This window comes from Python bivittatus, unplaced genomic scaffold, assembly GCF_059951505.1.
Source record: "Python bivittatus isolate LINGU-HERP-01145 unplaced genomic scaffold, Pbiv_v1 ctg000060_np1212, whole genome shotgun sequence".
In the NCBI taxonomy this organism is placed as follows: domain Eukaryota; kingdom Metazoa; phylum Chordata; class Lepidosauria; order Squamata; family Pythonidae; genus Python; species Python bivittatus.
In genome coordinates this window covers 426116-570294 of record NW_028277044.1, presented here as the reverse complement: position 1 = coordinate 570294, position 144179 = coordinate 426116, and the positions used below count along the sequence as shown (strand labels likewise).

General features: G+C 39.3%; 1 protein-coding gene and 1 non-coding gene across 2 annotated transcripts; one reads left to right on the top strand and one right to left on the bottom strand.

Annotated features, from left to right (window-relative positions):
- Window positions 1-40388: 40388 nt before the first annotated feature.
- Window positions 40389-114894, top strand: HS6ST3 (heparan sulfate 6-O-sulfotransferase 3). Its single transcript, XM_088136618.1, has 3 exons — window positions 40389-40796; window positions 110499-110503; window positions 114186-114894. The coding sequence occupies exons 1-3, from the start codon at window positions 40389-40391 to the stop codon at window positions 114892-114894; spliced, it is 1122 nt and encodes a 373-aa protein (XP_087992744.1).
- Window positions 80656-80762, bottom strand: LOC112540662 (U6 spliceosomal RNA). Its single transcript, XR_003084733.1, has one exon. It is a non-coding gene; the product is annotated as a U6 spliceosomal RNA (small nuclear RNA).
- Window positions 114895-144179: the final 29285 nt, after the last annotated feature.

The following is a 144179-nucleotide window of genomic DNA, read 5'->3' as shown; positions in this document are numbered from 1 at the left end:
GATGCAAAACCTCAAAGAAACAATCATGGTGGACTAAGGGGAAGAGTTATGGAAATAAATAAATAAAATTTACCTCCAGCTCTAATTTAAGGGAATATTGGTATAAAATGTTTTACAAAATCTCTGTCAGCGATTGCCAAGATAGACAAAGTATATAACAACAAATGTGGGAAATGTCACAACAAAGAAAGAACATTTACCACATGTGGTGGCTATGTAAAAAACCCTTAAAAATAGTGAAACTAAATGCATCAAAATATTTTTAAAAATCTAAAAATAAAATTTGAACTGCAGCCACATTTTTATTAGGTATTATTTCAGAAAATATAAATGAAAAATATCACAATCTACTAAGATGTATGTTGGCAGCTGCAAGAACAAACTTAGCACAAACTGGAAAAGAGAAAATTTGCCAACAGTATTAGATTGGAAGACTAAAATTGGAGAATATCCTGCAATGGCAAAAATGGCAATATATATTTATAATAGTTTAATCAAATTCAAGTAGGAATGGCTCCCTTATGTACACCATATCACACAACAAGGCAAATTTAGACATTTGAAGTATGGTTTCAATGGCTTAAACAGAAACTAGCAACAATCTTTAATGTTCAATGTAAAGTATAGACATACAAATTGCAATCAATGGTTGGGGACACAAATGGAAGGGAAATGGAGACTGTGTTACTAGAAAGTCTTTGTAATGCTCTTAAGTAGTCCTCAGTTAACAGTGGTAATTGGGACCGGAATTTCCATCGCTAAGTGATGAGGTCATAAAGCACAACACCTCATGACTGCATTGCTTAGCAATGGCAATCCCAGCAGTCCCCATTGCCATCATTAAGCAAGGTTACTGGGTCATTAAGCAAGGACCTCCTTGCAACTTCCTGCTGGCTTCCAACAAGCAAAGTCAGTGGGGAAGGCAGCAGGAAGTTGCAAGTCTCAGGCGGCTTGTGAGCAGGCTGGCAGGCAGGTAAGTGGCTGCTGCCAGGTGGGGGAGAGCACACGGGGGTGTGCAGGTGGCCAGCGCGAACGCAATGGGACTTGGGATGGCTGCTGCAGGGCGCAGGAGGTGTGTGAGGGGCCACTGTGGCAAGGTGGGGATGGCTGCTGCCAGGTGGAGTGACTTGTGACCTTCCCTGCTGACTTCCCCATTGACTTTGCTTGTTGAGGGGCCTGGAAATTAAGATTTATGAGGATTGGTTAAAGGAATTGGATATGTTTAGTCTCAGAAGAAAAAAATTGAGATATGATAGCAGTCTTCAATTTTCTAAGGAGTTGTCATCTTGAGGAGGGAGTAGACTTGTACTCTGTCCAAAGGCAGGGTCAGAACAATGGGTTGAAACTACAGCAGAGTAATGGGCACAATTGGTGCACAAGATGGAGCTGCACAAATCCCACCCCCCTTTCCTAAAATTAGATATTAGGAATTTCCTGTTGTCAACCAGCAGACTAAGTTGTCTTGTGAAGTCTTTTGTGCCTCTTCATTGGAGTTCTTGAAACAAAGGCTGAATTGCTTTGGTATGACACAAGTTGCCTGCTAAATGGGATTTAAATTATTTTTCATGCAAACAGAACAGTCCCATTGAATTCAATGTAGTTTACTTTAGGTGAATGGATAAAGAAAAGCTGCAGTAGAAAATCCATTACAACTTTTAGTAGCTTAAAAATACCTTAAAAATCTGCAAAACAATCTTTATTACAGCATTACATCCAGAAAACACAGTATACAGTACATCAAATATGCATATCAAATATATACAGAAACACATATACCTAATTCCATAGGTACAAATAAAAAGTATACAATACAATACAATATTATAATAACATTAATGCTAATAAGATTAGTACTATACTTCAGCCATAAGTGAAACAGTAGTACAAATAAAAGTACAAAACTGAGCAACCCAGGAGGATTGATGTCCTGGTCAGACAGAAGAAGCGACAGATAAACTTCATATTCTCTGCCAGCGTATTTCTTCAGAAAGGGATAGTTGAATGTCATCCAAAATTCCCTGCATCCTATAATAGTACCATGCAAAAACACTTTAATTTTTAAAATAATTTATTACAACCTATTGTTAGGCAAAAGGAAGCAAATGCCCTCAATGTCCTTCTCATTCCCAGCCAGGAGACAGACAAAATTACTATGTTATCTGCATATAACAAAGCTAGAATTGCACAACCTACTAACACTGGAGGATGATTACCAAAAGAAGTAAGAGCCTGAATTATTGAATTAAGATATACGGGGGGGGGGGGGGGGCTAAAATACTTTGCCTTACCTCTCTCTGGGTGGTAACAATTCAGAAAGATGTCACCAGGGAGAGCATCTAAGTCTCATTGAGGTGTCAGAATAAAGAGTCTGGATAAGGAGGAGCAATCTTTTATCCACTGAATCTCCCCATAGTTTTCACTATAGATTCTCCCTTAGAATTAAATCAGAGGCTGATTTGAAATCCACAAAAACTACAAAATGGGAGCCTTTTTATTTATTCAGCTAAATAGTGCTAGACCAGACAATGGTCCAATGCTAAATGGCCCCCTCTGAATCCTGCTTGGTCCTCAGCAAGAATTTTTTCACTTTGGACTATTGCTTTTAAAATAAGTTGTAAAGATTTTCTAATGCTCCTACACTAAATTGAAAAAGAGAAAAAAGGCTGAAACCAAAGGTGGAGAGATGAATAGGCTGCAGAATTACAGACTGGCCATGCGGGATGCGAAATTATCCCTCTGTCTCTGATACAAGCCCAAGTAAGATATAGTATATCTGTGTCAGAAAAGGAGTGAAAAGATGATCTGCAAACTAGTTATCTCCTTTGTTCATTTCTGTATGCCTTTGACAGGAGTCACAAATCACATTAAACCATAATGTCATTTGTTTGGTTTGGTTTTAGCATATTGTGATTGCTTATAGTTTACAGCTTAACATAATGTGTAAATCCAGTCAATTGTGGCTTATTCAACAACTATACATTAGAACAATTTGTGAAGCCAGAATTTATGACAACTTCTGTGCCATGTGATGTCATTTTACTTCAGTGGAAGATCATTTATAGCACAGATGAAAAATGCTTTCACTAATTCAGTGATCCACAAGCCGTATGTTAAAGAGATTCTGTCAGGGTTCACAAATCATACTTGTTCATTTAACAGGTCATAATTGGTTGGCTTTACACATTGGTTGAAGTGCAGTATATGTGAATCCAGTCTCAGGATTTAATTTTGTGTTCACTAATTTGGGAGTAACTCCAATTTAACACAGTAAGGCTTGCTACTGAATAGGCATGTTTAGGATTGCAGTGTCAACAGACCCCATAATGAAATCTGTCATTGTGATTCAGTTCTATACTGTCAGCTTCATCTGCTGACAGCCAGTTGATAGAGAAGGAAAAGGTTATTCTAGAGTTACACGAGTTAATTAAAACTGAAGCTTCTCATCTTAAGGATTTAGCTGCAGTAACAAAATGTTCACAAGAATTTTAAAAAATGCTGTATAAATTTCCAGTGCTGCAGTCTTAAATATATTAATGGGCCTATATAACTGAAGCTGTTTGAAAAAAAATGGTTCTGAAAATTCTTAATTATCTTTTTTATTATTTAAGCAATTGATGACTTCTATATGAAAGGCATTCGACTTTCAAGTTATGGTTTTATGTACTATTTTTGGACATAGCAATTACATTTTGCTAACTTCTGCTCTATGCAGACAGGAATCCTGTCTCATTTTGACTTGATAATGAAAAAATGGATGCTAAACGGAGGAAGAAAAAATGAAAAATGTACACAGGCCTGGCATTATTTGTGCATATGTCACACATACAAACACACATTTATGGGTGAAGAGACAGGATTTGCCCCAACATTTACACTGAAACTTTACTTGAATAAAAAGGTAAGATATACATAAAATAAATAGTAGATAAGCATCAAATTGCAGTATAATCCATTATAATGCAGGTAAAGTGTCTATTCAGCAAAGTGCATGTAAACAAAGATAGCAGAAGGGGAAAACAGAGCTCTCTGGAGACTTACAGAAATTCTCTGTATGGGTACTGCAATCACATTGCAAATAGATCATTCTCTTGATATTTAAGAAAATTCATTTCCTGAAGGATAGCAAAGAGAAACTTCGTATGTAGATCTAAAGGAATCTGTGACTGAAAGCTATGCCAGATTTAGAGTAATTACTTTAATCAGTTATAAAGCAGGCTTCAGTATGAGAATAGGCTTCTTCCCTCCATATTTGATTTATTAGGAGGAGTTAATGATTCTGTCTTTATTATCTCCACTCTATTTTAGAATTATTTGTTTAGTACACTGGAGTCAGATGTTTGTTGTATTAAAATCAATTTCATGCCTGACTAGACTATCTTTTCCACCTTTGTCATTATTCTTGAAACTTGGGGTATTATCTCGGGCTTGTTGTGTTTATATAGTAGAATGGTAGTAACCTCCTGTGATAATTACTTGGGGAATTTGGGCCTAACTGGAGTCAACACTAAATGTTCAGAATATACCCATATACATCTATCTGGATTTTTTTTCTTCATAACAAATTCCTTTGCAATTCAAGTTGGGAAAAATTGTGAGAAAACTGGATAAAACTAGAAATCCTTTAAACTTACGCTCTGGGTTTATACAATAGCTGCCTCCAGACAATTATTTTATCTGAGTGTTACCTCAGAATTATATGGTAAAAGTTAGCACTTGGAGTGGGTATCCTGTTATTTCATACAATTTTCTATGAGCTTTCACCACTTTCAAATAATAATAAATTGAATCCTGAGTAAATTTCACTTCTTAGTTGGTGGAATAAAGGCAACTATATATTGGCTTGCAAGGTAGTGTCTAGATTAAAAATTCTGGCATGCTAAAAATTTTAACTTGCTATGGTTGGAATTTTAGGGTATAATTGAATCTAAGTTGTGTTTTTTGGCATACTGCTCAAAATGTGCCAACAGTGACTGACATTATCCTTACTATTAGCAAGGAATGCTGGATGTGGCATAATTATTACTAAGGCTGGTAATCTAGTCTACACCTTTGCTCTCTTACTAAATAATGTCATGTGAAAGCTTTAACTGACCAAAGCCATGATGGGCAATTGGAGGTAGGTATCTATGGGCTATCTGGTGACATGGCTTCTGAAGACTGTCAGAAGTATAGAATGTAAGAGGACTAAAAGGTAAACAGCAAGATTTAATGAACAAAATAAAAATAGACAAGGTTTGTGTCTGTGAAAGAGAAAGGAAGAGAGAGTAATAGATCTGAATGAAGGGGGTCTGATAACTATGGAGTGAATACATGCAGGGAAGTGAATATGTACTTTTAATTATGAATAAGATGTTTTGTGGTTGTCTAAGTTGCTATGAATGCATATGAAAGTAGGAATCCATAGGTCTTATGGTGAAACCTGTATGTTATAATCCAGTGTATGGTGAAAATAAAAGAAATAGAAAAGTATTTGGGGAATAATTGACACCTAAATGGAATGGTGGGAATGAGTTGAAAGAGTATAGAAAAGGGGCATCCAAAGAAGAATAAGAATAGTGACTGTTCAGTGAGCATAGCCTTACAGAAAAGTCTGCCTAATTTGAATGCATGGTTCATATGTAAACATAGGAAAAGAATGAATATAAATATAAATATAAACCCTTACTTGCCTCTAAACTGGGCATCATCATCATCATCATAGAAAATGGACTCTGTAGCATTTTCTCCTGGCCTTTGAGGCATGTAGCAAACAGCCCTGTCTCCCTTTGAGGATATGAAAAGTAAAGCATCGATCTTAAAACATAAAAATTACTTTTATTAAAATTTTTAAAAGGAAAAATAAAGCTTCCTTTTAGAATGGGATAGTCGAATGCTCAAATAAGTACAGCTGGCAAAATAAGGCATTTAGTGATAAGATAAGATCACAAATAGTGCTTCAAAGCATCAGTATCCCATAGAAAGCCATGTGGAGACTGGTCACGGATGGGCAGAATTTAAGGTTCAAATACCTTATAAAAATGGAATTTGCAGAAAGACTATAAATTTCAGCTATAAAGATTTTAAGAAAAGAAAATGCTAGTAGAAAGGTAGTGGGTAATATGTGGTCTTTTTCAAAAAATGAATGTCAAAAACAATGAACATGGTTGCTCATAAGCGTGTGCTTCTGCCCACTTTGTTATATGAAAGTGAGAGTTGGGTACATCAAGAAAAATATAAAAGTAAGCTGAATGCTCTAGGGAATGAGGTACTTAATGTGTGTGGTAGAACAAAATAACCGTTCTGAGTGCCCCACCCTCACCATCCTGTGTAAGGTGGTGCAGCCTATCTAAGATTCTGTCCAGCAGAGGAAGCAGTGTGATGTATAGATGACAGAAGAAGAAGGCATTGGCAAGGCTTAGTGGTTGTGGCGTGCCAGTGGATGACTGGAAGGAAAAAAATTGTGAAAAAAGAGATGAAGACTGAAAATTGTAGAAGAAAAAATAAGAACCAAAGATGCCTTCCAAAAACTTCAAGCCAACCACAGGAGAGAGGAGTCTGTGTGGGAAAGCGTACATACGGGTGGAGCCAAAGATGCTGCAGAATTCCAGAGTGTTGTAGGAGATTTTAGGACAGTGCACTAGTGACACTGATGGTATGGCAAATGAGAGAATCCAGTGAGGGAGAAGATGCCTTTGGGGGCCATCCAGAGGTAAAAAGAAACAAAGGGCACTAGGAAAAGTCCATCAGGGCAGGCTTGGTCAGATTACAGGACAGGGAAGTTTGGCAGTGATAGAGGCTCTGTCAGTGAAAAAACCAAGGGCTGTACCTGCTGCTTGGAGAAGATGATAGAAGAGTAACAGGAGAGAGCAGAGCTCCCCAATCCTACTTTGCTTCATTCTTCTTCCCAGAGGCAACTGTGTTCAAACTGACCGTAGGAGAACAAGTGACAAAAGAGGGAATGACCACCCAAGGTAAGTAAAAGATTTGGAGGTAAAAAGGAAGTTAAGGAAAGTAAAAAGAAAGTTAAAAGGAACACGTTTTACCAGGTAAGACTGAGACCAATCTGAAAGTGGATTTAAAAATGTCAAGCTACAAAAACAATATGGAAAAAGATGTTAGACAGGATATACAAATGAAACAGGCTGTTGTTGTTGTTGTTCAGTCATTAAGTCGTGTCTGACTCTTCGTGACCCCATGAACCATATTGCGCCAGGCCTTCCTGTCCTTCACTGCCTCCCTGAGTTTGCTCAGTTTCATGCTCATTGCTTCAGTGATGCTATCTAACCATCTCATCCTCTGCCGTCCTCTTCTCCTTTTGCCTTCAATCTTTCCCAGCATCAGGGTTTTTTCCAAAGAGTCCTCTCTTTGCATTAGACCAAAGTATCTGAGCTTGAGCTTCATTATCAATCGTTCCAATGAGCAATCAGGGTTGATTTCCTTTAAGATTGACTGGTTTGACCTCCTAGCAGTCCAGGGGACTCTTAAGAGTCTTCTCCAGCACCACAGTTCAAAGGCATCAATTCTTTGGCGCTCAGTCTTCTTTATGGTCCAGCTCTCACAGCCATAGATCACTACTGGAAAAACCATAGCTTTGACTATGCGGATCTTTGTCGGCAAGGTGACGTCTCTGCTTTTTAATATGCTATCTAGGTTTGCCATAGCTTTCCTCCCAAGGAGCAAGCGTCTTTTAATTTCATGGCTGCAGTCTCCGTCTGCGGTGATCTTGGAGCCCAAATAAATGAAGTCTGTTACTGCTTCCATTTCTACCCCTTCTATTTGCCAGGAATTGATGGGTCCAGATGCTATGATCTTAGTTTTTTTAATGTTGAGTTTCAAGCCAGCTTTCACACTCTCCTCTTTCACCCTCATCAAGAGGCTTTTCAGTTCTTCTTCACTTTCTGCCATTAGGGTGGTATCGTCTGCATATCTGAGGTTATTGATGTTTCTCCCTGCAATCTTAATTCCGGCTTGTGATTCTTCCAGCCTGGCATTTCTCATGATGTACTCTGCATATAGGTTAAATAAGCAGGGTGAGAGTATACAGCCTTGTCGTACTCCTTTCCCTATTTTGAACCAATCGGTTGTTCCATGACCGGTTCTAACTGTTGCTTCTTGGCCCGCATGTAGATTTCTCCAGAGACAGGTAAGATGGTCTGGTACCCCCATCGCTTTAAAAATTTGCCACAGTTTGTTGTGATCCACACAATCAAAGGCTTTTGCATAGTCAATGAAGCAGAAGTAGATGTTTTTCTGGAACTCTCGTGCTTTCTCTATGATCCAGTGAATATTGGCAATTTGATCTCTAGTTCCTCTGCCTCTTCGAAACCCAGCTTGTACATCCGGTAGTTCTCGGTTCACGTACTGCTGAAGCCTAGCTTGTAGGATTTTGAGCATAACCTTGCTAGCATGTGAAATGAGTGCAATTGTGCGATAGTTTGAGCATCCTTTGGCATTGCCCTTCTTTGGAATTGGAACGTAAACTGACCTTTTCCAATCCCGTGGCCACTGTTGTGTTTTCCAAACTTGCTGGCATATTGAGTACAGCATCATCTTTTAGTATTTTAAATAACTCAGCTGGAATACTGTCATCTCCACTAGCTTTGTTGTTAGTAATGCTTCCTAAGGCCCACTTGACTTCACTCTCTAGGATGTCTGGCTCAAGGTCAGTGACCACACCAGCATGGACATCAGGGACATTAAGATCTTTCTTGTATAGTTCTTCTGTGTATTCTTGCCACCTCTTCTTAATCTCTTCTGCTTCTGTTAGGTCCCTGCCTTTTTTGTCCTTTATCATGCCCATCTTTGTACTAAACGTTCCTTTGATACCTCCAATTTTCTTGAAGAGATCTCTAGCCTTCCCCATTCTATTGTTTTCCTTGATTTCTTTGCATTGTTCATTTAAGAAGGCCTTCTTATCTCTCCTTGCTATTCTCTGGAAAACTGCATTCAGTTGCTTATATCTTTCCCTTTCACCCTTGCTTTTCGCATTCCTTCTTTTCACAGCTATTTGTAAAGCCTCATCAGACAGCCATTTTGCTTTCTTGCATTTCTTTTTCTTTGGGATGGTTTTAGTTGCTGCCTCCAGTACAATGTTACAGATCTCTGTCCATAGTTCTTCAGGCACTCTGTCTACCAAATCTAATCCTCTAAATCTATTCATCACCTTCACTGTGTACTCACAAGGAATATGATCTAAGTCATACCTGAGTGGTCTAGTGGTTTTCCCTACATTCTTCAATTTAAGCCTAAATTTTGCACTAAGAAGGTCATGATCTGAACCACAGTCAGTTCCTGGTCTTGTTTTTGCTGTCTGTATAGAGCTTCTCCATCTTTGGCTGCAAAGTATATAATCAATCTGGTTTCGGTATTGACCATCTGGTGATGTCCATGTGTAGAGTCATCTCTTGTGTTGTTGGAAAAGACTGTTTGCTATGACTAGCTTGTTCTCTTGACAGAACTCTATTAGCCTTTGCCCTGCTTCATTTTGTACTCCAAGGCCAAACTTGCCTGTTATTCCAATTACTCCTTGACTTCCTACTTTGGCATTCCAATCCCCTATGATGAAAAAGACATCTTTTTTTGGTGCTAGTTCTAGAAGGTATTGTAGGTCTTCATAGAACCGGTCAACTTCAGCTTCTTCGGCATCAGACTTGGGGCATCAGACTTCGGCATCAGACTCGGGGCAGACTTGGATTACTGTGATGTTGAATGGTTTGCCTTGGATACACACTGAGATCATTCTGTTGTTTTTGAGGTTGTACCCCATTACTGCCTTTCCCACTCTCTTATTGACTATGAGTGCAACTCCATTTCTTCTAAGGGTTTCTTGCCCACAGTAGTAGATATAATGGTCACCTGAATTAAATTCACCCATTCCCGTCCATTTCAATTCGCTGATTCTCAAGATGTCGATGTTCAATCTTGTCATCTCATGTTTGACCACATCCAGCTTGCCTTGGTTCATAGATCTTACATTCCAGGTACCTATACAATATTGTTCTTTACAGCATCAGACCTTCTTTTCGCTTCCAGATACATCCACAGCTGAACATCCTTTCGGCTTTGGCCCAGGCGCTTCACTCTTTCTGGAGCTACTTGGAATTGCCCTCCGCTCTTCCCCAGGGAAGCTGGGGATTTCAATCTTGGGAGCTGGGATTTCAGTCTGGGAAGATTCTTGCTAGATGTTGTAGCTAATAAACATAGCTGAACTGAATCTGCATTGTCTCTTGGAGTTCCTTGGGCTAGGCCTGACATCAATCTTCCCAGACTGAAATCCCAGCTCCCAAGCCAGCCAGCCACAACAGTGTGAATTCCTCAGGGAGGTGCCAGTCTCATCCTCTTGCTCCCACGCTCCCCCGGCGAGCTAAGAAAATGTTTATCTCCCTGAGCCTGGCCTTCATAATTCCATTCCATCACAAGGACTGAATGACAAGGTTTTAAGGAATTGTTTATAGATAAAGTAAATTTTACGTGATCAAGGTTAAAATAGATATGTTGTTATTTCTGGCAACCCTTAATGGACTTTTGCTGACCCGGGCTGAATGATGAGGATTTGTTTATAGATAAGAGATACGGGATGAAGAGATTGTTTGTTGTAATCTAAGAGAAGGTGAGAAATTGTTAAAATTGTTTATGCTTGTTGTGGTACAGGGGGGAGTCACATTTTTACATATTTTTTTTCTTTTTCTTTGCTATATTTTTATTTTATTTTTTTTTCTAATTTTTTTATATTATTCCTTTTTTTTGTTACTGCGCTTTCTATTTTTTCTTTTTCTTTTTTTCTTTTTTGCACTCTGTATTAGTTTTTATCTGTATAACAGTAATGCTTGCTTTTTTTCCCTTTTAGGGGACAAAATCTCCAATTAAGGATAGGGTGGGGCTGTTCCGCCCTGGGCAGCACCAAATCTCTGGATCCCAGGAGGGAATAGAGATGCCTGCTCACTCTAGGTGGTGAGTTAACTCTTCTACACAAACCAATCTAATCTCCTTTTCTCAAAAAAGGACTACTTTGGTTGATCATAGGAATGGTCATAATATACCTTGACATCAGCAAAGTATTTGAAGAAGCGTCCCACTAGATTTTAGTGCAGAAGATGGCAAAATGTGGGTAGACTATGCTACCATTAGGTAGATACAGAATTGGTTGAACCATTACATTCAATGAATATAGGTAGTCCTCATTTAATGATGGTAATTGGAACCAGAATTTCTGTCGCTAAGCAATATTGTTGTAAAGCATGATGTCACATGACCTCACTGCTTAGCAACAGCAATCCTGGCAGTCTCAGTTGCCATCATTAAGCAAGGATTGTAGGTTATTAAGCAAGGACCTCATTGCAACTTCCTGCCAGCTTCCAACAAACAGAGTCAATGGGGAAGCCGGCAGGAAGTCACAACTGCCAGGTGGTTTTCAAGCAGGCCAGTGGGTGGGTAAGTGGCTGCTCCTGGGTGGCCGCTGGGGGGTGGCTGCTGCTGGGTGGAGAAGGGTGTGCTGGTGGCCGCTGTGGCACAAGTGCACCAGGGCTGAGGGTAGCTGCTGCTGGGTGGGGGAGGGTGTGTCGGGACTGTTGTGGTGCTGCGAGAGTACACCAGGGCTGGGGGTGGCTATTGTCAGGCTCCTTGGGAGAAAAAGCTGCAGGAGTGGGAGTGACTTACAGGAGCAACTTGCGATCTTCCCTCACAGCTTCCCCATTGACTTTGCTTGTGCGAAGTCATCAGGCAACATCACAAATGGCAATCACGTGACCACGGGACACTGCAACTGTTGTAAGTGTAAACTGGTTGCCAAGTGCCCGTATCGCAATTACGTGACCACGGGGGTGCTGGAAGGGCCAGAACTTTAAGGACCAGTTGTAAGTACCACTTGTTCAGCACTGTAGTTGCTGAACGAATGGTTGGTAAGCGAAGACTATCTGTAATCCTAGTCTGGGGATAAATATAGTGTCTTGGAAACTGTAAAGAAATTTCCAATCTTCATTTCATAACTTTGAACAGTCTCTGAACAAGTGGTCATTAACCGAGGACTACCTGTATACATTAATGGCCCTACATTAACCTGGAGGGAAATGTCATTTGGCCCTAAGCTGTTCAACATATTTATAACTGAGGGATTAATTAATTAAATTATATATATATATCCTGCTTTTATTCTGTATGACTCAAGGCAGTGTATATTATGTTCCCGCCTCCTATTTTCCCCACAACAATCCTGTGAGGTGACCTGGACTGACAGAGTGACTGTCCCAAAGTCACCTAGCCGGTTTTCATACCTAGGGGAGGACTACAACTCATGGTCTCCCTGGTTCTAGTCCAGCACATTAACCACTACACCAGACTGCACCTAAACTGTAGAGTATATTATACAATACTATAACCAACTTCTTAGTGGGTTTAGAAAACATTATCAAATTTGCTGACAACACAGAGATAGGGGGGATAGCAAACACCTGTTATGGATTCCTCAGCTTCCCAGGACAACTGGCAGACTCTCAGCATGCACCTGAAGAGACTACAGGCTGTCAGCCATCTGTGAGTGACAAACTGCATGCAGTGCAAGTGGCTGCTGATTCAGATGGCAGAGTCCCAGCTTGACCATGGGAGAGTGCCAAGCCCTATATCATGCCACCGCTTAAAGAAGGCGAAGCAGCGGAGATCAGCATAAGTGCTTGAGGGGAGGATGTGTCAATTGCCCTAATTAGGCAAAGCCAGGAACTCTGAATTTATAACTGTGTCCTCCAGACTCTTTCTCTTGTTAGAAACAACTCTCCTGAGTTCTGTCCTGTGACATCTTATCCCTTCCTCCATGAACAAATCCTTAGCTTGACATTTTGGTTGGCTTTGGGATTTCTGTAATATTTGAACCACAAACTGTTCTTGGGTAGTCTGGCTTTCCTGCCCTCAACTTTTTTAACCAAGCAGCCTTGCACCACTGACATAAATTACAAGACAAGAACTCTTTCTTTTTCAAGCATTGGTTGCTCCTAGTAGCTTGCTCTTATCTCTGCCTTGGCTTCTGTTGAAAAAAGTAGGACACCTTACAAATTTCTAATTGCCTTGCTTGTAACTGCCTTATAACTATTCAAGCTTTTTTTGCTTTGCCTTAAAACAAACAGCTTGCATAGGATAACATCTTGGTGGACAGAATCAAGAATCAGAAGGCTTTAAACAAGCTGGAACCTAGGCAAAACCAGTAAGATCAATTTCAACAGAGATAAATGTGAAATCCTGCATTTTGGTAGGAAAAAGCAAGGATGGGTGGACCATACCAGATGCAGCACATGATAAAAGGATTTGGGTCATGATAGATCATAAACTGAACATGAGCCAACAGCATGATGCAGATGCAAAAAAAGCAAATGCAGTTCTAATCTAATCTAATCCATAGTAGTACCAAATTCAAGAGAAGCCATTGTTCTTGTCTCTTCTGTGTAGGTCAGAATGCACCTAGAATATTATGTCCAGTTCTGTTTGCATGCCTAGACAGACATAAAACTTCTGAGGGAAGATTGATGGATTGATTGATTGATTGATTGATTATGTGCCATCAAATTGTTTTCAGCTCCTTGCAACCACATAGATAGATTTTCTCCATGACAATCTATCCCTAACTTGTTCTTTCAAGTCTCCCAATGGTGCACTCATTGCCACTGTAACCGAGTCCATCCACCTTGCTGCTGGTCATCTTCTTCTTCTCTTTCCTTCCACCTTTCCCAGCATTAGAGCCTTCTCCAGAGAGTTGGATTTTGCATAATGTGTCTGAAGTAAGATAATTTGATCCTGGTCCTTTGTGCCTTGAGTAAGAACTCTGGGTTAATTTGTTTGATGATCCAATGGTTTGTTCTTGGCTGTCCATGGTATTTTCAGGAGCTTCTCCAACACCAAAGTTCAAAGGCATCAATATTCTTCCTATCCTGTTTCTTTAAATTCCAACTTTTGCTTCCATAGAGTGTCACAGGGAATACCATAGCTTGCACAATTCTGATCCTTGTAGGTATAGACACATCAAGGCATTTGAATATCTTTACCAAGGTCTTCATGGCCTTCATGGCTGAGGCCATGATGGAAGAAGGGGTAGTAATTCATTATCAAATAGTGAGAATCTAAGTCCAATTTCAGCTGAGCCAAAAGGGTCACAACAATTACTTAGAAAGAGAGAATCACCCCATCTTAGTGTGCACAGGAGTTGTTTGAAGGAATAATTAATTAGGCAACCTTCAGTTGTTCTGATGCTAGGGATCTGGGTGCCTGAGACTGCGAATAGTAGATGATAACCATCCTCAAGTATTTAATGTCTGTCCTATAGAGCAGATTTCTTCAGAAGTGTTCCAGAAGACAGGAAAGGAAATAATGGGCATATACATTACATGGAAGTAGATGTTGGTAGATATCAGGGAGAAAAATCCCTAATGATAAGAGTTGTTCAACAGCAGAAAGATGGACTCTCCTTCAGTGGAGGTGTTTAAACCTGTTAGGATTGACTTAGTAGTAGATTCCTATACTGGATAAGGGGTTGGAATAGAGGGTCCTTTCCAACTCTTATATTTTATGATTGCATGATAATAAGTTGTATTATAAATAAATATAAACAGTGAAATCTTAATGTAAATATTTAGAATGTATTTTTAATGGGTGGGCAGTAAACTAAATAGTGCTTTGTTCAGTTTTTTTTTTTTTTTAGCTTTTCCTTCAAACAATTCTTAGAGAAAAGTTTTGGGGATTTTGAAGGCTGATTCCAGTGTTGTAGATTGTGTTGTTGCTTGGTCCCCTGACTTCTTCACGAAGATATTTGCACAGTAATATGAATGCAAAATTACATGGTGCAAAATATAAACTGCATGGGTTTGCTGGAACTTACTAGAATTTAATACATAGTCAGATATTTTTCTGTTAACTTCCATATTGAAGTTTTCAAGTGAATAAAAAAAATCCCATTTCTCTTCTTTACAGTTATTATATCAAAACAGTGGGGGAGGATGTTACACTTGAGCTAGTCCTGAAATGTTGAGCTTATTAGTGACATAATTATCATGCTTTTAGTTTAGTAAATTACTCTTTTTGAATAGCAGTGGCAGTGTGGCAAGAGAGCCAGTTTGGTCTACTGGTTAAGGTGCCAGGCTAGAAACCAGGAGATGGTGAGTTCTAGTACTGCCTTAGGCATGAAAGCTGGCTGGGTCACTTTGGGCCAGTCACTCTCTTTCATCCGAACATACCTCACAGGGTTGATGTTGTGGGGAAAATAGGAGGGGGAAGAAGGAGTATTAGGTATGTTCACCACCTTGAGTTATTTATAAAAATAAAGGCGGGATAAAAAAAATCTAATGTATCGAGTCTGCATAATTATATTAATTTAGGGTAAAGGCAAATCCAGTAACAGTGACATTGATCTACAAAGCTAATATCTTAGGAGATAATACTTAGTAAGGAAACTCCTTGTGCTGTTTTACATGAATTTAGATTATTCTCAGGAATATGTAAGGTTTAGAATCAAAACTTGTGATGATGGCTTGTGCCATGTTCTTTGTGATGGCCAGGTCATTTGATTTGCAGAAATACTGATAAAAAAACACCTATGCAAGCTAGAAACAATTTTAAAATCTATTAAAAAGTTTTGTCACAGAGAACAAAGGTTAATAGGTTATTTAAGGGAGTGGAATAGGGAATACTTTGTAGAACAATTTTATTTCAATGTTTAATAATAACATTCCATTTTATGTATTATTGTTTCTAATTCTACGATTCCATTTGATTGTGAAGCACTTAGATACATTTTTATTGGGTGCTGTACAACTGTTTAAATAAAATAAAAATAAATGATGACTTTAAATATTAAGATGAAAAGAATTATTTGCAAGCAATCAGAAATAATTAATTACCTCTAATGTTTAATATGATATTAAGAAATGTAACTGTATAATATAAGAATAAAGCTGATGAAGTTTGGTTTGTTGTCTATAGTTGGGGCCTGATCCATTATGCATAAAACCAAACTTTTCAACAAAGTTCACTTAATCCAAATCATTTTAACTTGCAGTTGTTCAAGAGTAACACATTTTTTCTGGTATGAAATTATTTCTCATTTCAGGCCTATGCAATAGAGCTTGAGATCTATGAATTTTTAATATTTAGGCCATTTCCCCACTTTGAGAGTCATCCAACCGTGATGCCAATATAATAGTAACGAGGACAAGCTTTATATTTCCTCAACAGTGGCTGTGGGTGACACTCTGAAAAGCTATAAATCAATATATATATATATATATATATTTCAAATTTGTTACTGCCTGCAGATGTAGTTAATAGTAGACTCTTATTTATATTTACTCAGAAATAGGTTAAATTGGGCTTAGACAGAAAAGGATTTCATCTAAGAATGCTTCAGGGATTGATACAGTTTGACCTAATGTGAATATTGGAATGATTTCCCACTGGCTTTTACACTTACCTTGTGTTCTAATGAAATTTTCAGAGCAAAAGAATTGTATATTTGAAATACATATTTTGAGAAAAATAATGTGATTTGAGAAAATATTTATATAAAATACCAGTTCTTTAAATGCAAATATGTGTGCAATATTAAGATATTTCCAAATTAATAGGAAAAGGAGATGGATCAAATTTATCAGAGAACACTTAATAAAATGATGAAAATAGATTGAATTATCATCTTCTAGTTTAATCTTACAGAAAGACATTAACTGAAATCAGTAGAATTCCAAGAATTGGTAGCCAGGTTTTGTTGATTTTTAGACTCTCCTCTTTTTTATTGAAGCTATGCTGGTGTTTGTGAATCTCAATGGCTTCCCGGTATAGCCTGGTATAGTGGCTGTTGGTGTTGTCCAGTATCTCTGTGTTTTCAAATAGGATTTTGTGTCCAGTGTGCTTGAGAGCATGTTCAGCTACTGCAGATTTTTCTGGTTGCTGTAGTCTGCAGTGTCTTTCATGTTCTTTTATCCTGGTATGGATGCTGCGTTTTGTGGTCCCGATATATACTTGCCCGCAACTGCATGGTATACCGCATTGGCTACCAATCCTGAAAAATACAGCCTGCAAAAGGTCAACAAACTCAGCTCAACCACCAGGACATGTGAACAGTTCACACAATGAACTTGCTAATCACCCCCAGCAGCCCCTCGTTAACAATTCAATAGAAGAAAAAACCCTGCCTAATCCCCAGGAAGATACACACAGATGCTGACACCAAAGCAAGCAGCCACTCAGTAACCCAACCCCACCCACACACCCCCAATCTCCCCCCCTTCCCCCCCAGATCTCTATAAATACCCACAAAAAGGGTCACATCACCCTGGGCACAGAGAGAACTGCTCCTGTCTGTGCTCCTGCACTCTGAAGATGCCGGTCACAGGTGCTGGTGAAACGTTAGGAAATACAACTTCAAGACCACGGCCACACAACCCGGAAGACCCATACCAGCCATCGTATGCCGGCCGTGAAAGCCTTCGACAATACACTGTAGAATGCTTTCAGAATTCAAAAGGATGACAACAACCAGCAGATCTTTATTTTTTTATAGTAATTTTATTAAACATTACAATTAAAAAAATAACTAATACAAACTAAAAAATATATATAAAGAAAAATAGAAAATGCAGAAAAGAAGGAAAAAGTAGAAAAATAGAAAAAAATAATATAGGAAAGAAAAAGAAAAGAAATATATAAAGAAATGACTTCCCCCTTCATAACAAGTATAAACAATTTTAGTAATTTATCACCTTCTCTTAAAATACAATAAATGACCTCTTCTTCCCATATCTCATTCCTTATCTATAAACAAATCTTTAAAGCTTCGTCATTCAGTCCTGATCAGCAAAAGTCCATTAAGGGTTATCACAGATAACAACATATCTATTTTAACCTTGATCAAAATAAACCAACTTTATATTCCTTCCTTTTAGTTTTAACAATCTTGATCTTTAATCTCTTCAAATACTGTCCTAGAACTTGATTTCTTTTCATTTTTTCTTTGTCCCTTTTCACAAAATCCTTCAAAACTTTTACATATATATAGAAGTTGGGAACAAGTTATGTTTGTATGCATGTGTATGTGTTTATTGAATAAAATAATTTTTAAAAATCCTTCAAAACTTTAACAAGACTCTTTTGTAAATCCAGTATTGGAAAGTTGTCCAGGACACTCTTTTGGTTTGCTATTTGTATATCCCTTTTAATTATTAAGACATCAGCCGGTTTCATTTGTATGTCCAGTGTAGCATCTTTTTCCATATTGTTCTTGTAGTCTGTCATTTTTAAATCCACTTTCAAATCAGTCTCTGTCTTGTCTGGTAAAACTTGTTCCTCTTCCATAACATCTTTTAAACACAGTCTATCTATAATGGCAGACATTTTTAAAAGTAACTTCTGAGTCCATTGTTCACAAATATTCTTCAATGCATCTGATGTTAAAGTATTTTGCTCCATTCTGTATTATTAAGTCAAATTTAAATGTTCTTCTCCTTTAATTGTAATCTTTAGTTCCTTCTGGTTCCCTTTAGTGTCCAATCTTCAAAGTCCCATCATGGTTTTGTGTTGTTTTTTTTGGTTAAGAATTCAAAACAACAGCATTTTCCCATCAGAAGTATTATTATAATTGATTTCAAAATCTTATTTTAAATCTATCTGGACCCTTAGTCCATTTGTAACTTTCCAAAATCAAAATTCTAATCGCCCTTTTGCTGTTAATTCTGAAATAAAATAATATTTTAAAAAATCCTTAAATCTGTATTTAAAACTTCTTCCATTAAGGAAGACTCACCCAGTTCTCTAAAACTATGGTTACTTCAAACGTATTACATCTCCAGCATAAAAGGGATAGCAGCCAAACATTTTTAAAACATTGGGGAGGGGGGTTATTTTTTTTTCCTTTTTGTGCTGAATCAACCAAGTAAATTGTTTTACATTTATCTAATATTTAATATTAATAAAATAAGTTATTTTCCTATGGCACTTGGAAGATCCTGCATTCCCCGGTCACCTGAATATCTTATTTTTTCCTATCACCAAGGAAACTTACAGGAAACTAAAATATCATGTAATTTTATACATTAGGAAGGATTTCCAAATAAAATCAGGAACAGTTTTAAGTAATGTATTTATAATATAATATAAAAGTAATGTATTTATTTGGAGCATTTTGTGGGAAGATAATTTAGTTAAGTATGATCCACTACAGAAAGTCATAATTTATATTTTATATATTTGAATGTCAGAATTACCATTTTCCAATAACTTAAAAACCCAAAGTAGCTTGCTAGCCATGAGAAAAGGAAAATCCAAAAACATGCCTACTCATTTATTTAATCTTGAGTTGGCCTAACAAATGCATTGCCTTTTATTCACATTTTATAGATAATTCATAATGTTATCTAACATCATATTATATGATATGTTGATCAAATAATGCCATTTGCTCAGCATCCCAGTTAGGAAGGGCATACAACATTTCATAAGTTAAAATGAGAGGCAATGTGGTACAGATGGTATGGATAAGATGGTGAACTGGCACCAGAGAGACACAGGTTCAAGTTCATCCTCAAGCACAGCATCATAGAACTGCTGCCAGCCCTACAAGGTAGAAAAGATCAGGAAACAGACTCCACAGGAAGTCTAGAACTATACTTTATTGACCTCGGCTATAATAACAGAATCTTGCAAGCCTGATTGTGCTTTACCTCACCTCCCTCTTATATCCCACTGAATCAGGGAGGAGTCTTCCCAATGCTATCTTGCTTCCCAGGACTTAAGGAATGTTTCAACCTCTTTGCTTATACAGTGGTTCCTGCCTATTTCCCTCAACGTCATCTCCCTGACTCTCTACACCTGCTATCCACAGTTGCATTTGGTTTAAGGAGTTGCTGGCAAGTTGTAAGTGGATATCCATGCATGTTCCAGGTACATATGGTACTGAAGAAGCAGCTCTTTAGAATGAAGTCCATTTTTCTGCAATAGCAGCTACTAATCATCTTTATCTTCTTGTATCAGTAAATGCTTCATAAAAATAAACTCTTAGATGTTAACAGCAAATAACTTCATTTAAACTACACAGTCAACACTTTAAACAATGGGCTCCTCATTCAGGCTTTCAGCAGTTTCTAGAAATTTCCTTGTAGCTCTCACCTCCTTCCAGCTACTTATAAGTTTGAACCTATTAAAACAATGCAGTAATTCCTTGATTTAATGGACTCGCATTGAGCAAGCTTTAGATGCTAAACATTTCCATCCTGACATTACCTCCCCACCACACACAAACCCTTTTGGACAAATCCACTGCATTCAAAGCAATCCAGATGAGGCAGTTAAATAAACTTTAATTTTATCTATATTTTTTGATATCTGTGGTAATTTATATGATTAGCATGATGATATTATTCAAATGATGCAGATTATGGCACTTGTTTCTGTTTATGTCATTTGCATTAATTTAGATCATTGGCACACCTCTCCCTCCTAATTAGCTCAATCAAAGTTTTACTGTACAGAAAAAAACATGAAACCATAAAAATATTTTAGCCTGGCAATGAAAAGATAAAGTGTATCAGTTTAGCTTTCCTAGTAAGAGCATTCAACAAATGGACTCCCCATAAAAAAGGCTCTTTTCTTAGAGAAAAGAAAGAAAACTTATTTAGCTTAATGGACACTTCTAAAGATGTCAATATTCAGGAAGATTAATATGGAAACTGGCATTTGCAGTTGTGCTTGAACTGGAATCCAATTAACTGGAATCCAATTAACAAACAACATTTACATAAAAATAAAATCCTACACGTATAACCTGTCATTCTGTCATCTGATTTTACTAATAAAATCTACAACAGGATAGCCCTGCTATCTAATTTTAATAACTGCCATATTCCACATCAACTCATAACCACTTCCAGCCGTTCAATCTGGATTATTGAACAAATAAATTATTGAAATCTCTATTAAATGCATCCAAGGATATGTGAGATTAGAATAGAAAAAGAAAAATCCAAGGTAATGAAATGCATGCAGACAGGATGACACAACGTGAAGAAAGAATGGGCAAAAGCCCCTGTTTTGCAGATCATATTGTATCAACAGGATCATGCCAACACAGGAGCTGGGACATCTAATGGGGGACAGCTAATCACAAATCCTTAAATGCTAGCAGCAAAAGCTTAAATTGAGCTTTAATATGGAGCAAGTGTAAGGCTTGATGGACAGAGGAAAACTGGGAAAAACAAGGGGGATCCAGAACAATAAGTACTGCAAAGGGTCAATGGACCCTTTCAGCAGCGGTAGGAAGCATTCCTATTGACCAGTGCAGGACAACTGTGAGAAGGCTCGATGATGAATCCTGGTGAGAAATAGAATGGCACCTCTTGGATTCTGCCTCATTTCATCCTATTTGGATACAGAACAAACCCCACATGATCTATTTTTCCCCTTAAAATGCCTAACGTTAGCATTTTTGAAAAAGCATCCTTTAACTTGTTTAATGATTACTATTCAATTTTAAGAATTATGTGGCCTTAAAATTTAATCCATGCTATATTACATTCTGATGTTATTTCAGATTAGATTATTCCTTTTAAAAGATGCCAGCTAGAAATTATATCTATATATTTTAACCATCAGTTCTTTATTTGCAAGGAATTAAGAGTTTGATCAAATGAACTAACCAGATTATGTATAAAACATTACACAGGCCTTTTGAGCTTCAGGTTGCTTATTTTCCCTATAATATTAACATGTTAATATAAGGTGCTGGGGATTCATTGCGAGTTTAATGAAAAATAATTGCAAAAATATTCAAGTTGCCTATTTTATGCAACATTGGTGCTGGGTAAATCTGAAGTCTGATTTTCTGTGAATTAATGTTTGGGTTACATATTAATTCTTCTCTTTCCAGGGCTACTGAAATATGGGTAGTATTATATCTGGTGTACTATGCCTTGTGTTTGTTATTAACAATAACCTTTTTCTTGTCTAGGCTTGTATATTATAATTATTAAGATGAATTTAATTAAAATTTATCTCATCTTTTTAATATGTGCAGTCTTTACGATTCACTCATAGTACAAAGCGAAGTACTGCTCTTCTATGGTTATATAGCCAAAAGTATTCATTTGTAATGGCTGTAAGGTTTACCCTGTTCGACTCAGAGAAACTCTCGTGACACGTGTGTTCAGCAAAGACGTTTACTCAAGCGTAACGTACGTAATTACAGACATCTTACAACACAATTTATAGTCCCCCCCCCCCCGTTCCCACGCTTAGCTCAGTTGCTTGGTTACAAATTACCCACAGTAATCCCCCCTTCACCGAAATGGCAGATTCAGTCCAGTTCTTTTGTTTCTTGATTGCTTTACCCCGCTGGTGTGGTCGCTGGTGTGGTCGTTGGGGTTCTCAATCATGCGCTGATTGCTTTGCCCCAAGCCGCTGCTCACTCCTTTGTCTGCAGCGCTCAAGGCAAATTGGTGTTGACACAAAGTATCCGCTTGCAGTTTAGTAAAGCGGTCCCAGCTGGCCCATTAATCAGTTTGCAGTTTCTCACTTCCCCTTTTCCTTTCCTGGCGCTCGGGCAGTGAAACTGACTAAGCGCGGCTGGGCAAGTCCCTAGCCGTGCTGCGCCGGCTGAATCTGACAATGGCACTCCTTTTCTGTCGCACCTATGAGTCTGGGCGCATTGTGATAATGCAGCATGTCTTCTTTGTTGCTCCTTTTATAGAGTATTTTGAAGATCCTGCTTCTCTCCAATATTTACAAGGCTTCCTGGCCATATTGATCAATTTATGCCTTTGTTCTTTTTTCTAATTGTAATCCTACTCGTGCAGTATTGCTGAGTTTTGTACAGCAGCTTGTAAAAATCACCGGGAATTGACTGCCAGTAAAAATTAAATAGATCTGACAAGCCCTCATTTGTATAATTGCATTGTTGTATTTCTGTCTATTATGTTTAGTTTTCTAGTCACCTTGTTGAACAGTTTTGTTATATCCTATTAGCATAGAATATTTTACTACTTTCGTTTTTATTCTTTTTATAGACGATGTAGAATATTTATAGATAAGATTATTTCATTGTACTCTATTGTTTTGTAATAGTATACAGCTACTACCATACAGTAATTGATCAAATTTGTCACTGCCCATCTCACTGCAGAGTGACTCTGGGTGGTTAATACATTGCCATATGTAGTTTTACTTTTAATTTAATTAATCATAATTTGCTTGATAGTCCTTTCGTAAACTTCAGTTTGTAAGGATTTTAGAATTCTGTGCTATAAATTTAATCTTTTAATTATCTTGCTTATAATTTGTAGGACTAGATTGTTGTGTTTGGAATGATTCACAGATGAAACAGTTACAAATGTTACCTCATGTTCAGTTTTGGACTGAAATACAGTAAAATAAAATAGATTTGATTTTGTGTGGTTAACTTAGCAAGATTAGGGATGAATTTACAATAAAATTAGCATTTTCTAAAAATGCCTCTATTGTTTCTATAAGGCCTAGAGCAAGTTATTTCTCCTCCTTGCCTCATCTTCTACTTTTCTTCCCCACCTTCCTCTTTTCTTTCATATCCAGTATTGCTATTTTCTTGTTTTCCTTCCTTCCTTATTTCTGCTGGAAAGAGGAAGAGAAATCTATGTACTTAAATAGATTTAAATGCCTCTGTGAAAGAACAGATTGTATGTGTGAAAGAGAATGTGTGATACATACAAATGGGGACAAGCTGATTTTGTACAATGGGCACCTTGTTTTACAGGCCATATCCTGCTTGCTTTCCTACTATGACAAATACTCAGAGTAATTAGATATACGTATAAAAAGTTAAAAACTTATTAAAGCAAACAATGAAATAGGTCCTTGAAATCATTCAATAATGAAAAGCCTGCTAAAATATTTCTTTATAGATTGTCTAAAGGTTGAGATCATGGGAGCCAAATACAGCTTTGTGGGAACACATTCCATAGTCTGGAAACTATGCAGGAGAAGGTCCTTTCACATGCGCCAGAAAGATGGGCCAGTGAGAACAGGGCACCTTAATTAGCTGGAGAGGTTCATAATGGGAGATGCATTTAGTCATACCCTAAGCATTTTCATACTTTAGAAGTAAGTACCAACTACCAATATTTTAAATTGTGTCCAGAAAGCAACAGGCAGCCAACGTAGGCTTTTCAGTATAAGCATCCTGTGATTCCATTTGGCAACCTAGCTGTACGTTTTTCACATCTTGCAACTTCTGAATGCTTTTCAAGGATAGCATAGAGCACATTGCAATAATTAAACTGGAATGAAATCAAGGTATGGATAATACTTGGCACATTATGCAAAATTGTTTGAAGGTGCTCCGTATAATAGTCACCCCTGTGATTCCAGTGATGCTGGAGTATCAAGTAATATGTCCCGATTACATTGATATCCTTCAAGAGGAAGAGTTGTCTACATTATATAGCAAGGAACAAAACAATCTTCAGAGAATGATTTTATGCTGAATAAACAATTAGAAGAGAAAAATGATAAGCAGCTACTTCCAGATTGTTCCTCCATTCAAATTAATAGTCTACCTATGAAATTTTTTATAAAACCAAAGCACAGAAATGAAAGTTATATGAACTCGGTTGATATTTATTTGGTTCCCCAGAATGTGTCCGTTCATTCATTCATTCATTCATTCATTCATTCATTCATTCATTCATATATATGTCATGTTTATATAGCCACCCATCTCAAACAAAGTGACTTATGGGCAGCATACAACAATTAAATAAAATAACAAGTGAGTAAAAACAAGCATTATAAAAATATAAAAAGGTTTTATTAAAATAAAAGCATCACAATTTTTTTAAAAATTAGATTTTAAAATATATAAATAAATAGATATAAATGGATTAATAATCCTTGCAGTGCAGAGATTGAAATATCTTTTTAAATGAGCTGTTTTTCAAATTGACCATTTAGGGCACTATTTTATATGGACCAAATATTGAGCTTTAAGGCATGCTGAATGTCCAGCTTATCCCAGGAACCATGTTGTCAGAGCTTAGTCGCCATACACAGTTAATTGACCCCCAAATATTTGTAACTGCCATGCTTATATTTGCATACTGTTTGAAGTGGTACTTCTGTCAAATTCTCTGGCCTGAACATACATTTGACAGGGTAAGAATGAAGCTTTACTGTAATAGCACAAATCTGTATTTGTGTCAGAGTAGATAAAGTGGCAGTGGCACTGGGAAAAATTGCTATAAATTTAACTCTTCCAAGTTCTTGTATGAAACAGCCGTCTTAGTCTATGGTGACAAAAAACAAACAAAACAAGGATAAAGTAATATTAGAGCATTTCAACCTCCCAGAACACTCTGCAGCAGAGCTCAAAGTGACTGTTTCGGAAAAGTGGGACTTTAAGAGCACCACAGAGCATCAAAGGTTTTCAAGCAATCTCAGAAAGTCTCAACAAATACTATGGGTTTTTAACACATTGCAATTATTAATTGATAAGGTTTATAGATACCATATGTATCTGTATCTGTATCTGCATGAACTACCTATCATTCCCTCCCTTCTACCCCTCCCTTCCCCCCCCCACTTCCCCTCAATTTAAATCCTACATCAGTCTAGCCACTCTGTGCTTCTGATGAAGTCAGCTGCAGCTTATTAAGGCTTGTGCCTTTTAATAAAATTTGTTAGAAAAAATACTTCCAGAGTCCTGATTTTCTTCCAAGTTCTGCATTTCCTCTAGACCGATACATACAAATGGTTTCCCACACTGTGGAGGTGACTGGGGTGACTTTTAAAAGAACCACTTGTATTTAATAGTACTCCTGTTTAAATCGTGTTACAGAAAACAGCTCTAGATAAGTTGGAAAGCTAGCAGAACTGCACAAATAAAGCAGTTGTTATTTTAGAAGAGCTAATAGAGCATGGTACAATTCATTAAAAAAAATTGCAGAGGAGTCTGAAATGAGATTCTCAAATCATGTGAACTTGTGTGTAGTCTGAGAATTGAACCCTAGCAATTAGGGCTAACAGCATGTTATGTTTGTTATTCCAACAAAGAAAATATTAAGAAAAACAAACCCAATGCATAGGTCGCTTTACTGGTAGCTTCAGCAGTAGAGACCACCCACAGTGATCTCCTTTCATCCTTTCATTATATTCTACTCACAAATAATACAACACATTGCAACATACATATATGCATAACATCTTCCCTCCCCCCTTCCCCGCCTGAGATACACAATTCCCATACTGTACAGGTTTCCAAACCATTTTACCCCTTAATGCCATTACTGACTATATTTTATTCCTTCTGCACTTGATCAACGATACCATAAGGTCTTTCATCGTTCCTTAAGTCCCTTCAATTTTTTTTTTTTATAGACTGTTCCTTTCAGCCATTTCCACAGAGTAAAGTCCAAGAGTTTGATGGTGCTCTGCAATTTAGGCAGGTCTCATATTGTTAGGAACCTTCTGGAATATGAAGTGATCTTTATTAAAGCAGCCTCACTGACAAGAAGATAAACATTGCAAATTTTATTTCTGTACAGTAAGCTATTCAATTGCCGTATTTTTCCGACTATAAGACGATACTTTTTTCTAAAATCCTTACGCTAAAAATTGAAGGGCATCTTATTCAAGGAAGTCAGCCGAGGAGAGAACCGTGCGGTTGCAAAACTGCCCATACTTTGTGTCTGCAAAGAGGCTTCCTCCTATTGCTAGCCTCCAATCATGAGTGAAATAGCCTGACTCTGCAAACAGACTTCCTCCAATCACGAGCCTTATGTAACCGATGTCAGCTGATGCTGAACAAACCAATTAGAGGAAGTCTGTTTGCAGAGACAAGCTATTGGCAGTTTCACTCGTGATTGAATGTAATCAGTTATGCAAAAGAGCATGGAAATAGAGCTGCAGAGAGACGGTTTGGACCTCTTCCCACTCAGGTAAATGTTAACTAATTACTAAATAAAAATGTGTTCTGCACTATCTTTAAAATATTGATTTCTTAATTTTGGGTTGGAAAAGTGGGGGTCGTCTTGTACATGGGGGCGTCTTATTGACGGAAAAATATGGTACATCTTCTTTGCCAGATCAAGGAATATATACAGTCAGGTCCAGAAATATTGGGACATCGACACAATTCTAACATCTTTGGCTCTATACCACCACCACAATGGATTTGGAATGAAACAAACACAATGTGCTTTAACTGCAGACTGTCAGCTTTAATTTGAGGGTATGTAAATCCAACTCAGGTGAACGGTGTAGGAATTACAACAGCTTGCATATGTGCCTCCCACTTGTTAAGGGACCAAAAGTAATGGGACAGAATAATAATCATAAATCAAACTTCCCCTTTTTAATACTTGGTTGCAAATCCATTGCAGTCAATCACAGCCTGAAGCCTGGAACGCATAAACATCACCAGACGCTGGGTTTCATCCCTGGTGATGCTCTGCCAGGCCTCTACTGCAACTGTCTTCAGTTCCTGCTTGTTCTTGGGGTATTTTCTCTTCAGTTTTGTTGTCAGCAAGTGAAATGCATGCTCAATGGGATTCAGGTCAGGTGATTGACTTGACCATTGCATAACATTCCACTTCTGTCCCTTCAAAAACTCTTTGGTTGCTTTTGCAGTATGCTTTGGGTCATTGTCCATCTGTACTGTGAAGCGCTGTCCAATGAGTTCTGCAGCATTTGGCTGAATGTGAGCAGATAATATTGCCCGAAACACTGCAGAATTCATCCTGCTGCTTTTGTCAGCAGTCACATCATCAATAAAATACAAGAGAACCAGTTCCATTGGCAGCCATACATGCCCACGCCATGACACTACCACCACCATGCTTCACTGATGAGGTGGTATGCTTAGGATCATGAGCAGTTCCTTTCCTTCTCCATACTCTTCTCTTCCCATCACTCTGGTACAAGTTGATCTTGGTCTCATCTGTCCATAGGATGTTGTTCCAGAACTGTGAAGGCTTTTTAGATGTCGTTTGGCAAACTCTAATCTGGCCTTCCTGTTTTTGAGGCTCACCAATGGTTTACATCTTGTGGTGAACCCTCTGTATTCACTCTGGTGAAGTCTTCTTTTGATTGTTGACTTTGACACACATACACCTACCTCCTGGAGAGTGTTCTTGATCTGGCCAACTGTTGTGAAGGGTGTTTTCTTCACCAGGGAAAGGATTCTTCGGTCATCCATCACAGTTGTTTTCCGTTGTCTCCTGGGTCTTTTGGTGTTGCTGAGCTCACCGGTGCGTTCCTTCTTTTTGAGAATGTTCCAAACAGTTGTTTTGGCCATGCCTAATGTTCTTGTTATCTCTCTGATGGGTTTGTTTTGTTTCTTTAGCCTAATGATGGCTTGCTTCACTGATAGTGACAGCTCTTTGGATCTCATCTTGAGAGTTGACAGCAACAGATTCCAAATGCAAATAGCACACTTGAAATGAACTCTGGGCCTTTTATCTGCACATTGTAATTGGGGTACTGAGGGAATATCACACACCTGGCCATGGAACAGCTGAGAAGCCACTTGTCCCATTACTTTTGGTCCCTTAACAAGTGGGAGGCACATATGCAAACTGTTGTAATTCCTACACCATTCACCTGAGTTGGATGTACATACCCTCAAATTAAAGCTGACAGTCTGCAGTTAAGGCACATTGTGTTTGTTTCATTCCAAATCCATTGTGGTGGTGCATAGAGCCAAAGATGTTAGAATTGTGTCGATGTCCCAATATTTCTGGACCTGACTGTATGATAAAATTCTTCTAGTTTTGGGATGTCATCTATTTCAGGTCTATATATGTTTTGCATGTTCCCATCACCACAAATTTGGTGCATATAATTTCTGCATCAGTTGTGGTTTGTTTAAAAAAAAACTTGCACAAAAATTAGCATTTCCAAACATGTTGTAAAATGTCAAAATGAACATTTAAATTTTTTGAGCTGAAGTCGGACTGTATAAAAATAGAAATTAGCTATTAATTAAATTTTCATATACACATTAATTGAGGAGTTATAGGTTATATCAGTTCTTATCAGAATTCACAAAGATTCCTATGCATGCTTATTGCACAACATCTAAGACAGTGATGACAAACATTGAAATTGTTAAATACAAATACTTGCTCTGCAAGCAAGGAGCATAGTAACACTGACCATCCAAAAGTTATTTTCTTAGCACTAAAAGAAATAGAACCCAACTGATTGCTGTACAGAAGTTTGGACAGTTTTCTAATTAATAAAACTGTCCAAACTTCTATACAGCAGTCAGTTGGGTTCTATTTCAGTTGAGAGCCATGAGAAAAACTAGATTGGACAGTATTGATTCCAAACCATTCTATTCCTCTTTGAGAACATTCTGAGATAACAAAACTGATAGGCAGATAAAATAACTTTAGCTCAGTCTGTGCTTAGTTTGATCGATGGGGATCTATTTGCATACAAAAATATTGGCTGTGTTAATTTGGAACTTAATGCTATGAAGTGAGCTTTTGATTAAGTAAATGTATCAATGTATTTTGAATTATCCTGATACAATTTTTTCAAAAGACATTTCTTTAATGACATACATACATACAGTACTATGCAAAAGTCTTAGGCCAAATCTGCCTGTATTTCTCAGCATTGAGGACACCATTGATCCTGACCAAATCTCCAACTCCATTTGCAGAAATGCAGCCCCAAACTTGCAAGGAACCTCCACCATGCTTCACTGTTGCCTGCAAACACTCATTATTGTACCACTCTCTAGCCCTTCAGCGAACAGACTGCCTCCTGCTACAGCCAAATATTTCAGTCTGACTCATCAGTCCAGAGCACCTGCTGCCATTTTTCTGCACCCCAGTTCCTATGTTTTCGTCCGTAGTTGAGTTGCTTACCCTTGTTTCCACATCGGAGGTATGGCTTTTTGGACACAATTCTTCCATGAAGACCACTTCTGGCCAGACTTCTCCGGACAATAGATGGGTATACCTGGGTCCCACTAGTTTCTGCCAGTTCTATGCTGATGGCACTGATGGACACCTTCTGATGTCGAAGGGAAGTAGGCATGATATGTCTTCCATCTGCTGCATTAAGTTTCCTTGGCCGACCACTGCATCTACAGTCCTCAGCGTTGCCCATTTCTTTGTGCGTCTTCAAAAGAGCTTGAACAGCACATCTTGAAACCCCAATCTGCTTTGACATTGTTGCCTGGGAGAGACCTTGCTGATGCAGTCTAACTACTTTGTGTCTTGTTGCTGTGCTCAGTCTTGCCACAGTGCATGATCTGTGACATGAAACTGTCTTCCACAACCTCACCTTAGTAGCAGAGTTTGGCTGTTCCTCACCCAGTTTTAAGCCTCCTACACAGCTGTTTCTGTTTCAGTGAAAGACTGTGTTTCAACCTACGTATGAAATTGATGATCATTAGCACCTGCTTGGTATAATTGGTTAATCATACACCTGACTCTAATCCTACAAGTTCCCTGACTTTGTGCAAGTGTACAAAGTGTGCAAGTGTAAGAATTGATGCTGGTTTGAAGCCAAAGGGTAGTCACACCAAATATTGATTTTAGATTTCTCTTCTGTTTGCTCACTTTGCATTTTGTAAATTGATAAATATGAACAATTACAATATATATTCTTGAAAGCATTCTTACTTTACAGCATTTTTCACACCTACCTAAAACTTTTGCACAGTACTGTACATACATATAATTCATATCCTAAACAATATTTTAACTGTCTCTACTAGAAGGATAAAATTAGGTGATATTTAAGGCTCCTCCCAACTCTATGATTCTATGACAATTCCGTAGCTAAGTTCTTGTCCAAACATTGAAGCAAACATAATAATTTATTAAACTTGTATGCCACCCAACTCTCACCCACTCTGCCCAACTCTGGGTAGCTCAGAAGAATCAAACAAAGAAATTACAATCAAATCAATAAAACATAAAAGGTAAAGATAAAAGATGGCAAGTGCAATGAAGCAAGGGTTCATGATATGATGTGATATGATATGATAAACTTTGTCATGTTTTTAGTGGACTCACTGGCTATATTCAAGGTATTTTCTGATCTGTTTGAGGCTTGATTTGGCATTAAACGCATCTCATAAAAGAAACTGGATTGTTACTGACTTTTATACAATTTGGCTTTCATACTATGGCTTGATGTTAGGTTCAACCCCAGGTTTATAATTTGTCTCTGGTTTCCTTCCACGTATTGCTCAGTTAGCTGGTTGAGAAACAGAAACTGATAGTGAGAACATCTAGAAAACAAAACTATTTCTATGTCTCACTTGCTCTCAGTAAAAGCTTTCTTCCCAAACTGGCCCCTTCAGCCAAGTTCAGCTTAGCAATTTCTGAGAACCCCTTCCTAGTGCAGATGGTCAACAATCTTCTCCATCTTCCACTTCATGCCACTTGAAAGAAAGACCAAGAACCACTTCTTTCTCCTGATTCAGAGTGGTATGCTTCCTACTTTCCAGACCAAATGAGGACACCCAGATCCTTTTCACATGTGCTACTATCAAGCTAGATCTGCCCTATCCTGTATTTGGGTGTTTCATTTTTTCTACCCAGATGAAGAGCTTTATAGTTCTCTCTGTTAAATTCCATCCTATTCATTTCAAGCTACTGCTCAACCCTTATCTAGATCTTTTAATTTTTTCTCTCCATCTTCTAAAATATTAGTTGCCCATCACAACCTTGTGCTATCAGCAAACTTGATAAAGGTCCTCTTAACCCATCCAAGGGATAAAAAATTTACCCATTGTTTAGAAGAGAACCCAAGACAGACCCATGTGATAGTCCAAGCTGAAGTGGAGCCATTAATGAGAACTCTTTGGGTGTGGTGATTGAACCAGTTGTGAGCACACCTAACAATAGCATCATCTAGCCCTTGTTTTACCACTTTATTAGGAGAATATCCTGAGGCACCTTGCTAAACCTTTGCAGGGGTCCAGGTACTCTAAGTCTTCATCATTTCTCTGATCTACTAAATTAATAATTCTGTAAAAGGTGGAGATAAGGTTAGTCTGACAAAATTCATTTGCAACAAATTCATGCTGACTCCTCTTACTTGTAGCATGTCTCTCCAAGCATTCATAAACATGTTATTTACACATTTGTTTGAGGACCTTTCCCAGTAGGCACATCAAACTGGCAGGTCTGGATTTTTCTGGATTCTCCTCCTCCTCCTAATTTTTGAAGTTGGGGACATTTGGTCTCCTCCAGGCTTTTGGAACATTACTAATCCTCTGGGAGGTCTAAAAGATTAGTGAGAGCAGTTCTGCAATCATTCCTCTAGTTCCTTCAGTACTCTAGAATTTAATCCATCTGGCCCTGTAGATCTGAATTCATTTAAATTAGCCAAATTCTCTCCTACCGTCTCCTTGTCTATCCTAACCTACAGCAGCTATGACTCTGCTTCCTTTTTGAGAGAAGGCAGATGCAAAATACGTGTTAAGAAATGTCGCCTTCTCACTATCAGGCATTACCACTTTGCTGCTATCACTTCACAACAGACCTATATTCTCTTTGACGTTCCTTTTATTTCTAACATACTCAAGAATCTTTTTTTGGTATTTCTCCCACCCTTGACTCATTCTGAGTTCTAGTTTTTCTGAGAGGGTTCCTACAGTTTCTTGAGACACCTTATATTCTTCTTTGTGTATGTTGCCCTGCTTCTATTTCTTCTACATTTTTTTCTTCAGTGTTTTAGAGAGCTCTGCATGTATCTGTGGTGGCCTCTTTAGATTTTTCCAATTTTTCATTCTTGTTTGTGATTGTGACTTCAATACCTCATTTTACAGTATTTCCCAGGCTTTGTGTTTAGGTCCACTAAACCAGTAGGGTTTAACTGATTTCATTAGTTCACTATTAACATTAAATATATCTGAATTCAGTGTTATGGATGCACATTGTGGAATCAAAACGTAGGATTCAAATGCAAAATAATTAAGGCTTCACTGCAGTGTTTATTAGACAGTGCGCATTAAGGGTTAGTGGGAGACACTCCCCTACAGACAAAAGAGATGCTTTGATATTTATACATTTTGAAAAAGGGGAAGGGAAAAGGATGCATACATACACATATTAATATGATGATGCAGGCATAAATAAGTAAGGAAAACCTTCTGCCCCTCTGCTTATTTACTATCTACAAGGAAAACAGTAGCCTTACTGAGAAGAAGAAACAAATCAGTTCAAGGTGTCAAATGCCAGGAAGAGCCCATCCTCCTTCAAGACAGATGCCTTGGTTGCTATGGGGATGGTTGTAATAAGGTTTTTACAACCAGCCCAATTCACACCAACTGCGATACACTCTTTACAACCAGCCTAGTTCCCACCAGCTTCAAGGATGCTGCACATTCTTTTATATTTCAATTTTATTAAGGTGCTCCCATTCATCTGAAGCCTCTAAAAATTTATTTTCCTCACACTTATTTTCCTCACAGCTCTCTAAAAACCTGTTTCCCTCACTTCATAATGATAATGCCAATTCCCTGGAACTAATTAATTTGGAGATTAGTTGCTCCAGTTCTTGACAGAGACAGATACTATATCTGGGCTGAGGGCTGCCACAGCCACTATCCTAATTTTGCACGTCAGTATACATTTCTGGACATTTGAGGAAGGTTATGATTGTTTGATTGAAGTTAAAAGGGTCTTGTCATAGCCCTCATGGAAAACTCATTCTCAGTGCATGAGGAGCATTGGAAGCAATGAATAAATCCATTGAACAAGGGTCCAGAAAAGTAAACAGGAAAGAGTTGGTTCTTGCAAGTGTGGACATGCAGCCACAGATTTGGTCACAATATCTGTCCCTGTCAAGGATAATCTGTAAAGAATAACTTCCAAGTTCAACACACTCCGGTGTTTTCCACTACTAGAACATCAAAAAACTGAGATGTGTTAGAAGAATGACGCTGCAAAACAAAAGCTCCCTGAGATTAATGGCCTCCTCTGGAGTTGTGGTACTCTGGGCTAAGTCAGAGGGATGCCAGTAGCGCTAGCAATTCCAGCACTGGAAACAATAGTCATAATTTGCATGCTTCTGTCACTAGGTATCTTAAACCCTGGTGTGGATCCTTAGATTTGTTTTTTGGACTGATTTGTGCTTTAACTTAATCTTTTAGTATGCCTTTTGGACTAGAACTTTCATTACTAAGCTTTGCAGATTCTTGGATAATCTCTATATTGGGGCACCTAGATCTTTGGCTGTTAAGAATCAGTAGTTGACAGCAAAGACATACTGTACATACTGTATACTGATTCTCTGCTGCCATCCAATGGTTGATTAGTATTTTACAGCCCAGATCTGATTGCCTCAGACTACATTTCTTTGCTCAACTCTCAGGCTTCTTAATAGTTGGAAACTAGTGTCCAGTCACCCACCTAAGCCCACTGGCCTAGACAGAACAGACCTCCCACTGTTCATCTTAGGGATGCTTATGCACAGTTAAACAAAGATGCTCATTTGAATGCTTACCACTAAAAACAACTACTCTTGATAGAAACATTAACTACTTTTTTAAAAAAAATTCATTATATTGCTTCTGGCATATAAAATTATTGCATTTATTTTATGCCAATAGTGGACATGATATATTTTCATGCTTTGTAGAATGGCTATATGTTCTCACAAAGAAAAGATATATTATGGCATTTCTATAGCTGAAATGCTCTTAATGAACATGCTGCTCAGCCTTATTTTGCATTACTTCTACAATGACAAAAGTGCTACTGTGCTATATAAAATATTGAATGCTTGAAATTTCCTTCTTTTCCATATATCCATGTATAAGTGCATTAGTAATCTGATTGTGAACTACAGAATGTCAAAAAAGTAGATAATAGGAAATTAGAGCATATACCTCCATCCACTAAGTAAATTGGACTATAAAGGTGCATAACGTGAAAAAAAAATGGATCCATGAAAAAAAAGAATCAGCAGGAAGCTAATAATGTCTGCTGATTTTAATTTTTTTCCTTTACCTACAAAAATGCCTCAAAGTGCTTTCATATTTGCTAGATGAGGAATAATGAGACCCAGTGGTTATTGAATTTACTTTCCCATAAACTTTGATTTCTGCTATGTGAATTTTAAGCGCTAATATATCTGGTGCCCTGAATACTATATAAAACTCAGTAGAAGTCAATTTGGCTGGAATTTATAATACCAAGCATTATTGAAAGAGACAATTAATCTCTTCAGCAATTCTCACAGTGTGCAGAAGGAGAGATAAAAATAAGTTTTTATTGATGGTTCATAAGTAGAGATTTTTACATTGTGAGTTTAAATGGATAATAATCATTCATGGCTTTCTAACAAATTGACCTGGCTGTGAACAAGTTATTCTTAGTACTTGCCAGATAGGCTTTCTGCTCACCCATAATGTTAGAACTAGGAACAGGTATAGCACTTCTTACATTTATTAGCGTTGTCTCTGCCCAATGTGTCTTGGTATTTAGCAGTGCCACAAGTGGCAGTGGGAAAGATGATGCAGCAGAACTGCTAGCATTGCTATCCCCAAATATCAGATATGGGATAGTATAATTAAGATGATAATTCTTACCCAGAGTTTTGCGCAATGCCGCTGCTGGGTCTGGTCATCTCCCTAACTCTGTGGTTCCACACAGCTGAGCCATCCTAGTTGTAGCAGAAGCATCATCGTGGATACAATGCCAATAGAACACCTAACAGACACTAGACTGAGGCAGTCCAAGTCTGTATTTGATGATAAACATAAATAACATTTGGATCTATCCACAATGATGTCATGGCCCTCTCCCGGGACACCCACTTTGGTTAAAGCGGAGGACCAGGAGGATACACCCCAAGAACAGATCCTACACTTCAGACTTCGTGGCTGTGCTGAGCCAGCAACAGTCTCCATTGTCTTAAAAACCTCTGAGCTGTCTCAGGAGGCATCCTCTACCCAGTCTTCAATAATACCTTAGAAACAGCTGAACCAAGCAGGTCCATGTGGATGTAGCCTTATGAAGGAAATCAAACCTGACTAAGACCAAATGTGGTCAAATAGCCTCAAAGGCTCAATAGGCTATGGGAAAGACAGCAGGAATAATGTTGATCTTAAAACTTCTGTAACTCTAGCTAAAGGAACAACCCTGGCCTTTGACTGACTTATCCAATTCATTCATTCTTTTGGAAGCTCTTCACTTGGTAAGCTTGTCTCTGTGTTCTGAACTTGGACAGGATTTATGACCATGAAATTAGCTTGATGGATTTATTATGGTAATAAACCAGATAATGACTTGCCTTGTCTGGCCAAGTCCTAATTAAAATCTCTTCCAAGGTACTATTTGAAATGAGCTCCAGTGAGCAGCTTCCCTCCCAGTGCACATGGCACGTTCTCAGTGGAGAACGCTTGCTGTTGTTATACTGTACATGGCGGTCACAATCCTCTATACGTCGATATGAACAGAAGCTTTATTGAATTCACCGGGGTTGATAATGAATCAGGTTTGGCTTTTAAGTAAGTTTATTTGTCCTGTATAAAATTAAATAAATAGTATTAGATTAGGAAACAATGAGCAATTTTATTGCATAATTTAAAGAGCAAAAATTACCACTGAATGTGAGAGGAAATAATCTTGCCCTCAAATTATATAAAACGGTGGCATGATGAAAAATAACAATTCTTAAGCATTTGGATACTGCCTATAGAATTTCCATTTCATATATATTTTGAAATGCAGCTTTCTTTAAAATGTAGTTCTGCCAATGCACCTTAAGTATATTAATAGAATTATTTTACCATGAAATTAGTTTTCTCAGTCAGTGGTTTAGGTGAATCCTTCTTTTTGATCAGTGCTGGGATATTATAAGTAGGGTCATGGCATAGCAACTTTTTTTTTGTCAGAATGCCTCTGCAGCAGCAGACCTTTCCCATAGAACATGAAAGTTTTTAATGTATCCTGTCTATGTGTCTACATCTCAGAGTAAGTCTTGATTCCTCAATTCTGAAGCCAGACCCTATTTACATATTTATTAACTAGCAAAAAAGGACTTTTAGTCTTAAGAAATGCAAAGCAATAAAGTTCTTCAAACAACCTTACTGCCTTTTTGAAATTACTAAATTGCATTTGAGTCTAGCCCTCAAAGTTTTCTGGCCTAGTGATAGAGTGTCTTCTGGGTAATCCTTTCTTATGCCTTATGCGTTAGAAATTAGAACCAGATTTTAAATTAACAGTAAAATATTTTAACTTTTCAGAGCTGCTAAGTAGTCAGCTTTTCTGTTGTTACCAGTAGAATAATAGAATCATAGCATTGGAAGGGACTTGGGAGTCAGTAGCAACTTTAATGTTGGTTTATCTGTTTGTTTAATCAATTACATTATCAAAGTAAACAAACAAAACCCATGTGATGCAGACATCACCAGGTCATGACCTTAGGGTCATGTGTCCTGTTTCAGGCCACACACCCACAAAGACACAGAGAGGTAGTTGAAAACTTTACTGGGAAGTTTGTGAAGCAAATAAACGTGCAGCAAAGGAAATGGGAGTACAAATGCACACACAGTAGAGAAATCAGGTCCCCCAAAGTCCAGCGAGCTTGCCTTGAGAGAGTTCAAAATCCAAAACAACAGGCACAAGAGTGGTCAAGTAAAGTCCAAGTGTCCAAACATCATAGAAGGGTCATCAGCTGATCCAGGGTCACAGTCGCGAGGTTTCAAGTCAGGCGTCAACACACAGAGTTGGGGTAAATGAACAGTTGTTGCCAACAGAGAGGCTTGAGCTCACTGCTCTTAAATAGAAGCAACCTTGGTGTTGCTCATTTGGAAGGGTGAGGCTCCTTTCTTGTGAGGAGCCTTGCAGAGTGTCTTTGCTCTGCTCTTCTCTCCGCATGGTGAGCACTGGGAGGGCGTGGCAGTATTTGGGTCCAGCCAATTGACCCTAATTACCAGGTTCGGGACTTGGTGCGAGGTGAACAGAACACCAAGACGAAAATCAGACTTTTTCTATCCACTTTATTTTAGAGCTCTAAACAAACTGGAGACTCCCAGCTAATGGAGGGAGTCCAGATTACAGATTTTACATAGCTTATATACGTTTTCTTCGCAGGATCCATGTGATAGTTTAAACAAAGAAACCAGTTAACTTCTTACAAACATCTGTTTCACCAGGTCACTGTGACTTCAACCAAAAATAGGTTTATCCTCCTGCTGTACATTAATTACTACTCATTATCTATCTTAAATTTATCCTAACCCCAACCCCCTTCCCCTTATTCTATCAGAAGAACAACACTACAGGCTTATAGATCTTGTATGTTCTGTCAGTTGCCCAAGCCATGATCCCTTATCAAACTGACCACAGCTGGTCTCTTCCATCTCTTCTATAGGATCAAGGAAATCACAAATCATACAACTATTTTTATCTTCAAGGATACAATGAAATCACTGAATAATATAGTTGTATTTAAAGCTTAAAGACTACAAAAACAAGCAAGGGGTTACAAGGAAGCCATAAAGCACATAACTACCTTTAAAAATTGCATAGACATGTCATTTGCACAAAAACAAGCAAGGGATACATCACTCTCGACCAGAATGTCATTGGGAAGTAATATATCATTCTTGACAAGAACACTGAGTACAGTTTCTATCACAGATGCGCACATTCTCATATGCCAGCCCACCACACATGTCTTCATATGCAGGTTCAACTTCCACATACTCAGATTCACGATCAGATTCAGCTTCCATGCCCATTTCAGCCATGCCCATATCTCTTACAGCAGCTCAGACTCCTCATCTTCCGAGGCCAGCAGCAGCTGTGTCTCCTGGTTACCAGGTGGCACACCACCTCTGCCTGCAGTGGCTCAGGCAGCAGTTTGACCAGCAACTCTGGAACTGTGGCTCATTGTCGGTTTCCTCGTCAGAGTCCAAGCTGGCCATGACACTAACCAGATATGATGTGCATACCCCCTCCCCAGATGTTCCTGGAGTCACCAGGTTACAACGTCTACCAGACATGACGTGCTAGGTTCAATTCCATCAAGAAGAGGGTGACAGTCAGCCATAGAGTGCATGATTAGATTAACCCCAAACCTAATCCTATATGGATTCAAATCAAAACTAGGTAAAGTGAATGTCAGAATCCTCGCAAGATTTTATAATAAGATTATTAGATGGCTAGTTTAAAGGGAAAAAAATGGTTTTTTACATGCCGCGGTTCTGCCATTGTAAAAGGGGGGGGGGAAGTAGGAATGAGAAACCGTTTAAAGCAGATGGCTCCTTATCACAAGCTCTGGCATGCTCAAGGTCATACCAGCAAGAGAATCAGAGGACCAAGAACTAAGGGCGATGTGGGGGGGGGGGAGTAAGAAAAACAGCTTTGGGTGCGCTTTTGATGAGTCTTAGCAATGCTTTGGATCTGTATATTTATTCTCAATAAATGAACTTTCTTTTGAATCAATATTGGTTACAAGGAAAGTTGCTGGATTTGGGATCAACAGGTGGCAGCTCGTTACATTTTGCTAAGACTCCAAGTGTAGACTTCCACCAGGGAGATTGCCCTGCGGGGAGTCCAAAGCCTCACGTTGACCGGGACCAACCGAGCAGCGGGATGGCTGACAATGTAATTGAGGAAGAAGAAGAGAGACCGGTCCTCCCTCCATTGGAAGTGAAGGTGATAACCCAGGAGGAGCCGGTGCAATCATCGCGCCAAGCCCGAGCGGGGGCGAAGGCAACGGCGACAAGGGGACGAGGCCCTTTGATGAAAGATTGCATGGGGAAATTGGAAGGGCAGATGGGGTCCCTATCCGATGATGTGCAAGTGCTAAAAGCAGCGGTGGATCAACTGCTTGGAGGGGGATTTACGCCCCACATGGCGAGAGTCAGCAGCCACACCGGGAAGGACGGAGGCGGCAGAACAGTCGGCTGAAGGTGAGACCTCCAGCGAGGAGGAGGAGGATCTCACACCTAGCAGAGCCAAGAAGAGCCCGATGCAGCAGCGGGGCATCTCCATGAAATTCAGAGATGCTGAGCAGCTGGCTTGCTTTATCACCCAGGTGCGGATCTACATGGAAGGCTATGGAGGTCTGTTCCGCAGCGAGGAAGAGAAGGTCTCCTATGTGTCCAGTTTTTTTGAAGGTACAGCTGCAGAATGGGTGGTTGGCCTGCACAGGGCGAAGGACCGGGCTTTAAGGAGATTAGAGGATTTCATGGCGGCTCTCTGCGCGCGCTTTGAAGACCCGTGCATGGTGCTTAAAGCACGACGCGACCTGGAAAGGCTGAAGCAGGGGTCCAAGTCGGTATCAGAGTACGCCTACGAATTTCGGGGGTTGGCTCAAAGGCTCCCTCACATGCCTGAAGAGCTCCTGATCGAGTTTTTCCAGAGAGACTTGCAACCGAATTGTTGCAGCGCGTGGTGTGCCGGGGTTTCCCCAAAACCTTTAATGGATGGGTCTCCATGGCCGGTGAGGTGGAGGAGCAATGGCGTACCATAGAAGCAAGAACCCGACTTCCACCCTTACCCGGCACAAAGAAGGTGGTGCCCAAGGCGAAGACCAGCGCGCCAGGAAGTAGCAAGAGCCAGCGCGTCTGTTTCAACTGCGGGGAGCCGGGGCATTTTGCTGCTGCGTGCCCTAAAGCAAAGACGGAGCAAGGAGGCAAGAAGACAGAGCGGAAGGGGCCGAAGTCTTCGAAGCCTGGCAAGAAGGAGTCAGCGGCGGTAGGCAGCGAGTCAGGAGCTAGAGCGGCAACACGCAGCGGCGGCAAAACCCGGAAATTGTTAGCTCCACTCTGTCTCCAACAGGCGGCTGCTCTTCCAGAGAAAGAAAGCAGCTCACGAGAGGACTCAGAGAGCGAAGAGATGGGGGTGAGTCCCATTAAAATTTGGGTGGAACTAAGGGTGGTGAGGATGAAGCGAAGGGCAGAGATGCGGGCGCTGATAGACTCTGGCTGCTCCTGAAATCTGATTAATCCCGCCCTCGCCCGGGGTTTGGGACTGCACTTTAAAGAGACTCAAAACCCCTGTGATTTTTACCCAGCTGGACGGATCCCCAGCGGGGGGAGGGCCGGTGGAGTATCGTACTGAAGAGCTCGAGCTAACCATGGGGGACCATAAAGAGACTATTAAATTCCTAGTGACTCCCATGGCAGGCAACCCAGTGCTTCTGGGCATGAACTGGTTAAAAAGGAAGAACCCAGAAGTGAACTGGGAGGAAAAGATCTTGCGTTTCCCAAAGGAGGGGGGAGTGGAAGTTGAAGGAATTACCGAAACGTCAGATGAAGAGATGGGCGCTGTGAGTAGGGAAAAGGCAGGGGAGGCTGCAACTCAGATTCCCAAGCAATACCTTGACCTGCAGGAGGTGTTTAGCGAAAGGGAGTCAGATCAGCTATCCCCCCATCACGCCTGTGATTGTGCCATAGAGATTGAGCCCGGGGCTAAATTTCCAAGGAAGAAAATGTATCCAATGACACCCAAAGAGTTGGAAGCTTTGCAGGAGTTCATTGATAAGAACCTAAAGTGGGGCTTTGTTGTACCTACGCATTCTCAAATTGCTGCACCGGTGTTATTTAGGGAAAAGAAGGATGGCTCCCTACGCTTGTCCACAGATTATAGAGGGCTAAATGCCATTTCTGCTGACAACTGGTACCCACTCCCTTTGATGAAAGATCTGTTGGCCCATTTATCCAAAGGGAAAATTTTCACAAAACTGGATTTAAGGGAGGCGTACTTCAGGGTGCGAATCCGGGAAGGAGATCAATGGAAATCTGCCTTTAACACGCCCCTGGGGTGTTTCTGTTATGAAATAATGCCGGTCGGATTAAAAGGAGCAGCGGGGGTGTTTATGCAACTTATAAATGAGGTGTTACAAGAGCATTTATACCAGGGGGTGTTGGTTTATCTGGACGATATCCTGATTTACACTGAGACCATGGAGCAACATGTACAATTGGTCAGGAAGGTACTAAAAAAGTTACTGGAGGCTCAATTGTATGCCAACCTCTCCAAATGTGAATTTCATAAACAGCAAATTGACTATTTGGGGTATAGAATTTCACATCAGGGAATTGAAATGGACCCGGTCAAGGTGAGGGACGTCACAGGTTGGGAGGCTCCCAAAACCAGGCGTCAGCTTCAAAGTTTCCTGGGCTTTGCTAACTTCTATCGGCAATTCATACCCAACTTTGCCCAAGTAGCACTCCCACTCACCGATTTGTTGAAAACCAAGGGCAAGGACAAAGCGAAGGCATCAAAACCTGGAGCCCCCCTGGCCTGGACTAAGGAGTGCCAGGAAGCTTTTCAAAGTTTAAAGCGTCTGTTTACAGCTGAACCGATCTTAAAACACCCTGATCCAGAACAGCCATTTGTCATACAGGCAGATGCTTCGGATGTGGCAGTGGGAGCTGTGTTGTTACAGAAGGGGGCAGGGGGGGAGCTGTTTCCATGTGCATACATATCCAGGAAATTCTCAGAAACTGAGAGACGCTGGTTGGTGTGGGAAAAGGAAGTGTTTGCAGTGCGCTGGGCGTTAGTTTGCTGGAGATACTTGTTAGAGGGATCACCCCATCCCTTTGAAATTTGGACTGATCACAAGAATTTAGAAGCTTTGACTGCACCGAGGAAGCTGTCACCCAAGCAAATGAGATGGGCACAATATTTTCATCGATTTAACTTCTCCCTGAAGTACATTCCTGGGGGAAAAAATTTTCTGGCAGACGCCCTGTCTCGATTGCCTCCACACAACAGCAAGCAGGAGGAAGTAGTCGCTCCTGTAATTCCATGTACCCAAACAGCCCTAAGGGTGGTCACTAGAGCTCAGAAAAAGGGGTGAAGAACAACCAGAAGGAGAATTGTTGAAAAAATTAAATGCCCAGATTGCTCAGGATGATTGGTTTAAAAGCAACAGCCAATTACTAGTGAACAAACAAGGGGCATGGTGGTGGCAAGATAAGCTGTACGTCCCTGCAGACGCTAGAAAGTGGGTCTTGCAAAGAAGTCACGACAGCAGAACAGCTGGGCACTTTGGTTTTGTGAAGACATTACATCTACTCAGGCAATAATTTTGGTGGCCAACAATGAGAAAAGATGTAGGGGGATATATGTAGCTACATGCCCCACATGTGCAATGGTAAAAAAAAGAGGGGGTAAACCAATGGGGCTTCTACAGACAGTAGCAAATCCAGGGGCTCCTTGGAAGCGAGTTTCCATGGACTTTATTGTAGACCTGCCTGAAAGCAACAAAAAGACAGTTATTTGGGTAGTTACAGACCTTTTTTTCCAAACAAGCACATTTTGTGGCATGCCAATCCCTTCCATCAGCACCCAAACTGGCTAAGTTATTTATACAACACGTCTACCGAACTCATGGTGTCCCAGAACGAATAATTTCGGATCGCGGGGTCCAGTTTACTGCCAAGTTCTGGAGGGCGTTCCTAAAACTACTGGGGACATCGCAAGGCTTGAGTTCAGGGTACCACCCCCAGATGGCGGGATCATGTGAACTTCTGAACTCAGTGTTAGAACAATATTTGAGATGTTTCATTAACTACCAACAAGACAATTGGGATGAGCTGTTACCATTTGCTGAAGTAGCTTATAATAATGCAGTACACAAAAGCACTGGGCTCACCCCTTTTAAAATAGCTACAGGACAGGACTTTGTACCAATCCCAGAACTACCTAACCAATCCACTCAAGTCACTTCAGTTGATGAATGGGTCCAACAAATGACACAAGTGTGGCCTCAGATTGCTGCGTCGTTGAAGGAGGCCAGAGCAACGTACAAGAAATTTGCAGATGCTAAGAGAACCCCAGAAAAAGAATGGAAAGTAGGAGATAAGGTTCTTTTATCTACCAAGCATCTTAAATCATTACAATCTTCCAGAAAGCTCGCTCCAAAGTTTGTGGGGCCTTTTATTATAGATAAAGTAATTAATCCAGTTTCCCTACGATTACAGATGCCTGCTACCTTTAAAAGAATCCATCCAGTGTTCCACTGCGACCTGCTTAAACCCTATAAAGAGTCATCTCAATGGCTTCCCTCCCCAGCACCGCCTAAACCGATGATGGTTGAAGGAGAACAACATTTTGAAGTTAAAGAGATACTGGACAGTAGAAAGCATAGGGGAAGGGTTCAATTTGTAATTCAGTGGAAACATTTTCCCAAATCAATGGCTGAATGGGTTGACAAGAAACATGTAAAGGCTCCGCATTTAGTTAAAAATTTTTATGATGTTTATCCTACAAAGCCTTAACAATTAGAAGGGTTATTGTATTATGTTTTTCTTTGTTTTTCCTTTTTTAGAGTGAAGAAGAGGAATCATCCACCTGACATCCTCTTTTGTGGAGGAGCAGTATGTCAGAATCCTCGCAAGATTTTATAATAGATTATTAGATGGCTAGTTTAAAGGAAAAAAAATGGTTTTTTACGTTGTAAAAGGGGGGGGGGAAGTAGGAATGAGAAACCGTTTAAAGCAGATGGCTCCTTATCACAAGCTTGGCATGCTCAAGGTCATACCAGCAAGAGAATCAGAGGACCAAGAACTAAGGGCGATGTGGGGGGGGGGGAGTAAGAAAAACAGCTTTGGGCGTGCTTTTGATCAGTCTTAGCAATGCTTTGGATCTGTACACTTATTCTCAATAAATGAACTTTCTTTTGAATCAATATTGGTTGCAAGGAAAGTTGCTGGATTTGGGATCAACAGGTGGCAGCTCGTTACAGAAAAGTTAACAGAACTCTAGGCTACACTGTATTTGCAAAGCAAATCCTATTTTGGGCATTGTGAAATAAATAATAGCCTAATGGTGCTTTTAATTTTTGTGGAGTTTTAAAATCAGTGCCTTGAATGCAGGAAAAGGAGCCCCTAAAATGCAGCCACAGCCTGCATTTGTCCCCCTTTTCTAAATGGTTTTATTTCTGTGCAGTTTTAAAATCACTCTCTTGAATGCAAGAAAAAAGAACTTTTTAACCCACAGCATCCCTAGAGTGATTAACTTAATCCTAACCCCAGTCCTGATCCTATATGGATTCAAATAAGGCCCAGGTAATGTGAAAACCACAGACAGCTTTACCTTTTGTAAAAGTTGAAGACACATCGTTTGCAAATTTTAACCTGAAAATGCACACGCACACGTGTTTGCAAATTTAACTGATAACACAAATGCACACATACAAGTAAACATTTTGAAGCATGACCTTAATAAAGTTTCATACCCCCCCCGCAGCAAAACAAGGAAAATTTAACCGGTAATGCAAATACACCCCCACCCCCACTGTCAGAGTCTGCACACTTAATCCCAAAATTCAGTAAATCCTCTGGAGACTAAAAGTTCCATCAGAGACTTCTTTATTCAGGAGAAGCATACAGTATCATAGTTTGTTGAGTCTGATTCAACATAGCAAAGCCTTGTCTTTTTAAGCCCAACTTCCCCCCCTTCTAGGTTTCTATTCCCGCTTGCAGCTCTTCGTGCCTTGCTCCGGTTCTCACACCTCTTGGCCTTGGATGTCTGGTTCAAGATAGAGATAACGGCACCTAGCCTCCTGTTTCCCCCCCTTTTTATGGCAGGTCAAGCAAACGGTTAGAATAACATTCCCAACATTTCACTATTGATCTATGGTTAGCAATAAAAGCAAAAGTATGGTTAGTAATAAAAGCAAAGTAAAATAATTGAAGTTTCTGGTTTGCGTAGATCCTGACACCCACATCTTATCTACACGCCTGACATTTCAGTCATGTCACTTATATGTGAGCTAATAAAGGTATGGGAGTAGGGCGTGTCCAGGCATGTCAGAGTCATGATTCTGGGCATGCACAGAAGTAGGTCACGTGTCAACTAGTAAGGGGGAATGGAGTGGGGTGGAGGTAGTGTGTTCAGACATGTCTGGGCAGATGTTGCATTGAAGTTTAAAGCCCACTGTGCATTTTTGCTTTTTTGTAGGATAGCTCTGGATAAAACAATAGAAACAATAGAACTTCAGCAACACTCATAATAATATAATACGACCCCTTAGTTTCTGAAAGCTATTTGTAGTGGGATAAAACATTGTAGATATTTCACCTTCTAACTGTCCATGTGCTGCATAGAATGTAGAAGGCTGGGGGTCACCCATAACATGTTGAGCCCATTGTGAATCTGTGGGCATTGGCAAAGCTGCAAAGATCTGATCACCCACCCAGTCTGGAAAAAAAAAAAAAGACACATAGCAGAGGTCAGAGTTGCTGCAGAAATGCTTAAAGGAATCCAAAAACTAGTGATATTTATTTCTGTGGGAAAAATAAAAAGGAATATCTTCATGGGCTTTCAGACACTGTGAGTCTGACATGCCATTCTGGTGAAAGAAAACAAAAGAAGTTACAAATACTATTTTGCTTCTAACAGGGGTCTACATCTCAAAAAAGTAATCATAAAATTACTTATATTAGTAACATCAATTCTGAAAAGGGTCTTCTTAGCTGACAAATGTTGCAGGAGGGCAGATAGGGCAGAAAACCACACATGGAAACAATCACATATGCAACCTACTTTATACACATTGTTGATGTCACAAACTAATCACATCAGAGACCCTGAATTCTTAAAATCTTTTCCAAAACCAGCCAGGCTGCCAGGAAGCCCATTTTGAATAATATCACACATGCTTTGATTAAATTGTATGTCTGTTTACATTCTGACATGGTTAAATGGGGTTAGCAAAAGAAATAAAACACTTGATCTATAAATATCTATATATCTATATATCTATAAATATATTTTATTATAAAATTCAATGGATGGATATTATCCACTTCTTGCAATTAATTTCTGTTACATTCTGACATATGACCCTCTTCAGAGCCACAGGCAATTCAGCCTCAACATTTGACATTACTGAAAGTGGATTATTGTTCTTTTCAATGCACTGAGTTCATTGAGTTATGAAGGCATTGAGTTCAACAAAGGTGTCCCACGTGAAATATAATTTATTCAGTTTGTTGGATATGCTTATGATCCAGAAGGCCTCAGGTCTGGAAAGTCTACAGCACAGGCTTTTAATAAGTTCTACTTCACTGGTTCCGTCCACTTGCTCTTCATCTTCTTGTAGACACACCATTAAACAATGATGCAGCATTTTTATGATACATGTTTTCAGATTCTGTCATGCTAACATCTTGAGACCTCATCATTTCTAAACCAGGAAATAAGATAGAATTAGACTGGTGGTTTCAACTAATCTGAAATACTGTTTTCTTAATCTTTTTTACTTACCATTTGCTGTCTTGCAGAACTTAAATAACAAAACAGTGTACTCCATCCTGTGCATTCTCTTCAAAGAAGCTACATGGCTCAGGCATGCAGGGTCTTTTTCTTCTTCTAACCCCCTCACTTTAGAGGCTTTGGGGTCAATTTTATTTCAAACAAATCACTATCAGTATTCGTCATCTTCGAACTGCTGGCCTTTTATTTTTCAAAAGCACAGTGGGCTTTTAAACTGGTGAACTTTGATGCAGCATCTGCCCAGACATGTCTGGACATACCACTCCCACCCTTTCCACCTTTCTTACTAGTTGACATGTGACTGACTTGCATGCCCAGAATCATGGTTCTAACATGTCTAGACGTGTGCTATAAGATAATACAAATGTTAAGCTCACTGCATTGGTTCTGGTAGGCTTCTGGCCCCATGGTTATCATCTACAAAATCCTGTATAAATCAGTGCATTTTTTCCATTTTTTCCACTTTTTTTCCCTTTATACATTTGTAAGGAATGGTTAGACTAACTGCTTATTTTGCTTCTGTACCTCAAGGTTCTGCTGAAGGGACATTTTTAACAAGTTTGCAGAGGTACGAAAGGAAATGGAAAGATGTGGTTAAGCTAAAGGCAAAATGTCTTGCTTGTTCATATCAGAGCTCCTAGATGCATTTCCTGAGCGTGCATGAACTTTTGCATCTGCTCTGGCTTCTAACCACATCCTTTGCATGATTTGGGGCAAGCTAGATTGCAAAGCCTTTTATGAAGAACCCCTGCAAATGAGAACTAGAAACTTAACTATTGGTTTATGCTGCTTAAGTTAATGTTTTCAACCTTGGAAGGCGGGCACATGGGTGTGTGTGTGTGCATGTGTGACCCTCCTCCTAGATGCTTCCTGATGACAAAAAGGTATAAAAGCTGTGGTAAACTGTTCTAGGTGTGGTCGTTCTCTATCTTTTCTCTGCCAGCCGGACAGAGAGTGGTTCACCCTGCTTTTCTCTTGGCCAACAATAAAAGCTGAACTTTTTTTGGAAAAACCTCTGTCTGGAGTCTCATTGGAAATTATGGAATCCAGGCTAGCGAACCTTACACATTCATATAAAAATGAATGTATAAAAGAGCTGTTGGCCGAGCCCAACCCTGGGTTCGTTTTCATCTGGTGCAATGAGGCAACAAATCACACAGAGTTGAGGAAAGTGGATTCCAACACTTTATTACTATGCAGAAACAAAGAGGTATGCTCGGAACCCAAGTCCAAATTGACTTGCCTTCATGAAGCAAAACCATATTTTATACAGTTTAAGCAAGGAAGTACTAAGCTGATTGATACATGTCTTAGACATGCGCACAAAAGCATTCTATCCCATAATAGTCCAGTGGGGGAGATATTAGCATATGAGATTTCTACCTCTGGGTGTGCTTTTTAGCATGCTAATGATAAACTTTTGTTCACTTCCGGACCCTTGTCTAGACACCTCTAACCATAGCTGGAGCTGAATGCCATGTCTCCTTTCTTTATTCCAGTAATGGGCTCATTTATAAAATTTCTTTAGCAAGTTGTTAGAGCAACAACCTGCCAGCTAGTCCATGTATGGAATGTTTGTGGTTACCCTACAAAGCCTTTGTGGTCAGTTTTTCTAGCCCCTGCTACCAAGTTAAGGAAATGCTGATTTTTAACAAGCAGAAGCACAGACAAAGTGATTACAATGGAATAACTCTACCTGAAGCTAATTCATGGCTTACAAAAGCCTCTAGTAGTTTGTTAATAAATTGATTCAGCTGGCCCTCAAAGCAAACCCACAGGTATTCCTATATAGTTATAGCTGCCTCTGCATGTGAGTTACTGGAGGACTTCTGGTATGGGACCTCAATCCTTATAAAAATTGGTTTGCAATGGCATAGGGAAAAAACCCTAATCCGTGTTACAGGTTTGTTGAAATAAAAAGCTTACACAGAAGGGAATTCTTGAACTTCATTATAAAGGGTGTCACTTTGCTACGGATCTGAATTCCCTTCCAATTTTGACATGCTGGAAAAAAATTGTTTTGTGCAGCTTTTCCCAATAGAGTTACAAATTTGTGTACCACAATACAAGTATACAATATGAGTAAATTGCAAATACAAGTAATAGAGACATGTTAAAATATTTATGTATTTTTTATGTATAGAACTAGAAAGTATAATAGTATGTCACATACAAATGACTGCCTGGACTAGTCCCTGCAGTTTTCTTGGCCATATTTTCAAAATTGGCTTGCCAGTTTCTTCTTCCTAGGGCTGAGAAGGAGCAACTGGCCCAAAGTCATCCAGTCATGTCCACCAATCCAAAAAAAAAAAAAAAGCTCATTGTTGCTGTGGAAAAGGATGGCAGAGACAGGGAAAGGAAAAAAAACTTCAGTCTCTCCAGTAAGGAGGACAAGAAAAACATTAAAAAGGATCTTGGTTTATTATGTAGTAAGAAATTCTAGAGAAGATTCTCATGCTAGGAAAGGTGGAAGGAAAGAGAACAAGAGGATGATCAGCAGCAAGGGGGATGGACTTAATTACAGCAGTGATGGGTGCACTGTTAGAAGACCTGAAGGCCTAGGGTGGGGATGATTCTCCTGGAATAAATCTGTCTGTTTGGTCACTAAGAGTCAGCACCAACTTGTTGGCATATAATCAATCAAGAAATTCCAGAACTTCTTCAGGAGCTGTAAAACACTTGATTTAGCCACTCTCAGCCCAACCCACCTTACAGGGCTGTTGTGGTGAAAATAGGAGGCGGGAACATTAAGTATGTATGCTACCTTGAGTTGACCAAAAATAAAGATGAGATAAAAATCTAAAAGTAAATAGGAGCTGCACTTTTTTTGTCTTTTTGTTTGTTTTGGTATTATAATTTCATAATTAATTCGTTGGATATTACTGTTATTCTTTTTTGTTTTTATATATTGTTTTTGCCCATATTTCACTTCTAAAATTGCAATAAAAATTTTAAAACCCTATGCATTTACAATTATTTTTCTAGGGGTTTTTTTTTTTTGCAAATGTTCCATTAATTAATCACAATGGCCATAATTTTCAGGCATTATTGCAGCAATTTGACATGTAGCATAATTACCTAAACTTTATTATGACTTCCTGAAAAGTTGGATTTTTTTCACAGTGGTGAAAATAAAAGAGTTTTAATGTACCATCTCTGTAATATTAAGCAGGTCTGAGGAAGAGAAAGCTGAGAGAGAAACCACTTCTTCTTTGGGGGATACTGTGCCTACATTTGAAATAATACCTGGTCCCTTTTTCTGGGCCTGTCCTAAGACAGGGCAGAAAACCACAGAGGCTGAGATACTACCATCTCAGGAAGAATGAGAAACAGAAGAACTTCAGCTAGATAGGTATCCAGAAAGAAGTTAGGGTTGCTCCCTAAAGAAAACAGCACCATTTTGTGTATGCAATGTGCCAAGTGATGAAAAAGCAAGAGATTACAGAAGTGGAGAAATTAGTTAAACTGAGTGCCAGGCTGGAGAATAATTAAGACCATTTCAGTTAGGCTGAGAGTGGTTCTCAGGAAGTACAGATAAGAACCAGACCTCCCATGTTGGAAAAATGTTTGACTACGTGCATTAAATTTTGCATCCCATTCTTGCCCATCTTGAAGAACCTGATTCTTGGATCGTGTCCTAGATACCTCTTGATTTACTTTTGTCTTCCTCCTAAAAGTTACCCATCTTTAGAATTTGGCTTTTCTTGAGTAAATCTCTTATTGGACAGATACTTGTAACAATAAGCCCTTTTCTCTTCACATTTGCCCTTGCATTTCAGCAAATGAATAATATGGTGAAAGATATGCAGATGCTGCTTACTAACTCAGATCATTGGCTCATGTAACACAATTCTCTAGGGACCTAGTCCAGTTGTCTTCCCAAACCCTGTTATCCAAAAAACCAGAAGATTAGAGATTGACATAAGCTGCTGTATTATATCTTGCTACCTTGCTTTTTATAACAGCTGTTGTTCAGAGATTATAATGATGAACACAATCTATTAATAAGTCCCTACTCTAAATAGTTCACAATCTAAAATTTGAATCAAGGGGAAGAGTAAGGCAAGGGAAATATATTTTCAGTTCTGGAGGAATGGATTGTGAAAATGACAGAACTCGCATAAATGGCAAAACTGACCTGATTGGTCAGATAAAAAACAACAAAAACTTTTTTGAAAGACTGGAAACCTTATATGGACTTTCTGCTGAAAGAAGAAAGAAATGACATGATGATCTATGGATTTGAAGATTAAGAAAGACATGGATTAAATGAGGGGCTGAAGGGACTTGTATAACATCTAAGAGGGAGAAAGGACAATAAGATTGTAATTATCTGTTGAAAAGAAGGTTGGAAGTCGCATATTTCTTAAGTTTCTTTTTCATTTCTTGCACTTTTTTGTTTCTTTTTTTCTTTTCTTTTTTCAATTTGTCTTTTATTCTATGGGAAAAATCTTAATAAATATAAATAGAAAATATGTTTTCAATTCAATTATAGGCTTTGTATAAATAGAAAATGAAGCTTTGCAGGAAAAAAAACTGGATTTTGAAGACAAATAGGAAAGAACAAGTAATATAACAGCTATTCTCCATGAGATCTTCAGTTTTAAAATGCTAGAAAAGAAAAACATGTATTGTTAGATTAGAGTGGCGTTGTTAGAATACCATGTGGCGTTGTTATCATTTTAATAATAATTGTGGGCAAAATCCCCCAACCAGTGTTAAGTCTGCTGATTATTTAATATTTGTAAAAACATTAGTATAGTTATGTCTTACTCTTATGCAGAATTACATATCTAAAGATCTAGTCAGTTCCAGTAATGCTAAATATCATCTCCTGAACTGGTTTTCCCTAACCTATTCCTGATCACAGGAAATGATAAAGTCTTCACTGGAGGATACAACCAATGCTGCTTAAGATGACATTCACATGCATCAGAAACAATAATGAGTAGCTTTTAGGAGTGTCCCCGTGAAGTGTCATATAGAAAGGGATTTTAACAAGAGGTGAAATGGAAGTAATAGCTTATCAGGGAAGGAAACAGAATTTCATCTCTGTGATGCCAGAACCACTTTCCAAGAAAGATTACAGTTCTCTTACCAAGGAGTAAGAGGTATGAACAAGGTCAAACCTTAATAAAAATATCTACCATCTTCATCTGTATGCAACATTCCAAAGACAAGGATGGGAAAAGGAGCGTTCTGCCACACAACTGACTTGCTTCCCACTGATCATCGCTGACATTCATGTTTGTAAACTGCTAAAGATTTCTATGGAGAGAAACATGAGCATTAAAATAACAGAGGTATCTGGCTTAATTCCAGATTTTCCCTAGCAGAATGTTATGATAATGTATTAACATTCCTAAGAAAATTGAAGTTTATTTATTTATATTTATTATTTATATAGTCACCCATGTCACGCAAGTGACTCTGTCAGGGTACAAGCATTAAACATACATACACAAACACACACAAACCCAGGGAATATAATCCCAGGTGCCCAAGGATAAACAATAATCCCACTCACACACACAAAAAAGCACATCAACCACAGCAGAGCTCACCCAACCATCTTGACTCAAATGCCTGGAAAAACAGCCAGGTCTTTAGTGCCTTGCGAAAGGCTAAAAGGCTGGAGATTCGGGCCATCCAAATCTCCAGGGGGATGCTGTTCCATAAGGCAGGTGCTACCACTGAGAAGGCACTATTCCAGAGTCCAACAAGGTGACATTGTTTGATAAAAGGGACCAGATCTGGTGGGGCAAGCAGAAACAATGGGAGAAAGGTGGCCCCACAAGAAGCCTGGCCTTGTGCCATGGAAGGCTTTTATAGGTGATAACCAGCACCCTACTGGGGGTCCTTGCAGCTCACAGAACAGCAGTTTTATATAGGTGTAATGAGAAACACCAAAAACTGACCATATCACTGCATTCTGGGAGTCCTCTTCAAGGGCAGCCTCATGTACAGCATGTTAAGTCAATCCAAATGGGAGGTGACTAAGGCATGGGTTCCCATGCGCAAGGCCTCCCAGTCCAGGAATGGGTGAAATTGGTGCAGGAGCCAAGAGGCCAGGAGGGTACCCCAATTGCAGACCAACTCTCACTGGGGAAATGTATCTCCATGCAGAGTTAAAGATGGAAAATCCCCAGAAGCTGGGACCTACAGCCAGGAAGAAAAAACAGGGAAAGTTTAGGAAACTTGTGGCTGCACAGAGAATTTTTGATTAAGCTAAGAATGAAAAGGGCATGTATAGGAAATGAAGGACGAGAGTACTCATCAGGCAGCAAATAGTTAATATCTGCAGAAAACAAGTTAGAAGGCCTAAAGGGCAAAAGGAACTTCAGCTTGCAAGTGAAGCTAAAAGCAACAAAAACCTGTTTTGGCCATTTCAGTAGTAAAAAAAATAAAAGGGACTGGTGCTAAATGAAAGATGATAGGATAGTAAGTGGTGATGGGGAGAAGGCAAATCTGCTTTTTTGGCTTTGCATCAGCATCAGTTACAGTATTTTCCTTGCTGTGAGAGCACCAAGAATTGCAGTATACAAATTAGGTCTCTGTTTTTGCATCTGAATATTCTCACAAAACCTATTAAGTGTTTTTTGTGCCAGTTTTTCCTGACAGAGAATATTTCAGCAAAAATACTGGGAATTTTTTTCTATTATGTTTTGTTCCATTTATTGGAGAAAATAAATTGTTTTTAATACAGTTTTGCAGCATATTTCTCCAGCTGGCTGAAACATAGATATCATTAGGTTCCAGTATTAGAAATCACTATGTGGGTAATCAGTAATTCGGTTCCATTTCACAGAAAGAGTGATGGGGGGGGGGGGAGAGAACAAATGTTTTTAGACCTTTTTATAGTGTGAACAAACTAAAAATACTTGGAGAAAGGGTATAAAATGTATATTTATAAACTTATAAATAGAACATTGTTATGATTACAAGAGTTAGCTCTGAAAAATGAAAATAGTATTGAGACTCAATTACTTTATAAATACCAGTATTTTTTATCAGAGTAATTAGGGAAAAGAGGTATCTGTTATTCCCCAAAGGCCAGGAGTACTCCATTGCAGCAATGCAAATTACATAATTCATGTCATTGAGATCAATAGCACAGTAATTTATTTATTTATTTATTTATTTATTTATTTATTTATTTATGCAATTTCTATAGGCATCCATCTCATTCCAAGTGACTCTGGGCGGTGAACAATTTCAATCATTAAAACCATTAAAACAATTACAAATTATACATATAGGCAGCCAATAATTATCATAAAAATTACATAAAAATCAACAGTGCAATCAGATAACAGGACCCCTGACACTTTGAGGACCCCAGGCTCAGGCACATAGCCAGGTCTTTGAAGCCTTACTAAAGGCTAGCAGGGTTGGGGCCATCCTAAGATCCAAAGGAAGAATGTACCAAAGATCAGGGGTTGCTGCTGAGAAGGCCTACCTTCTGGTCCCCACTAGCCAATATTCCTTGGCTGATGGGATCTGCAGCATCCCCAGTCTACTAGACCGAATTGGATGGGTAGAAAGTATTGGGAGAAGGCGATCCCTTAAGTTATGATGCAAGTAATGCAATTTGCATAGTGACAACATTTGCATAAATTTGCATAATCATTGCACAAACAGTGCAATAACACAAATTGCATCATATGTGTAATGACATTGTTACACATATTATAAAGATTGTAAAAGAATTGGCCCATTGTTTTTGAAGTCTGTTGCAACAAGGCCTGGAAAATCAAGGTTTCTCTGTACCGCCAACACTTGTCAACTTTTTGCTGCTTCCAAGGAAGCAGTTGTGTGCCTTAGTAGATTTACAGTTCGTCCAGATTTATTTATGCATGCATGCATGCCTTCAAGTCAGTGTTGACTCCTGGGGACTACGTGGACAAGTCCCTACAGTTTTTTTGGCAACATTTTTCCAAGTGCTTTGCCCTTGCCTCCTTCCTAGGGCTGAGAGAGAGTGACTGGCCCAAGGTCACCCAGCTGGCTTCGTGCCTAAGGTGGGACTAGAACTCACGGTCTTACGGTTTCTAGCCTGATGCCTTAACTACTTCACCAAACTGTCTCTCTTGGTCCAGATTAGGAGAATCCAAAACCTCAGATGTTGATAATGCCTGCTGGTTTTTTGTGTAGACTTACACTGTCCCTGTGGTATTGGAATACTTTTAAATATAAGAAAGAAAGAGGTCACTCTGAGCTCTCGTAGAACCCAGTGTTTGACTAAGCATACTGCTGACACTGATCCTAGTGCTACCAAATATAAGGAACTGGCTTTTCTAAATGACAAAGAAATAGGCTGAATTGTAGCCCGTTTATTGTTTAAAAACCCTTCTTATATACCAGATGGCAAGTTTTATTCATGTTTCGTAATCTCCTGAAGTAAACTGAGTAGTAGAGAAAACATTTTTTTGTACTGAACACAATCATGAAAAGTATGAAATCAGGTGAAAATTTTCAAATACTAACCGTTACATCCTGCCCACAAGGCCTACCCTCCTTAGTCCACTTGTTGACAACTGCTTGTTTCCAGCGCCAACTGGATACGAGTGCCTCTACATGAGCCTGGCCTTTGCTGACAGAATCCCACCTGGCTGCTCAACAGCATCCTACCTCAGCTGTTTGAGTTCGTCTTGGGCTTGCATTGGAGTCCCAGCTATTAGACTTCAAGCTCCATACCTTTGGGAGTGGCCTGGAGCTCCAGTGGAGGGCTGCTCCCATCTGGGGAGTCTACCTCCTCCTTGTCTCCCGACAAGCCCAAAGATGTGTCTTCAGGCAGGGACAGGACATAATTTCAAAATTGTCCTGGCCAGCCTGCCTGTTCAATTTGAGAGGAGATACTCTCTCTTTACTCAGTTCAGGGGGGAAAGGGGTGGGGTCCTAGAAGTAATGCTTCTGTATTGCTGCCTGACTCTCTGGAATATGCTTCCTTCAAGATCCTGCTAGCCCCCGTTCATTTTTTGGAAAACAGTGAAAATAGAACTTTTCTGAAAGGTCATTAGTGACTCACATGCTTCTTATCCAATTGGCATTGTGCTATTTTAAATTCTACTGATTTTTTTAGTCTTATTACAAAGTTTATTTTTTTATTGTTTTTATGATTTGATTTGTAAACCATCTAGAGATATGTAACTGTAGCAGTTTAGAAATACACTACACACAGATGCACCCATGCATGCATAAACAAATTAATAACCCTAGTTGATAATTTTCAGGTATCTTGAGTGTGGGAAGCAGAAAATAAAATTATACAAACTGTGCTAGGCTTGCACCTCAGATGCTCCTGAGGATGGGATAAGAAGAAGCTGAAACCGTGTTAAGACAGTGGATAATTGATATACAGTCAAATCATAACAGATTTTCCACAATTTAATAACTGGAAATAGGATGTTCAAACCCAGATGGCAAGATACTTGGAACATCTGTTTATAACAAAGTATCACAGAACATTAACCCTTGCACATTTCAATATGCTTCCCCCAGCAATTCTAGGAGGCAGATTTTTTTTTTAAAAAACCTATTGTGAAAGATTTTGTCCCTGTGAAAAGAATGTAATTGAAAGTCTGGCTCATTCATGTCTTTCTATTCTGTTCCTTTTAAAAGGATTTTTGTAATATTTTGTTATATACTATAATCTACAAACTTCTTAATAGTTCAAATGATTTTTATGTTAGCTACAGTGCTTACTTGCAGGACAAGATTCTAGAAATACATCGCAAGTGTCACCGTTTAGAGAAGAATGATGTGTAGTCAAATAGAATAATCCTTTGTATGTCTATGCAGCATTATGTTAACTAGCTATAGACAAAATGATATTGTCCAATATGGATTGTGTGAGTGACTGAGCACTGGTCAGAGACCATAATAAAACTGTACTGAATTTAATTAATTTTGTGTTAATTGCTATGAAATCATATGAAAAATCATACATTTTTATGTTTAAAGGCATTGAAATTAAATTAGTTTTTCTACTTTCTATTTTCTACTAAGTCTACATATAATATTTTTATTTGCAACCTGATATAGCTACAGGTTTTGGGATCTTCAGCATTAAATATTAAATAATATTTAGTAGCTCCTTATTTTATATGAGAACCTAGCCTGTGTGGATAGATTAAACAAACCTAGGAGGCTATAGAGAAATCCATGTGGCCTCTATGAGTTGACCAACTTGATGGCATGTAATCAATCAAAATCCCAACAAAGCATACTACACTATTTGTAATGTAAATAAGGATTTTACTGGAGATTGATTGATTGATTGATTGATTGACTGATTGATTATGTGCCACCAAATCATTTTTGGCTCCTAGTGACCATATAGATAGACTTTCTCCATGATGATTATTGGATATAACCTTATAGAAAGGGTTAACAAAACTGAAAAATAATTAGGAGAAGTAATTATGCCAACATTTCTTATCATTAAACACTAAATCTAACCTAGCCCTATATATGTAAGTGTGTGCATGTTTGGGTTTCTGAATGGCATATATACACACACACACACACATACACACACATACATACATACACACACATGTACATATATGTATGTAGGTAGGTACAGTAAAACCTTGGATTGCGAGTAACTTGTTGCACGAGTGTTCCGCAAGACGAGCAAACATTTCTAATAAATTTTAACTTGATAAACGAGCGATGTCTTGCAACATGAGTAGTACGTGATGCCGAACATCACATGATCACAACTGAGCCAATGGTTCTCTCTCTCTCACTGCGGCATTGTGGGTGATCGTCTCCCATGCTAGTGATAGTGAAAGTCATCCTACACAATAACCCTCCTCTCTCTTGTCTCCCTCATGCCAGCCACGAAGGTTTTCAAAGGTAGTGCAGGTTAATTTGTTTTATTTTTCTTTATATTTTGTATTTTCTTTATTATTTTGTATTATATTACAGTATTGTAATCATTTTTATATGAATATTTTTGGGTTGTGGAACAGATCATCTGAGTTTCCATTATTTCTTATGGGGAAATTCGCTTTGATATACAAGTGCTTTGGTTTACAAGCATGCTTCCGGAACGAATTATGCTCGCAAACCAAGGTTTTACTGTATATGATTTACCTGAACTAAAAAAGTCATAACTCTGTTTATTTTACTATATGTTTTCATTACTTACATTGGCCCACTGGCTTCTTTGACTCTTTTTCTTCTTTCAGAAAAATTGGTCTTGTTCCTTTCCCTTTTAAAAAGCAGGGGCATAGTGATTTACGTGCAGCTTTACATATTTTCAATCCTTTTGTTAGGCACTCACCTTTGTTTATTTGTTTACCCAAGTTCCAAGAGCCAGATAGAACTTGAGATGAGGCTTATTAGCTAACAGAAGTTTTATTGGCCAAAAAACATTCTGGATGGCTCATTCAACACAGTGGCAAAGTGTTGAGGAGAACCACACCTTGCAAAGCAAACAACAGAGATTTTATAGATGTTTACAAATGTAATCAGATCGTACATCCCCTCATGTCCATACAAGGGATTTTTGGGATGGTCTAAGGAGGGGGAAAAGGTGGATCTCAGAAAGAGAAAGTTAGCTCAACTCTCTTCTCCTGTTACCAAAGAAATGCCTACCTCCTTATCTCTCTCTGGAATGCAGGGCCTCTTTCTTTGCAACTTTTACCAAGCTTGTACCAAGCTAATTGCTTATTCGAAGACAATCAGGCATTCAACAAAGAGATAAGGTGGGGGGGGAAAGAAACGCTGTGCTCTTTACAAAGCAAGTTAACCCTTTCTAAATAAGATAGAGTGCACTGTTACATGTATGTTTATACATTATGTGAAATATATATAGAGAATATAAAATCATATACTAAAATAATGCCCTTTACTTTGATTATGTTTTCCCAGATACAAATAGCATCTGAATCCCTGTATTCCATTCTCCTGCGCCAGAGATTTAAACAGTTTTTGTTCTTATACCTCACTTCAAAAATATCAATTTTTATTGAAATAGGCCTTTCATAAGTAATTGACCATTCTCATCCATGTTTCCTTTAAAGTTACTTCGCAACCTGTCTGAGGCATAGTATATTTCGCTGAGATCAAGCCAGACTCTAGTTCCGGGACATAGTGGGCATCTTGTATTGTTAAATTAATGCCCTTCTCCTTACTTAGCATGCAGGAGAAATTTATTGAACCTCTGTCTGCTGAGAAGACACTTTTTCCATCTTCTAGATAAATAGTTGATTTATATCCGGTAACATGTTTCCTTCCCCCCCCCCCATAAGATTGATGGTTGCCCCAGAATAAATCATCTATGCTTAAGAAAATGAGGCTTGAATAGTTATCCCTGAGCCCATTTTACTTGCAGCTTTTCTGCTATTGTGCTCTGATGACTCACACTTTCTGGAATGCAGGCCGTTGGCTGCTTTGCCCTTGACTGAAAAATTCATCTGCAAATGAGCTAAACTCTTACAGCTAAAACACCTTTCTCTGCACGTACCTTATGAACAGATTCTTCAGAGACATTTGATCTCTTTCAGAATAATGTAATTCATAGTCTTGCAGCTGGTTAATTATAACATTGAGATCTGCTCCATCTTTCCTTTCTAAAGTACAAATTACAACCTCATAACTTCAAGGTAAATTAAAAAGTTAAGCTATTAACATTTCATCTGGTATTCTCAGGTCTTGCTTGGCAATTTCCTGAAAACTCAAATCTCCCCCTTCCTTAGCATCTCATTGCACAATTTCCTGAAAAGATGCATAGAAGGAGATGGCACTTAAAAAAAACAACAACTATGACTGCAAAAGAATGCATATTTTTCCTTTACTGGGAAAACAGATAGCCACCTCCCCAGTGCATCAATGGGTGGTTAGCAAGACAATCAAGAAATCTCCACCCTAACAAACTTAGAGATAAATTTGGTGCTAAATTAATTATATCCTGTTGCCAAGATTTTTGTAATCTAATCATTTCAGTAAATCAGGTTGAAGAAAAGTTTGTGAAAATCTTGCCTTTTTTAATTATAAGCAGCTCCTAGGGGCTTAGAATAATAAAATCATAGGGTTAGAAGGGATTTTGGAGGTCATCTAGTCCAAACCCTGTGCCCAGTGCAGCCATCCTCATACAATCCCAGACAAATGTCTATCCAATCTTTTCTTGAAAACTTCCAGGGATGGAGCACTCACAGTTTCAGGAGGCAGACTGTTCTCACAATCAGGAAACATAGTCTCTCTCTGTCAAGTTTGTCTCCCTTTAGCATAAACATACCCAGTTTCTTTAATTGCACGTCAAACAAACCCCTCACCATCCTTGTTGCTCTTCTCTTCACTCTTTCCAGTTCTTCAGTGTCCTTTTGTACTGTGGTACCTGTAACTGGACACAGTATTCCAGGAGTGGTCTGACCAGTGCAGCATAGAGTGGGACTATTACTTTCCATTATTTTGATTCTATACCTCTGTTGATGCAGCCCAAAGCTGCATTGACTCTTTTGGCAGCTGTGACACATTGCTACCTCATACTTAAGGAGTCCCAGATCCTTCCTGCAAGTACTACTGCTAAGCCAGGTACTGCCTGTTTTGTACCTGTGAATCTGGGTTTTTTCTCACCATTGAACAACATTTTATTGGATTGGACCCAATGTTCAAGTTTATCAAGATCCTTTTGAATGCTGAACCTTTCTTCTGGGGTGTTAGCAACCCCCTTCCCCAGCTTTGTGTCATCCATAAATTTTATAAGCATGCCATCTATTCCCTTGTCTAAGTAATTTATGAAGATGTTGAAGAACACTGGGCCCAAGACAGAACCCTGAGGTCCCCCACTGCATACTTCCCTCCTTGTGGACATAGAACCATTAAGGACCATGCATTGGTTACAGTTGGTCAACCATCGATATGAATCCATCTGGAAGTGGAGCCATCCATTCCACATTGTTCAGTTTATCAAGAAGGAGGGTATGATCTAATTTATCAAATGCCTTACTAAAGTCTAAGTATACTACATCCACAGTATTCTCTTTGTCCACTAATCTAGTCACATTATCAAATAAAACAATAAAGATTTGCCTGGTACGCTCTCTTATCTTCTTTTCCATCTGCGAGACTTTCCTTACCCTGTACATATGCAGGATTTTAGAAATATCTTTATTTTGGACTTCTGGGGGAGGTATGAAAAACTGAAGACATCTCCACGAAAGCAGAGCCGACAACTGCGGCAAACACCAAGGAACTGGTGATAGACTGGTTTCTTGGAACTTCTCCAGATAAGGAGAGGGCGGGAGATCACCCACATGTGCCCTGGACAGCTGCTCCTCACAAGGAGACTGGAGGACAGCAGTTTTCCATGGGTTTGAACACTGGGAGACAAAGGGATCAGCCATCTTGCTTGCAACTCTGGCAGAGCTTTTTAAAGGACACTAAGTTTGCAAGCCTCACTTTCTAATCACTTTTGAAAATTGTCTATTAACCATCTTAAAGCTATTAGAGACCTTCAGAATGACAAGTTTGAAAAGTAATTGGGTGACTTTATCTTCAACTCTGAACAAAAGAAAAAATAATTATAAGTTTAAGAACTTAAAGAATTTGAAATAAACAGCAAAAAGCTAAATAAGATTTTGATATAAGAAAATTATAAATGGATTAAGGGTTCAGATAAATTTGGAATATTGACTTTTACTATAAGATTCTCAAATTAACTATAAAAAAATAATGCTTCTTATGGGAAACAGACTTATCCTGGCTATCCTGGCTATTGTAAGTCATAACAAAGATAAGTGTGATGGATAGCATGAGCAGAGAAGATTCTGGAGCTTCAAGGTTGTCAGGAGTGGGGAGAGACATTCCAGGGCAAGCACCTCCTCAGCCCGCAACAAGACTGTGGGAAAACGAAGAGGATGAGGCTGGCTCCTCCCTAGAGCCTCGCAGAGTATATTCTATAGTAGCTGTAGATAAGTTTAGTCTGGCAAGATTCTGTCTATTAGGTACAAGCTAATAAAGTATCTGAACTGTACTGGATGACCTTGTTGTAGTTCTTGGGCCGAACCTGACAATAAGTTACTTTATGATTTTAGAAACTAGGCTCTAGAAGGGACTACAGATTCTAAGCAGAAGGGAAAAAATAATACAAGCCTTGTTTTAACTGTTCTTGATGTCAGTTAATACTGGGACTTAAAAAATGACACAAAACATCATAACACTGGAAACATTAAAGAGATCTTTGAAGAATGGAGCCAGAAATTAGTAACTACAATATCAACACTGTTAGTAATGATGTCTGCTTCTATGGATAGACTATGTCCAAAAGATGTAATGAAAGAATGATAGATGTGGAACAAATTTTATCTGACAAGACAGAGAAAGTACTAAAAGTGGAACTACAAATGACAGGCCAAGAGAATGATTCGGAAAAGGATGCTTTACTGGATATACAAAAGAAACTGGCTGGAGTTTTAAAAATTAAAAGGGAAATGCAAATGATAAACTAAGAGAATGACCTGGAAAATGGTTTCTTATTGGATCTGCAAAAGAGGCTTGTTAAACCCTTGAAGAAATCTGTGCGATGGGGTAAAGAAGAATTGAAGAGAAATCAAATCCTACAACAACATTTGATTGAATTAAAGATTAAGACTGTTAGAAATAAAAGGAATGAGTATAAAGTTGGTTTATTTGATCAAGTTAAAATAAGAGTTTTTTTTTTTTTTTGCAAAGTTCTGGCAACCCTTTATGGACTTTTTTGCTGACCCCAGGACTGAAAAATTGATGTTTTATGGATTTGCTTATAGATAAGGGATGGGATATGGAATGAAAAGATATCTGTTTATAACCTTATAGGAGGTAAAAAGTTACTAAAAAATTTGTAAAAAATTTGTAAAAATTTGTTTATATTTGTTGTGATGAAGGTTGGAAGTCACTTCTTTATATATATATATTTTCTTTTCCTTTATTATATTTCTTTTCTTTTTCTTGTTTCTTTTTCTTTTTTCCTGCACTTTTAATTCTTTTTTTCTATTCTATTCTCTTTTTCTAAGTTTAGTTTGTATTAGTTTTTACTATTGTAATCAGAACTCTTAATAAAAATTATTTTCAAAAGAATTTTAGAAATATCTTTATTCTGAAAGAGAAATTTCTGGTCGTTCCAGCTTTTCCACAAACTGAGATATCCCTGAGGCCATTTTGAAAAATAAGGTGTTTTCCATTGTAGTCTCACCATTTCTCATTCACAGAACCTTTTACTTTCTCTATGCTGGGCCCACAATAATGTTGAAGGAAGCATTTTGTGTTCAGATGTAACTAAAGCAGGGGGATCAAGGTGTATAAAATCATGCATGAAAGGAGAAGTAGACAAGGTGAAGCTGCAGTGAAGCTAATTGGAGGGAAATTTAGAACAAACTTATAACCACAAGACATAGTATGGACACTAACTAGGATAGCTGTGAAAGGTAAATGGTTAAATGCATGGAGGGCAGGTCATTTTCAGGTTGGGTGTAGAGTGCCTCCAAATAGCAGTGGCAAGAGAGCAGTGTGTCTCCATTTCTTCTTTGTCTGCAGCTGAGAGGCATCTAGATATCCACTATGTGAAACAAAATGCTGGATTATGATGGGTCTCATCCAACGTGGCTGTTCTTAGGTTAGGTTTAGCTAAAAGCGACATTAGAAATGGGAGTTGTTGGTTCAAAATAGCACGAATCTAATGGTTGAACTGTTTTTACAACCCGATACCAATGAATATATATGGGTTTGGTTCTATTTTTTGTATTATCAGTTAAATAAAGAAGATACTTGCTTTTGATGATTTCCTAATTGTTATTTAGCTAGATGCTAATGTATGATATTCAACTGTTAGCATTCATCATTACTATGTTATTCATAACCTCAGAAAATGCAATGAATCTATATTAAGGTTCCATATGGAACTATTTAAATACCTTTGACAATATCCATTTTTCATTCTAGAACAGATGTTAATTTTTGGTTGTTTAACAGTATACATTCTGTGACTTATTAAAATACAGAGAAATGATCAGAATTTTATTTTTTGCATTCTTTTTTTCCTAGTGGAACTGAAAAGTAATATGTTTGTAGCATTTCAGAAGGCAAAATGATCCCAAGACCAACTTATGTTCTGATTTCAAGCAAATGATACAGCTTGTCTGATTTGTTCTTTCTTCTCAATTAAAATTAACCAGCAATGAACTGAAAAGCAAAGAATAGGTAAAGACTAAAGGGACATCCTTTTCAAAAGTTTGACTACATAGATATGTGGCAAATATAATGTGTCCAAGTTATCTGCAGGGTATGGTCAGAACAGTCAAGATGGCAGCTGCAACAGTGCAATTGAAGCTCTACCCATTTTTTTATGTGTCTTGTACCATCACAGCTACCATCTTGACTGTTTTGACCATATCCTGCAGACACCCTGTAATGTATGATTAAGAGGCTTTCTTCCCTTTGGCTTAACAGTTTGTTTTAAAATGTTTTCAGAAATCTGGCATCCTTAAAATTTAATCTTTTGCATTTTGGATGAACTGAACTGTTATTGGAACAAATGCAAGCACCCTGGTGAAAACTATCATTAATCACTGTGCTGGCTTTTTAAAACAGTTAAATAATGTAGGCAATCCTTACAGCAACTCCATTAAGTAATTTTCAGATAGCGTATTGTAAGAAAGGATCCATCAAGCTGCAGCTGGATGCCCATTTTTGCTTTTGAATTTTGAGGGCAGTGGCTGTAGGCTACGCTCCATTTATAGAGTACTACTGGATGCAGAAACATAATGCAAATCTAAACTATCTTGCAAGAATTCTGTGCCATTAATTAAGAACAAGGTAAGACGTTATGGTTTCTTTAATACAAAAAACCAATAAATTGTATTTTCATTACTAAGCAAGAATATAAACATCCGCCTCTGATAAAGCTGCAGTCTTTGTGAGTGTAATTTCCAATGAGGAATTACTATCTGCATCTAGGAGTGGACTGCCAGGCCGCTGCCAGAAAGTACTAATATTGTAGCATTATTGTTTACTGATCAATGGAAAGAAGAGGCCTAAGTTGGAAGCAAAACCCCACCATTTAGCTTCTTAAGAAAATGTACCTGAAACCACTACTGACAATTTCCATTTGCAGACAATTTGTAGAGACATGGAAGAGGCATCTGAACAGAATCCATCTTACACCATAGTCCTGTTGGGGGAAGTACCATCTGTGGATTATAATATTTATAACCTACCAGCAGCTTTTTTTTTACTTGATTTGATGGAACTTCTGCCAGAATGTGGATTTTCATATTTTAAATCAAACATTAATAACATGCAAGCTAAATCATTCCAATGCAGCCCAAATCTTATTGCTTAATTTTCTCCCTTTTCTCTCTTTCTTCCTTCTCTTTCCTTTCCCTAATTTGCTAAAGAATAATATGAAAAAGGAAGATCTGGTTCCTTTGGGAGAACTTTATTTTTAGTCTGTTTTTGTTGAATATGTGAAAATACTCAGGGAAGCTTTAAAAAACATGTGAAGAGCCATTTAACAAACCTGAAATAATTTTGCATGCCTAATATCTTTCTTGTAGGAGCCCCAGGAATTGGTTTCATTACATTGCATAGTAATTCAGTTCTGCAAGTAAAACTGTTTCTAATCTTGTAGAAACCTGATTTAATCAGTCATAATAAAGACATGTCTGATCCCTTCTGACCTGACATCAAATAGTGAAATGTTGAACATGCTCACATATGATCTGTTCATTTATTGTTCATTAAACAATAACAGTGATCTCAACAGTTATCAAAGTAACCTACAATATGTTTTCCAGATATATAGAGAACAGAAAACAGCAATATATGGAATGTTGTACCTGAAAGATTTCCATTTTTATCATTTTTCCTTTTCTCATAAGGATTTTTAAAACTTAAATTATAACTTAAAATATGCAATTGAATGAGATGGAGATACACAGAGAAAGGGAGAGTAGACTATCATAATATTTTTCAAAGAATATCAGTTGCTGTGTATAGGCAGCAGGGTTCAGTCCATGAGAGACCAGACTGCAGTAAAAACCCATTAACAGTAACAGAAAAGCGAAGTGAATGGATGCTTCTTCTGGCTGCTGAAAGGAGCACTGAAATCAAACGGCAACAATGTGGATGAGTCTTCCAGTTGAGTCAAAAGGATGCATTACCAGTTTAATTATTTCATATGATTTTCCAGTGTAATATATGGGACACCTGGATGCTGTTTTTACAAATTGAATTATATTATTATTATTCCAACATTAATCCTGAAATAGCATGCAACATAGCCAGGTTTTGCATGGCGGCATGCAAAATCAGGCAAAGGATAATTAAGAGCAACTGAACCTGCCTGAATATGGATAGTTAGTGTATGGCACCTTTTATTTCCCAAGTTTCAGTAAAACCAAATAAGAAGACTTGAGATGAGGCTTTTAACAGAGGTTTTACTGGCCAATGAAACCACCTGGATGGCTCAAGGAATGTTGCCCAGAACCACAGCTTGCAAAGCAAGCAACAAAGATTTTATAGGCATATTCAGATATTTCAGATAGTACATCCCCTCATATCCATACAAGGGAATTTTGGGATGACCCAGGGAAAAGTAAAGGTGGGCCTAAAGAGGTGAATCTAAGTTTAAATACCTAACTTCTTTGGAATTTAGGGCCTCTCTTCTTGCAACTTCTCTGCCTGGTACCAATTTAATTTATGGCTTCAGGCATCTGGCTAATGGCTTTTAAGAAAATGGGGTGGGGGAATTCTGTGCTCTCTTAGAAGGCAATCAGGTATTCAACAAAGGGATAAGGTGGGGGAAAGAAACGCTGTGCTCTTTACAAAGCAAGTTAATCCTTTGTAAATAAGATAGAGTGCACTATCACATGCATGCCCACACATTATGAGAGAGAGTAAAATTGTGTATCAAAACAATGCCCTTCATTTCCTCCCTTTGCTTTTGAACATAAGATGCTTCTTATGTATGTGATTCCACTTATATGTTTTCGGAAGAAAGCGAAGGATCATAAGTTTGGCAAATGTTTGGGCTTGATTTCTGGGGGCTGCAATTACAGTTAAACCATCAATTGTGGAAACAACAACAACATTTCCTTTCCTTTCCTTTCCTTTCCTTTCCTTTCCTTTCCTTTCCTTTCCTTTCCTTTCCTTTCCTTTCCTTTTTTCACACACATATACACACTCTATGGCAGCAGTCCACAGCCATTGCTCATCACACATCCTGTTGCCTGCACCAGCTCGCTCACTTGGTCTCAAAGTGGATTCAAAATCTTTTTCCTGTGAACTGTCACCGAGCCTCACAGTGAAAGTCTCAGTCACATACATTCCAACCAATGGTTGCACCCCTTCTTATGGTTTTACAGGGGCTTCCATTGATTTGTTTACTACCACCCCTGGCAGGGAAGGGTCCACAAAATATGAGGAGTCTTCCCATTGTCCCTCTTGGGACCTTTGGGGAATAGGGAAAACAATTTTGTCCCTTCTTGCTCTTTAAGAGCCAAGGGGGGAGATTGAACTGGGCGCAGGGAGGTTTATCCAGGCACCAGTTCTCTCTCACTTTCCCTTGCAGAAGAGTTATTCTGGATCCTTTGGTGAAATACACATTTTTGATCTGTTTTGTAGGTGCCTACATAGCTTTCATCATCGTGAGGGTATTGAAATACAAACAATTGAAATCACCATAGAACAAGCATTCACATCAATTCTTCCCACTTCTACTCCTTTCTTAAGTTCATGAGGAACATGTTGCTGAACACATGTTGGTGGTTTTATCTGACATTTCTACTCGAAGAACAACAGGCCCATCTATGGGGGCCCCTGTTTCAGTCCCATTCCCAATATCATCCTCTTAAGTGTATCAAAATGAGCTTGAGCAATTCCACTCTGGGATCTTTTTCCCAGTGAAAACCAACTTAGTCCTGATTTTGTACCATCATTCTGCTGGGACAGGAAGGGCTTAGTGAACCCCTGGGGCTATAGGTAAACATATCCAACAATCCTTTACTATTTTGGGGTTGCATTCCTGCAGCAGAGTTTGGGACAAAATCACAGTATGCATTATATGTCTTATTAAGCCATAAATGGGACACAAACTTCTCTTTATCTTTCTACGTATTACCTTATAAGTCAGTGCAGGCGGGGTGATTTCCAAACTCCATACCTTTGGATATAAGCATCAGTATTGTCAACCAAAAGGAACATTTCAATTATCAATAGGCTTATGATCAAATTTTCAGACACACGCTTTTTGATCTGTCCCTGGGTGGGCATCCAGGGCATTAAGACATCTTCCCTTCAATGAATAGTAATTCTTTTCCCCAAAAGGCATAGGGAAACCAACAACAAGGGAAAAGTATTTCAGACCAAACAATCAACACAATAAAAACAATATCAGTTTCACAACTTAGTTTGTGACAAAGCCAGCACGTCTACGGGTCGTGTGGCTGGTAGAATCTATGATGCCAAATCTTCTGGTTGTTCTTGAATTAGGTCACTACCGGTGGACCTAATCAGTCTTTGAAAAGATCTGTTGGAGAAGCTAGAGAGCGCTGCAATTTTAATTTGAGTCTATCGACCGGCAAACTTGCCAAATGTCTGGGGGTTCCTTCACCTGCTCGATCCTGGATCCGTGCACCGAAGCTTTGATGCCCTCGATTTTCTTGCTTCGGCTCGGACCACTTCAGATCAGGGCAGGATGGGAACAGCTCCTTCACTCTGACCCACTAGCCTGGCTGGGCAATGGGTGGTACGTCAGGAGCGACTGGCAAGGCATCTCGGACCTGCAGGGAAATATGGAACGTGCGCCAACTTCCTGTCCGTACAGTTTGCACTTCATGAGATACAACCGGTCTCCCATAAAGCATTTTGAAGGGGGACAGCAATAGTGGCCCTCTGGGCATAGCCCTGATACGTGTTAAAGCAAGGGGCAGTATTTTTGGGCCACAGCAACTGAGTCGCTTTGCAAGCTGAGCCTTTAAAGTACGATCTTCAGCCCCCTTTCATGTCTTCAGCCCTGGCTGAAACCTGAGGCTTGTAATTAGAATGTGAATACCAAGGAATGTCCAGGAATTTACTGACTTGCTGAATGACTTCAAAGGTGACGTGCCGGCTGTTATCTGATTTAACCTTTTAGGTGTGAGATTTGCCCCGTTCGACAGAGAAACTCTCGTGACACGTGTGGTTCACAAAGAAGGTTTACTCATGCGTAACGTAGTAGTCACAAGCAAAGCCAGGACTGGCTTGGTACAATTGCATCACTTGTTATATTCCCCCCTTCCCGCGCTTTTTCCCGCCTCGTGATCGCGTTGCAGCTGTGGGCTATTAGGCCCCCCAATGTCCCCCCTGATCGTTCATGATGGCAGGGTCGGTCAGAGTCCATTGTCCTTGATTGCCAGTCCCCCTCCGGCTGGGTTGGTCCCTCCCTGCTACGTGCAGACCCACGGGTTCTGTGCTGCGTTGCAATCTTGTTTCGCTGCCCTGCGGCCCCGTTCCTTGCTTGCTCGCGCCGTTATCAGTTCATAGTTAAAAGCTTCCGCTGCGGTTTTCCTGTTTAGCTGGCCGCAGGTGGCTCGTTAATTAGCGGCGCTTTCGGTTCCTCTTTTCCCCGCTAGCTACCGCCGGTGGATTCCGCGTGGTCTGGTTGCGAGCTTCCCTGCAACCCCGTGCTTCCCTGAAGCCTCGTGCTGACCGAACCTGACATGCCGCCCCCCTGAAGACAACTCCCCCCCCCCTCAGTTCTATTTCGGCTTCCCGGGGTATTTACTGTAAAAGTCCCGCACTAGGTCCGGCGCCCTTATGTGGGCTTTACTCACCCATTCGCTGTGGGACTTGGGGAAATGTTTCCATTGCACTAGGAGCTGGGTCTGCCCCTTGTGCCTCCGGGCGTCCAGTATCCGGTTGATTTCGAAATGCTGCTCCCCCCCGACCATGATGGGTGGTGGTACTCCCTCCGCCTTGTGCCAGGCGTTCCCCGGCTGGTGCAACTTTAGCAGGCTGCAATGGAACACCGGGTGGATCTTCCCGAGGCTTTTCGGGAGCGTCAGCCTGACGGTCACCGGATTGATGACCTCCGAAATGGGGAACGGCCCCACAAACCTCGGGCTGAGTTTTTTCGATGCCTGGTGCGTCTTTAGGTTTTTGGTTGACAGATACACCTGGTCCCCCACTTCCCACTTTTCCTCGGGGAGCCTCTTGCGGTCCGCGTGCTTCTTGTAGTCGGCTTTGGCTCTCTGCAATGCCGCGTGCGCCGCTCGCCGGGTCTCGTCGATTTGGGCGAACCAGGCGTCCAGGGAGTTGATCTGGGATTCCGGCTGAGGCAGCTCCGGCATGGGGACGAAATCTCTCCCGGTGGCTACTTTGAACGGAGAGAACCCGGTGCTCTTGTGGACGGCGTTGTTGTATGCCACCTCCGCGAATGGTAGTAGCTCCGCCCAATCGTCCTGTTGGTGCCCCACGTAGCAGCGCAGGTACTGTTCGAGCCCCCGTTCAGGCGTTCCGTGGCTCCGTCCGTCTGCGGGTGCGCCGCGGAGGATAGGGCTTGTTTCGTCCCCACCCGCTTCAGGAACTCCCGCCAGAACCGCGCGATGAAGTTGCCGCCCCGATCGCTGACGATACGTCGAGGTGCGCCGTGGAGTCGGTAGACATGTTGCACGAACAGTCTCGCCAGCCCCTCGGCCGTGGGGACTCGCCGGCACGCTACAAAGTGCGCTTGTTTGGAGAATAAGTCCGTGACCACCCAAATGGCGGTCTTCCCCTTACTCTCCGGGAGCTCCACTATGAAGTCCATGGCGACCTCTTGCCAAGGGCCGTCGGGTTCCGCTACCGGCTGGAGTAGGCCTCTAGGTTTGCCTTTGGCTCCTTTCGCTGTTGCGCACACCGGGCAACCCCCGAGTACGCCTCCACGTCCTTCCGGAGCGTGGGCCACCAAAACTGCCGCCGGATTAAGTGGAGTGTCTTTACGAAGCCGTAATGCCCCGCGCTCCGGCTGTCGTGGGCTCTCTCCATGACCTCCCGTCGGCAACCCTCGGGCACGTACAGCTTTCCTTCGTGCCACCACAACCCCTCTTGGCCGGTTAGCGCCTCTCGGTTCTGCTTGAGCCAATCGTCCCGCTCCGCCGCCTCCGCGAACCCTTGCCTTACTTCAGACGCCGCGTCCTGTCGCTCCCCCTTGGTCTGGCTTCGGGTCACCGCCTTTGCAGCCAGCCTGCTGGCGGGGATGACGGAGTCCACGATCTCCTCCCGTAGGCTGGCGTGTTGAGGCATGCGAGACAGTCCATCCGCTAAGAAGTTGCGCTTCCCGGGGATGTGTTTCAGTGTGAACCTGAACCTCCCGAAGTATTGGGACCACCGTGCCTGTTTGGGGGATAGCTTACGCGGGGTCTTCAGGGCCTCGAGGTTCTTATGGTCCGTCCACACCTCGAACGGTTCAGTTGCCCCTCCAGTAGATGCCTCCACGTGGCCAGCGCCCACTTGACCGCGTACGCCTCTTTCTCCCACACCATCCACCTCCTCTCCGTCTCGGTGAATTTGCGGGAGGCGTAGGCGCACGGGTGGATGGCACCCTCCGGGCTGGGTTGGAGCAGGACTGCTCCCGTTGCCACGTCTGATGCATCCACTTGGATTATAAACCGCCGGTCTGGGTCGGGATGGCGCAGGATCGGCTCCGCGGTGAACCGCTGTTTTAGTTCCTCAAACGCCCCCTGGCATTCTGCAGTCCACGCGAGTGCCATGCTGGGCTTGGGGGGTTTCCCAGTGCCCTTGGTTTTTAGCAGGTCGGTTAGGGGAAGGGCGATTTGGGCGAAGTTCGGGATGACCTGACGATAGAAGTTCGCAAACCCTAGGAAGCTTTGGAGTTGCCTCCGGGTTCGCGGCGCTTCCCAGCCCAGGACATCCCTTACTTTCGCCGGGTCCATCTCAATTCCCCGGCTGGATATTCGGTAGCCGAGGTAGTGTAGTTGCTCTCGATGGAACTCGCATTTCGAGAGCTTTGCGTACAGCTGTGCCTTCAGCAGTCTCTGGAGCACCGTGCGCACCAGGCTCACGTGCTCCGCCAGGGTCTCGGTGTAGATGAGGATGTCGTCCAGGTAGACCAGGACGCCCCGGTAGAGTAGGTCGTGCAGCACCTCATTAATTAGCTGCATAAATACCCCCGGGGCCCCTTTTAATTCGAACGGCATCACGGAAAACTGGTAGCTTCCGAGCGGGGTGTTGAACGCCGTCTTCCACTCATCTTTTGCGCGGATCCTGACTCTGAAATAGGCTTCGCGCAAGTCCAGTTTTGTGAACACCCTCCCCTTCGACAGATGCGACATCAAGTCCTTCATCAGGGGGAGGGGGTATTTGTACTCCGTGCTGATTGCGTTCAGCCCCCGGTAGTCTACGCACATACGGAGCGAGCCGTCCTTCTTCTCCCGGAATAACACCGGGGCCGCTAATGGTGACTTCGCGGGTTGGATGAATCCCCGCGCTAGGTTCTTGTCTATGAACTCGCGCAGGGCCCCCATCTCCCTCCTCGACAGGGAGTACATTTTCGGCTTAGGCAGGGTCGCTCCTGGCTCTAGCTCGATGGCGCAATCACTGGGCCGGTGTGGTGGGAGCTGGTCGGACTCCTTCTCCCCGAACGCTGCCGCCAGGTCTCGATACTGCCTCAGGATTCCGCCGCCCGTCGGGGGTTCCCCGGGTCCGGCCCCTCGCTTTGCGGTCGCCTCGCCAGTCGCCGCTGCCTCCCCTCGCCTCGGGATCGTGGCGGGTCTCCGGGGTCCCGGCGCTGCTGCTGCTGCTGTTGCTGTTGCCGCCCGGGTCTCGGGCCCCATCTGCTCTCGCCCCGTCTCCCGGTGTCCCGGACCCTCCGCTTGTCCGCCGGTGGTTGCGGCTGCCTCCGTCTCCACGGCTCGGTCCCCTCTGCTCTCGCCCCTCGCCGGTTTGTCGACCCCGAACCGCACTGCCTCCGCCGTCCAGTCGACTCGTGGGTTCCGCCGCCGCAGCCACGCCAAGCCGAGTACCACCGCGTAGTCGGCCACCGGGACCACCACGAACCTCAGTTCTTCCCGGTGACTCCCGATCGTCATCTGGACCGGCTCGGTGTAATACTGAGCTGGCCGCCCCCCGTGCCAGCGTGCCATCTAACTGGCTGAATGAAATGGGCTCCCGGAGGCGCCTCAGCTGTAGCCCGAGCCCCGAGACCACCGCTGGGTGCATCAAGCAGTGGGTGCAGCCCGAGTCCAGTAGCGCCCGTAGCTGCGCCTCCCCTCCGGATCTCACCCCCCGGACGTGTATCCTCACCCGGAACGGTGGGCAGTCCTCGTCTCCTATTGGGTCCGCGCGCCTCGACTCCCCTGCTCGCACTGGGACGCCGTTCAGTGCGAGCGCGCCTCGTTTCCCGCCGGCTCCAAGTCCTCTCCGGAGGATGCTGTCTCCGGGGTCGACCACCCACGCGTCCTTTCTCGGTCACCGCCGCCACTGCCCCCTTCCGCGGTCGGTCACCGGTCCTTTTCCCGTTCGCACGCGGGGTTTTGACTTCGGGCCGTGGTGGGACGCCTTCCCGCTCCGTCGGGCACTGCGCCGCTCGGTGGCCTCTGCCTCCGCATCGGAAGCACAGATTCGGGGCTCTGGTCGCCTCTCGCCTCCCGGTGGACTGCCGTCGACCGCTCCGTCTCTCCTGGGGGTCCTCTCCCTCGGCCGGTCCCTCGCCTGGTCCCGTCGTCTTGTGCTCTGTTGGATCTGCCGCCACGCCGATTCCGCCGTTCCGGCCAGCCAGATCCAATCCTTCACTGTGGACGGGTCGTCCCGCCCCAGTGCCTGTTCCAGGATCTCTGGGTTGAGTCCCCTCTTAAAATACTTCACCTTCAGGGACTCCGGCCAGTCCGCGAGCTTCTCGGCCAACCTCCGGAACTCCAGGGCATATTCCGATACCGATTTGCCCCGCTGTCTGAACTGTAGGATGTCGTCCTCCGCCCGCTTGGCGCTCAATGTGTCCTCGAATCTGTCCCGGAGCGCCTGCATGAAGTCTGGGAAACTCCGTAGTTCCGCCGCGTTGGCATCGTACAGCCCGATCACCCAGCTGGCTGCTTGGCCATCTAGCAGCTCGGCCACGTAGGATACCCTGTCCTCGTCTCTAGCGAATAGGTGACCACCCCTCTGCATGGAAAACCTAACGTGCGTCAGAAAGTGCGGCAGCTGTTCGGGGTCCCCTGAGAACTTCCCAGTGATACCTCGAAGTCTCAGGGCGTCTGCCGCCCGTTGGTCCTCCGACCGGGGCGCCGTGGGTGGTGCCGGCGGGGGTGTCGGACCGCCCCCCCTGTCGCTCGCCTCCTCGTTCACCGCCGGTGGCCCCACTCTCTGTAGTACGGTCTGGAGCATCGCCTCCACGGCGTCTAGGCGTCGCTCGACTCTCTCCTCTAGTCGGGCGAATTTCTCGCTCCACTCACGGTTCCGGAACCCCGAACCTCGGGTCATCGTAACACCTGAATCGTCTGGTCCTTGGTTCACGCCCATCGACCACCGCTCGGATGGAGTGCGCCCGGCCCTGGCCGCTGCCCCGTCGCTCCCGGGCGGCTCCGACCGCCCTTCCGCGAGCCTGGATCCCTCGCGCTCCAGCTGACCCACGGATTCCTCGTCGCTGGTCATGCCTGTATTGAGAAAGAAAACGCTCCTCGGTGGTACCGGGTAGCGCTGACGGTGAGTCCTGGCTTTATGTGAGATTTGCCCCGTTCGACAGAGAAACTCTCGTGACACGTGTGGTTCACAAAGAAGGTTTACTCATGCGTAACGTAGTAGTCACAAGCAAAGCCAGGACTGGCTTGGTACAATTGCATCACTTGTTATATTCCCCCCCTTCCCGCGCTTTTTCCCGCCTCGTGATCGCGTTGCAGCTGTGGGCTATTAGGCCCCCCAATGTCCCCCTGATTGTTCATGATGGCAGGGTCGGTCAGAGTCCATTGTCCTTGATTGCCAGTCCCCCTCCGGCTGGGTTGGTCCCTCCCTGCTACGTGCAGACCCGCGGGTTCTGTGCTGCGTTGCGATCTTGTTTCGCTGCCCTGCGGCCCCGTTCCTTGCTTGCTCGCGCCGTTATCAGTTCATAGTTAAAAGCTTCCGCTGCGGTTTTCCTGTTTAGCTGGCCGCAGGTGGCTCGTTAATTAGCGGCGCTTTCGGTTCCTCTTTTCCCCGCTAGCTACCGCCGGTGGATTCCGCGTGGTCTGGTTGCGAGCTTCCCTGCAACCCCGTGCTTCCCTGAAGCCTCGTGCTGACCGAACCTGACATTAGGGACCAAAAATCTTGGAATGATGTGCTCCACTAGGCCCTAACCATTTTTCCCCACAAGCTGAAATGAAGCAGGGAAGGCTTCAGGCCATCCAGAGAACAAATCCACAAAGATTAAAAGATGATTTTTGGGTCCCTTTTTGGGAAGTTCAGTAAAGTCCACTTGCCAGGCTTCTCCTGGGTATTGAGCAGTACAGAGGTGGCCTGGAGGGGTAAGTTTATCACTCTTTGGATTCAAAAAGAGATTTCATTTTCAGGGCTTTTCCATTCCACATATCCTCGGGCCTTCCAAAAAGCAGCACGTGTGTGAGCGGCTGTCAGTAAAAATGTTGGCTGTCTGCCCTTTGGGAAGATGACAGGCTTCTATGAGGGCTAACAGTCCAGCTGCTTGGGCTGACCAGTGAGAGGGTAGCTTACGTAGTAAAATAGGTCCATCAGTGGTGACCACAGCCAAACCTGTCTGGCGGACCCCATTTTCAACAAAAGAAGAACCATCAGTCCAAAACTGACATTCTGCCAAGTTAAAAGGTTCAACTTGGAGGTCAGGGCGAATTAGTCTCTAAAACCTGATGGCAGTCATGGGGGCCTTCTGATGAGCTAGCCTCCTCTGATGGTCGAAGCAGGAGGGTGGCTGGGTTGAGCTGTTCACAGGGAAACAGTTTAACTAAATCATTTTCCAAAATTAAGCTGGCATATTTAGTCAATCGGGCTGAAGTAGCCCATGCAGGAAGTTTTTGTTCCAGCAATGTTTGAACAGAGTGGGGGGTGCAGACATCTTTTGAATTAAAAGCGCGGTAGCTGCAATTGAACGAAGGCAGCCTTTTACCACAGCATCCATGACTTTGGATAGGTAAGCAATAGGAATCCTTTTCAGGTCTTAATTTCTGGGTAAGGACTCCTAATATGCATCCTTGTTTTTCAATAACTGTATACCATACTTAGTCACTAGACAAGGTGGTCAATTAATATTTTAATTCCCAGGCATGCTTCCCATCTGATAGGACATTGCTTGATTGAGATGGGTTGTGCCTCAGGGAACAGCTGAGCCATGTGGGGCTTGACAAACCGAGCAAGCCCTGGTTCCCCTTGATACCACACCCGTGGGTCAATCTGGGTGTTATCAAGTGGGCTGGCTTCAGTTGGCTTGGATAAAAACAAAGATAAGCCTGTTCTGGGGGAATGTGAAGACTCAAGCCTTGATCATTAAATTAAATGGTAGCTCTTAATTTTCCTAAAAGGTCCCAACCAAGAAGATTGATGGGACAATGTGGCATAAACAAAAAAGAATGATCCAGTTGAGGTCCCTAGGAGCAACAACTGAAAAAAGTTAGCTGATTGGTGCCATTTCCATAACTCCTGTTGCACCAATTACAGGAGCAGAGGAAATGGTCAGGCAAGGAATATTTTTGTCATTTAAAACACTGTAAGTTGCACCCATATCAATGAGAAAATGATAGGGTTGGCATTTAACTCAGCCAGAGGATCAGGGGAAAACAAAAGTCCTCTGGAGCCCCTTCAATATGAATTGTCCTCAGGGTAAAATTCAGAGGCTTGAGCACTTAAAAGAGGCAAGGGGGGTCCAGACCTCTGCTGGGAGTTTTGAGGTCGGCCTCTTTGTGGCTCTTGACCTTGCAGTGTTGGTCCTCTTCGCCCTCTATTGGCCCTTAAAAGTTGGGCATCAGGCTTGGCATTCCACAAGCATTCATTTTTCCAGTGGCCAATTTGTCCACATTTTGCACATTGATCTTTCTAAATGATTCTCTGAGGGGGAGGATTCCTGCCTCCCTTTGCTTTGTGGAGAAATGGCCAGTGCAAGAAGAGATGCTTGTTTATGCATTCTCTTATCTTCTTTCTTTTCATCTTCTTTCTTTTTCTTCGAGCTCTCTCTGAGAATAAACAGTGAAAGCCATCTAGATAGGAGTTTCAAAATTTTGGGTGGATGGGGCAGGTAACTTCTGGAGCTTTTTCCTAATATCTGGAGCACTTTGGCCAACAAAAGCAGCTTTGATCATAACTTCATTGGCAGGGGCTTCTGGGTCAAGATCAGTGAAGCAGCGGTGGCCATCTTTAAGGCATGTCAGGAATTCCATAGGGGATTCTTTAGATTCCTGAACAATTTGATGGACACAATGAAAATTCACTGTCTTTAGCACACCCAATCGCAGTCCCTGAAGGAAAGCAGTTCTAACCCTTTCCAAAACTAGTGCTCTATCTGGGGTGTTGCGGTTAGCCTCATAACTGGGCGGCTAGTCAGGAACCCAGTGGGTGGCCAGCCTGTGCATCCAGGTTTCTTGCAGCTGTGTATGCTTCAGTAGCTGCTTTAAGCACTTGGCATTTTTCTTCTGATGATAAGAAGGCTGACATCAAAGTAAAAAGATCTAGGATAGTAGGCTTGTGAGTAAAAACGATGCGTTGAACAAGATCCACATATTGCTGGGGAGACTCACGATAAGGAGGCAGTCCTTCTCTCCAGTTAAATAAATCACTAGTGGTGAAAGGAGTGTGAATAAAAGCCAATTGGTTGCCCATTGGTACTTGTCTAAGAGAAGCAAGGAGATTAGGGTCCTGCCCCCGTAGTGAAGCAACAAAAATATCAGGACAGTCAGTGTTGTAAACAAGTCCTGTCCTGGTATGTGAAGGGCTACTCACAGCCGCTGGCAATTGCGAAGCTGCCACTAAAGATTCTTGAGAAGCTGGCTGAAAAGCAGCTGCAGAGGTTAAAGGCAATGGGGGGGCAGTCCCAGCTGCGGGGGTTGCTGCAACAGCAGAGCCCGTGGGGCTAGCGATGGAGTTGCCTGAGGAGCTGATGCGGGGGCGGAGGAGGAGCCGTTAGAGTACAATAAGGGGGGGAGGATTCCTTCTCCTCTTCTGTTTTATGCTTTAGCTTTGTTTCTGTGTCCTGCTCAGCTCTTGGCCGCAGGGAAAAAAGTTTTGCAGGATTGGTTTTCAGCCCACATAGATCTTGAATGTCTGGGCGAAAATAGAGGTTAAAGAAAAATTTGGCATAAACCTCTTCCTCAAGCCTACCGCTTGAAGCCAAAAAACTGGCAAAAATATTTATAAACTCTCCATCAACAGTACCCTCTGGTAGCCAAGATCCTACATTTGGACCAATATGATAATGTGGCCAAACGAATTCACAGAGAGTTTTTAGTTTATTCTTTTTAAAATTCATCTCCATTGCTACTCTGGGTTTTAAAATTTCCCAGTGCCTGATAACGCATTGCAATGGGGTAAAACTCTTTTTGCTATGGATTCCTTCGTTGCTGTTTCATTTAGATGGCTGTTGGTTTTTTTTCCCCTTTTCTGTTAACTAGAGGATTTCTCGGGTCTTTCCTTCGACTCGGGATTTCTGTGAACTTCACCAGGAGAATTTCTCGGGCTTTTTATTTTCCCTCCCTGTCCGTCTTTCCCTCGATGCAGGGTTCAGCTTGGAATTTCTAGGGATTTCTCGGGCCGATTTTTCCTTTCATCAGCTCGGGGTCTGGCCAGTGTACCCTCCCTAATGTGAAATCCTTCTCCATGTAATGGTGAGTCCTCCTAACCTAAAATCCTCCTCTAGGACAATATATTCCAACAAGCACACATACTGTACTCACTTCGTAGGCAAGCCCCTAGTGGAATTTCCCACGTCTCACTCATGCACTCTCAAGGCAGCTCTCCCCACCTAATAAAAACATACTCACCCTTTTCCAGTTTCCCCAAATCCACTTTATACAACAAATATAAAAGAAAAAGCCTCAATTTTGAGCATTCAGGTTCAGCTGGAGCGGAGTCTGTCGACGGTGCCCAGCACAAGGTCACTGGAAAACTTTCCAGGTGCGCGCTTGACATTGTTAAAGGTCCCTGTCGATTTCCTCCGTCTGCTGTAGTGAAGGCAATTTAGAGAGGGGCTAAAAGCAGCCTCCCCAAGGAATCCCTGCCTTCGGGACTCCTGGCTGGCTCGCCAAAAATGTATGGCACCTTTTATTTCCCAAGTTTCAGTAAAGCCAAATAAGAAGACTTGAGATGAGGCTTTTAACAGAGGTTTTACTGGCCAATGAAACCACCTGGATGGCTCAAGAATGTTGCCCAGAACCACACCTTGCAAACCAAGCAACAAAGATTTTATAGGCATATTCAGATATTTCAGATAGTACACCCCCTCATATCTATACAAGGGAATTTTGGGATGACCCAGGGAAAAGTAAAGGTGGGCCTAAAGAGGTGAATCTAAGTTTAAATACCTAACTTCTTTGGAATTTAGGGCCTCTCTTCTTGCAACTTCTCTGCCTGGTACCAATTTAATTTATGGCTTCAGGCATCTGGCTAATGGCTTTTAAGAAAATGGGGTGGGGGAATTCTGTGCTCTCTTAGAAGGCAATCAGGTATTCAACAAAGGGATAAGGTGGGGGAAAGAAACGCTGTGCTCTTTACAAAGCAAGTTAATCCTTTGTAAATAAGATAGAGTGCACTATCACATGCATGCCCACACATTATGAGAGAGAGTAAAATTGTGTATCAAAACAATGCCCTTCATTAGAAATGGCCCAGTCTCAGCATTAACTCTGAGTTACTTATTAACATCTTCAAGGTGTTTATGCCTTGGTTGAACATGCCATGTCAGTTATTCTGCTACATTCTTCTCAGGTTTGATGGGGGACTGTAAGTGAAGTTTATAATCCCAGCATCTCTGCTGGATTATTTTATTGCTTTATTTATCTATATTTATTTGAATTTTATGCTATCATTTTAAAATGTATGTTACTCTGATTGTTAATCCTTTTTCTCTTAGTATTATTTTTAGTAAAACATTTTTAGTGTATTACTCCTAACTATTCTGATATTGTCAGTTCAACTTTGGATATTTGTATATTTGCCTGACCACAGTAAACAGCATGTTACTTCATTCCACAGAAAAAAAGACAGACACCTCCTGAAGCCATTGCTGGTAAAAGAACTGGAAATAATTTCAGAAGCCATGCTTTGTATGCTTTCTATCTGTGTGTCTGTGTCTGTGCGTGCACTTTCAAGTCAGTGTTGACTCCTGGGCACTGCCTGGACAAGTCCTTGCAGTTTTCTTGGCAAGATTTTTCAGAAGTGGTTTGCCACTGCCTGCTTCCTAGGGCTGAGAGAGGGGGACTGGCCCAAGGTCGCCCAGCTGGCTTTGTGCCTAAGGCAGGACTAGAACTCACTGTCTTCCAGTTTCTAGCCCAGTGCCTTAACCACTACACCAAACTGGCTCAGACTTCAAAATATGGAACACTCCACAAATTTGTGTGTCATCCTTGTGCAGGGGCCATGCTAAAATCCTCTGTATTGTTCCAGTTTTAGTGTATGTGCTGCCAAAGCAAGCACATGCTTTCCTTGCCTTGTTTTATTTCCTAACCATGGATAATAAAAGGTGGATATTACCTGAAATAGCAAAGCTGTTTGTGAGAAAGTCTTGAATGACTGCTTTGACTGATATAGTGAAGTGCTTAAAATTAATAAATGTATTCTCTATGAAGTATTCAGACGCAGTTCTAATGAGATTAGTGGAAATAAATGATGAAAAGGATTGTTGGTACAGAATATTTCTATAAGACAGAAACAATTTTTTTTTTTTAATGATTTGGCAATGCTGGTGCATCTAAAGAGTTCTGTGATTTCATAAGAATTTTACCATGTGTTAAAGTTTCACATGGTTCTAATTTCAGATCTGTATAATGATTGATTACAAGGTGTAAATGCAATTTTATTGTAACAAAAAGTGTTTATGATAAAAGGTTGACTGAATATTGCTTAGGTTTAAAATGAAGAATTACCTTTGGAGTTGTTTGTCTCCATCAAATGGCAACTTAATCTAATGTATATATAGTGTGTGTATGTATGTATGTATCTATGTATGTACTATACTATATATAGTGTATATATATGGACAGCTTATAGCCTCCTGTCCTTTTCAATAAACTGGCGAATCCTCTTTAGGGTTAATATCCTTTGCTTTTCACTTTATGTATAGTGTTGTACCTACAGCCACAGTAATGTTTTTGTTATAAAATTGCCACCCTGGAACAAGTTTTGGAGAGAATCCCCTCCCCAGTTCTGTCCCCTGAAGGGAGAGAGAACTTCAGCCCCATCTGGATCAGTCCAGCCTGTAGCTTTATGAATGAGCCAGTATAGATGTAATCAGTGACCCCTACATTTTCTTTAGTGTCTTTAAGGTCATAATAGTTTTCAAGTTCATTTTTCTTCTCTGCAGCAGTAAAACATATTCTAGGCATATTGGTAATAGTTAAACATTTGTGGCAAAAATTAACCTGAAATACTAGCACCTTCTTTTCCCTTATAGTTTCTTATCTGTTTCAAAAAATACCCTCTAGCCACTGTAATGTATATTTTGCCAGGATATCAACTCACCTTGTTCCTTCAATTTGGCAGCTCTTTTGGTTACTTTTTTACTGAGTTCATGAATATAAATACCCTCCTTGGAAACAATTGATTCTATTAATACAAAAAATAAGTACAAGGATTGCCATTAATTGGATTTTGTTCCCTTTTTATTAGATTGGAGGTAAATAGAAATGGTAGAAAATAAATCTATGAATAATGCAAACCTTAAAATTCCTGTTTGTTTATTATGCTTTTATATTTTGATACTCTGTATCAGTATCTCTGTACTCTATATTTTGATTTTGACCCGTAATTGCCCCCTCTGTGGCCACTTCAGAAACATAAATGCCCACCTCTCTACTGACAGCAGCATCCCATACTCTTTCTAGTGTTCTCATGCCGGGTATATTATTGCATCAGTATACAGGTTACTGTAGGGAATAGAAGCCAACCATATCCCAACCATTCACCTCCGCTGAGACGCGGGAACAGGATTCTGGAGGAGAGGAAGTGAGAAATGTCTTTGTACCTGAGTAACCTTAGCTAGAATATCTCAGAGAACCAAAGACCTTAAGAAGTCATCTTAGTCTGACTGGGCCTAGGAAGTGAGGTCCAATACTAAAAAAGGCCCTGGGAAATGCAATCAGTAAGGGAGACTTTATTTCTTTTCAGTTTTGAGTAGTTTTGTATATCTCTGTCCCTCCAGCTCTTCCTTTGGTCATGTTGACTACTAACCTTGGTATGCAGATCGGAGCTTCCTGCAATTTTAAATAAGTAACCCATTTTCTAACTTCTTCCTTTGTTGCTGTTTGTAATTCTTTACTCTTTCCTACTCCAAGTTATTTTTTTTTCTTTTTGTCCTCAGTAACACATATTCCAAAAACTCTTGGGTCTGATAACCATTTATTTAAAAACTTATTCCTGGATACTAAACTTGATCTTAGTTAAAAGTTTGAGAAGCTCTACTGGTGTTCTGTTACAGCCCCAGTCTTCAAGAAAAGCGATACATCTAGTCCAGCTTTCTGTCTCTTAAGTGTTATTGGTAAATTATATGGTAAACATCTGCATGAGAAACCCACTGACTGGCTAAGAATAAGACCAGGTCTTGGCCAAGTGTGGACAAGATGGTCTGCCATAGTTCATATATTAGTCTAAACTAAATGGTGCAAAAATATTCCTCTCAGAGTTGAGGTACCTCTATGCTATCTTCGTAAATCTGAAGGTGGCTTTTGATTCTGTCTCTGTGGAGAGATGGTGGAGGTAACTAAACACCTCTATGGATTACTGCCTTACTAGATTAATTATGATGCTCTATGAGAACACTTGCAAGGCATAAGTAGAGCAAGTGGAGGTCTCTTTTCTACTGTGGGAAGAATTAAAATTGTAATCTGGCACCTTCACTGGTTACATCAGTTCTTTGGTTCAAGCCTTAATGTATTACATCCTTCAGCACTAGCTAATAAACCAATATCTGTTTTGCCTTATATGGATTATGTGGTCATTCTCTCCCTGATAGAAGTCTGACTTCAACCAAATCTGCAAGCCTTAGGCATTTATTGTAGGGAAGAAAAATAAGAAATTAATTGTAGTAAAATTGTGGAAAATGGGAAATTGATAACAATCATATTGAGCAAATTAAGATCTTAAAATACTAAGGAATTATTTTTCAATCTTCTAATGCAATAGAATTTTTGCTTCTAAAGCAAAAAAATTCCAATGCAATAATTAGGTTCCAACTACCATGGAAGTAATTATGTTCGCACCACAGTCATGCTATTCAGGCCCACAGTGTTGGGCTTCATATTCTATGATGTGCAGGTTTGTGCTGTACAGAAATAAAAGACTTGGATGTAATTCAGTCCAAATTTTATAGAACAATGCTCAGTGGCCCTCATTGCAATTCTGAAGTTTGGAGCTTGGTTGTATATCAGTAGAGCCTTGCATGAAGATCTGTCAACTAAAACATTAGTTAAAATTAATTCTGGGGGAGAGATCTTTAACACAGTTAATCCTCAATGACAAGTTAAAACAAAATTTTTGATAATTCTGAGGCCACAGAGGGCTTTACAAGAGGCCCAGCAACATGTATTGGATTTAGATTTACAGAAGGACAAGAGTAGAATGGTTGAAATATTGGTCTTTTGAAGAAGCCTTTTTCTATTCCTAAGTATTCATATTACATCCTGTCTCCTCCTCACAAAACATTTACTCTCACCAGATTTAATGGACAACCAGCAATGGTTCTCAAGGCGATATAGTAAGTTTCACTTCTAATATCAAAGCTGCCCTTACATGGAGGGTGTAGTTGAATCAACACTGTACTGTACATTTTGTTAAGCTATACATTGTATATGGTGTGCTGAATTAATATCATCCTACTTATTAATTGCTCTGACTGTTCTAGGGAAGAGAATGTTTTTTATTATTTTCTAAAAAATTAAAAGTTGTTAAGTCATAATGGCTATAAGGAAATTTTGGATATAAATAAGATTTGATAGATTATCAATATATGGCAATAAGCTGTATATTTTATTTCTTTTTAATAATTGTTATACATGCTTTGTTGTATGAAATGTTGCTCTATAATGAATTCTAATCTATTCCTGGAAAAGAGGGATCTGATCCATCCAGATTCCAGGTGAGGTGAACATTTCCCAAATGAAGAACAGGTGGTAGCAAAATAGTTTCCTGCTGGGTGGGGAAAAGCTACACCTAGACATGGAAAATTCTGATTTGTGTTGGTGTTGCATGCAAAGGTATCAGTACAAACTATGGTGATGCAAAAATGAACATTATAAAGCATTTTGTACTTGTGTCCCGATATTGTTCACTTAATTTCATTTCATCAAATTTTCTGATAATTATTTTTTTTAATAAATACAGAAAAATGCACAAATTACTGTATATCCATGCAGACAGCTGATAGCAACTTCCAAAGCAGCTGCATGGAAAAGCAGCCTGGAAAAAGATCCAGCTGCTTTAATGAAAAGAACTGTTTTGTACATGCTCTGATACAGTCCAAAGAATCTCTTTTGAAGAATTTTCAGTCCTGTTACTACCAGTCCTCATTTAGCAGCTATCTCATGTAGCAACTGTTCACCAATATGACAGTAATAAATGGTGGGGAAAAAATCATTTTCTGACCAATGTGCATACTTATGCCCAAATTTCTGCACCTGACAACATGCGTCAGAGTGAGAGTAACGCTGGCATAGCTGTACAAGAGAATTTTGTATAAATGAGACAGCAGCAACCAGTGATCTTTGCAACTTCTCTCTCTCAGTCACATGTTCGCTTAGTGACCATTTCGCTTCATAACCATTTGGCGTCCAATATAAGGAACAGATTGCTGTCGCTAAATGAGGAGAGGGTCTATATGTAACTTTCCCTGATTTACAACCTTTTTAATGCAGCTATTTATATTATATATTTTTTTTACACAAAAAAATGTACATCCCACTGTTCACAACTTTGCTGTTTTGTTTTTTGAATCAAGTTATTATGAATGGCCATGAATTCTCTGCATTACAGAGCCTCTCCAATCTGTTTGAGGGTTACAGCTGTCAAGGTTGGGGAAGATTGCATAGATCCTCTCTATACCATAGAAGTCCACAGTCCATATACTGTACTTCCCTTTTTAAAATAATCCATGGTGGGTTTCTTTTGCCTTTGTGATAGAAGATGCTATGTCATGCTTCCTCTTTCTCTAAAGGCAGCATATTTATCTATGTAAATAATTAGATATAGATACAGATATGCTCCATTTTCTAATTATGTAACCTCTTGAGAGTATTCAGTATGCAGTGTGATAACGTTGGGGCCTTTTTCCCCCAAAAGACCAAAATTCGTATCTCACCTTTTCTTTGTCGGTTTTCTTTAGCTTAGCTCTCACCAGCACATTTCAGTCCAAGAAGCTGGCATTCTAGCAATTCCTGAGATGATGTCATTTTTGAAGATCAAGGGAGGCAGACTGCCAACTGTTTTACTGAGGTTTGACTATTATACATTGCATCTAATGCAATCATGCAGAGCTAAACTTGTAATTGAAATTTTCAAGTACTTGCGTTTTCTCATAGTGATTTCTTTCAGTTAGAGAAAAAAAATACTTTTCTCTCAAAGCTTGCATAAGCTTCTAACCTGTAAAAAGAATGCAAGGGGAATAAGATCATACAACCCTTTTATTCATACTATAGGAACATAATGTTACTTGTAAAAAAGACTAGAATTGGCAATGTTCTTTATATATGTTTATGCCCGGAAGATCAATTTTGTTCAAACAGCATGAGATTATTTCAAGTGTGCATTTCTTAGCAAATGAAAATGAAACACACTTTGCCTATATGAGTGAGATTAGTTCTCCCAGGTATTTTGTCTTGAGGAGGTCAGATTTCCAATCAGGTGTTCAAGAAGTGAGAATTTTGCAGCTGCACAGAACACTTGGTTGGTACAAGAGCGATTTTTATATATTTCCTTTTCAAGAAAGTGGAATTGAGTACATCCTAATGGTTTTGGTCCCCATAATTTAAAATGCTGAATCCTATTTTTTAAAATCTTCAATTAAATGCAAGCAGAATTTTAGATGGGTGGTAACTTGCTGGGAAAAAAACCCTTTTTGTTCTGTTCACTTGACGTATCTGGAACTATGTCGTTACTTGACCTTTACATACATATCTGAATTGAAGTTTCCTAATTTGAGAAATGCTAGGTTTTTGAGGGGGGGGGGAATATAAAATAATATCAACTTTGCATGTTGGCAAGAAAATAAAATAGGTATGATCATGTTTGTTTATTGAGGTCAGCTTATGGGAGATATTACCTTAAATTTAGATAATTCTAATGAGAAATTCTATTAACAGTTGCATATGACAGCTTTGATTTCAGCATATTTTGCCTATGTTTTGATAAATTAATCCTTATATTAATCACTCCTGCTATTTGCCAGTGTTGGAGTTTTTCTTAATATGGTACAGATCACAAACACAAAGACTGCATTTGTTTTTCCCACAAACACTGTTCTATTATACAAACTTAAAGTCCTATTCCCTACTTCTAATCTTAATTCTAATTCTATGCTTGTTTCTAATTTCCTACTTATCTTATTCTACAGTCTTCCTATTACTATAAGTTTACAACTATTTCTATCTTACAGGTACTCCTCAGTTAATTACGGCAATTTGGACTGGAATTTCTATCACTAAGCAACACAATCGTAAAACGTGACATCACGTTAAGTGATTCCCACGCCATTGTTAAGTGCAATGTCATATGATCGCCATCTGTGACCTCCTGCCAGCTTCCCCACTGACTTTTTTTGTCAGAAGCTGGCAGCGAAAGTCACAAATGGCTATCAAGTGACCATGGCACACTGCAACATCGTAACTGCGAGCCAGTTGCTGAGCACCAAGGTTGCAATCACGTGACTGTGGGAACACTGCAATGGCTGAAACTTTGAGGACTGGTCATAAATGCCACTTGTTCAGTGCCATCATAAGTTCAAATGGTTGCTGAATGAGTGGTCATTAAGCGAGGACCGCTTGTATTTAATCAATAAATTTCTCTCTCCATGCTGTATGTCTATGTTCTTATCTCTATGTATATAGTACTATGTTTTCCTAACTTAACAATTTCTTAGCTGTTTAACTCTTCTCTTTCCCTAGGTCTTCAGCTCTTGCAGCCAGTCTCAGTCCATTTGGATGTGAAAACCTTTTCGCTCCTCTCTGAACTGGCCAGTGGGCTTTTCTCTCTCTCTCTCTCTCCCTCCCCCCAGCACTCACAGTCCTCTCTTTCTGCAGCTGGTTGGTGGAGCTCCACACCTGGGCTGCTCACTTGGGTTCCCAGACTTCGGTTGGCCTCTTTTCCTCCCTCTTTTTCTCCTCAGCTCTGCCCCTCAGCTCCAAGAATTGCCGCTCTCTTTGGCTGCTTGAAGATGGCTGCCGAGGTGCTTGCCTTTGGCTTGAGGGTTCCTCTTTCCCACTTCTCTGTTGTCCTCCTGGCTTGACCCCTTTCTTGCCACACCGACCCACAAGCTTGCTTTCAGGTCCCTTTTAGGGGACAAACTCCCCAATGAAGGACAGGGTGGGGCTGCCTCAACCCTGCTTCCTGGCAGCAGCAAAACTCTGGATCCCAGGAGAGAAAAGGTCACTCTAGGTGCTCACTCTGGGTGGCCAGTTCGCTCATCCACAGCCAGAGAAAAGTAATTAGAGACATCTGATTTGCAGTGTCATGAAAAGGTAGCTAATGATTGGTATTACTATACTACTATAAACTGCTAGGAAAGGGGAGAGGTCGTGCCTCAAGTTTTAACATAACTGGCCTTGCACCTTGACTTGGAGGGAAGGAACAGGTTACCCTACCTTTGCAAGCAACCTCTTGGGCCAGTTCTTCTCCTTTACAATATAGTATGCATAGTTCTGAAAATATATAAATGCAAAGCTTTATCGTCAAAATGTGGATATAAAACCAATTCCGCAGAAAATATAATATGGTGCGTGCAATTTTAATTTGCATAATTTTATCAAAAATAAAAATATCTCCCTTGAATAAAAGTATTTCCAACAGCTTTTGAGCAATTAGCTTTTGACAGGTAGCTTGACAGGGAGGTTAGGATTTGCTATCAAACATTTAAACTATTGCTTATCTTCAGTGCATGGAAACAAGCTTAGCATGTAAGACATAATATCTGGAACAGGAAGACAACAACTATTTGCACATACAAGAAAAGTATATTTTAAAATAATGGATTATGATGCTTAACAGCTTAGGCTAATACATTAACATTAGTTCTCTCATAAATGTTGTCAGACATAAATGTTTGGAAGGGCTTTTTTTTTTTTTTCTATTATCCTTCTACAAGATGAAAGTATTTGGACATGAGTGTGATATAAACCCAAAGCAATCTTTTCTTGATTTTCCATGACTTCCACCCCCAGATCAAGGTGCTATCCTCCAAATCAGGAAATAATAGATTAAAGATGAAATTTGGTTAGTTAAAATTGACTAACAGATCTGCAGACCAATTGGAGAATCAAGAAAATTTCATAATGATATGAAAAAGAACTGGTGGCTGAAATTTGACTTAATGGTTGCCTGGATAGGAGCAAAGAGAATATTAATAGAGTTGTAATGATTTTTTCTTTTTCAACATTTCCATTGGTTTGAAAGGCTGCATTACTTCCTATCAAAAAGCTATTGGAATGCCTTCCAGGTGTCTGGAAGTCCACATCTTCCACGTGCAGTTTTTCTACTGGTGCCTCTTCTCTGAGGTGAAAACCTCTCATAGGGTACCTGTGTGCTGTGCGCTCATAGAAAAAGCTAAGATAGAAAATGATGACTGACTTGTAAAACAGAACAGATGGAGTTGGAGTCCAGATTTAGATGTGTATTAATTTTGCTTCTACTTCAGAAAGGCATGTTTTTATGCCACAAACAGGAATATTTTGTTTGGGGCCATAAACAAACATACATTAGATTTCGAGATAAAAATAGATTTGATTATATTTATACTTTCAAAGAATATTCCTGCCATTAGGAGAGTTGGAATTCTAAACTTTAAACAAAAATAGTTCTAAAACAATTAGTTGGTGCTAATATGACCATCATGGTGATGGGCCATGATAATGGCATGTACAGAATGACGTGTAGATGGCACATGTCTGGACTATCAGTTGTATCGTACTTCAAAAAACTGCCGGGACAACACTCCAATCTGTACTTGAGGGTGAGTCCTTTTATGGGGGTGTAGAACAGCCATGTGACACAAAGCCCACCCTCTAGCACCTTATTACCTCTGCCTTCTTCTCACATCCATCAGCATCTGATGCTTGAGGAAGCCATGTTCCTGGCACCCCTGAAACATAAAAGGCATATGAATCTAATCCATTTTTGGTTGTACTTAAAACTGTATGTGTCACATGAGTTATACATCAGTGACTACCTTAAGTTTCAGTGGGTATACCCTAAGTATAATTAAATGTAGTTCCATTTCAATATTATATAGATATTTTATTTTGGTCTAACTAGACTAGGGTTATAGAACCAAACCATTATAAGCACAATAGCAAACAATAAAATGCATAGAAATTTAACTACAGCAGTGGAATTGAACTTAAACCTACAGAATGACCTGAATGGTACCTGTAGGTCCATTTATTTCCTACTAAGCATAGACTACCCTATAAATAATGTATGGATTTGAATGAGATAAAAGGAGAGTGACATAAATGTATCTGATCTACTCAAGTAGTTATTTAAAAGAGATGTTACTAGTAGATGACAGGAATCCTTATAAAAGAAACAAAACAATACAGTTCAATACAACGTGTGCCACTGACTCACCAAAGCCAAATTAACAGGAGCACAGCTGTTCTGAATTCAACATTGACAGCTATAGTCTGGACTCTAGCATTCATAATTTACAATGTCAGATCCAAATGTGTGATGAAAGAATGGCATGACTTCACATCTTCTTTATTAGAAGACTGTTAACAGACACAACTTTTTGTATAACATTTAATGGCACCATGCTGCAAATATATCTAATTTGATTTCCAGATCTATACCAGTAGCCTAGAAACACTTTTTCCCCTTAGAATGCTGAATAGATGTGAATAATTTCTTAGTTTTCCCTCTGGTAATCAACTTTGACACTTAACGTTTTTGTTTCTTTACTTTTTTAGTACTGTTTCAAGACCTCATTGGCCAAAGGCAAGAATGAATTAGAAAGCCAGTTGTACAGCATGAGAAACACTTCCTATTCAGATTGCTTTCAGCAATTTAAAACAAAGTCTGTTTCTGATCTGAGAGCCTTAGACTGAATTCTGCATTCTCTTCTTGCAATATGTCAGTATAATGATTGTAATAACGGCCTCCATCTCTGAATTGCTGTGCAGCTGAATGACACCGGAAAATTAAAGCACTAGAGACACTATTTGATTGATTCCAACTTCCATTAATTATAAACATTCTTGGGATTGTAAAATGAAAATATTACATTGTAGAAAATGACCAGAGGAAGGCTACAGCATTGGCAACTAGTAGGATTTGTACCCTCCTGGCAGCACATTCAGCCCTGCCTCCATTCTGCCTGGATGTATATCACATCTTCTAGTTATGCTGTTGTATGGCACCTTTTATTTCCCAAGTTTCAGTAAAGCCAAATAAGAAGACTTGAGATGAGGCTTTTAACAGAGGTTTTATTGGCCAAGGAAACCTTCTGGATGGCTCAAGGAATGTTGCCCAGAACCACAGCTTGCAAAGCAAGCAACAAAGATTTTATAGGCATATTCAGATATTTCAGATAGTACATCCCCTCATATCCATACAAGGGAATTTTGGGATGACCCAGGGAAAAGTAAAGGTGGGCCTAAAGAGGTGAATCTAAGTTTAAATACCTAACTTCCTTGGAATTTAGGGCCTCTCTCGTTGCAACTTCTTTGCCTGGTACCGATCTAATTTATGGCTTCAGGCATCTGGCTAATTGCTTCTAAAGGAAATGGGGTGGGGGACTGCTGTGCTCTCTTAGAAGGCAATCAGGCATTCAACAAAGGGATAAGGTGGGGGAAAGAAACGCTGTGCTCTTTACAAAGCAAGTTAATCCTTTGTAAATAAGATAGAGTGCACTATCACATGCATGCCCACACATTATGAGAGAGAGTAAAATTGTGTATCAAAACAATGCCCTTCACTGTCACTGCCTGAAGAAGGAAACACCTTGACCAGACCCCTCCCCTTTAATACCAGCTTGTGAAAGAGATGAGGCCTGAGCAACTTACTCACCTGTAATAATAATGATGGTGGTAATCATAATGATAAAAAAGGGAAGCCATCTCCCTGGAGTCACTCCCTAGTAGCTCTGAGATGTGTGGCCCCATGCCCAAATAATTATAATCTGATGAAATATTGTAAGGCATTTAGCAACTGTGTCATTTAGCATCAGTCTCATTGAATGCTATAGTTAAACTGGTCACAGTTCTGATGGGCACAGTCTGATCTCAGATAGCTTAAGGTGGTAGAAACAACTAACAAAAAGATAATAAAAATTAGAGGCAAATTCCTTGAAATAATTAGCAGGTGCTATCAAGATACCAGGATCCATACAGCAGACTTTGAATGACTGATTATGTGCCATCAAGTCAGTTTTAATTCTTAGCAACCACATAGACTGACTTTCTCCAAGATGAATGCAGCAGGCTAGAATGCTTTAAAAAAAAGTAAACTGAACACAAATTCTGGCCTACAACTCTGAGTTTCTTAGGAGAGAACGTTTTGCTTTTCCAGCAAGCTGGTTCTGATTTACCCCTGACTTCCATAGATTGCAGTTTTCAATCTAAATGTTATGAGCACTTCCTCTTAACTCCTGGTGAGACCCTAGAGATTCCTGGGTCACAAGCTTGGAGCCTGGTGTCACCTCCAGTCCAGAGACACTTAGTTCTCTGTCTTATCACTCCGTCTATCTAGAGTTCTTACCTCCTCCTTTTTGCCCCCAGACATTTTCTTGGCTTCAAATTGCATTTCCCTCACTTCTAATCCTTAGGTTCAGCTTCACTTCAAGCATTGCTTAGCTCTCTGTTTCCAGTCTCTGTTCTGATTACATCATTCAGGAGGCTCCTTCTTTCTCCTTGGTTCCCTCCCGAGTGATCAACACCCATTTCCCAGCTACAGCTCTCCTCTTTATCTCAGAACCAAGTATTGTTGTTGTTTTCCAGCAAGGGTGGGTCCGAGAAGAATTTGTTGGGCAAGCCCAGACAAGCTTCTTCCTTCCCCCTGAAGGCATGGGTTTTGCAGTCAACATGGACATTGTGCGAGCTATGGTAGCCAAAATTCAGAAAGACACTGGTAGCACCTTTCAAGACTAACAATTTTATTTAAGACATAAGCTTTTATAAAACAAAGCTACAGCTTACAAAACTTATACCTTCAAATGTTAGTCTCAAATGGTGCTGCAGTCAGCATAAACTCTCTCGCCTGTCTGCTCAGTCATCTGGGATGTAGGAACTGGGTGAACATGGATTTCATGTATGTACAATGAAGACTTGGGGGAGTGGCTGAATGCATGTCGGAGAGGAAGGCTTTGCCCATCCACTACATAAAAAATTAGTATTTTGGTAAAGTAATATTCCAGTGGCATCTCATGCTTTAAAAAGCTTCTGAGTCATTAGAGGCTTTAATAATTAGAAATGAGATTAGAAATGGGATGCTGAGAATAGTGGACTTGCATCATTATTTTCTCTTAAATCAATCTTCATGATTTCACACACAAAAAAATCCTCGAAAATAGTCTCAGAAACTAATGGTTTGATAATGGCTGTTTTTGACAATTTAAGTATACGCTGAAATGAATACATCACAACATATCACTCTCATATCTCTGACAGTAGAAAGATTATGTTGAATTTTGGTGATGTAGAGGCCTACCAGTGAAATATAAAATCACAGCAATGACTTTCTGTCTATCTATCTATCATCAGTCACCTACTAAATGGTACAAGGTTAGAGTCCTTCTAATTCCTGGTACAGTTAGATATATCAGAATGTATTTGGGCAAATGGTACTTTCTACGCCATAACTGGAGTGATGCTACTTGAGCATTCAGCTGCCATATTCACTTTTCCTTTAAAAGCCAGAAACAATTATTTCATGCATTGAGCATAGGAAAAAAGAATTGTGAAACAAAAGATACTGGTGTGAACTTATTCACTGAAGTAACTATATGCTGAGAGTTCTTTTAAAACTTCTATAAATCATTGGGCCTTTTCTTTATATCACACAGAGTCTGATGATTAGAAGAACTAAGCTAGTTAAGTACTAGATATGGAACATCTTCCATTCATGTTACATTCCTCTAATAAAAAAAACAATCCCACAAAGCTTTGGTCAAAGAACCAGGTGAAGGAAGAAAGCTATTTTTAGCTTAGTTGTGCTTTTCTAAGTTATTTAAGTGTTCAGCTATCAAGCCAAACTGATCCCTTTTTGATAGAATAACCATGGGAAAGCAGTAAACATAGTATACGCAGGCTTCAGCAGAGCATTTGACAAATGCTAGTAGGGAAGGTAACAAAATGTGACCTGGACTACACTCCATTAGATGGATGGAGAACTGGTCGACACTTGTATGTAACAAATGGACGTCAGTGGCTGTGTCAAGTGGGAAGGCATGTCAAGTGGTATACCACAGGCTTCAGTTCTAGCCTCTGTGCTGTTCAGTGTTGTTTATAAATGACCTGGATGGGGTGCTGGAAAATTAGAAAATTATCACAATTATCAGATTTGCAGATGATAAAAAGATAGAGGAGGGGGATAGAAAATAACCTTACAGCATAGGACAAGAGGAGATGCAGGAGAATCTTGACAAACTGTCAGGTCTACGATGTTCAAACCCCAATGCAGAAAAATCTCGTGAAACCCAAAGTAGGTTCAGAAAATATTTCATTTATTGGATTGTACATGCAGCTCTAAGCAAAGCATTGCTAAAACTAAAGCCCACGTATTTTCCCCTTGTGCTCCCCCCTCATTCTAGGCGCCAACTTTGATTCTCACAGCAGTGCGACCTTGTACATTCTTAACCCCAATAACACTTCGTCTTCCTGGCCTTCGATATTGCACCGGCTCTGTCTTCTTTCACTCCCTGCCCTCCGTTGAGAATGACAGAAACAAAGTAAGCAAAACAGGCATTTACTACACTAATAAAACAGGCCTCTAGTTGATTAATATTTTGATTGCTGCAGGTTCTGACACACGCATGTACCTGCTGGCTGCTCTGTAAAGAAGCTGTGCTTTTTCTGTTGTTTGCACCCTAAACACTCAGGCTCAGAAAATATGTGTGAGTTAAAGGAGGCATTAAGGAGGGTGTTTGGTGTAGTGATTAAGGCACTGGGCTAGAAACTGGAAGACAGTGAGTTCTAGTCCTGCCTTAGGCACGAAGTCAGCTGGGTGGCCTTGGGCCAGTCACACTCTCTCAGCCCTAAGAAGAAGGCAATGGCAAGCCACTTCCAAAAAGCCTTGCCAAGAAAACTGCTGGGACTCATCCAGGCAGTCACCAAGATTCAACACTGACTCAACAAAAAAGAAAAGAAAAGAAAAGAAAAGAAGATGTGACCACATGTCACTGCAACTATGATACCAGACACTAAATACATTCAATTCAGTCCCTCTTCTCCAGAATGTAAAGATGCTACTTAATGATGAAATTGCTTGTGATTCTAGCTTGTCTAATAAGTGAGTCAGAATTTGAAAAGAAGAAACAAGGCTAAACAAGGAAGCTATGGTTCTGCTAACTGCTGTACTAGAATTTCTGAGAATTGATTTTCATACTTACCTGCTGATAGCCTTAAAAACACTTCATGTCAATCATTTAGAAAATGCAGAAATGCCTAACTCTGATACACAAGAGTTCTGCTTAATTGTGGGCAAATACTTGCCTTCCGTTTTCTGGAAAGCCCCCCACTCTTCTCCATTATTTCATACTAATAATCTTTATATTTTTCTAATTCTGTACATGCATAGCCTTGTTTTTCGAACATGACATATTAGTAGCATGTCTTCAGTCTGCAAGAAACTCCCCCTTCTGGAAGTACCAGACTGGCAGAACGATACTAAGAAACAGATTTCTGAGTTACGGTTTCTACAAAATTTGAAAATGTTTGATTATATGACCAGTGATTTGTATCCCAGCAACAGTGCCACTTCCAGCAAGCTGGCAGAGTTTCACTATGTGACATGAGATTTTGGAGTCTATCTGCAAGTAGACAATTTACATAAAAGTCGCCAGAAGCACATGGAATTCTTGTATCCACAAGGCCACTGTGGTGCTATGGATGTCCCTGTGGAAGAGGCAATACAGTAGTGTACAGAAGCATGTGGTCCGAGTATAAATTGCAGCTTCCCCACATGGATTAGATTAGAAATATTTATGAGTCAGATATTGAAACTGATGAAGTTATAATGTGTAAATATTTTGTATGCCGTGAAACCATTTCATATTACCTTGTTTTCTAGATAATTAATAAAAAGTTGAATTTTAAAAATGGACATGGTCTGGACATGGACTGATAGACTGCCTTTGGGTCCAGGTCTGGAGCAGCTGGCTTAGAGGAGGGGACCTATACTAAGGTTCAGGTTTCCCTTCTTCTGTCATGGTCTACCCAGAGCCTTCTACCATATGCAGCCCTTCTACTTTCTAAGTTCTATACTTTCTACCATATGTACCCCTGCCCCTTTGCTTTCAACTTATCTTTGTGAAACTGGATTTTCAGCATAACAAAACTCAGTATCCAAATTTGGAAAAATATTATGACAACTCTAGGACTTCAACAAATGTTCTATAAACAATGATAAAATACAGTGTTGAAAAGTTAGGGAACACTGCTTTAGGATTTCTCTTCATAACATTTTGCAACTTAGTTTATTGAAGTATTGAGGCTGGTCTTTTCATTCCACAACTTTGCAACCACCCTGACCTTCCCTTTGTTTCCCAATCTGAAAAAATAAAAAGTTCCCTTAACTGATGTTTGGGAGGCCATAAACCCTTTACAGTTATATAGTAAAACAGAAGGGGCCCATATACCCTCAGCCACTTCATAACTCTTGTATGTGCTGAATCCTTAATCACAGGTATTCATTTTACCAAAGCATTCATTTCCTTCAGGAAAAAGATAAAAATAATGTCTTTGCATTCAAATTGGGTGAAAATAGTAAAAAAAAAAAAAAAAGTGAGAAAAAATGCACAGTATTGTTCATTCAGAGACATTTTAGAATTCTCTCTCATCCTCACTCCTAGTCCTTTTGTAGCTATAGACTCAGCATATCAATAAATGGCATTTTACTATGCAAACACTAATTTTTCCCAACATCATTTAATAAAGCTGAAAAATCTTTTTTTAAAATTCAGGTAGAATCTATATCTAGTAATATCCAAGTAGGAATGATATTGAATGAATGCATATAATCAGAATGAAGCAATTTCTATGGATCTGAAATATGCAGACATGAATCATTCAAGATACCACTGAACTTCAAAGAATTAACCCACAGAGCAATAACTATTTGTTTTTCCAAAATGTTATTTTAATCTGTCAGATAATATACCTGTACTACTTACTTCTCAGAAATATTTGTCCAAAATGTTTCTCACCACTAGCAGATAAAGCTGGTAACAATTTCTATGTTTTCTGTGCTTTTTAATTTGTTCTCCATCCTCAGTGTTTTGAGTGTACATAAATGTTCCTGTTCTTCAGAATAAATGGGACAGAAAAAATATTATTATTTTGGGGAGCTACACAATTACACCTTTAAGGTTAATGATACGTGCAATTAAAAAGCAACTAATTATATGAGAATTGTCACTTGGGATAAATTGTTCTTTAATGTCTGTACACACATGGATTACTTCAGTGATAAAACAGGAAATCTGTAAGTTGGGGCAATATTTCTTGTTTCTTGTTTTTGTCAAGAACCCTTCTTTGTTGTCCTTGAAAATCACACTAGTACAGGAATAAACAAATTTTGTCAGCTCTTATGTTCTTTGTTGGTATTAATTTAAAAATCTCATTAAATTTTATCCTATGAATTACTGATTACAGATTGTTTATAAGACTATTCATGTTTTTAGGCTATTGGCTGTGATATTTATCCTTTTTTTACTTCATTTGCTTGATTACAACATAGGAGTGTAATAAGAGTAAATAGGTTTCCTTATTTCAAATTATCTTAAATACATTGTGTATACATACTTTCCCCTCTAATTTTAAGAGAATGATGGACTGTTGCATCAGATACATTGCAAAGAATTAAAAAAAACTTTCATCTGACTATGAGGGTGAATAAGGCAATTCTTACCTTCTCAATTATTTAACATTGGTTAAATAATATACTGCTTACATGCATTAATTAGCTGTGAACTATATGATGACCTCAGAACTTTGACATCTACTTTGAGAACATAAATATCTTAACTGTAAACTAATGTCCTCTGGTGCTATTTCAGCATATTTAGTTTTGAACAGTCAATCATGGTTAAGTATGCACTTTTTGTAACTAAATGGTTCTTACCTCCTTGCCCTGAACGTTATATTTACTGTGGAGTTCTTGGTGCTCTCTGGTTGTTTGCTTGCAGACATTTCATTACCCGATTAGGTAACATCATCAGTGCTAGTGAGTGTGGTGTTTGCTCCCTCTTTATATACAGTAGCTTGCCCTGCCAGTATTGGTGGGGGTGTGGTTTTCTCCTTGGTAGTTCCTTGATCAGGGCATTGTTTTCTGCTTGATTGTTTGTCTGGTGTTAATCCCTGCTTATCTGGGTGTAGGCTATGTGAGAGGATGTGTGCTGGCCTGTTTGTTTCATTCTTAGCTTTTCTATTGTCTCTTTTGAATGGTGTGTAGATGTGGTTTATCTCTATGTGTCTATTGATGGCTGATTTGTCTGAATGCCAAGTTTCCAGGAATTCCCTAGCATTTTTGGATTTAGCTTGGTCTAGGACGCTCACAGTTTCCCAGTTGAAACTATGGTTGAGTCTGTCCATGAGTTGGGACAGTGAGATATGTTGCTTCATGAAGTGGCACATTCCACTTCACTGCAACTCTTCAAACAGTGGCTGGATAACATCTATCCAAAATGCTGTGACAGACCCTTTATTGAGCAGGGAATTTGGATTAAATGGCCTCTGAGATACATTCCAGCTCTATGGTTTTATTATCTTGTGAGTTGGTGAAGTCCTGAGACTTAGGACATTTCATAGAATCATAGAGTTGGAAGGGATCTTGGAGGTCTTCTAGTCCAACCCTCTGCCCAGTGCAGGAATCCTTATACCATCCCAGACAAATGGCTGTCTAATCTTTTCTTGCAAACTTCAGGAGGCAGACTGTTCCGTTGTCTAATAGCAATCACAGGCAGGAAATTCCTCCTTTTAAGTTTTGGTTTCTCAGTGTAGAGTTCTTATCTGCTCTGGAGAATAAATCCACACCCTCTTTCTTGTTACTTCTCTTCATGTATTGGAAGATTGGTATTATGTCTCCCCTTAGTCTTCTCTTCTTTAGCCTAAGCATATCAAGTTCATTTAGTTGCTCTTCATAGAATTTAGCTTCAAAGCCCCGTATCATCTTTGTCACTCTTCTATGCACTCTTTCCAGTTCCTCAGCATCCTTTTGATACTGTGGCAACCAGAAGAAGACACAGTGTTCCAGGTGCAGTCTGACCAGTGCAGCTTAGAGAGGCGCTATCCCCATAATCTTGACACTTCCCTCTGTTGATGGCCCCAAACTGCATTGGCTCTTTTGGCAGTCACGACACATTGCTGGCTCATGTTTAATCTGTGGTCTACCAAGACTCCCAAATCCTTCTTGCAAGTACTACTGTTAATCCAAGTACTATCTATCTTGTACCTGTGCATCTTGTTTTTTCTTATAATTGAACAACATTTTATTGGATAGAACACAATGTTCAAGTCCGTCAAGATCCTTTTGAATCTTGAATTTGTCTTCTGGGATGTTAGCAATCCCCCCCTCTACTTGATGTCATACGCAAATTTTATGAGCATCCCTTCTATTCTCTCATCTAAGTCACTTATAAAGTTGTTGAAGAGTACTGGCCCAAGGACAAAACCCTAAGGTATCCCACTGCATACTTTCCACCTTGTGGACATAGACCCATTAAGGACCATGCATTGGCTATGGTTGTTTAGCCAACTACCAATCCATCTGGTATTGGGTCCATCCATCCTACATTGTTCCAGTTTATCAAAAGGAGGCTCTGGTATATTTTATCAAACATTATTTTGATTCTTTGTTTTTCATCCATACCAAGAATCATTTGCAGCACTTTTAGATACATGGTTCTGGGACTAATGGTTTGAAACCACTGGTATAAAGAGATGTTGTGGGGTAGATTCCAATAATTTAAAAGCCTTGACATGCAGATAAATGCACATGGTCTGCATGTGAAAATATGTGAATTTCCCTGTTTTGAGAGCTTGTGCCCTCTTTTCCTTTTTTTAAGGATTACATATAGTTGCACTTCTGCAAGTCTAGAATTCCCTCCCAATTTACTAACATCTCCTATATATGAAGATGGTGCTGTTTTGATATACAGCCATTCACACCTAACACTGTAAACACAAGTAACAAGTGTGATCTGTAACAAAAGGTTGCCCGATCATCCACCTGTTTTAGTCAGTCATCTAATTATTCCCTATGATCTGCCACTTTTTCCCTATGATCTTAGCCTCAACAGTCTGTAGCTGTTGAACATGTACCGTGTTCTTTGGGGGATATTTTTGGAATAATTTTATTAAGAATTATACAAATAAAATTAATAGAAACTACAAAAGATAAAAAACACAATAAATTTTATAAATATATTTTTTAAAGTGCAGAAGAAATAAAAGGAGAAAAAAATAACAACCCCCGCTTTGTCCCCAGCAAGTATAGTTAATGTTAACAGCTTATCACCCTCTCTTACAATACAACCAGCCATTTCTTTATCCCATATCCCACCCCATTCTCTATAAAGAAATCTTTAAAACCCCATCACTCCATCTTAATCAGCAGGAGTCCATTAAGGGTTAAGAAGTAACAACGTAACTATTGCAGACTATATCTAATAAACCCAATTTGAATCCTTCCTTTTACATTCATTTCTCATTTTCTATTTAAACAAATCCTCCCATCTCATTTCTTCAGATAAACAAAACTTCTAAAACATTGTCAGCCAGTCCTAGTCCACATAAGTCCATTAAACATTACCAGAAATAGCAATCCATCTATTTTTAACCTTGATCAAATAAACCGATTTCTCCTTTCTCATAACAATGTTTAATCCCTTGAGATAATATCCAAACATTTTTCTGTTTTCTTTTTATGTTCTTTGTCTCTTCTCACGAAATCGTTGGCAACTTTCCCAAGCCCCTTTTGTAGATCCATTATAAAAAGGTTATCCACATCACTCTTCATATTCTCACTGTCTCTTCTCACAAAATCATTGACAACTTTAACAAGTTCTTTGGGGAATTTTAGTTAATTTCATCCACAACTTCTTCCCTAAAGATTTTGTGTATGTCTTGAAACTTCCATCTTGTTTATAGATCTTGTCATTTTAGCTATATAGTATACAGTATACCAACAAACTTCAAGAACAAAGGAAATTGTGTAATTTGATTTTTTTTTTCAAATATTTATTTCAGCAATTATGTTTCTAGTGTTCATTGTTTCCAAGTAATTCCTGCTATGGAAACATATGGAAAGTGTGCAGCTTTTCTTTGATCAGCCTGAAAGTGATTCATTTATTTCAGTGAGTTATTAACAACAATAACTGCTTTCAGGCAAAGAGCAAGCCAATGCCATCTCATCAGCATATTCTGGGGAACACTTCTCAGACAGCTTTTGTATGCCAGTGTTTATAATTTAGTTGGGCTATATAAGCAGAATAAAATAACTTTTTGTAACTACTTCAGGAGGACTTCATGATCACACAAAAGAATCTTCTGCCCAGGGTAAGCTGCCTCATGGGCACTTCCAATCTCCCCATAGTATAGGACAGATGGGGACTCTGGGAGAAGAGAGGAGACATCTAGTCCATTATTCTGGCAGGGGACAGGCATCACTGGATATAAGTTAGTTGTCAGATTCAGCCAACGCGGCACGGCTAGAGAATTGCTAGTCAAGTTCATCGCTCAGGCGCTAGCCGGGAAAAAGGGGAAGTGAGAAACTGCGAACTAATTACAACCAGGTGTCGCCGCTTGACTCAAACCGCAAGCGGATACTTTGTATCAGTGCCAGCTTGCCTTGAGCGCTACAAACAAAAGGGAGCGCAGCGGATCAGAAGGGAGGCAATCAGTGCATGATTAAGAACACCTGGCTATGCGCACAACAGGAAAACCTAACAAAGACAACAACGACGCCACCAATAGAAAGCAATCAAGAACACAAAAGAACCGGACTGAATCTGCCATTTGAGCTAGGGGAGGATTACTGCGGGTAATCTGTAACCAAGCAACGGGGTTAAGCGTGGGAACGGGGGAGCTATAAATTACAATGTAAAGTGTGCCAAGCCAACCCTGGCTTTGTCTGTACTTACTTATGTTACGCTTGAGTAAACTGCTCTGCTGAACACACGTGTCACGAGAGTTTCTCTGAGATGAACAGGGTAAACCTTACATTAGTGACATACGTTACACCAAAAATGTGTGTTATCTGGGAGAGGTTTAAAAAAGTCAAGATGGCAGCCACAACTGAAGCAGGGGGTGGGGCATTGTGTAGTCCAAGCCACCATCTTAACCTCCCCACTGCCAGGTTCAGCCCAGCATGGTACATGCCATTCCACATAATCAGTTTCAACGCCCCAGGCACAGGCAGCCAAAAGAGGAAGCAACCAAACCACAAGTAAATTACCAACAGGTGGCAATCAACCAAAGGCAGAATTCGAATACATTGTAACTGTGGATTTCCCCAACCGCCGCAGGCAAGCAATCAACAATGGAAACAAGCTCCGCAGCTCGAGCAGCGATTGCCAAACCATTAAGAACAATCACAAGCTCGCCCGCATGAGAACTGCCACACCAGCACAGCAACCACGAACAAAGGACCATGGCTGAACCTGCCATCTAGAAGAGGGGAGGGGGATGCCACAGGCAAGGGAAAACCAAGTACGGGCAGGAGCAGAAGCCAGGAGGGTCTTACGGAGCGTAGGAAAGGAACCCTATATAAACTAATGTAAATGTATCAAACTCAGTTCTGGCTTTGCCTGTAACCGCGTGCATTACACCCGAGTAAACTACTTTCGTCTGAACCTGTGTTTTGCGTGGGTTTCATTCAGCGCTGAATGCATCAACTCTTACACCCACCTGCTCCAACACACAGATGCCCCTAGCCAAAAATGAAGCTAAACCTATTCAAGGCTATATTTGTGGCAATACTTTTCTTGCCTGACAGTAAAAGTACAATAATAACTTAAAGCATTTGTTGTTCTGCTTTCATGATAGCCCAAAATGGGTGTTGTTGATGAGATGAGCAGCACTGAATATTTAATCTCTGAGCTGCAGTCTGGAATGATGCAATGACTTCAGATATTCCTTGTAATTCAGACCTTAAATAGTACAAGATACTCATCACAATGGAACCGAAATCTTACTTATGGTACTTGCTTACTAATACATAATTAGGTTACTAGTGGAGCAGTTCCACATAGTGTTGGGGTTCAAAATGACAACTTTCAGTTTTACCCAATATCTTTTTTATAGTAAGTTTATTTTTATATAATATTTTATTAAAATTGTACATAAATAAAAGCTAATTAAAAGAGAACTAAAAAAAGATATACAAACAAAAAAGAAAAAAGAGAAAAAGAAAGACAGAAAGAGAGAAAAGAAAAAGACATGAAAAGCAACTTCCCCCTCCCTCCAAGCAAGTATAAAATTTACAGTAACTTAAGACCTTCTCTGTTATTACAAAAAACCCCATCTTCTTCCCATTTGTCATCCTCTAATAATAGCCAACTTATGAAAAAGTCATCAATCAACTTCCTAGGGAGTAATGGCAGATTGAGGATGGCTCCGTTTTTGCGGAGCTGATAGCCACTGCAGTTAAGAGGAGCCAGTGAAGGATCTGGATCTTTGGAGACATCTCTGGACAAAGGAGATGATTGGATCACCCACAAGTACTCCTTACAGAGGCTTTCTGTGAGTTGAGCACTCTGGGAATCACAGGAAACATCAAGCCCAAGCCGCGGCTCAGAGCCTTCAAAAGGCTTGATTTGCATACACTTCCTCTTTTAATTGACAAAGGAAACTACCTATTAACAGTTTATTTGGAATTAAAAACCTTCTGAAAGACAAGTTGCTGCATACCAGGAGAATTTCCTTTTATCCTTGAAGAAAGAAGATTTAAGTTTAAAAATTAAAAATAAAAAAAAAACTTTAATTTTTGAAACAGCAAAAGGGAGTTTAGAATCTTGACTGTGGACAGTTAAGGATCCAGATGGATTTAAAATAATAGTTTTTAGAGACTGCTTTAAATTTTATAAAAATACAGCTGAAGATTTTGGAATTAACTGTAACAAACCTTAATGAGGGAAAGCTTTTACTCTGAAAAGAAAAAAAAAGATAAGACTGGGCTTTCAAGGTTAAGTAGAGGGAACCAGAGAGCAATTAAAGGAGAAGATATTAACATAATGGAGGAACATTACCTTATTATAGAAGAATTTAAGTTGGTTTGGAAACAATGTGTTCAGGACTTATTTTTAAAACTTTTTGATACTCCTAAAGCGGAGTTAACAGAGGTTATAGAAGAAGAAAATATTTTATTGGATAAAACAGAGGTGAGGATGATCTGAAGAGGGATCTTAAAATGGACTTTAAAAAACTGTCAGACTATAAATGAGATATGGAAGACACAGAAGAAGATGTTGTGGATTTGAAAAGGGAGTTAAAAATGTTTGACTATAAGAGTGTCATGGAGAAAGAAGCTTCATGGGACCTACAAGTTATGTTAGATGATGTTTTAACAATTAAAGGGGATATCAGATTATAAATCAGAAGAGTGATTCTGAGAGCCATTTTATTTTGGATTCACAGAAGGAAAATATGAAAACAGGAAGAAAATGATAAGAGATTATTATGTGGGACTTATGTTTGAAGAAGCGACTAAAGATCGAGCCTCTTAAAAAGAAGAAAAAAGGAGTTCAAAGTGGACTTATTTCATCAGGGTTAAATTGTATAAATTGTGATTATGGGTTGTTCCCATTGGAATCTTTTATCCTGGAAGAGGATTTAAAGATATTTTAATATGGAGATAAACTTTCTATGTTCTATTTGTTAGAGAAAGTTATAGGCTTGAGGGTAAAAAGGGTCTAAGATACATATGTTACTATTGTTGGTATTTTTATGGCTATGGGGATAAATCTTTTATATTTTACTTATTAGAGAATTATAGTTAAAATGCATGATGGATTTATGCATTACTTTAAAATATATGGGTTATTATTACTGGTACTCTTACTGCTTTTACTGTGTAAAATTAATTTTATAGTAATTTTATTTAAAATTACAATTAAAAAGATAAAAACTAATGCTAACTAAAAGATAAAAGAGTAAAAAGAAAATATAAAAAGTGCAGAAAAGAAAAATAGAAAAGAAAAAGAAACAATATAGTAAAGAAAAAGAAAAGAAATATATAAAGAAATGACTTCCCACCCCTTTTCTACATGCATTATGACATCACACACACATACAAATGAAGAACTTGTACCGTGATGGCACAACAATGCTTTTCATCAACAAAAGCAGAGGATCTTCTAGTAACTGGAGCTGAAGGCAAATTGTTATATGCCAATTATAATTCTGTATTTTTGGTACCAACAGTATAGTGATGTATCAAGTTATTCAGCTACCTGAAATAAGTCTCATATACAGTACTTCCTACAGGCTCTAATGTTACAATTTTGTAGTCATTAGAGTTTCACCTGTTGTATATATATACAGAATTTCCTATGAACAGCAGACTTTAATATAAAAGGATTATAACAAGATTAAATACTTTAGTTTTATTTGAAGCCAGATACTGATTGTCTGCTAATTAAAGCTTTTCAGGTCCACATGCCAATAAAATCAATAGTCTACGTGGGTTTAGGACCTTTGGAATATTCATTTATTTTGGTCAGGAACCCAACTGGAACAACTTATATTTTGGAACTGGGTATTATGGCAGAAGAATCTCCATTTTAATTCAAAATACACCTGAGGCAAGAATCAGCTCAGTAATAAGAGACAATATGTCATTACAGATTCATCCTGCACTGCTTGAAATCATGAGATAAATTGTGACTCATTAATCATAATCCGTATAAGCAATTCTCTCCTGGCTAAAGTATTCTTATTCTTAATTTGTAGCTCCACATGACTTGCGTAATGAGGCTACTTCTATGGACACATTATTGGTTCAAAGTAATAAATTTAAGGTCTGTCCTGAACTACTGATCTGAAGCTTATTCTAGGAATAAATCTGCTTCTTTACCAATTTTAGGAAAAACAAAAATCAGAGCTTTATATAAACATAGAATTAGAGGGGACCTCAGAGTTCATGTTTGGTGTGGAAACTCCTAAACCACAGATGAACAGTCTCTGTTTAAAGACATACCACTTTATGAGGCAAACTGTTCCACTGATAACCAGCTCTTACCATTAGAAAATTCTTCATATCTTCTCTCAAAGAAAAAAAAAATCCTTGGGTATTGTATCATGCCTGTGCAGGTGCTCACTAACATGCTGCTTGATAATCTCTTCAAAGATGTCAGGTGGCCAGGATTGTACTTTCCTGTAGGGTCCTGCTTCTTCCTCCTCTTGAAGCAGGCATATTTGCACTCTAGAGACTACCTTGTAACCCTAACACTATCTCCTCTTTCCATTTCCTATAGAGTACAAGTATGTGTATATCCATGCTGGCCTCTTTAGATTTTTCTCTTTTTTTCCTTCTTACAGGAATTGCTTGTGATTACAGCTTCAGTTTCTCATTATGTAGGATTTCCCTCCTTCCAGGACTCTTTTCTCCTTCAGGATTTCAAGCCATTGGATCTGACCTGCTTTCCCTTGGAGTTCATTAAAATCTACTCTTCTGAAGTCCTGTATTCAGTTTATCCTCCACTAGATAGCACAAATTCATTTGATCATTTTCCCCAGTACCAGGTACCTTCACTTCTTCAGGCAATGAGGATTCTGTCTAGGATAGCAGACTCCTTTGTTCTTTATTCCTTATTCATTCATTTATTTATTTATTATTTCAAGGGGGGGGGGGAAATACTGTAAATAAAGTGTAGACTATAAGATTAAAATATAAACTCTAGAACCCAAATTTGGGATGTGGCACAATTCCATGAATAGAACTGTAGTCCAGAAATTATTTCCAAATAAGATTGAATTGTACGTCAGATTTCCTTTTTAGATATGAAGTTACTCTAGGCATCAAAGCATATCCCCACGGTTTAATTAACCATTCTACGATAGGATGGATCAGAGATCTTTTCCAATAAAAAGGGTATAAAATCCTTGCAGTTCTTATCACATATAATGTCAGTTCAGTGTATTGTGAAGAAATGTGTGGTTTAGTGAAGTTTAGAAAATATATCTCAGGTTGAAATGGAATTATGACTTTCAAAATGTGTTCCTTTCTACAGTGAATTAATTTCCAATGCTATTGAGCTGTGCAACTTTGCCACCATGTATGGAAGAAAGATCCAATCTCTTCATTTCTTTTCCAACATTTTGCAGAAAAGGAATTACTCATTTTAACAATCATGACTGGAGTAATATATTGTAAAATATCTTATACCTCTCTAAGTATAATATTCGAAGTAAATTTAATATTTTTTTTCCACTGAAATTCTGTCTGTTCCACCTCTGTTTGACTGCTTTCAAATTTTGCATCCATTTAATCATACAATGTTTGGCTTGTTCAGGTTCTGAATCATATTTCATAGATTTTAAATTGTGCCTAGTAAAATGTTCAGTATTATGAATTATAAGTTTTCAGTTTCAGTCATATTTCTCAATATTTCTCCTTGTTTCCATAATTCTCTTGTTGCTGTTCTGCTTATTTATGAGTATTGGAACCAACTGAGTGTGGAAGAGCTCTGAGTAGCAAAAGATCTTAATTTTGTCCTGTTAATGATAAAATGATCAGGCATTTAATTTGGCAAACTCCATCCAGCATCCCTGTTTAGGATGACCAGGTCTCTGTTGGATAGGGATAGGCCACTGGATCATCCACAGGACTGCTGTGAAGAATATTCTGGCTATTTGGTGGATGAGTTGCTCAGATCTGCTCTGATTTTGACTTCAACTTGGCAGGCCCAGCCAAGGTGCCAGGAGCACAGTCTGGTTGTACAATTTGGGATAAGTTCACATCAGTGACTCTCAAGGAAGCTTGTTAGTTGATACACAAATTACTTTTCATCAACATCTGAGTTTTGTTGACAGGCTAATAAAAACCATCATTGTTGTTAAAGAGACTCTAGGCTGAGTTCATGCTATTTGAGCCTTCCTGACCAACTCTGCATCCAAACTCTCATGCAAAAATTCCCTGTTTGCTTGCTTGGTTTTGAGCTTCTAGAAACTGCATCTTTGGGTGAGACTATCTAGATTGGAAGAAGAAGGAAAGGGAGAAGAAAACTGGGTAATGCTAGATTTCTTAATAATAAAAGCACAGTCACCTAGGGAGTTGACCTTGAGGGACAAGCCAGTCTTGCATCCATGCAAAACTAGAATGGATATAGGGATGGCTTTGTCAATGGGTTTTTAAAATCTAACAGAAAGATTGGAGATGCTACAGTGAGTTTACCACTATCCAGAAGTCCTACTGAACAGTTTACTGCATTTGATGTACTGATATACTGAGGTTGAATATGCAAAACAGGGCTGGAATTCCACTGATATACTGTTCATCTTGCAGTTTAATAATCTTGTAGCATCTCTATACAAGGTCCTGTCCCTTTTCTACATGTATCACAGTATGCACATGCCCAAAGGATATGTGACACTTTGATGCTGTTTTTGTCATTTAGACAGAAGCTCCAAGATCCTGCGGATACCACTGTCTGCATCCTATTGTCTTGAAGGCCTGAGAAGTTTTCTTGGCAATACTGCTGCTTATATGGAAGTCCCCCTCCTGAGTGCTTAGGTCTTCTTTAAATTTAAATTTATTTAAATTTATTTTATTTAATAAAATTTAAATAAATAAATCTTTTTAATAAAATTTAATAAATTAAATTATTTAAATTAAATTTAAATTTATCTGGTTTACACAGCAGTTGAATAATTTTTCTTCCTTTACAATAGCTTTGTCTCTATTATTGTTTCATTTTATTTACTAACTGCTCTGGATTTCCTGCAGCTTTTTATTTGTAAATGTATTTTCATGATTATTGTTGTCTATTTGTAAGCTGCTCTGAGCACATTTTTAGGGAAGAAAAGCGCCATGTGAGAGCTCTTGGGCTACAGTTAGTGCAAACGTGTCCAGCAGTGCCTCCAGCAATAAAATACATAATTTAAGTACTGCTACAGTGTCCAGCTTTACTAGTAATGAAACATTGCTTTTCCATAATTAGTTGGAAGAGGAATTAAAATAGAGTATATTATGTAGCAAGTTTCTTCCCATGGCCAAGAGTCTTCTGTAATAGTCACTCACAGAGAAGTCACATTCCTTAAATAACCTTTCCTGTGTTAATTAATTCTAAGGTGGGGGGGGGGGGGTTCCTGCATGGCTGAAGAATTGCTGATGAGTTGCTTCCCTAATGGCTTGTATTAATCAACTTCTGTTCTCAGATGGAGGTGTGAGTTGTTTCCCAGCATTATTTTTTCCTTTAGATCTTTTGTAATAAAATGTCACTATTTCTCTATCCAAATTAAATAAATGAAAGCGATTTCCTTTGCAGAAGGTGACAAAGGGCAGTTCATCACTAATATCTCATCTGTGCTGAATGAAAGCAAGAAAATGCCAGCAGCTGCAAACAGAAAACATGCAATTAAATGTGTGGATATGACAAGTGTGGGCAGAGTGGAGAAGTTAATGGCAGCTTGTATTTTTTTAACACAGCCACATCATCTTGGCATTCAAAATACTACAGAAAGCATAGCAGGAATACATCTATAGTCCTATAGTATTCAGGAGAAACTATTTTCTTCAAGCTCAGAGAAGTTCTAGGCAGAATCCCTGGACAGAAATCCCCTAGAAGATTTCTAAGGGAGCTTCTAAAAACAGATACTGAAAGTACAATTGCATAGCAATCCAATGAGAAAAATGCTGGGGGGCAGCTTAGGAAATCAGTGTGATTTAGGAAGCTTTCGAATGAGCTAAGAGTAAAGTGCACATGTATGGAAAATGGAAGATGGTATAATTATCATAAAGTATACCAGTAAGTATTGCCTAGGGCCTGGTTACTTGAGGGACTGTCTGTCTCCCATGGAATCTGCCCAGTCGCTCCAATCTGGCAGGGTCCTTTGATTAAACAAGGCCATCTATCAGGACCCTGGAAGTGTACCTCCTCCGTAGCAGTGCCTGCCCTCTGGAAGGAGATTCCCCCCAAGATCCCCAGGGCTGGCTCTTCCCGCTCTCCCCAGCACCCAGAAGGTGAACAAATTTCTTTAATTCCATCCCAAATAACAAGGCCTTAATCAAAGACTATAACTTTTGAAATCAAAAGTTGTCAACAGAAACTCTATACTTACATGACTTATTATGTCATAGTTTCTAAAGAGAAAATTGCTCATTGGTTTCTAGTTTTTTTTTTTCTTAGACTGACATTGGAACTAGATTAACTTTGAGACTTTGAGTTCTGTAAGACAGCTATATATTTAAGTTAACTGAGAGTTACAGTTTCAATATTAAACAATCAATTATTTCAAAGAAAACAAAGAGAAAAAAGATCCAAAGATAAAATGACATTTAAAATATCAACAATGTAAACAATGCCCAAAGAGATTCATATAGTATATACATATTAATTCAATGCCATCCAAAACTTTGCAACATTAAATACAACAAACATTTTTTATCTGACAAAAGAAAGTCAATATAACGTCAGCTGTAAAGAGAAGAATCTTTGTTGAAATGGCAAAGTATGGGATGTCATATAACTACCCCATTGACACTTAGGAAGTTTCATTTATTCCCTGATGTGCTCCAAGCTCAGACTAATTTCACTTTGGTATTAATTACTAAAAGCCTTTTTTTCTGATAATTTCCTAGCCTGGGTAAATTCTAAAATATATAGACAATAACAAAGAGACCACTTCACTAAAGCTGCTTGAGACCATGAAGACTGAAATAGGAGAGACAGGACAAGAGGGATCAGCCATATGGGGAAATAATGTCATTAATCCCATAAAATTAAATATTAGCAGTCACTCTTACATCAGTCTTCAGATGACCAATGTCTCATCTCAGGATTATGTTGGATAAACTTTTAGCTGTTCAAATGTTGTTCTTGATTTGCACTATATACTGTAATTGGGACAGTAGTAGTGGTTTACTGTCCCCCTGAAGAGGGTGAAAAGAAATGAGGCAATGTGGAGGTTTAATTTATTTTATTCATTTATTCTCTTTATAATGTTAGATATAGCCCAAGAATTTAATTATTTTAAAGCACCTTCATAGGGGCTCTTTTTTAAACTTTAACTGATCTAATTCCAGGCATAATCCTGATGGGAGTCTATTCCACTATTCCAGAGTCGGATGAGAAAAAGCTCTTAATCATGATGTGGCTATTGTACTAAGGACCCATCTCTGAGCCAAACAGCAAATGAGCTAAGGATCTAACAGCAAATAATTTCAGAGCTGCAGGAATGCACTGTCTTTCGATTCAGTATCTGTTTTCCTATTATGGATAAGATTAGTCTCCTCCAGTTCAAAAACAGTTACCAACCTAACCAGTCTCCTAGATTTATGAGATTAGTTAATGACTGTCATTGTGTAAACTAAGTGTTTGTAATATATTTGTTACAAGTTGGAATTATTTTCTCCAGCCAATATTAAACCATGGTTTTGATTTAGAGATTGTTGCCAAACTTAGTTTGTCTCCTGGAATGAGTTCAAATGTTCACACAAAGCATAAATTGGTTTTGTACCATCAGATCAACGTTGATTCTTAATCACACAGAGGGATGTTTTCCAGGATGATCTGTCCCCTTTCAGATCTTACAACGATGCACTCATCACTGCTATAATCAAATCCATTCAGTTTGCTGCTGGTTCTATTCTCTCTCCCCTCCTTTTTAACATTTACTGTACATGAAACCCCTGGAGGAGGTCATCCACCAATTTAAGGTTCACTATCATGTATACTGATGATATCTAATTATATGTTTCAACCCTGGGCCAGCCAAATGAGGCCATCAAGATTCTGTCCCAGTACCTGGAGGCTGGATGGGTTTAGATGGGCTGGGTGGGTTTGGATCTCTGACTCAATCCTACCAAGATCCAGTGGCTGTGGGTGTTTGGGCCAAAGATCCAATCTTTGACATTGGATGGGGTAGCACTTTCCCCTTCAAGGTTGGTGCTCAATCTGGGGGTCTTCCTGGACTCACAACTCCTTCTTGAAGAGCAGGTGGCAGCTGTGGCCAAGAAGGCCTTTGTACAACTCCATCCATATTTTTTCATTGTGCATCTTCACCTTGAATTACTAGATTTTGCACATTGTTTGCATTTGATGTAGCAAGTAGTATCAGCATAACACAAGTTATGCTTCCTCAATATATATTAATTTGAGCCTCCCTCAGTATATTTTCAAGTTAAGCCTCCCTCAATATATATTCAGCATATAGGTTAAATAAATAAGGGGAGAGTATACAGCTTTGTCTTAATTCTTGCCAACCTGGAGCCATGTTCTGTCCATACTGTGCCTTTCTGACCTGTGTATAGGTTTTGCATGAGGACAATGAGATGTTCTGGGGTTCCCATTTTTCTAAGCACGTTCCACAGCTGGAGACTATTGTTGCAATCAAAAGCCCTTCTATAATCAATGAAGCACATACTGGATTCTTTTTGGTATTCAAAGCACCGAGAGGCAAAACAAATCCTGACTTAGCATTACGTATGTGTAATCAGGCCCTTTGGATCATGCAATAGCTGCTCACGATCAATCAATCAATCAATCAATCAATATCCTTTACATCAATTAATATCCTTTATTACAGTTACTGACCAGAATTTTGTACAGTTTCATGTTGGAAATTACAAGACAAAGAAAAATTGAGAGAGGAGAAATGAAATAGTAAAATGAGCTAAAATATAATATAGTTGCAATTATTAAAATCCTAAGAAAAAGAAGCTAAAAGCTAAATTCTTAAACAACTGGATAATTAGTATAATAAAATGGTTAAAAACTAATATTGAATTTTACTGTTTGAAAAGTAATATATGTATATAATAGTCACAAAATATAGTTATGGTCGCCTTGAGCCTCTGGCCACTGGGCAAGAACTGCCAGTTTTCCAAACATTACAAATTGCTCGAAAATCTAGACAAAGAGGGAGGCAGAGTGGTCATGTGTCTCATTCGGCATAAGCACTTATATGTTTATCTATCTATTTATTTATTTATACGTTTGGCTGCCTGTTCAGAGAGATCCTTCAAATGAGATGTAATTCTTATTTCACTCTCACAGCTTTCCAAGTTGTACCATCAGCCTCTTTCTGCATTATAATAAATCATATCTTTTGAAATAACTATAAGTTTGTTCAAATGTTAAGTAAAAGAGCTTCTGAATAATATTTGTATGCTAAGATTTCTTTTAGGTAAGAAATCCTAGAATCAGACAATTACAAAACAGAAGTATAAGAGTCAACCTGATTTATTGCCCCAAACTGCATATTAAATACCAAATTGGAATCCCTAATGTATTTCTTATAAAGAGCTGATTTCTGAGTGTACTTTAGAGCAGAAATTGACAGGCAGCAGGAGATTAATGATTATTTTATTGTTTTTCAGTTTAAGAACAACCTTTGAGGCATAAATGTCACAGAGGAAAAAGGAATAAACTTTTCCCAGTGTCATTTCTCTGTTTAAAACCCTGCACTTTCTCCAGGGCTATCACATCTGCAGAGGCCCTGATAACTCCTAGATAGGAGGAAAGGGTTAGTTTTCTGGGTATCTTTGATGTAGATGCAGTTGCAGCCCAGATAAAGTAGCTCAACCTTCTCTGAAGTTTTGACTTGTTCTGTTGGCATTTCAGTGTTTTATCTCATGGAGCAAAAAACGGGAAGGGGAATGTCACGTGGGTGAAATGGTCTCTCATTTGAAATGCCAGTGCGTTGGAGGGGTAGGCAAGGTTCAACTCATAATTGCTATTACATTTTAACTGTCTTAGAAAAATGTATTTCAGAATGATAGATTTAGATGAAATTATTTGAACCAGAGTAATATCCTAATTTGATGTGGAATACACTAAAGAATTAAGGGGACGCGATGGCGCAGCGGCTTAATGACGCTGAAAGTTGCCGGCCAGAAATGGTCGACGCTTCAGCGGTTCGAGTCCAGCCTTCGCGTTAGCAGGGTGAGCTCCTGTTTCCTCCCCAGTTCCTGTCAACCCAACAGTTCAAAAACTCACATGAGTAGATAAATGGGGACTCTCACTCCGGTGGGAGGAAAAATGCTGGTGGCGCCTTGCAAAAGGAGTCAGGAGCAGTTGCCGGTAAGCGCGAAACCGCGCTTGCCCGAAAAGGGCGCGAAGCAACGGAAACCCCGCCTCCTGCGCTCGCCAGCTGGGCTATCCTTCTGGTCTTTCAATGCTTTTCTATTGTTTTTAGTGTTGATATGCCTTATTTTTAATGATAATTTAACGATGATTTTTAGTGGCAAAGTCACCAAAAACCACTAAAGGAAGAAATGTTTTAAAAATTGCATCCACGGCTTAATGTATTTTCTTAACTCTTTTAGGAACTTCTATTACATCACAATGCTGAGGGACCCTGTGTCACGTTACTTGAGTGAATGGAAGCATGTCCAAAGAGGTGCAACATGGAAGACATCCCTCCACATGTGTGATGGCAGAAGTCCCACACCAGAGGAGTTGCCTATGTGCTACCTAGGAGAAGACTGGTCTGGAGTCTCTTTACAGGAATTTATGGACTGTAACCACAATCTGGCTAACAACCGCCAGGTGCGCATGTTGGCAGACCTCAGCCTGGTTGGATGCTATAATCTGACCTTTATGAATGAGGGCAAAAGAAATATGATCCTTCTCCAAAGTGCCAAGACCAATCTGAAGAACATGGCTTTCTTTGGGCTCACAGAATTTCAGAGAAAAACTCAGTATCTCTTTGAGAGGACATTTAACCTGGAGTTCATTTCCCCTTTCACTCAATATAATATTACTCGCGCCTCTAATGTGGATATCAGTGAATCAGTACACAAGCGCATAGAAGACCTCAACTTCCTGGATATGCAGCTCTATGAATATGCTAAAGATCTATTTTTGCAGCGCTTTCAGTTTGCTAAGCAAGAGGAGCATGAACAAAATCACCAGAAGCAATGGGAGGAGCAAAATATATTGCATGAGCAGAAAGTTCGTGAATGGCAAAAGGCAGGAGAAGTTAAAGAAATAGCTGTTACTGAGGATTATAATAGTCAGGTGGAACGGTGGTGAATAGTCCTTACGTGCACATATAGAAAATGCACAGAGATATATTTTATTCAGACATTATTACTTTGCTGAACAGAATGATTTAATAATGAATTGACAAATGGAACTTTAATAAATGAAATGAAGATTCTTCAACATTTTATTTATTATTAATTAATTAACTTTATATCCAATTTCCCACCAAATGATCCACTCAAAATACAAATAATGTTTTTTTTACTTAAAACTTGAAAATTAAAAATCCATCAAATAACTATACATCTAAATTAAGGACACCCATCAGATTAAAACCTAATTCAAATCTGTATCTATCATTTATCTTTTTTAAAAAATAATTTTATTAAGATTTTTGAGAAGAACAATAAAAGATAATACAAAGTAAAAGGAAAAAGGAAAAAAAGGCAAAAAATCCCCCCTTTTAAGAAAGCAACTTTCCACTCTCATCATGACAAATATAAACAAATTCATAATTTCTTCAACCCTCTTAATTAACAAATATCTGCATCCCATAACCCATCTCTTAGTAGTAAACAAACCAAATAAGTAACATATCCAATTGTCATCAAAAAGTCCAAAGCTTTAGAATATTAAAATTAATTAACAAATATTAAAACTCAACTTTCCTGATTTTGATTCTTAGCTGTAAGCAAAATCCCATTTAAAAAGCTAAAAAAGGTCCCAGTATTCAAACCAAACCTAGTTATTTTTGTATTTTTGCATTACAAAGAAAGACCATTTCTCCATTAAAAAAAACTCCAACTCCAATACACAACCCATTCCAAATGCCAACCATTCCAGGGATAATCACCCCAAATAACAGCATATCCCATTCAAGTAAACATTTCATATCTCAGCTCTAAACTATTCACAAATATAAAGTAATCCCAGCATCCTAATACAAAAAAGCCTAAAATTTAACTTAACAAAAAGAGCTAGTTTCTCCTTAAAAAAAAATCCACACAATTAGATGATAAGCATTTAGATACTAAACAATTAGGATACAGAAAATTGCTATAAAATAAAAAATTTAAACACCAAATAAGCAAATCCAGTACACCACATTTTTCCAGTCAGAATATTAGTAAATCCAAAAAGAACCACCCAGAATAACAACATGTCCCATTTTAACCCTGGTCAAATAAGCCAACTTTGTATTCTTTTTTCTTATACGGAACAATCTTTCTCTGTAATCCATTCTAGTACTTGTTGATCCATATTACAAATTTCTTCCATACTTTAAGCATTTTCTTTTGTAAATCCAAAAAAAATCATTATTCCCATTACTCTCTGGGATTGTCTTTTTTATTTCCTTCTTAATTTTTAAAACCTCATATAGTTTTCTCTTTGCATCTTATGGCAGGTTCTTATCCAAATTTCATTCATATTGTGCTCAAGTGGAATTTGTTGTATATCTTGTTCTATAATATCTTATCCTGAAGACAGACTGTTCTCAGAAAGACATAACATAGCTTCTATAATTGTTTCAAAGTCTCATCATAGTCCTCACTGGAATTCCTAAACACAATAATAATTTCTTTCCCACAAACATGCATTTATTCTTTAAAAATAATTTCAAAGTCTTAATATTCAAAAGTCAACCAACATTTTCTGAACCCTTAATCTTTTTAAAACTTTCTAAAGCCAAAACCTTGCTTTTTGCTGTTTACTTTAAATTCTTAAAAGTTAAAAATAAATCTTCATTTTCTTGTATTAAGGTTTGAAGGTACTCACCAGGTATTTGCAGCCTTGTCCTTTTGAAGGTGTCTAACTTATTAAAGCAGTTAGTAAGCAATTTTCGGCATGGGGAAGTAAGGGAAGTGCATGAATGTAGTGTCCTTTGAAAGGCTCCATTTGTGGCTGGAGCAATTATGGCGAATTTCCCCGTCTCCAAGTTCCCCACCACCACCACCACCAGAGATTGCTGTCTTGTGGTGTCTTTGTGAGGAAGAGGAACAACTGTAAGGAGAAACAGTTGTGGCGATCTCACATCTCTCTCTCTTTTACCCAGAGAGGATCAAAGGAGCCGATCTGCTAACTGGCTTCTTAAAAAAGTCCGCTTTTTTGCAGAGTCATCTTCAGTAAGCCATCTTCCACAGAAGTCTATCATCTATTTATCTTATATGCCCTCGTTGAATAAACAAGTTGATAATGAAAGGTTGCCATCTTCAGTACTTCTTAGCTGGTATCATTCATTTAGCTGTTGCACAGCTTCTTCTTTACAATAAGCCACCTATGATCATCTATAAAACATTGATTCTTATCATGAGATTCATGCCATCCTAACGGCATGATGTCCAGTAGATACTGGGAAAGGTAGACTGTGTGGATTTCCCTTATATACTTTTCTGTAATTTTCTGTAAGAGATTTTCTGTAATAGGTTACAAGGATTCTGCAAGTTTGAAATGGAAACAGATTGGCTTGGTTCTCTCGTCAAGGAGATGTGTGTGTGAGAGAGAGAGAAAGAGAGAAAGTCCAATCTGAGGAGGAAATACAAAAGGAACTAACTGTTTACATCCATGTAAGTTTTAAGATGACACATGTTCTTTCTTGGTAACTGTTTGAAAACAAACATGCCCAAATGTGGGCAGTATTTTGTGAATAGATTTGTGGATGCCCCTATTACTATGACCCTCTGGATGAATCAACTGAAAGCTCTTCATAGCAAGTGAAATATATTTTAAACATAAATTTAAAATGTATTTTAAGCATATTCTTCTCTCAAGTTTTTATTTGGATTTCACAGGATTTATTTCAGCTACAGTACTGAAAATTAGAAACAGGAAGATTGAAAAACTTAAACATTATGTCAAGGATTAGATTTGGGCACTATAATTTGAGCAGAATCTCTGTGGTTTTAATGTTTTAAAAATGGGAGTTAGAATATTTCAACTTTTATTGGATAGTACTAGAATTTAGATTTACAGCAGGTAAATTGCTCTTGTAATACTTTGCTTTAACATTCATCTAGGTTGCTTGGCTTATTCTTAAAGCTATGCTTTTAAGGTAAGTTTAATATATGGTATTCTGTATATGTTTGGATAGTTTCCCATTTATCTGCTAATCATATGGGACATAAAACAATGAAGAAAGAATAGAGAGCCTGGTTTCAAGAGTTTTTGAAAAAAATAGTTTTACTATTTTTCTGAACAGTGGATGTGCTTTAACTAATGTTTTTTAAATGGTATAAAATATAATTTTCAATTTCCTCCAGTGTCAACGGCAAGCTTTCTCCAGCTATAGGTTAGCTTTTTCTTTCTTTTCTTTTTTTTATTTTGAATCAGCCTATGTCAGCCAAGGGGTGGGGGGGGGGGGAAGCAGGTTGGTGATACAGGATTGTCTTGTTTACAGTGACAACACTCAGAAGATCACATTGCCAATGCTGGTGCTGGAACTGGGGTAGGTTAGGAGTGCAGAGGGAGTCAAATCACTCACCCTCTTTCTGCTAAGTCTGTCGTTGCTGTCCTACATGAAAGCCACATCCTCCTCTGCAGAAGTAAATAGGAGTGTTAAGGGAGGATATTTGAAGAACATGAAAATGGCAGCAAGCAACAAATAGGCATTTGAGGGACAGATATCCAGATCCACAAAGAAATAAGGGAACATCACTGGAGCTGTATGAAATCCTATACTATGTAAAGATACCACATGTGGTAATGACAATGTTTCTTTTGCCAAGAAGGTTGGAAGTGAATTCCTGGTTTTTCTATCTGGCTTCCCCACAAAGCCGTCAGTTTTCTGAGAGCATTTCTTCATTAACTTTAACTACAAGAGCTTGGATTTTGCCAGGATTTTCAGCAAGTGCATACCTAATCTGAATAATAAGATACTCTACAAAATAGGATTCTAGTTAACACAGAAAAACAGGAACTTGTTTGAGGTGAAATTTGTTTTGGGTGGCACTTGCAATGTAATTCCAGAAAGTGTGAATTGGTTTCATCTAAGTTCTATATGTTTGTATGAAAATAGGAATCCATATGTTGGTGAAAACTGCTCCACTGTTATGCTCCACTGAATGGTGATAATAGAAGAACCAAGAGTTGTGGGGAAAATGTTTCAACATTCTTCATGAATGCAATCCTTGGGAAACTACCATATATACCCTCAGATAAGCCAAGAATTTTAGGTACCAAAATATACCTAAAAATTCAGCTTGTTCGCAAGGATGTACAGCAACACTTTTTTTAAAGTACCTGTATTTCCCATATATACAGTCAGTCATTTTATTTTGGTCATTGACCAGGAAACCCATATATATTCATGTAAAAACCCTTCAGTGAACAAGCTATCCCTCAAATTTTTAACCAAAAAAACAAATCAGCTTCTCTGCAGTTGGGCTTATATATGAGTATGTACAGTATTATTCTGTTGGGCAACAGGAATGGAATGAGAAAAGATATAGAAAAAGTGTTTGGGCCACTTGAACACCCAAAAATGAATGAGAATGGTGACTGTTGGGTAGCATCTACTTAGAAAAAGCAGTTTGTTTCAAATACATGAAACATCTGGCAAAGATGAGTATAAATATAAAAGTGTGTTTCATTTGTTTTGATAAAAGATAGGATTAGTGAGGGATACAAGGGTGACAAGAGATTCCAAATCTGGGACAGATCATTTTTTGGTAGTGTCAAGTATAGATCAACAGGGGAAATGGACCGAGAAGATTAAACAAATTAATAGTGTTCCTTACATCCTTTCTGCGCTTTGCATAATGTTTCTTTTCCCTCCAAAGAGCTACCCTGAGTGTCTGGAGAAAAGATGGGATAAAAATCTAATAAATATATAAAGAATAAAAGGGAATAATGGGATGGTTATGGTTGTATGTATGAAACAGAATAATGAAGTTGGTAAGTAAAGCCTCTACTTATGCTAACAGGTAATTTTATTAACAGCTTCTTTCTTATTTCTGCTGAATAAAAATAGCATTTGTAGGTGCTATAGGATATGCCCCAGGAGACCTACCATGTTTAAAAATTGCAGATTAGTGGTTCTTGGGTTTTAATTCTTGTTTCTTGATAGAGCAAGTTTCTAGGAGGTGTGTGACATTATTTTTTCCTCCATAGGGCAAATAGTAATAGGGAATCAGGCTGTAGAAAGAGGATTAAAATTCATTTCATGTTACATTCCAATTTGATCTTCCTCCCCAAATATATGCATTCATATAAACTGTGGCAAGCCTTCTCCCAGATGTTTCATATATATAGTTTCCTCCTTTATCAAAAACTATAATAAATTTAACAGTGAAAATACTATTTTGTAATACAATGAAACCAAGTTCATTGAGTTTGCATCAAACAAAGGTTTTGCTTCATTCATTCTATTTCTTATTTGTTTATTTCACATACAATGTTATGAATTACTAGCATCATATAAATCATACTGGTTTGTGAAGCTATCCATGGTTTTATGAATTAGGTTAAGCTTAAGCATTAAAAAAAAGTCTTTCCTTAATAAGAAAACAACACTTACTTATTTATAAACTTCTCCACTAATTTAGCATAACAAGCCTGAGGCATGAAGCTATTTGTACTCTAATTATTATTCACCACCACCACCTCTTTTAAAGGCTACAAACAAGCATTGGAGCTGTTTTATATCATCTATCATGGATGATATAAATGATGATAGATTCTGCATTGTATTCAGAGAGCTTCATTGCTTTCTTCCCCCCAAATTCAGATTTAATTTCAATGCTGCTGTTTTCAAATTAGCTGAAAATGTCATTTGACATCACACAGTTCATTATGCTACAGTAGTTACAATTTATTCTCCAAGCGTGGATCTTTATGTAGCAAAATGGCATTGCCCAGGCACAGGAAGAAGGTATCAGCAAACTGGGGGCAATTGCAAACCCAACTGGGGCTGCAGGGAGCAGGGATTGGATCCATCAGCCTCTTTCCCAACAAAAACCAAGGCGATGAAATGAGGTCAGGGTATCCAGTGCCCTTGGAATTCTGGCCAAGAGTAGGAAAGGGGAGAACAGAAAACCACAGGGAGGAAAACAGTGGTAAGGTCATGAAGAACCTTTGCCTGAATGATTGGAGGCCCCGGTAGGAAGGACGCACCAGATCCCATTTTGTTCCAGGCTGTAGCTGCTTTACTAATTCTGAAACTAGCACTTAGCAAGTTATTTTGGTACCACAATAAAAAGCTTTGTTTTTGCTGTAAGAGGAGAAACTCCTTTTGTGTGGGCTGAAACTGTTTTTGTTGTTCCAAGTATAAAACCATATGCTTTTGGAAATAATTGGAAATAAGTGATCCCCAATTAATAAAAGGCTGCATACCCCACTTTAGTGGGCTTGCCTTCCTAGCAACTCATATTTGGTGATGAATGACTCAGCATTGCTCCAGGTTTGGACTTATTCTGAAACTGACAATTAACTGTAAAATATGTTTGTGATACTGTTTCTCCAGTAAGTAATACAGTCTAGTAGACACTGTAGGAGGATTGTAGTCTGTGGTGGCAAAAAATTAGGAGTCTGGCAGCACCTTTTCCAACTCACAAATGTTAAAAGGCACAAAATAGACACAGGTTTGACATCAGAACTCAAGACAAGGACAAAGTAATATCAGAGCATTTCAACCTCCCAGAACGCACCACTGCAGACCTCAGAGTGACTGTTTTAGAAAATCAGGACTTTAACTGACGAGAAACTGTTGAACTCACATACATCAAAAGGTTTCAGGCAATCTCAGAAGGTCTGAACAAACACAGTGGGTTTTTAGCATTACATTACAATTGTTAATTGATTAAGTACTTGTACTATGTAACCTGTATCTCTGTAACCAACTGGTCTTCTCTTCTCTCTGTCCACCACCTTTCCCCTCCCATCTTACCTTAATTTCAACCCTACATCAGTCCAGCCACTCTACGCATCCGCTGAAGTGAACTGCAGCTCACAAAAGCATCTGCTTTTTAATAAAAATTCTTAGTTAGGAAAGGTGCTACCAGAATTTTCTACAGTCTGAATTAAGTGGCTTAATAACCCCTTTTGAAGTTTCATAATTTAAAATATTTACAGAGGAGCAGGACACAGCCCAACAGAACACAGGAAAAGAAAAAACTGATTCTATGAAATCCAGTTTATATTCGATGAAGTTACTAGGTACAAGTTAGTTTTACTTTTTTTTTTTTTGTGACTTTCATTTATCTTGCAGATGTCACTTCTCTCTCAGTTTATTTTCTACCTTGTTAATTCTATCATAGAAATACTTTCAATGTATCATATACTTGATACATTGGACTGATTTATTTCCAGCTATGCTATGCATTGTCTAAGATATATAGATAGTTGGCTAGAATAAATTCACTGTATATGATGTGTATTTTATGTGTCATGTTTGGAAAAATTGTGAAACTCGGATACAAATCTGGGTATTAGAAAGTGTAATCATTTCTCAAGGGGGACGCGGTGGTGCAGCGGCTTAATGATGCCGAAAGTTGCCGGCCAGAAATGGCTGACGCTTCGGCGGTTCGAGTCCAGCCTTCGCGTTAAACAGGGTGAGCTCCTGTTTCCTCCCCAGTTCCTGTCAACCCAACAGGTCGAAAACTCACGTGAGTAGATAAATGGGTACTCTCACTGCGGTGGGAGGAAAAATGCTGGCGGCGCCTTGCAAAAAGGAGTTGGGAGCAGTTGCCGGTAAGCGCGAAAAACCGTGCGTGCCCAAAAAAAAAGGGCGCGAAGCAACGGAAACCCCTGCACTCGCCAGCTGCACTCCTGCACTCGCCAGCTGGGCTCTGCCCTAGGAAGGAGACTCTGGCAAACCACTTCCGAAAAACAGTTGCCTTGAAAACTGCAAGGACTCGTCCAAGCAGTCACTGCAGGGTCAGCAATGACTGAGCGCAGACAAAAAAAAAAAATCATTTCTTAATAAATAATTCAAATATATCTTGGAAAATTACATACAGTATATTTCTCAGAAACAATTCTTACATTATAGTTGACATCATAATAATATTTTTTTACATACAGGATATATATTCATATATACATAAAAATATATAAAAGTTCTGCATAAGCATTTCAGTGAATGGTAGCCATATGTTATTATAATTGCTATTCAACATCAACAAGTAATTTGTAAGTTGCCAATAATGTCAACTCTGCAAACCATAGAAAAATGGGAGCCCATACATTTATCTTTCTAGTGTTAAAGAATAAGAGTTTTAGCTATAATTAGGGTACTATGAATCCATCAGTTTTTTCTAGATGTCAATTTCCATACAAAGGGAATATAACTCAAAAGAATATATTCATCTAAATATATTAATACTTGTCTCAAAGTTGAATTAATACTTGTAATAATTTCCTCCCCAAATGAAACAAATGATTTAAAACGTTTTTTTTCTTTTTTTCATAATTAATGGGGGGGGGGTCTTTTTCTTTAGGTTGTGGGCTTTTTTTTTCTTTTTTTGGCATTCAATTAATAAAGCCTTCAAAATATGGTCGTCCAATATCATATGACACTGGAAGTGTTTCTGACTCCTTGGGTAAAATCACTTCCATAAGTTCAAAAGTATTAACAATATTTTGTGGGTTTTGTTGTGCAAGATTTTCTGGTTTCCATCAGGGAGGGAAACCTTGGACCTTCCAGATAATGTTGAACTGCAGCTCCTAGCATCTTTGTTAATGGCCTTTGTCCAGTGTTGCAGCTCAGCAACATTTGAGGATCAAAGGTTCAAGATACTTAAATACAGTACATAGTGGATGCAGTTCTCATGATGAGTGGTTCTTTTATGCTATAGATGTCACGTGAAGCTACTATTCTGTAGGCAGCTTTAGCAGGAATCATCCCAGTCTATTTTTAAAAATTAAGATATATTACATGTCATAAATCTAAATTGCAAGGCCATAGAAATAACATGATAGCTGCAAAAAAAAAAAAAAATGTGCAATCAAGTTTGATCGTGGACTTTGATTTAACTGTATTAGCCAGCAAGAATATTCCCTTAATTTAGGGTTAAAATTAGAGTTCAAAGGTCTAAAAAAAGGGATTTGAATGATCATATATTATACAAGTTTGATGTTGCTCTCAAGTAGTTCAAGCAAGCTTTATACCTATACCTATTTTGCCCCTACTCAGTTGCGACTTTTTGACTTCTTGACTCAGGAGGGCCTTGATTGTAATTAGTGTTGTAACATGGCTATGAACAGAAATGTGCCCATTTTCCACTTAACTTTCTTTCTACCAATCTTTTGCTCATGAAAGTATCAAGTTAAGGAAACAAAAAATAAAATAAATTTTCTGTTTCTTGCAAAAAGACTAAGCTAATAAATACAATTCTTCTTTGGGGCTTGTCTGTGGTTATGTGCAATCGTATGTACGAATTCTAATATTAGGGAATCACACTGTGAATGTTGTTTGTTTTAATTATCAATGGGATTGTTTACAGGACTGAGACCTTTTCGTGGATGTAATGCACAGTATGGTGAATGTTTTTCATGGTAAATTAAAGTGAACCTTAAAATAATTTTCCCATAATTGTAAATGGTTTCAGTAAAAAGAAGACAGCATTTGGGAAATTGTAAAAATGTCATTTTGGGCAGCACATTTATTGAATGTAATTGGAGTGTGACTTCATTATAAATAGCAAATAAATATTGATTGCATCTGCAAAACAATAAAATGTTCTGTAAAGTAAATATCAAAAGGATCAGATAACGACATGGGCAAATGTCGACACTTTCTATGTAAGGCAAGAAGAAGTGCCAGGGAACTTCATGCAACTTACGTGTTCCTTGAGATTAGCTATTAGGCAGAATACCCATTTCTACTTAAGGCACCAAATTTCATAGGATTAAGATTCTCAGAGATGCAAAGAAATGGGTTTGTTACCCAAATTTTATAACCCATTACCATATTTTGAGTCCTGTTAGACAATATTTTTAGTTAGTCTAAGGCAACAGGGCAGCAATATAGTCATCCTTTTACAGTATGCACATACAACTTCTCTCACCGTTTATTCATGATATTTAGATGACTGATCAGTAACACATTACCAGATAGAATACATTAACAATGTTTTTCCAGCCAGCATGTTTGTGTCTAGTAAAAGAATGAAATCTGTAGCTTTATCTCTGTTTTGGCTTATCCATCCCAGACTTGGGATGCAAGGAACACAGACAAAGGTTTGCCTGTCCATCCACCCTCTGATGAGAAATTATCTGCTGGCAAGACAACAGGGACACTTGATCCTTTGCCACACAGTACTAAAGAAATAATATATTTCAGTGTCCCTCTTGCTAGAAAGGCTTGCAATTCAGGAAAAAAAATGAATGCAAGAAGAAGTTTTTTATCCATTTTAGACCTACAAAAGAAATCACCACTAAGGATAAGCTCCGTTATTTAGTGCCACAGACTATTTGCAGAAGCTCCTTCCTGCATCTCAAGCTTTGCTGCTTGAGATATTTTGTTTGAAAACACTGAGAACTGAAGGCCATAACACAGCACCACTATTATATTGCTGTTTAGCATAGACAATTACCTAAGCAATATAGATGGACTGAATATGCAATTTTAGGCAATTCTGTACCTAAAAACCCTCTGGAAAATCACTATTTCCCATAGCAAAACATTACAAATGATCACGTATGTTGATATGTTTGTCTGCATGCCTGTGCACAGATACCTACCACATTTGGGAAATCTGGTTGGATCCAACTTCCTATGGAGTATTTCAAGTATGCATGCTTCCAAATCTTTTCTGTTTTCTGCAGGAAACTTACTGTGATCAGGGTTGCTTCAATCGCCAGATGGTTTCCTGCTGGCTGATGGATTCAGCTTCTCTCAGAAATATTTATAGGTCTCTGACCTCTCTCCCAGTGTGATGTGTAGCAGCATATCCATATGGTTTGGAGCGTCTGTTAAAAGGGCATACATTAATGAAGTTCACTATTTTTATCTATTATATTAATTTGTAGCCTTTCAAGATTGTTTGAGGGATTCTAAAAAACAAGCTAAGGAAGACTGATGTACAGTAGTACTGATTAAAATAAGCCTAAGTCAAGAAATCAGACCAAATCAAATATCTTTGTTATGGTCTTTGACCAGCCTTTGCAGTAAGAAAAAAAAGAAAAAGAAATAGTTTAATATAATGAATTTTATCAGGGGAAAAAAAGAAAACAAGACAATAAACAATGTATCTAATTAAATGTTTTGTGCAATTGTATGACTTGAAGACATTTGGCCACCTGGTATGTGAATGTAGAGTTAGCATCCCTTTAAAAGTAATAAACATAAAATTTATCAGTATGACCCTCAAATTTAGAGATGATTGGGGAGATCAGAGCACATCCTGGGCATCATAAAAAGGACACCATATGAGAACATGGACAAGAGTTTCTCTCTCTCTGGATCCACAAGGGCAAAGTCTCTATAAACAAGGAGTCCCATTAAATCTTCCTTCCACCAGTGCTGAAGGGAGGGCATCAAAGCAGGCTCTGAAAAAGCCTGCCTATATTTGCTTAGGGTTAGATTGTATAGTAGAGGGTTTGTGGCTATCTAACACTTGGCGATAGGATTCAGGAGCACTGGTGATATCAATAGTGATATCAATCAATGTCCCTAATTTTTTATTTTACTATTGATTTGGCCTCCTCCAAGATTAATTGGCCTAAATATTCAGGACAGAGGCCAAGACTGCAAAAGTTCTTCTATACAGGTACAGCGCCAATGAGATTGGTAGCTGTCTGACAACAGTAGAAGCATCAGGCCTGGGATTAGAATCCTGGTCCAGGCCTGGGCCTTAATACTTGGCATGTTAGCTTCAAGCCTCAAGACTGCATTAGGGGCGCATTTTGGGGTACCGAACAAAGTCCTAAGGAAATTCAGTTGAATGACTTCATAAGTCCTTAGGTTTGTATATGGGCCAAGTTGTATCCCATACAATAATCAGGGAACTGTTTTAGCCACAAACAGTTTGATTGCTGCTGGAATGTAATTTGCCCCCTGTGGCCTATAAAATGTAGTTATTGCTCTTTTGGGCAGTAGAAGTGGCATAATTTACCTGGGCTATTAATTTCCTAGCGGCCTGAAACACTATGCCCAAGTATTTAAAACATTTGACCTGCTTGAATTCATGGGAATCAATTGTCCACTTGTGCTTTTGTCTTTTCTTGGAAAAAACTAAAACTTTAGATTTATCATAATTGATTATTAATGTGTTCCTTATTACAGTAGGATGCTAGGGTTCTTAGTGCCACTTCGGTCCTACAGAAGACAAGGAGAGAAGAACTGCATCATCAGCATAGAATAGAATTGGGAGGTGTCTATCAGCTAACTTAGGCACATGGATATCAACTTTCTGAAGGGTTTTAATCAGAGAGTTGATATGTATATTAAAAAGCAAAGGTACTAAAATATATCCTTTTCTTCCCCTTGACGGTCTGAATAAAGTCAGAAAGATCCCCTCCCTGGTTACATCTTACTTTAAGGCCGGTTTTAGTTTATGAATTAGGAGCAGGTCTTTTGCCTATAGAAGATCTACTCAGAATGTCCCAGAGTCTTACCCTTGAGATATTATCAAAAGCTGCCTTGAAATCAATAAAGGCTGCATATAGATTCAAGTCAGAGTGGTTTGTGTATTTGTCTGCCAGATATTGAAGCACTAGGCAACAGTCTATAGTAGATTGTCCCAGTTGAAGCCATGCTTGCTCAGGGTTGATTGTTCCCTCATCTATTACCCAGGTTTGGAGCTTGGTGAATAGGTACCTGGCATATAGTTTGCTAATGATGTTCAGTAAATTAATTAGCTTATAATTAGCCGGATCATTCCTATTGCCCTTTTTATATAAGGGAACAATTATGGCTTTCTCCGGTCCTCTGGAATCTTAGCTGTGTGATTCATGTATGAAAATAAAGAGGCCAATACCCCTGTCCACCAATTTGAATTGGATTTAATTAGCTCAGGTGGGATACGGTCATTCCCAGGGTTTTACCACACTTAAGCTGGTTAATGAATTTTTTAACTTCCTTGCATGTGACTGGGGGCCACTGCAGTAGTGAGGATAAAGGTATATCCATCACATAGGTCTTAGCGTGCAGATCACAATAAAGGGCTTGGAAGTGATGTACCCAAGTACTTGAGGGGGTAAGTCAAGAACTTGTTATGGAAGTTATACAGTATATGTTCTAGAAAATGGTATATTTATTTCTTGTCCAACCTGACCCCAATGAAATCATTGATTTTATTCATGAGGAGGGTCACACAATTTCATTTGAGGGTCAAAATATTCCCTGCTATATACAATGATAATTTATGGATGTATCTCAATTATTCATTTTCTCTGCATATAAAACTTGTGCATATGCACAATATTAATAAAATCAATTGATAAAAAGCTTAGGGGATCACCTGGTTTATATAAATCCTTCAATTCCATGCACAGTAAGTTTTAAGGAACCTAATGGTGTTGATGTTGATAAGCATCTTCAATGCCGATAGTAACACATTCAGTTTTTCCTTCCAGCCTTGCACTGGTATATGTATTTCTCCAGTGATTGGAGGTCACAACTTGAAGCTTCAGTAGTCGCATGTCTGCCTGTTAATTGAGAACCATAAAAGAAGCACATGGCATCTGAGAAAAGCAGCATGAAAAAATAATTATTAATGTGAAAATAATGTCTTTTTTAAAGAGAAGAAAGGGCATGTTTTATGTTGGTAGCTCCTATCATTTATTTATTTATTTATTTGCGATTTGATCATAAACCAAAAGTTAACATAAAAATAAGAACAATGATACGTTGTTTTTAAAAATAACAATGACAAAAATCACAAGGGACAGTGATTACTTAATGATTATGTGCCATCCATTTGGTGTGACTCTTAGCAACCAGATAGATAGGTTTTCTTCAGGATGATCTGTCCCCAACCTGGTCCTTCCAATCTTCTAATGGTGGACTCATCTCTGATGTAACTGAGCCCATCCACCTTGCTTCTGGTCATTTTTCTTTTTTTCTCTTTCCCTCTGCCTTTCCCAGCATTATAACAAGAAAGCTAGCTAGATTTTCACACCAGCCTGATCATTTGTGCCTCAAGTCACCCTGGATTGATGTGTTCAATGATCCATTTGTTTGTTTTCCTTCTTATCCATGTTATTCTCAGGAGTCTTCTCCAACACCAAAGTTCAGAGGTGTTAATACTCTTTCTATCCTGCTTCTTCAAAGTCTAACTTTTGCTTTCATGGAATGTCACAAGGAAAAGCATTGCCTGCATGATTCTGAACTTAGTAGGTTTAGATCCAGACAAGAGACAGTAAACCTTTATAAACCAGCATGTTTGTCAAAATCTGTTCTTATCTATGGATCTTTTAAGAGCAATTGTGATGGTGCAAACTTTTGCTACTTTCTCAGAGATTTCACTGGATTGATCCTTTAATAAAAAAGAGTACACTTTGCTAATAGAAGGAGAAATTAGCTTTGGGCAACTCAATAGAACATTTTGCAATGTTGCCTCCAAACACATCTGTACACAGTGCTTGTATGGGATGTTGTTAAATTTTCCCTCCATGACCTTCAAGAGTAGGACATCAAATCTTGTTAATATGAACATCTTGTAGGAGGAGCAGGGAGAACACAATATAAAAATATATGTCTAAGGATGGTTTAAGGAATGCTTCAAGGTCTCTAAATAAAGGTGATACAAAATTTTAGATCTGTCTGGTAAATTTAAATCAAGCATTCTCTGCTTAACCTCAGCCATTATTGTTTCTGGACCCTATATCAGAAGGGTATAAATTGAGACCCCAGAGTAGGCCAGATCAGAGACTAAGCACCCTTCTGTGTATTTGAGGCCCAGGGACTCTCCCCAAATGTGTATTTCAAATAGCAGAGTCTCACACAGGCCTCTATAAAGGCATGCCAAGCTCCAATAAAAAAAATGTATTTTCAACTGGACATGGAACATTGAGCATAGTTCTCAGAAGTGTAGACTGAATTGCTTCTACAGCAGTTATATCTTTGTAAACACAGAACTGTGCATTGTACATAGGAGACTTAATACATTAGCTTTTAATAATATAACTGCTGCAGAAACATAGCTATTGCCTTCAAACTTGCAAATCTAATTATTTGTAAGAAGCATTTTGTGTCTATGTTGCAAACTCTCAGGCTTAATGATTTCAGGACATGGAAGACAGGAAATAGATGCTGAGATGTTTAAAGGACTTAACCTGTTCTGTTTGGCTGTCATTGATTTTCAGTAATGAGAATGATTGGTATGGTGCTTAGTGAATACAGCAATCATTCTTAGAATGATTGAATCATAGGGTCTGAAGTGAACATAGGGGTTAACTAGTTCAACTCTTGCTCACTGTAGGATCCTGTGGATGAAAGAACTGGCCACTCAGAGTGAGCACCTAGAATGATCTTTTCCCTCCTGAGATCCAGAGTTGAGCAGGAAGCAGGGTTGAGACAGCCCCACCCTGTCCTTCATTGGGGAGTTTGTCCCCTAAAAGGGACCTGAAAGCAAGCTTGTAGGCTGCTGTGGCAAGAAAGGGGTCAAGCCAGGAGGACAATAGAGAAGCGGGAAAGAGGAACCCCCAAGCCAAAGGCAAGCACCTCGGCAGCCATCTTCAAGCAGCCAAATTGAGCGGCAATTCTTGGAGCTGAGGGGCAGAGCTGAGGAGAAAAAGAGGGAGGAAAAGAGGCCAACCGGAGTCTGGGAACCCAAGCAAGCAGCCCAGGTGCGGAGCTCCACCAACCAGCTCCAGAAAGAGAGGACTGGGGGGGAGGGGGAGAGAGAGAGAAGCCCACTGGCCAGTTCAGAGAGGAGTGAAAAGGGTTTTCACATGCAAATGAGCTGAAGACCTGGGGAAAGAGAAAAGAGTTAAAGAGCTAGGAAATTGTTAAGTTAGGAAAACATTGTACTGCATACATAGAGATAAGAACATAGACATACAACAGAGATGGAAAATTATAGAGCATATGTTTGATGTTAATATATTCTGCTCAGGCACAATATCTGAAAAAAATTATACAGGAGAACAAACAAAATGATCATACATGAAGATTTTTACAAATCTCTGGAGCTGAATGTTCATAAAAGTAGAACTGAATGCAAATAATGTATGGTCAGTTCTGTTTGAGAAAAACTCATTTTGAAGAAAGTTAAAAACATTTCAACATTCTTAACAAAGGCTATTAAATGGCTACTTCTGCTTTTCTCTTCATCAGTAAGCTTCTGGAATGTACCCTGCTCTTTCCTTATTGCTGCTGGATGCTGAGGAACAGACCTCTGGAACATTTCAAAGCGGCCCTCCTGCAACTCTTAACAGCTGGACAGGTTCATAACAAGAGAAGCAATCTTTCAGCTGGTCAGGACAGATGCCATTTAAAGCTTTAAAAGTCAATACCAACACTTCAAACTGTGCCTAGCAAGCAACTGGCAGCCAGTGCCAATCTGACAATGCAGCAGGCTCCCTGTGTCTTCCATCAGACAGCAGTCCACTTGCAACATTTTGAAACAGCTGCAATTTCAAGAAGAAAACATAGAATATTTCAAAATCTTGAAAGGACTTATCTTGATATTCTTTCCTCTTAATTTCAATATCTTGTGAGTGTTTCTAATTCCAAGTTGTTATTACAATACTAATGTCCAATTTAACCTCTCTGCCTGTTTGCCCTCAATCCCTGCAGTATTGGTACCATGTAAATTCAAGCATTTATTTTACCTATATTAATTTTGCTATCTGTTGGTCTATTCAATGTCCTCAGCTCCTTTCCTTTTTTATATTTTTGGGGCCAATAGTCTGCCATTTCTTTTTTCATCCCCAGGCCCAATTTGCATTACACTCAAGCATGCTACATACTGAACAGTTATAATCTGAACAGTTAAAAATCTGAATAATTAAAACGATTGTGAACTTTCCATTGAACTAGAGAAACCCAACCATTTAATGAGTAAAACAACCCCATAAGCAATCTCTAATTTTATTCCTACTCAGATGCTATTACTACTAATAATAGTTATATACTAACTATTGGTTGTAGGTTGTAGGTTCAACCATAAAAGGAAATTCAAGGTAGCAAGCAGAAAAATGCAATAAAATCATTGGAACTTCATTCTCCTCAAAGTTCAGATGGCCTCAACCCTTCCATCCTTCTGCAAGGCACTAAAGACCTGGTTCTTACCCCAAGCATTCAAGACCCTTGAATGAGGTACATATGGGTTGGCCTTGGTTGCGCCTGTTATTGTTATTACTTCTGTTATTCTGTTATCTTGTGATTTTTTGTTCCAAATATGATGATGATGATGATGATATTATTACTGTTATTATTATTACACTGTATTTTTATTTTTTAATTCCTTGCTTCATGTTTTTTCAAACTGTAATTCACCCAGAGTCACTCTTGGGAATTGGACAGTCATATACATCTAATAAATAAATAAATAGAACAACAGTAGTTTATAAAAATACCAGTTCAATATAATGAATACAAATGTCAACTATTTATTATAGATTTCAGTCAAATACTTTTGAATTAAAGATTTTGAGACAGTTACATAGAATATCAAGGGCTGCAGGAACCAATTAATCAGTCCTGCCCTTAAGGGAATGATCAGCAGGTAGAAACGTACATGCTCTGGACATGAGATTCAAGCAGATGAAGGATTAGAGAAAAACTTTACATTTTACAACATTGAAATAAAGTAGAATAGGAAAAGATAAATGGGATAAAGACAACAGGAAATCTCTGAAAGAGCCACAAGTTTAACAAGCTATCCAATCACCAGAAGAAATCTGACTCGGTGGCAGCTAACTAACTTTCTTTAAAATCACTTTAAAGTGATTCAGTATTCAGATCACTTAGAATATCTGAATACTGTTAAATACATCTATTTTCTGAAGTTGACAATGTTATGGAGCAGATTGTGGTAGGTACAGAATCTCTTAGCTAAACATATGCTAGTGACTTCATTCCATAGTCTCATATGAGAACATGTCTAGTGCTTCTGGCAAGGAATAGATGCTCTTGGTTTTCATTGAAAGGTTTATGACAAAGCTCATAGAGGTATTTAACAGAATTATAAGCAAATACCTCTTTGTGTGGAAGATGGCTTGTTGTCTTTAGTAATTAGATGTTTGGATCTTACAGAAGCAAAGATTACCTTGAACTTCTCATCTGACTAAAAGATATGAGCTTCAGGCCCAGTGGAAGTCTCAACTTCATTTGAAGAGGAATACCAAATTGCCTGAGTTGTAGTGCCATGTGGGGACTGGCTCATGACATTAATTAAACTGATGTTTGATGACAATGCCTGAATACAAATTCCATGGTGTCAAGAGTTGCTAGGATCCTCATAAACTAACAGATGCTCCTTCTGAAGAATAAATGGCAGCATTTGATGAAGACACTGGTATCAGGGGAAAGAATAACTTCTACACTGCTCTTAACAAATCTGCAGTTCAAGAGGGGGGGGATCCTTAATTTTTTTTGTGATGTATAACTTAAACTTAAAGGCAAGGATTTCACAGATGTCCACACCTGGGGAAAACTGCAGCAAAAAGCTGCACATTGGCAAGGTGTATATGGACAGACCATAAAACAATTATTTCCAACTTCTTTATGGCATCTGGCAGGTCCCTGGCATATGTTCCTGAAGGAACATTGCAAACACAGCAAGTTCCTTTTAATATTCTCAGTTCACAATCTTCATGATCTGCAGAGTGATTATTTACCTTCTGAAAACTTGGCATGGATTCTCAAAGGGGAAAAATTGCTTTTGGCAGTTTTACTTTTGAGACCCAATGGCCCACATGCTGAACTTTTCAGAGAGATGGGGTCAGGTGTTGTTGGCAGCTGACAAGTTTTAATTCTGAAGTTTCAATCAGGAGATGAATGACTCACTGGCTGAACAAATAAGTTAATGTGGTGGAGCTTTGAGCAGCTTAAATTTATCATTTGGGAAAGGAGTCGTCCAATTTCAAAAACGGAGGGAAATTCTGGTTTTTCTATAGGCAAAATGGTAGAATGGACTTACCTTCCTATGATATTACTAAATAGCTGGAGAACTCTTTGCAAGTGGCTTCATTGTATCAAAATTTGATGTATTGTGGAAAACAAGATTAACAGGACTCTTACTTTTCCTATCATTTTCTCCTCAAGGTCTTTCTTCTGGAGAGAGACCAAATGCATCAGTTGTCTAGACATCAATATTACCATAGTATACTTGACCAGGTATAGTTAGGATAACCTTGTGTATGACTAGATAGACAATACAGCTATTATATTTAGCTATTATATTTAGCCCAAGAAAGAATGTTAATTGAGTCAATGGACTCCTTTTTATTCTTCCCCCACCAGCCCTCCTTTTATCCAGTTAAGCACTATGGAATAAGATCCTCAAGTAGATGCTACAGCTCAAGAGACTGAAAATTTAGCAAATTGGAACTGCCATCCAGACTACATGCAGAGTACTGAAAACTAGCCACAGTGTCCTGTCAGCTGAGGCAGATAATGTGGTTCCCTCTGCGGCCTGCAATAGTCATTTCATTTTGTCTGTATCCACACACAGTGATAACCCTGAATATTTTACTTACACTAGGACAAGTTAGTTGTCCTAGCGCTCGACACAGTCACAGAATCACAGAGTTGAAAAGGACCTTAGAGATCACCAGCTACCTACTCTCTACAAATCCACTTCAGCATTTCTGATGTATGACCAGCCAGCCTCTGTTCGAAGACCTCCAGAGAAAGAGATATTCACAACTTTATGTGTTCCACTGTTTGACAGCTCGTACAGTCAGAAAGCTCTGCCTGAATCTACTTCCTTGAATTTTTAATGCCTTCTCTTTTTCTTCTTTTGCATGACAGCCTTCTGGATATTTGAACATGTTATCATATCTCTCCTCACTTGTCCCTTTTGTGGGCTAAACATTACCAGATTTTCTAACCATTCTTCATAAGGCTTGATTTTCAGACTCCTCATCATCTTGGTAGCCTTTATTTCACATGCTCAATCTGCCATTGTCCTTTTTGAACTGTGGAGCACAAAATTGGGCCCATTACTCCAAATGGAATCTGACCAAAGCAAGATTGAATGGAAGAATTACCTTCCATGTTCTCTACTCATTAAGTAACCCCGAGGTTTAGCAGCTGCATCACGCCTGTGATTGACAAAGACAGGTTATGCTTTAGTGGTATGCGTGAATAAGCCTTGTTTAATAGAAATAAATACCTCCTATGGTTTTAGGTCCTCAGAAACATAGGACTGACATAACCACATTACTAGGCATATTGGACTCCCTGGAATGCTATAAGAAACTGCCTCAGAATATTGTCTTGACAGCAATTTTAGAAAAATCCAAATCCCTTTAGATTTCAGCTATAAAACAATAATAATTTTCCTTCCTTGACCAATGGATTGGAAAGATAAGTCCAATCAAGGATGAACCAGATTTTATCATGTATATTGGAAAGCAGTTGTCAGAATACAGTATATTGATTTAGCAGCCCTATACACTTAAATCTTTTTCTAATAATGAAACCTGCCATTATAAAAGGATGGGATATAAGATTGTTATTTTCTTATATTTTTCCAGTCATATCTTTCTTGCCTGTGTGATTTCATACACCTGCCCTTTCTTAGGTTTAACATCAGTTTAGCATATGTGTCTGACTGGAACAGAGGTGAGAATGAAATTACCTTTTAAAAAAGTAAAGCGAGGTAAAGATCAGCTTTCTTTTCTTCATAATCCAGCTTCTTTTACATTTCTGTGCTCTTTTTACTGCAAAAGCTACTCTATTCTTCCAATCTACCACAGACTTCAATAAAACAATGATGCATTATTTCATATCAACAGAAACTTTTGCAGCTATAGGGAAAAGGCTAAACCACATAGCTGGGGATTTTGGCCTGGGAGACTTAGTATCCTTTTTTCACCTGGATAGACTTGAAACTTAAACTTGACATAGCCAAAGACCAGCACAGAACAATACAATTTAAACTTAAAAAAAAAAAATCACACGATGAAGAGAGTGAAACATAAAAAACCACTCAGAATATAGTTAAACCTGCCCCAGTAGGTATTAATAAACAAAATAATAAGTCAAAGCTATAAGAATATATAATAGGCAAAGTAGTCCTGAATGAGTGAAGAAAAATGGATAGAATCGAGATAAAACAAGAATCATTATAAAATTGCCTTATATAAAATATACTAGACACTGTGTAGAACAGGAAGAAATAGTTCATAAAACGGTGAATCTAAAAGCCCTGGCTGAAAACAAAAGCATTCATGTAAGAAGCAATGAACTATTCCAAAAAATGTATTACAAAGAAGCTTAGGAGGAAACAGGAAAAAAACCCAGTCTAAGGAAAAAACAGTTATTGGTAACATTTTAGAAGAACAAATATCTTCCTGATCTTTCTGGGACAACCTGGGAAGTCCACTAGCTGTGGGGTGACAGAAGTCCCTCATACATGGCTGTCACATTGACCAGCAAGTAGCCCCTGGCCCATTGCTTCTACCTTCCCGTCCCTACAGGGACACCATCGTTCTGGAGAAGAGATTATTTTGCACCTCCCCTCTAGCACAGCTGAAGGAAGGGCACCCCACCTTCCAAGGCAAAGGCTCTTCTGTGCCCTGAGTCAACCAATTCTGTGAGGTCAGAGGCAGGTTTTGGAAGGTGCCTTACGCGCTGGTCCACCGGCAGTTTAGCTGCTCTGCCTAGATTAGTTTGGTGCTCCACATCCACAAGATGTTGTTTAATGCATGACATTGGCTGATTATAGCCCCTTTTTAGTAATTCTTCTGGGGACTTAAAGCATGACACTTGCATAATGCATAACATTGTTTATAGGCCATGAATAGTTTTTAGGCCTTCTGACAAATACCATAATTTTAGTTTTCGAGTAATTCATCTCCAATTGATGTTCCTGATGCCAGTGGGAGTCCTAGAAAAGATCTCTGTGCCATCAGCATGAAGGAGGGTAGAGATGCACCACCCAGCCAAACTCCCCAGATAATCAGCTAGGCTGTTCATATAATTGTTAAACAAGAGAGAGGCTAAAATGCAGCCTTCCTTAACCCCATTCTTAGATGGAACCGAATTGGTGAGATATCCCTGGTGGTCGGGTTTCTTTTTTTCCCACAGAACATCACATGGAATGGAGTCAAAGGCAGATTTTAGATAAATAAAAGCTGTATGAAGAGAAGTTACAAACAGAGAGGAGTACTTCTCTAGTGAACACTGCAAACTATGCATTGATCAATGGCATATTGACCTCTCTGAAGCCAGCCTATTCTTCCAACAAAAGCTTTTCCTGCTCCAGCCACTCATAAAACTTCCATTGCAAGTGCCTGGCCCAGAAGGACTCAAATTTCTATTGTTGTCATCCGGAATGAGGATTATAATAAAAAGTGAACAATTTGTTTTATAAATAAATAGGCACAAAATTAATATTCCTCAGGCTTACTTATTTTTATCAAACACTTATTGGCAGATTTTGAGGATAAACAAACAAACAGAATTAGATTTTTGAGATTCACTGAATTTGGACTTGATAATTACCTAAGAGGCCAATTAATTTTGTTGTTGTTGTTGAGACTGGTTAATAATGGCCAATCAATTTGTAATGTTTAGGGAAAAAATGAAAGGGGGAAAGAGAAATGTCTGCCAAAAAGGCAGATATAAGGAAAAGATTTAAGCTGTAGTATTATGGGAGCAAGCCCCATTAAACTGAAGGGATTTTATTTATGATTAGACATGCATCATAATGCTGTATTGGAAATATTGAAAGAATCATTTTCTGTAATTTATGAATGGGTTTGTATCTACAAGGAAGTGTTATTTATTACTGTGATTATGTTAACTCACAAAACATTTTACTAATTAGATGCAATTCAGATATTGTTGTAGATGTGATCTTTTGTGCGTTTACCCTAAAGTAGATTCCACTGAACACAGTAGGACTGACATCTAAGTAGAGATTGAAAACATTGTGCTAGAAAGCTGTGCCTAATTTCCTCTTCTATTGCACAAGTGCTACAATAATGTACTGTACGCATTCTGTGGAGAATTTTTTAATTGAGGGGGGAAACCCTTGCCCCATTGCACTAGATCATGCAAAGCTGTCCAGGGCTTGAAAAGCTTATACCAATCTTGGACAGACTTACAGATGGTGGATTTGCTACCTGATTTCATGCTAACCATAGTAATTCACCACTTAATAATAATGCTTAGTACACGCCCATCGCATTATAGTGTGAAGAATATTCAGTGTTTGGATCAGTGAGCAATTGTTACCCAAGTGTATCCCTGATAGTAAAACCAGTTGCTGAAGATGATATTGATGAATTAATTCAATGAAGCTTCAATTAATTTTTCTAAAAATATGCTGATACATTGCAATACAATCTTCTTCAGCATAACTCTTAAAGCAGTTTAATATATTCCCAGTCTGATTTCTGTGTGAGCTAGGGACATAATTTCCCAGATCTTCAATGTACTGTATCCAAACAAAAAAAAACACTTAACTAGTAGAGCCCATTAAAAAGAATGCCTACATATACCAGAAGACAGTATTTTGTAAGATTATTTTTTTCAGTCTCACTCCTCTCACTTGAAACTTTGCTGCCCTAATTGTAATGTGAAATTAAAAGCGTAAAAAAATTGCTTATTACAGCATTATTGGATATTCTGCTTAAACATAGCAGAAAATATAACTTCATTATTTATTTTAAAAATTACATACTGACTTCACTATTCATACAGGTAAATCAACTTTGATTTCAGCTATACTCTAAAAATCTCCTTTGGAACTTTTGTGTTCTTCCAAAGAAGCATCTTCCATCTGTTAAAGATTAAGAGAAAATATGTCAGACTGAAAGCTTCAGCTGCTATAATTAACGTGTCATGATTCCTTGGATTGGTGGGAAGAATCCTAGGCCACTGACGTTTAAGATGAAAACACTCTTTGGAGAAATATAGTCTTCTTATGAAAACAGTATCATCAATACATGGTAAATTACATCTTAGGAGTCTTATTCCTAGATAACCATGCAGTTGATGATAATTTTTCAACAGAATAGTTTTGCAGATCAACTACCACCTTAATAAAAAGTCTTGTAATAATTGCCATACATTAGAATCAGCCACTTCTTCCATCTTGGAATGCTGAAAAATGATGCATTATTTTATACCATGGGGCTGGCCTCTTTCTATGGCCAGTCTCACAGTTATTAGCCATTCAGAAAGTTGCCATGCTTGAATATACAGTGGTGTGTGGTCCTGCAAGGATTGTTGGCCTGTTCGAGTCCCATCATCCCTCCTTATTGGTCATACTGGCTACAGCTGATGGGCATTGAGGGTCCTCTACATTTAGACAGCTACCCATTGCCCTGCTGTAGTGCCTCTGATGCTGATTTTCCAAAGGATTTTCCAAAGGCTGTCATAGAGAAAACTGAATGCAGAATTGTTTGGCAGGAATTACCTGGGAACTTCAGAGAACTTGATCTAGAAGGACTTTCTGATGTGATTGGGGCTACTTTTGTTTGCTACATTTGTGATAGAAGTTGCTATTTTTTCATCTTTCCTGAACCTGAATATCTTTCCTATCAGGTTCAGGATATCTTTCCTCTGTTTACCAGAAAGATATCCTGAACCTGAATATCTTTCCAGTGGACAGAAGACCACAGGCTTCAGTGACAACCTGGGCAATTGGGGTTCTTCAAGGATTGTAGCTGAGGAGAAAATAAAATGTTATAGGACTTTTGGTATTACCTCTCAGCCTGCTTTACTCTATCCTGCCTAGCATGGATTCCCCATGTGTAGTAATAGGTGGAACCAGTCTACCTCACAGCTACTTCAATCCTAAAATCTTCAACCAAGTGGTGAAATTGATACTCTGGTATCTGTGGATGTCCTTTGGGCATCACAGCAATGTTCCTCAAACTGGGGACTTCAACTCCCAGAATTCTCAGAAATGGGCATGCTAGCTAGGGAATTCTGGGAGTTGAAGCAGAGGACAGGAGCAACCGAGAGGAAGGAGCCCCATTATGGCAGTGGGGGCTGAAGATGAAGTTCGGAAGGAACCCAGGTTAGCTGGCATGCTTCCTGACACAAGTGAGAATTTGCATGGAGAGATGTGGCCACCTAATTTGAAGTGATGTGGAGAGAGTGGCTTATGTGTCATATTCCCTTGAAGACCAGGCAGCAGAATGGGTCGTGGAGATGCATGAGGCTGAAGTGGCTGAACTAACAAATTTTAACAACTTCATGAGTTCTCTGCGCGAGCGCTTCAAGGATCTTTCGCTGTCATAAGGGCAAAGGCGAGCATCGAGCAAATTAAACAAGGTAATCAAATGGTTTTGGATTACGCGCTGGAATTCAGGCAGCTAGCCGGGAAACTCCAAGACTGGCCTGAAGCATTTAAGATCCAGTGTTTTCAGAAGGGGTTACAACCTGACCTTTTTGAACATTTGCTACAATCCTATTCAACAGTGGTTTTCAAATTTTGTGGTGCTGTGTACTACAAATAATAATAAATGCTAAATAAATATATAAAGAAATAATTAGTATGACTTCCATGTGTAATTATTTGTTGATAATATATGCATTTATAAATTTTGAATACTGTTTTAATCTAAAAAGACTTTGTCTCTCTCTCTTTCTCTCTTTTTGGGGCCCTCAAGTCAATTTTGATTCTTGGTGATTGTCTTGACAAGTTCCTGCAAATGTTTTCTTGTCAACATTTACAGAAGTGATTTGCCATTGCCTGCTTCCTAGGGCTGAGAGAGAGTGACTCAGCTGTCCTTGTGCCTAAGGTGGGACTAGAACTCGCAATCTCCTGGTTTTTAGCCTGGCACCTATTTCATTTTTTCAAGCTCAAATTTGGCTCAGTCTTCTCACTTGCTATGATCGTATTGGAGTAGTAGTTTTTTAACTGATTTAAACGTCTCTGAAAAAAAGGAGAAAATAGTAATTTTAAATAATTTCCAACAATTAGTAAAAAGATAGAATAATATGCCCAGCAACTAAATTAGAAATACTGCAGTGCATGCCCTGCTTTTAGTGGCAGTGAACATTTCCTACCTGGGATACACAACTAACGGTTTCCTGCAGAGGACAATACTACACGCCTGGTTTGCCTCTGCTCAGTCGTCAGGCTCATTAAGCAAGCTGTAGGGTAACTGATAGAGTATGAATGCAGCATCGCTTTTTACTGACAGCTTCCTAAGATGAAAATCAGATTGTTCCCTCTGTCCGAGATTGACTCCTCTCCTACAAGAAAAGCAAATTCATCAGCCTGCAGCTTGAGGGACTTTTTGTGTCATGAAAGCATTTTTCCTTTAACAGGTACTTACAGCACTCAAGGCATAGGCGGTGCTGTTCTATGCTCATTTCACAGTAGTATCTGTTAGCATTTGGTCATTGATCTGTCTCCAAAATCAGATCATGATGGTGGACAGAACAACGTTATGAGCTTCCTTGACATACTGTGGTATAAATATCATTTGGGATTATTCATTTCCTGAACTTGCAATAGGCTTTTTGTGAGAGTGGATTGCGATGGGCCTTGAAAGTCCTGTGGCTGATTTAACATTGAGGAGAAAAAGAGAAAGTGATCTGATTTGAACAGAAGTTTGATTCTAAATATAGAATGAGATGGTACTAGGTCTGCTGTATTTGATAAAAACTGTCTGCAGTACATGTTACTTTTGCAGTGCATAACTCTTTCCTGATAAAACTATAAATAAACCCTGGAGAAGTGCTGTTCTGGAGTTATAATACCTCTGAGCTGTATCTGCTTGAGAAAACTAATTTCTTTTGGGCATTTGGTCAAATTGGCAGCAGAATCTGCCTCTGTTACAAATTTGAGGAATCAAGCAATAACTCCCCTTGTGGAATCAAAAGAAAATAAATTTTATTAGCTGCAATGGAGATTTGAGATTTGAGGCTGTCCCCCCACTTACACCAAATGATAAATACTTCTTCTGGTAACCCCAATTTTAACTACTGTGAATATTTATTAGGTGAATTAATTAGTAAGTTGAATGAAATAGCCATAATATGCTGGAAGGGAAGTGTTCCCATTTCATCCTCCGTGCTATAAAGCAAATGGATGGAGAAAAAGATAGAATTGAATTACTTCTTTAAACCTGGAGGGGTTGAGAGTGATTGATCTTGAGGAACTATCGCTGTCTTTCTCATCTGCCAGTAAAGACTGACCACTTCAGCAAGGGGGAAAGAGTGGAAGAAAAGATTCAGCAAGTATGGGTGGGAATAGTTCTTCGAAGAGAGTTCAAAGACAGGTAGGGGTTTAAAACAACTACAACAAGAATATAGCAGGTTTTCTTATTCTAAACCAGTATGGGACACACTAAACATGAGGAAGCTATCTGTGATTTAGAAATTCAGAATTGGTCATGATATTATACTGGACAAAACCTGATCATTTTCCAGCTGGTGGAAGTCTCACTTCCTCAGACAAGTAGGACCTCATTGCTACAATTCTCTTGACTACAGAGCTGATATCTCCTTCTTTTGGTATCAGTAAAGCAGTCCCTACCAGTTTCTGAGCACCTTGGGAAGCAGGCTATTTTTCTTGTTCCAATCTTAAACCCCATCAATTACTTGATAATAATTACTTGATTTAAAACTTTTATTTCAGTAGTTTCCTCCTAAGATGCATCTTTTCATCAGTATCAGAATAGCATTGCCTTTTATGTTTTATGGTCCAATAGTTGCCCCTATTTACTAAGAAAGTTCTTATTTTGGTATCTGTATTTTTCCCTCCTTTATCTGTAGAAACCTTCTTCAAGCTTGTATCCCCTTAAGGAGGTGATCAGAGATGAGAAGAGTTGCAATCAGGGTGGCTTTAGGCTAAGGCCAAGTAGGCACTGATCTAGGGCACCAAAGCTCAGGGGGCGACAATGCTGCCCCCCATTTGTAATCATTCTAAAAATACAAATCTTTGCATCAGCCTAACAAAAGTTTGGCAAATTTTGACAAAGATGACAAAAACCACAGGAACTAAGTTCAAACACAGGTCAGTATATGACCAGGAGATTTCACATGGAGACCAAACAGTTCTTGTAAATTATGTAATTATCAACTTCTATACTTCGGCCTCTTCATTAAGTTATTTTAATACTTTCTTTCAGTAAATTTAGCCCTTGCCTGGAGCATGCATCACACAGGGTGTTAATATTTGAAGATTTTATATTCATTTATTGATGGAGCAAGTTGTGCTAAACAGTTTATTTATACCAACAAATTCTGAGTGATGTATGAATGCACTGTGGTGTTTTTATGGGGAAAGAGTAATCTGCATACATATGAGAATGCAACTCTAATTTGAATATTTAATAGCAATTTTATTTGATGGCATTTTGTATTAAATATTCATTTGAAGTATTAGTGCTACTAATGGATAAGCCTTTTCATGTAATCTATTATTATGTTTTGGAATGAAATGGCAGACTGGGATATAATAAGGAAATTGTATGAAGTGAATACATTAGAATAAATTGGAATATTGTTAACTGGGACATTATTAACACCAAAGCATTACTCATTAAAGAGCAGAAAAATTCATGGATCTTTCATTATTTAATGCAGGGTTAAACAAAGCTGGCCAAACATCAGCCAAGGTGCCTGACCTATTTCCTTGTATGTGGCTTCTGAAGGCTGAACCCTTCAGAGAAGTTTTCTGTTTCAGCAAACCCGTTCCTGAGTGTCATGGGAATCCTTTCTGACTTCAGTGGGGTAAAAGGTTTGGTCTTTCTTCCCAGCGCCTGGGCTCCCTGTACAATTCAGTTAAGAACCAGGCTGAGGCCAGGTATAAATTGCAAATAAACAAAAATTCAAAAACACTGAACCTTTTAAAAAATTGTATAAATTGTTATAAATAAATCAGCTCTTTTTAATTAAGAATTTGTGAAAAGCATATAATGATAAAAAGCCAAATTGTTTCCAACAAAAAGTCTACACTGAAAACTGACAACACTAGTTACTCAAAAAAAAAAAAACCTCTAAAGAGCAAGTTATTAAAAATAAAGAGAAGAAAAAAAAAGGAAAAATTGATTTAAAAGTAATCAAATGCCGCTGCATGCTTTTTGGGGAAACAGCTGCATGAGCCTCTGGCAGGGAGCACCATCTGACTTCGGGTGATCCTCAGAAAGCCAAACAACACCAGGCTTGACTCGTACTTGCATCGGAGAGCATCAGGAAGGTGCATGACCCTGTTTGCTTCTGTCTCATGCTGTTCTTGCCCAGGTGCTTTGGGCTCTCCTCCAACCTCAGGTGGCCACGTAGGGGCTGTGCTTGGACTATCTGCTGTCCA

Bases quoted from the DNA above. Each gene is read 5' to 3' on its own strand.
- HS6ST3 (XM_088136618.1), top strand. From the start codon at position 40,389: ATGGCCGGTGAGGTGGAGGAGCAATGGCGTACCATAGAAGCAAGAACC.